At 42.6% G+C, this 144,179-nt stretch overlaps 1 protein-coding gene across 1 annotated transcript; it reads right to left on the reverse strand.

Moving 5' to 3' along the window:
* Positions 1-12,366: 12,366 nt before the first annotated feature.
* On the reverse strand, positions 12,367-63,801 carry LOC133134596 (complexin-1). Its single transcript, XM_061250805.1, has 4 exons — positions 63,443-63,801; positions 62,353-62,469; positions 25,418-25,593; positions 12,367-16,855 (listed from the first exon to the last, which is right to left on the reverse strand). Exons 2-4 carry the CDS (start codon positions 62,381-62,383, stop codon positions 16,658-16,660), a joined length of 405 nt encoding a protein of 134 aa, XP_061106789.1. The 5' UTR covers positions 62,384-62,469; positions 63,443-63,801; the 3' UTR covers positions 12,367-16,657.
* Between the last annotated feature and the right edge of the window lie 80,378 nt (positions 63,802-144,179).

A 144,179-nucleotide genomic window follows, 5' to 3' on the forward strand; every position in this document is an offset into this window, starting at 1 on the left:
AAGCAGAGGTCAGTAACCACCAAACAGATATATCCAGGGACAGGAGAGGCGTAATGGTGAAACAGGCAGAGTTCAAAAACCGGTGGGCAGTCTAATAAAGTGAAAGTACAGAAACTTCATGAAAAAGTCAAAAGCTAGGCAGAGATCTTAACACGGGAAATCCAAAAAAACAACAGAACAGATGAACAGAAAGGGAACGGGTCAGGGAAAAGGAGGCTAGAACATATAATAGTGTATGGGTATCAATCAGGTAACAGACGCGTCTGTGTTCTAGTTCATTTCCTGGTTTCTCCATTTCTGTGTATGTCAGGAGTGGGAAAAGCACCAGCTGACTCCCGCCCCCTCCACGGTCCTATTATTTTCTGTGCAGAACCCACCCACCACAAGGAGCTCAGGACAAAGCAGGTAAAAGGCAAAGATTTTATTTCATTTATTAAAAAAAAACAGAGCACGCCACAACCTCGCACCAACCCCGCCCTACCTACTTCCCCCAAGTCCCACCTACTAGGCACCCCCCTTCCCCCACAGAGCCCCCACACGGCACAACACACAAAGCCAGGAAGGTTACCCCTCACACGTGCACACACCCAAAGGTTTAAACCCACTCAGGCCACAGCCCCGCCCAGAAGGGGGGGGGACCTCTACCCTCTAACTGGGGGAATCACCGAACTCAGGCGGGGTCTCACACGCACTCCCACCTTGCACTCCCGCACACACCCCCACAAACACACAAATAAGGCAATAATAAAGTTAGTGAGCGTACACCTCCTGACTGGGCCTCACTACACAAAAAAATGAAAGAGAAAAAAAGAAAGAAAAGAAACCCAACAAAATAACAAACCAATTCCACCCTCCCAGGCCCACCGCCCCCCACTGTCCTTTGGTCTATGGCAGAGCCGCAGGGTGTGCTGGCTTTCGTTGTTACTTGGCATTAATTGATCAATGAAAGCCGTTGATTACACAGTTAACTCACCTCACCTGGTTTCTTGGGTCTGAATCGGTTGCTTATTTTAAGGTGGAGACGAAAGCCAGCACACCCTGCGGCTCTCCAGGACCAGGGTTGCCGACCCCTGGTCTATGGCTACTGGCCCGCGGCCCGGACTGTTCTGCTGGCCGCTGCACAAAAGTTCAGTTTCGTGATAGGAGCCCCTGCTGCGCCTAGCCACTGGGAAACGAGTCGGCCCCATTGCTGGATATCCCCTACTGTTGTGCAGAGCGGGAGACGGGAAGTTTGTCCGCCCTCATCAGGGCCTGCCGTCTCCCCCTTCAGTGTTGTTCCAGAGAAACAGTGCAGCGTCCTTAGGACCAGCCCGGTCCTGTACGGCGCCGCTCCTTCCCCAAATCCCGCAACGTTCCGCGGCTCTGTCCCGGCGCAGCTCGCTCCAAAAGTCCTGTGTCGTCCTGTCCTGCTCCCGTCTCTGTTCCAGCCCTGCTCCAGCCCTTCTACTCCTATACTCGTCTCCAGCCCTTCACCAGCCCTGCTGATTGATCTCCTCATTCCGACCTCATGCCTGTTCTCCGCATTGCTCTGGTTGATTGGACTTTGACCCCTTGCTTACGGCAAGTCTGTTCCAGTGTCAACCATTCCACTCTTTCAGGAAGGTAAATGCATAGTTGATATAATGATTCCAGATACAGTGCATCCAGAAAGTATTCACAGCGCTTCACTTTTTCCGCATTTTGTTATGTTACAGCCTTATTCCAGTATTCATTAAATTCATTTTTTTCCTCCAAGTTCTACACACAATACCCCATAATGACAATGTGAAAAACGTTTTTTTGAGATTTTTGCAAATTTTAAAAAAATTTAAAAACTAAGAAATCACATGTACATAAGTATTCACATGCCATGAAGCTCAAAATTGAGCTCAGGTGCATCCTGTTTCCACTGATCAACCTTGAGATGTTTCTACAGCTTAATTGGAGTCCACCTGTGGTACATTCAGTTGATTGGACATGATTTGGAAAGGCACACACCTGTCTATATAAGGTCCCACAGTTGACAGTGCATGTCGGAGCAAAAACCAAGCATGAAGTCAAAGGAATTGTCTGTAGACCTCCAAGACAGGATTGTCTCGAGGCACAAATCTGGGGAAGGGTACAGAAAAACTTCTGCTGCTCTGAAGGTCCCAATGAGCACAGTGGCCTCCATCATGCGTAAATGGAAGAAGTTCGGAACCACCAGGACTCTTCCTAGAGCTGGCCGCCCGTCTAAACTGAGCAATCGTCACTCTGTCAGAGCTCCAGCGTTCCTCTGTGGAGAGAGGAGAACCTTCCAGAAGGACAACCATCTCTGCAGCAATCCACCAATCAGGCCTGTACGGTAGAGTGGCGAGACGGAAGCCACTCCTTCGTAAAAGGCACATGGCAGCCTGCCTGGAGTTTGCCAAAAGGCCCCCTTCAGACCATGAGAAACAAAATGCTCTGGTCTGATGAGACAAAGATTGAACTCTTTGGCGTGAATGCCAGGCGTCATGTTTGGAGGAAACCAGGCACCGCTCATCACCTGGCCAATACCATCCCTACAGTGAAGCATGGTGGTGGCAGCATCATGCTGTGGGCATGTTTTTCAGCGGCAGGAACTGGGAGACTAGTCAGGATTGAGGGAAAGATGAATGCAGCAATGTACAGAGACATCCTGGATGAAAACCTGCTCCAGAGCGCCCTTGACCTCAGACTGCGGCGACGGTTCATCTTTCAGCAGGACAACAACCCTAAGCACACAGCCAAGATATCAAAGGAGTGGCTTCAGGACAACTCTGTGAATGTCCTTGAGTGGCCCAGCCAGAGCCTAGACTTGAATCCGATTTAACATCTCTGGAAAGATCTGAAAATGGCTGTGCACCGATGCTCCCCATCCAACCTGATGGAGCTTGAGAGGTGCTGCAAAGAGGAATGGGCGAAACTGCCCAAAGATAGGTGTGCCAAGCTTGTGGCATCATATTCAAAAAGACTTGAGGCTGTAATTGCTGCCAAAGGTGCATCAACAAAGTATTGAGCAAAGGCTGAATACTTATGTACATGTGATTTCTTCGTTTTTTATTTTTAATAAATTTGCAAAAATTTCAAAAAACCTTCTTTCATGTTGTCATTATGGGGTGTTGTGTGTAGAATTTTGAGGAAAAAAAAGAATTTATTCCATTTTGGAATAAAGCTGTAACATAACAAAATGTGGGAAATGTGAAGCGCTGTGAATACTTTCCGGATGCACTGTATATATGTAAAAGACTAATATTTTGTTGTAACTAGTTGTAACTCTTTACAATGTAACTTTTTTTTGTATTGACTCAACACTTAAGCTTTTCTTTTTACAGCCAGGCAGCACATTGACCCCACCCATTGGCTGCTTACACCCCCCTGAAGATTCAGGGGTGAGTCAATAGTAATGGGCATTCCAAAAATTCCACCCTGTAATATACATAATGAACAGTTTGTGTGGTTGGTGTGGTTGGCAGTAATACCCGTTGGAATACTTCAAACCTTCAGAGTGCAAAGCTCTTTTTAATTCCACCCCTTCTCAGAGAATAAAGCCGCAGAGATCAGAGGACTTCTCATATGATGTCTGTAACCTCAACTAAGTACATGACGGCAGCTCGGCAATGGTGTTCGCAATCCAGGAACAAATTCTGCCCTGTTCTTTTTCTTTTAAAATTTTCATTTGATGGAAAGGATATTCAGAGTAGGGTTGCAGTACATGGGCAAAGCCTGCCTTAGAAATTTACAAATGTATTTTACAATTTTACAACTGCTGCGATATATTTTTTGACAAAAATTGTGACAAAGGTAAGATCTCAAAACCCAAGACCAAAAGAGAGGTCTGTATCACACACAGTTAATTTTGCACCTAAAAGTTAACACTTTTTAAAATATTCATATCTTGGTTCAACATGTTCATCGAAGAATAATTGCATGCAAATTAATCTTTGGATACATTAATATTTTGCTTTAAAAATAGCTAACAGACATGTTCAGGGATCCTTAATTTCCCCATTAGTAGCATCTCTTTCATGCTGCGGCGCTTGCATTTCATTAACACATGTATGAGTATGCATAATTGCATATGCATGAGGGGCAATTGCGCACGGTGATGACAATCTAGAAAAAAGAACATTGAATTTAAATGGAACCACTGTTGTTTTTTTTGCGACACTCATTTGTTTTTCTGTCCTAATTTTTTTTAAATACACAGCTTCACAAGTTGAGCCATGTGTTATCATCTGGAAAGTATCGCAGGTAAAATTCAGCTTCTTTCTTTATGGTAAATACCGTGAGCGTTGCTTTCCTTTGATCAGCAAATATAATGAATCCTAAGAAATATATGATCATTACTGCTTGTGAACAGTTGTAACAGGTGTTATGACATGCATAAGACAGTGGCAAAGAAGCCTTTGTTAATTGCCAATTTATCCTTTCCAAAAATATTTATGTATTGTAATATTGTAATAATAATAATATTGTAAGATATTGTATATCTTTTTTTTTTTTTTCTGTGTTAAATCTTTATAATTAATTTTGTAAGGGAAGTATTGTGAAATACTAATATAATATAATGAAAATATATTCTTCCTCCTTTTGATATATTGTACAAAATTCACTTCATAGAACCTGTCTAGACAGAATGTCTGTCACCCTATGCAGACAAGGAGAGACAGAGAGAGAGAGACATATGAAGAGAGAAAGCAAGGGGTGACAGTGAGAGAGTGAAAGCAAAAGAGAGGAAGAGAAATGAGATGAGCACCCCCACGATACCCCGCATAACTTTAAAAGAAACAATCCAAGGAATATAGAAGTGAGATCGAGACGTAGACATTTGTAATGGGAAATGCTCACTAAGTGTGATAGACTGCGAGTGAGTTCAGAGAGAGGCCGTCGCTGCAACATTGCGCTTTGTGTTAGTGTATGAGGAAGCCCATTCCCTGTTATTCATTCTGGGTGTATGTTTGGGGGTGGGGGCAGTGTTGGGCTATTCCTCGGACGGCCAGTAACTGTTCTTTTGACGCATCCTTCGTTCCATCTTAATCTCTCCTTGCCAGTTACGCACGCTCGCAGGTCTTATTTCCACTGCGCGCAGGGCTCTGGAACACGCAGGATTCACTTGTTTTCCCTCTGCCTCGCCCGCAGTGTCAGCTGCGCTCATTTACACAACCTTACAATATCTTGATGGCAGAGTCTTGTTATAAAGTGCACCGACTTTCGGAGAGAGCGTCTTCCTTTTGAATTGATTCCTTGTGAAAGTTCTGTGCAAAAGGTCCGTGAACCACTTGTACCGTAGCAACACGTTTTTCGGTTCTGCGGTAATGCACGATTGCGGTTCTGTGAAATAAGCCATTTTGCGGATTGCACGCGCATCTGCATGTGCTGTTGGTTCGCATGCAGGCACAAGAAAGAGGGGTTTGGGGTCAAAATATATTACAGTATGATGAATGTAAAACTGGCATGGTATTTTATTTCTTTCCATTCGTGTTGGGCATTCTTGAGTGTTTGTTTTAACTTGACTGCAACTAAATTGCCTCTCAGGGACAATACAATCCATTGATTTGATTGTTTTTGTGTATAACAAAAAGTGTAATTTCCAACCTGTTTTTGTGATTTAAAAAAGGATACAAATGGAAAAAGCGGTGAAAGTGTCATGCTATTTCCCTGGTTGGTGTGAATCTGGTCTGCATATTCTTATCCTGATTTATGTATACTGTACAATGCTTCAGGGGTCTTTCTGTTTCTACTCAGACAGATATATAGCTTTTAAAATCATGTTGGTTTTTTAATTATTCATACCAACCTCCATGAATAATGGAATAAGTTTCCCACAGGGAGCTTAGAAATGTGCCATTGACAGTCAGTGAACTGTATTCCACTGTGAGCATGGCACTTGTCTCATTTATCATAATGAAAACCGCTGAGGACTTATATTTGCCTGGAGATGGCATTCGAATGCATGTACTAAAGAAGAATTAGTTTGTCAGATAACACCTGAAGCCTATGACATAAGGCTGACATAGCACTGTCAAACCCATGGCATTACAGCTGTCACAAGATGGCATAGCGGATGATTTATTACATGAAGTTGTCATACCTTTATTTGTAAATGTTTTGACAGTAACATCTGTAGGTTTTTTGTAATTAACTGCAATCATTTGTTATGCCAGCTTTTGCCAGCTGTTATGTTATGTTTATGACACTGTTATGTTAGCCTTCCAGTATGTCAAAGGGTTGAAGTAAAGTGTTACTGTTTCTCACAGTCAATGCATTGTGTGCTCGGGTTATTGGGGTGTGTGGAACGTGGTATGAGAGGCCCGGATGTTTCAACAGAAACGCGTAGATTGTACGATGTCACAGAGTTTCTGGGGGACCCCATCTTACTACTGCAGTACTCCCGCTCTCTCTCTATTAATACACTTCAAGCTTAATATCAGTGAAAGGGGTGCTTTACTTAACTCTGTTCCGCATTTTCTGGCTTGCGGTGGAAATTCAGACATCAGGCTCAGAACACTGCCTTGAGTTATCACGTTTCTGTACATGGCTGACACTTCAATTTTACAGCTCAGCAGAGCTTAATCTTAAAAACCTCTCTCTCTCTCTCTCTCTCTCTCTCTCTCTCCCTCCTTCTCCCTCATACACATACATTCTCACTTTTTCTGTCTCTCTCTCTCTCTCTCTCTCTCTCTCTCTGACACACACATACACAGAGGCCCACTGGGTATGGGGGAGAGAATGAGAGAGAGAAAAGGAGATATGAACAGAGAGGAGAGGAGGAGAAAAATGCATGTCTACATAAGCATTAGCTGTTTTCCTTTGGTGCATTTTTACATTTTATTTTATTTTTTTCAGGAATATGCAGCGATGGGTATGCACTTATGGATGTACTTCTTATGGATTCAGGTTTCTTGTAATTCATAGATACATTTATTTGTGATGTATCTTGTGTTGTGTTTTGTAACAAGAGACATTTTAGTGTGCTTCATCCATTATTGGAAGGGTGTCATGCTTGTTTTGGCCTGTGGGTGGAGCCCAAGACAGATTTCCATGGAAAAACACAGAATACAAATTAAGATGTCCTTCATAAGTTGTTTATAACTCCTTCATAAGAGGTACATAGTTCCATTATAAATTCTCATGTCAATAAATACACATTTTCATGAAGTGTGTTACGTCGCCCTTGATAATAACCTCACACGGGATCTAAAAGTTTTTTTCACGTGTGCATAACACCAGTTAAAAGTGTGTTGGAGTTTCAAAGTGTCCAGGCTTTTAAAAATTATTATCTGCAAATGATATCACCTTGTTTCAAGATGTATGTGTGACTATTTATATAATTTACGTCATGCAACCATTAATACCGTAAGTGGCAATACCATACCACACCAAGTGACTCATACCATTTTCCAATTCATGGTTACTGTCATATACGAATTTATTCACATATATGCGCTACTCATGGAGGAGAAAAATTTCCTCAGACGGTAATAGCGACTGGTATGGTGCTACCACAGCCTAGTATTTCACTGTGCAGTCTGTAGAGACGGATGCAAGAAGTGACAGAGGTGGTTGCTGGTGGTTGGGGACTCAGATGGGACTCGCTAATTGAGGGCAAGCGGTGCTTCTTCGTCGGGGTCATCTCTTTAATCGGCCTCCGTCCGCCATCTCTCCTTCCCTCCGCAGCCAGGAAATGAAGGAGCTCTCCAGAGGGCCGGAGCTGAAATTAAACACCCTATAATTCCGTTCCGTCCGCTGTCGGCGGAGAGAGCCTTCTCACCTGTCCCTAATACGAGGAGGGTCTCTGAGCTTCCGCGCTCATTAGCCCCGGCCCCGACTTCCTCTCCGCCGTTCCCTCTCTCTCGCGCCGATTTAGCTGTCAGTCTGAGGGTCCTCCGGCCCCTGTGACATTTATCTGACAGGCCCTGATGTTGCAGAAATACCTCACAGGATGTGCTCACACTGATGGGGTGGCCTAGCTGTACCATGTCATCTATTTCAATTCAATTAGGCCCCCTCTGCATTATATTCCTGTCTGTCAACTCGGGTGTCAGACAGGCAGTGGAAGCAGTGTTTCTGCAGTGTACACTGCAAGAACTGGGAATGTTTTAGTTTTTTTGTGGAAACATGTTTAATTATGTTGTCTTTTAGTTACAGTGAATATACATCCATGGGGAAAACTCAGTAAATGTAATCGTTTTCTGTGGCTGATACATGCATTACATTAATGGCATTTGGCAGACACTCTTATTCAGAGCGACATACAGTGGATTAGTGTGTGTGTGCCTACGTTTGGGTTTTTATTTTCCAATGTGCTTCCTTTTCATTAGTAGTAGTATTGACCCTTTGGGTGGTTTATAAGAGTTAGCATGACTTCACTAGCATGCAGGATGCGACTGGGGAGTAAAAAGAAGCTTGATGATGAACAGGCTCCCGTGGTCTGGAGTAACGGAAACTCACTGTGTTCCAGACACCAAGTGAGCTTACCATGTTCATGTTGAATAACCAAAAAATGACTTCCGTAACAGCTTTGGTTTTTGTGTGTAAAATATCATTCATTCCGTTTTCATAAAAACTTTGTACGAGTCACATACGCGATCCATTTCAGCATACAGTGACATGGTAATAGTGCTCCAGTGTGACATTGTGGTGGGGAAGCTGTTGCTAACGAGCGACTGCGAACGGACAGGCTTATACGGCGGTGTCCGGACCATCGTGAGCTAACGCGGCCTTCCGAACACAGGGACATTGTACAGTTATTTGTGGTTTTCTCTATAAATATTGATCCAATTGACATCAATCAAAGTGTTTGAGTGTCTGAGATAGCCAATAAGCAACCATAATCATAAACCACATTCCTCAGGAGAAAAACTACCTTTGAACGGACATTTACTTCTGGTGGAAGCGGCCTCTTCCCTGTGTTCTGTTGGGAACTCGGTGAGTTTATGTTACTGTACATTGAGCTGGTATGAGGAACCTCCTGCATCTGTTATGGTGGTTTGTGAGTGAGCAGATTTACAGAGATTTAAAGTCACCTGCCATTCTATTTACACTCACTGAGCACTTTATTATTACTTTATTATTACTTATTACTTATTACTTATTACTTATACATGCGATTATCTAATCAGCCAATCGTGTGGCAGCAGTGCAATGCATGAAATCGTGCAGATACGGGTCAGGAGCTTCAGGTAATGTTCACATCAGCCATCAGAATTGGGAAATAGTGATCTCAGTAATTTCGACCAGCATGATTGCTGGTGCCAGACAGGGTGGTTTGAGTATCTCAGAAACTGCTGATCTCCTGGGATTTTGGGACTGCACAACAGTCTCTAGAGTTTGCAGAGAATGGTGCGAAAAACATGAAAAACATCCAATGAGCAGCAGTTCTGCGGGCAAAAATGCTTTGTTAGTGAGAGAAGTCAGATGAGAAGGGCCAGACTGGTCAAAGCTGACAGGAAGGTGACAGTAAGGCAAATAACCACACATTACAACAGTGGTATGCAGAAGACCATCTCTGAACACACAATGCTTCAAACCTCCAAAAGCGGACAGGCTACAACTGCAGAAAACCAATAAGTCAAATAAATAAGTCTAATAAATATCTAATAAAGTGCTCACTGAGTGTATGGTTGTTGACTGAGCCGGTAAGTGGGGAAATAGAGTCCCTTACAGTTTGAACAGTATTTGGAGGTCGAGCAGGTAACTGCAGATGGAGATGTGGTTTCAATTCTGTTTGGAAAAGTTTGAAAATGCCATTTGGGACGAGAGTAGAGATTGTGTGTCTGGCTGAAAAGAGCCCTGCAGTTTGAACGGTGCTTGTAAAGCGATGAGGCACACTGAATGAACAGGCCACTCAGCTTTATTTCATGTTCCATTATTTGGTGAAAAGTTAATAATAGAAACAATCTGACACTATCTATGCTCTAATTATTATTATATCAAGGAAAGCAACATTTTGGCAATGTATGCCTTCATCGGGGTTCTCAATTTTATTTTAAATAATCTTTATTTAAAAACATAGATGAAGGCATATATGGACAAAACTTTTCCGTCATATAATTATATATAATTAGGGCATAGAGGGTGTGCCATTGCTTTTTTTTCTCTCCTTCATGTGTGTTCTTCAAAGGTAAGCACCTTGCTAAATATAGGGTGTGCATCTGAAAAGTGAATAATTGTCACTGACAAGAAGTTTGGAGTCCATTTTTGTGACCTTGTGAAGGTACCATTGGTAAAAAAAGGAAAGGGAAAAAATGTAATTGTGTAACCATCACCCCTGTATAGTCTTCACACACAAGACAATGCAACACTACACATTGAGACATTTTAAGAGGTTTTATTTTGAGATTAGAAATCAAATTCCACACAAGCTATTCCACACAGTGAGTGGTCAATGTGCGGAATAGCTTGCCAGTACATGTAGTGGCGGCAGAAACACTGGGGGATTTCAAGACCAGGCTTGAAACGGTGTTAGATACTATTTTGCTTTTAGGCAAACTAAGCAGTAGGAACACTTTGGGGTAGGAAAGCCAAGCATTGCTGGGCTGAATGGCCTGTTCTTGCCATTACCTTATGTTATGTTACCTTATGTTAAAATGCAGTTCTGGGAGATTCCGGAAGCCTATACCTGAGTTGGCGTGACTTGTGGAAAATTCTTCAGGGCTTACTCTCTCTACATGGGAATACTGAGGAACATCTAGGAAGTTGGGGGAAATGACTCACAACTCACAGGGAGACTGCAGCTGTTGTGTTTTGCACAAAGTCACTTTTATAGCTCTTGCACAAAGTCACATTTCTAGCTCTGACACCTTGTAGATTATCAAGTGATACCCAACAATATTCCAGCTCATATGATTTTCAGTTATAAAAACAAATAATATATTAGTAGCCATACTACTTGTGTAATAATAATACTCAGCAGAGGTACTGCCCAAATCTGGAAAATGCTATAAATAATTCTCAAATAATATTACAGATCTGTCAGTGTGTAGAACAGCTTGCAAGATCATGCACTGTAGGCGTAGACCCTCACGTTATTCGAGTCCAGTCTTGACACAGCATTGGATGCTTTCTCTCTAGTTTGTAGGTAAACAGCAAGCCTAGATGGGCTGAACAGGCTGTTCTCATCCATTTTGGTCATAAACGGTTGTGATTTATTCTAAGGACTTGGAGATGGTAAGGGTACAAGGCTGCCCATTGGCTGGTGACTGCCAACGACTAATTAGCAGCCACTAATTAAAAACGAAATCAAAAGAGGCCAGAATAGAACTGCAGGAACAATGGAGACAAAAGGCCAGTTTGCTGAAGCCATACCGCTTAAAGATGTTTGAAAGTGTGATGAAGGACAAGGCTTGACAGCATGCCTCAAATTAAATATGTTGTAGCTTATTTATGAAATCAAATGCCAAACAGAACAAAAGCAGGATGTGTTGCAAGCATTTTCTAGAAGTTAATCATGAACAGAATAGATTTTTTTTTCAGGGAGCAAGAAGTTATTTGCAGTGTCACCTAAACACCAGGAATTTGACCTATTTTTTTTTTTTTCTACCATGTTTGCTGCAGAAGAACAAATGCTTGAAAATGTCAAGCTATCATAATCGATGAATCTTGATCCTTTTCTCCCTAGGAGCTCTTCCTCTGGCATTTCACAATCCCCAAATCATTTATCTCTCTAATCCTAGCTGGGCGCTCTTCCATCCTTTGATGTTCAACGTTGCCTTCAGTCATATCAAAGACACATTCAACGACCGCTGGCTAATACTGGTGCATTTACAGTAATGTAGCTTAATGTGCTCTGTCCCTGTAAAAATAAATATATGAATAAACTTTATAAATAAATAAAGAAGTTATTTATTAGACTCAGTTTAGTTAGACATATTGGTCTTCTGCTACTCTAACTCATCCACTTCACGGTTTGGTGTATTGGGTGTTCAGAGATGCTCTTTTACAAATTACTGTTGTAATGTTATTTGAGTTACTGTCATCTTCCTGTCAGCTTGAACCAGGCTGGCCATTCTCCTCTGACCTCTCTCAAAGCATTTTTGCCCACAGAACTGCTGCTCATTGGATGTTTTTCGCATTTAGAAATCTCTGTAATCTCTAGAGACTGTTGTGCGTGGAAATTCTAGGAAATTAGCAATTCCTGAGATAGTCTACCCACCCAGTCTGGCACCAACAATTATTCCACAAAGTCACTTAGATCACATTTCTACCCTAATCAGATGTTATAATCTGTTTCAAAAGCTAGCCATCTGTGAATCAAGTGAAACAAGTGTTCTCTTTTCAGCATGTTGGCCTCTTGTCAACTATGACCGTAACCTGTGAACTTCTCGTCAATCCAAAAATGAGTGGATCGGCGTAAGGCGTAACACAGAGACGTAGACGATGAACGATGGTAGGAAATCACTTTATTATCAGCGAGTTGTGATTTCATTTGGGACAGGACGTTACAGACTAAAATACCAGGGTTGGACGGCATGCAGTGGGAATATAAAGACTGAAGACACACAATAGCCTCTTAATAATCTTTCCACCTTAGCAAAAACACAGCCATGCACGCAAACAGAGATAAGGGAGGGGCGACAGGATATCAGAACACACTTACAATACACTAAATATCACAAAAAATACAGATTGTTCATTACAGCCACCAGACGACACAAATTGGACCGCATACATGTAAAAAAGAAGACACAAACAAATATGCACACATACAGTACACACAAATACACACACACACATATACTGCAGAATCAGCATCGTCTAAGTAAGAAAAATATGGAAAAAGAAAAAGCAGAGAAACAAATGTTTACATTCAGGTTACACTGAAGGAATGTCTCAATAGGCTTGTCTTAATAGTAATAATAATAATAATAATAATAATAATAATAATAATAATAATAATAATAATAACATTAATTAATTACACTGGGGTGTGTTTAAAAACAAAAAGATTCCTTCCTTGACTTCTGAACTGAATAGAAGTCGTCAATAATAGCTGTTTGAATTGGAGGGATTTTGCCTGATTTCAGTTATCCTTCAACTCTTATAGATTATTACACGTATATTTTTATATGACTACACGTACAGGTTTATAAATTAGCCATGGCATACATTATGGCAAGAAGACATTTATTAATGTCAAGTGTTGTATTATAGTAATATACTGTATGTGAATGTATGTATGTGTAATATGTATGTATATATGTACTGTATACTGACTATTTTGCACAGCTGGTTTGGTATCTGATGTTGACAATACGTTAGGAAGAGAATTAAGGAGTGGAACCATTGATATAAAATTCACTCTCTCTCCCCAGGAAAAATGTGTAGAGCAGATTTTCTCTTTTTCTTTTTCCCCCCATTTCTCTCTTTCAAATGAGAAAACATTACAATGACCACAGAATATCCCAAAAAACTATGGAATAAATGAAGAAAATGTTAAATACCTGAGCTCACTTGAAATGGCTGAGAAATGGAAAACCACACAAAGTTCATAGGTCTGAATTCTACAAAATAAGCAAGACACAAACATTTCTAAAATAACAGGAATTCTTTGGTTTAATAAAAACATGGATTGTCAAATGACATATACTTAGCATGCAGATATATATTTAAAAAAGTTGAAGCAGCATCATTCAGTGAATTGCAGCTAAACAAAACAATTTTGTTATGGCCATTTCCAAACATCTGTCACAAATAAAAGTGTGCAAAACTGTCATTTCATGTAATCTGTAACCTGTGAATCATCTGTTTATATTTAAAATGTATGGATAAGACTAACAAGACCAGTCACTGAATTATGATGAGATCTACCATATAGTTCTGTAAGTAGTCCATAGTTCACCCTGACTTGTGATACATGTAGCTAAATACATAAATAAATATCAATGCTATTTTTTTGGCAAAATGAACAAAGGCGTTGTGGAATCATACACATTAGCCATCTGGAAACAGAGGACTTGGTGTAAAAATAAATCATGCTTATTAGTAGGAAAAGCTAAATTAGGATGAAAAGTAATCACTCCAGTGGAAATGAATGCAGAACTATCAGCCAATGTTTTAATGATCTAACGTACATACAACAGCCATTCTGATGTCTTTCACTCAGTGGTTTTGGTCCAACTTCAAAATGGGAAATATAATTTAAAAACTATATTCAGGATTTATCAGGTTTCTTTTGTGTTTGTTTGTTTGTTTGTTCAAAAGTGTAGGCAGGATTCTCAGTTCCATGGCAGTTTTATGTTCCTGCAAAAGTACATATAAAAATGTGCTTTAGCTAAGGGGTTCCCCCTCCTAGCGCCTGTGTGTTTAAACCTAGTTACCTTAAGGTGCAGGCAGTTTAAAAACTTTACACCCACATGGGGACCTTTTGTTGTGAAGGCTCTCTTGAGATTTAAATGGAACCAAAGACAAAATGCTCGCAATAATTGAGACAGAGCTCAAAACAGACTCAGAAAACATCCTTATTATATGAATATTGTTTTCAGGATCTAGGACACCCAGTACACAGTGTGTCACCATCACTGGTTCAACAAGTGCGTATGGTTGAAGAGTTCAATATTGGAATAACTAAAACTAAACTAAAAGAGTTTTGTAATAATTAGATAGCTGGAATGTTCCGAATATTTGGAATGTATTGAAAGGGCTTTATATCACAGGGATACTGTGACCAGTTGACTACATTTAGAGAAAGGAGAAAAGGAAGAGAGACAACTCAATACAGGAACTGATTCCAGGAAAAATCCTCAAAATCTCATTCAGTGAAAGCCCTATCTAAATATCCTATCCCTGATTTGATGTGATGGGTTCCATCTAATGGCAGTACTAAACTCATTTGTTTGGGTCACTTAAATCGACATGCTGCTCGCAAACTACCTGGAGTTAGTGGGTGTGTTGTTAAAGGCGCCAAAAAATCAAACAAACAAAAAGTGCAAAGCTTCAGAACCCTCCATTTCTTGGATTAAACTCTTCACATATAGCTTAAATGGAGGAAACCGCACAGCCCTCAATTAATTAAAAAAATAAGACACAACAGGATTCACCAAAATTATTTGTATTCCATTTTACCAATTAGGGCATTCCCTAATTTCTCTCTTGGATAAGCCTATAAACATATTAGAGAGCTGCATAGCAGAGTCTTTCATGGCATTTTGGTTTATTCCTAATTCATTATTCATAACATGTTGTTATTATTGAGGAAATCAATTCCCATACTTTTCTCCCCTGGTGTCTGAATGAATAATATACCAAATTAAAACACTACATACAGAGCAGGCCCTTTTGCAAGGGCTATAGGTTCCCTATATATAAGTGTGTCTACAGTATTTTCCTTTGAAATGTTACACTGAAACTGGGCTAAGAATGCTAACTGAGCTAGCTTGCATTGCACTCACTCGTTATATAAAAGGGACACACCTACCCATCTTATATTTTCAGTAGTTCACGTAATTATAACTGAAACCATCACAATCTACTGCTTTCAATCTGGATGCCTACTCCAACAAGGCTTTTATCAGGAATTCCACATTAAATTGAATGTATGGCCAGTTTCAGCAAACAACACACTATATCTGAAACATTAACACTGCCTACTAAATAACTGGAGCACACAAAATGAAGATTGTCTCTTATTGCTGATCTACAATCAAATTCCCTTTAATAAACCAACTGACACAAGACAACTTCAGTACCGACAATATTGCACCATTGTCACCGTCTGTTCATATAAAGTGAATACGCAAAAAAAATAATTTTAAATATTTGGGAATTAAATCTAATTTAACACCAAGCAACTCTTAATATTTACATTTATAAACATGGCAAGAGAAAACACATAGCCCTCTAGATCCAAATGTGTTTATGTTATGTGATGTGATTTTTATTGTTTTATTATATTTTGTAATGACGGAACTCTCACAACAAGGCCAAAAAGCACTACGGCAAAGGTCATCAATGAAAGCCTGCTTTCGAGCTTGGTGGGAAACATTGAACCTAAATTAATTTGTAGTACATCCATTGAAACATAATAATTGTGCACAATAAGCTTATTTCCAAATCTCATCGTGTTACAAAAGCTTATTAATGTAGGACGTCACTTCATATGGTAGGTGAGAGGAACGTTTAAACACATATGTAATCTACGTCTGAATAATATAGGAAAAGCAGTTATTGCCTTTGTTCTTTATCTAATTCACAAAAACAAAATGGGAAATACATATATTCACACAGGATATGGTTACTGGCATGCTTTTTAAACACCACTTTGATTCGAGTAGAACTACTTTTCAACGTTTACAACAGTGTGGTCATTGCTAATCACATCAAAGCACATGGTAGGCCAGGAAACACTGACCTAGGACCTTAACTTCACATAATTGGAGGTTTAATGAACACACACGTATTTATATATCTAACATAAACAACAAAACGAAAAAAGTGACGCCACTTCAAAGGTAAAAGTATGGCTTATACTCTTAGTAATTTCGATACATTTTTTAGTAATTTATACATTTTATATTTTTTATTTATTAACCTTTTTTTTTAGTCAGAGGCTATTTACAAAGAAAACAGGTTAATTTAGGGAACTATGTTTCTAAGTCTCTGGGGAGGGCAGTGGTTGGGCGGTGGGCTGGAGGAGGGGGGTGATATAAACTAAGTGGCAATAATGTGACCAGCGCTGTTACTTTTTATTGAACATGTCTTGAAGAGGACCGGGGAGGTACTTCATAACCGTGTCCATGATGCCCTCATCCTCCTCCTCTTCGTCCCCGCAGCCAGCCGGCACGGCCTTTTTGGGGCGCGTGAGGCTCCCCTCGGAGGCCTGCTCCATGGCGGCCTGGGCCTCGGCTTCGCGCTCCTCCTTCTTCTTAAGGCCGTACTGCAACGGCAAACACAAGTCAGGGGTGACGGCACGGCACTGTATCCGCGATACAACAACAACAAATGGCATGGCACGGTTACTATAGTCAGCTGTAACAACAGTCGACTGCGATGCTGGTGTTCAGGAACAGCAGCCAAACGTTTCAGCCAAACGTTTCAGCAATGTTGCTGCAGCCCAGTGGTTGTATTGCAGTATATGTCGTTATCATCAGGAAGCCATATCTGTAGTAAATGTGTGTGTTTGTATGTATGTGCGTGTAAGTATACTTGTGTATCCAGAAGGGCAAATAATTCAGCTCCTGTGATAGCAGAAGTTTGTAATTGATCGGAAACCACCATCTTGTAGGTGTCAGCCACGGGACGAAATTCAAAATTATACAGAGCCTTTTCAGAATTTGAAGATTCTGCAGCTGTCGTGGTTACATAAAAAATATGTCACCCTCTCCCAACCTCCCCTTGTGTTCCCCTCAGATAGCAACAGGTCAAGAAGATGAGTACAATAATCACAATAATAACATCTTGTCTACTAATAGATTCATTGAGGTCCATTCACCATCAACAAGTCAGACACAATCCACAATTTCACATGCTATTTATTATTCAAAAGCAGGCTTTCTCCTTATTTATAAGCCTACTGAATATTAAAAAAACCTAATAATTTGAGAATGTATTTAGATGATCACTGATATAATATGGGGTCACAACAATGAAAATGCCCTCTATTGTGGAGCTGAGTCTCCCTGTTAGCACATTTTTTGAATTGCGTTATTATGCATTTGGTTTGCTGGACCATTGCCGTGAAAAGGAGAGGCGGAGTTACAGAGCAGAATTGAAACGGGAGATAACGTTATAATTAGTTACGTGTATAAATCTAAATTACCCAAAATAAGTGACTGTTAGTTTATTAGTTAGACAGTAAGTGTGTAGTACTGTACAATATCTATATTAGTAGTTATTAGTAAGTATAGTGCTATACAACATTAACTAGCGAGAAAGCAGGAAGTAAGGAATGCAAGACTGGGAAGGAATCGTTGAAACCCGGAAATCTCCGAAACCACCAGAATAGTGCAGCACGCAGACAGGGGAGTGACTCTGGCTCAAAAACATACCAACACAGACTGAACAGGGGATGACAAATGCAATGAACAGTAATGGATGATGAAGCAAAAACCAGAAATGATAATGAAAAATAATAAATTACAAGAAATAAACAAATAAACTAACAGTCAGAAACATAACAAAAATACAGATAGAACCGTTATACAGATAGAACGAGTTTTAATGCTTTCAAACAGTTGTTACCATAGTGATTGAAAAGTGCACTGTTATAAACTGAATTAATGGAAAAAAAGGGGGTTTACAATATAAAACTTGTCAGGGAGGAGAGGCTATTATCATGGGAGACTTCAATTACCCAAACATTAACTGGAATTTGGTGACCGGATTTGGTGATGTTATAAATGACCCTTTTTGACACTGTGTCAGTCAGCCGACAAGAGGGCAATCAATTCTAAATCTGATGTTATGTAATGATTCTGACAGGATCTGCAGTATAGAGGTAATGGAACCACTTGGGACAAGTGATCATTCCACATTAAGGTTTGACGTATTTTGGCAAATTAAAATGGGCTCCTCTAAGTCCAGGATTTTGAATTTCTAGGCACGCCAACTTTAAAGAGATGTGATCAAATGTAAGTAATGTGGACTGGGAGCAAGTTCCTGATTGCAGGACTGTGAATGAAAAGTGGGGCAGGTTCAAAATGGTTATACCTGACGCGCAGTGTGAATTCATTCCAAAGGTTCGGAAAAGTACATTGAAAAAAAAGCCTCCATTGCGGAGTAAAGTTATACGTAAGAGTTTACGAACAAATTATAAACTGTATAAGATATATAAAAAGGACAGTACTGAGAGTAATAAGGCTGAATATTGTAATATGCATGCTAAGGTTAGCCAAAAGGCTACCTGAAAGGCAAATTATTATTATTATTATCCCCAAAGTACAAAATGTAATCCCAAGCATTTATTTCAATGCTATAATAGGAAAAGGAAAGTTAAAGATGAGGTTTAATGCAGTAAGAATAACAAGAGAGAACTGCTGTATAAGAATAAAGATATTCCTGATGCCTTAAATGGCTACTTTTTTGAGAGTTTTACCAGGGAGGAGGTTAGTAATAGCCCAGAATGAATATACAATACTCAATATGTCTTACCTGATATTAAGATAGTGGATAAAAAAGTACTAGACAAAATGACATAAACTAAAGACAAATAAGGCAGCAATGGCATATTCTCTACTTTTAGACAGTCTTTAGGAACTGGAGAAATACTGGATAACTGGAAACAAGGCAATATAATAGCAATATAGTACATTAGAAAGGGGACCGTACTGATCCAGGAAACTACAGGCCTGTCAGTCTAGCTTGCATCACGTGTAAAATACTGGAATCTATCATTAGAGACAAACTGTTATTATTTCTTGAAAATAGCCAGCATGGTTTTCGTAAGGGCAGGTCATGCCTGACAAACATTTTGGCATTCTTTGAGAAAGCTACCAAGTGTTTTGAGTTTAGCAGGACATATGATATTGTATATTTCAATTTCCAAAAGCATTTGATAAGGTACCTCATTATCAAAATGAGGACGGTGCAAATTAGAGGAGCCATTTCAGATTTGGTTCTGAACTTTTTACGCAATAGAAGACAAAGAGTAGTAGTAGGAGGGACTTTATCTGAGGAGGGTATTGTGGGAAGTGGAGTGTCACAGGGCTCAGTGGTGGAACCGCTGCTCTTCCTCATTTACATAAATGACCTTGACAGAGGCATTGGAAGTACTTTGTTAAAATTGCAGATGATACAAAACTAGTAGGTTTAGCTAACAGTTTGGAATCTACTAAAGTAACCCAGGAAGATTTAAACAGAATCCAGAAGTGGGTGGAAACCTGGCAAATTAAATTGAATATAAATAAATACATTTGGGAAATAAAGACATAAGGCAGTAAGATTACATGGGTGGAAAGTGATTAAGTTGAAAAAGACTTGGGGGTAATAGTTGATACATAGCCAAGGGTATTGAGTATAAATCGACGGAAGTTACACTCACCTTACACAATACCATTGTTTGACCACACTTAGAGTACGGTGTGCAGTATAAGAAAGATATAGAGGTGCTGGAAAGGTTCAGAGAAGGGCAACCAGATTGATTCCATGTATAAAAGATATGAGTTATGAGGATAAACTAAAATGCTTAATCTCTAAAGGGATTAACAAAGTGAACTAAAGGTGATTCTTCAGGGTGAGTTTGGTTAGTAGAACGAGAGGGCAGAAATGGAAATTGGCAAAGGATAAATTCCACACAGATATTACGAAGTATTTTTTCACAGAGTGTGGTCAATAGTACCGTTTACATGGAGTCTTTTATTCCATGTTTAATCGGATCAAATTAACTGGCCAATGGGAATAAGAATGCCTCAGTTGGAACAAATTATCCTTTTCTGATTGAAATTTTATATGGTGCTAGATGCTATTTAGCATTTAGGCAAACTAAGCAGTCGGTACACTTGGTTGGAAAAGGTGAGCATTGCTGGACTGAATAGCCTGTTCTTGCCATTATGTTATGTTATATTAAGAAGTGAATGAATAACACAACATAATTCCTTTAGACTGAGATAAACTAAATTTAAAAAAAATTGTTCTGCCAATTTCACTTTGCTTTATTTTATTTATTTATTTATTTTAGAAGTTTATTTCAGGGACATCGTACAAAAAAACATTAGTCTCCGAAGAGAAAAGATGCATTGCACTAGATTATAGCTTTTGCTATTTTACATCTCCAGTCCCTTGTACATACAATATAAAACAATACAATAAAAACATACAATATAAAACAATACAATTTAGAATAATTGTTAGGGGTGCCAGTAATTCTGGCACCTGTGGTTTGATATTACTATATAAAAAAACATTGAGACATGAGAGTAAATGTATTGAAATTGAAGTATATATTTTTCCTGTATGTTTGAGCATAAAATATAGATCATTATCCAAGTTGTTTATTATATGCAGCCCTTTCCTGTGTGTGTGTATGAGTGTGTGCATCGTAGTGTGCTCAGGGGGATGCCATAACAGGGTGACAGATAGCCTCTCTTGCTTGGTGGCTGACCGAGGAGCAGTGAAGTAGAAAATGCATAGCAGCCTCTCCTGCTGGACCCCAGCAGGAAAGAGCGGGAGAGAGAGAGACCTGCCGGCCTGTTTCAACAGTGACGCACTGATCTCCGTCCAGGGACCCAGAAGGACCCGGTCCGCACCGGCGCCTTTATGCTCTCACTCAAGTTCTCAAGGTTAACGTTATGCTCCTGGAATATTCCAGAGTATTCCACGGACTTACTCAGCTCTAAATGATTTTATTAACATGTGCATATATAGGTTCTCAAAATAGAAACAATGAGTGGAGATAAGCACCCAAATATCCCACTGACAGGGAGGGGGGTCATGGCCTGCCTCTTAACCCCCCCCCCCCCATTTTGCATGATCTATGCATATAGCCCTTCATGGTTTTCAATCTATGCCACAGTTGGTGATAATCCAGTGTATCACCACACTGTACACCCACTAGAATCCCACAGGGCTCCATAATGCGTTATTGTATAGGGCATGGGGCAGAACATGTGCAGCATAGAAGCATGGCTGGGTGCTTCAAATAATCTACAATAGGTAAAATTCTCAAATACTCATTCAAATACTCAAGTTCATAAAATCCTTCATCAGGCAGGTAGGCAGGCAGACAGACATGCATGCATGCACTTCCACGCACGCACACACACAGAGTCATTATTTTCATTTAATTGCAAAAAAACCCATTAATTATTATAATACAACACATTCAATTATTGCCACAGTATTCATGAAATATGATTAAGAGAACTGAAAATTCCATTCCATTAGCAGAAGCTTTTATCCAAAGCAACGTACAAATAGTGCATACAGTACCAAGGTCATGAGAACAAACTACAGAACAGGTCAGATCAGTTGTACAGCCATGAACATTAAGTCTAGTACACATTGTAAATAGGCCATGTTCATAAGTAATAAAGTCAGTACTGTATGGGTAAAGTTTTGTTTTTGAATGTATTTTTTGAAATCGAAGCTAGGAACACTATAAACTGCAGCATGTCTTAAAATTAGCTGAATTTCTCTCAAGAAAGAATTGCATCAGGAATCAAAATGCCAAGACTGTGTGAGCTACGACAAGTTCAATTAAGTTGAAGAAATTACACCTCAGCACCACAGTTATTTATTGCGATCATGAAACTCTGGATGGTTCAATCAATCACTGCAGTGAAAAGTAACACCTCAAGATTGAGGTCAAGAAAGGGTTTGAGCAAGAGCTCAGCTTTTAAAAATACAGTGAACTCCCAGGTCAGCGAAGGTCATCATAAACCAGGTGCTAATATTCACTCAACCCACCCTGTGCTCATTTAACAGGACACAACATGTCTGTACATGCACCATCCAGCTACATAGGACAAGTAATGTAGCTACTGTGATAGCAGGATTTTGTAATTGATTGGAACCGCCATCTTGTGGGTGGAAGCAACCGTACGAACCTCAAAACTATTCAGAATTTGAAGCTTCCATGGCTGCAGTGGTTACATTTCTCACTGCTAAAAAATGAACACTGAACCTCGCATGGATACTCAGCACAAATCTGGGCTATGAAATAAATGAGGTGTCAGTTCTGTCAAAAGTGAACCCCATATTAAAATTTGTCAAGATGTATGTCCACCCATACAGAAACATACTGAAATAATACATTGAAATTTTTGCTGCATTGCACAATGTGATTGTCAAATATGAAATTATTGAAACTGACATGTAGGCCAATATCTTTTTTAAATGCACTGTTGTGAAAGATAACTTTATATCTTTATATTTATAGCGCTGGAAGCTCTATAGACTGTAGCTGAATAACAAGGCTAGATGTGGTTCTCGCTTCTTCTTGTGAGGTTGGTTCTTACTTTATTACTTTATTACAATTATAATTAAGTTTTTTAAATAAACGTGAAGGATGTGCGTCATCAGGCATTAGTATGCCGTATTAAAAATATTGGCATTTAATTGCTCTCTGGGATTTGGTATTCATGTTTTTTACATTTCAATGGTCCATTTAGCTTTCTAAAGCCCTGAAGCACTTCTGAACCATGGATCTGAGGTTTTGACAGCCTGAGCAAGTTGCTAAATGTTGGTGTGGTGCTGCTCATCTGGCTCCTGGAGGTCACCAGGGTGACAGAGCTGTATAAGGGTGAAGGAACTTAGCTTATAATGCTAAGGCTGCTAGTTTGTTTCCCAACCGTTCCCTCAACCTGAATTGTTTCAATACATTTCAGTTAGAGTTGTGTATATGTAAGCTTTGTAACTTGCTGTGGAGAAGAGCTTCTGCTAAATGCCAGAATATGTAAACAGATTGTATGTAATAAATATATTTATGCCTGGATGTAATGAATACGGTATATATTAATACATTGACCATTTTTGCTGCATTGCACAATATGATTGTCAAGTATTAAATTATTGAAACTGAAATGTAGGCCAACATTTTAAATGCACTGTTGTGAAAGATAATATAAAAAAAGTGAATATTCATGTTGTCAGCATAATGCCATTCCTTATGGCATTTACAAATATATATATTCTTGTTGGGTTCTATGTATTGTCAGAGTTACCCAATCATTAATAATCATTAATAACTCCAAATGATAAAACCATAATGCTCACTGAAAAATGTTAAATAGAAGCATTTTTTTGCACTCCCTGAGAATGTTCTTTTGTGGAGATAAGAGCCTTATATTACAGCATATTTCAGTTAAATGAAACACTGCCAGTCTATTTTTTCGTTTGTTAGGAAGCAGTTAAAAAACCAAAATGCACTCTGGAAAACTGCCTGCCTGTTCTCCAGGCCCTTTGTCTCCCATTTGTTTACTTTTCATTGTGAAGTTGCGCTTTCATCCAAAGATCGCGGCTAAATGGTTGTGCCAGTCTACAATGCACGCAGCTGCTCGGGTGCTCCCTCTCACTCCCTCTCTCCCTCGCTTTCTCTCTAACTGTCTTGCACTCTCTCTCTCTCTGACAGTGACATTCATCAAATGCATGGCAAAGCTCAGTCACTTCTGTTCTTTTATTCCCCCTCTCCGGAGCTCTCTGATGTCTGACGTTCGTCCATGTCCGTTTCCAAACATCATCCAACTCTCTGGACTTTGAGAAGTTAACGAATTGCTTTTCTGGCTGATACATAAAGAAAAGTTCAGCCAGGCACAGTGCTGGAAGCTCTATAGACTGTAGCCGTATAGAATGTGGTTCTCATAATTGCATATTGTGTGTCGCTACTTATTTTATTACAATAAGTTATTATTTAATTTCGTAACAGATTTGAAAGATGTACACTCATTGAATCATCTGGCATTACTATGCCCATGTTTAAAATATGAGGACTTAATTGCTCTCTGGGATTTGGCATTCATGTTTTTTAAATTTCCTTTAAGCCCTAAAACACTTCTGAACCACGGGTCAGAGGTTTGGACAGCCTGCGCATGTTGCTAAATGTTGGTGTGGTGCTGCTCATCTGGCTCCTGGCGGTCACCAGGTGACAGTGCTGTATACGAGTGAGGGAACTCAGCTTGTAATGTCAAGGCTGTTTGTTTTTTTCCCAACTATAACATAAACTCAGCGTGTTCCGAACGCCAGGTTAGCTCACAATGTTCCGAACAGTGCAACTTTCACGAGAACTAAATAATTACTTTGAGATCAGCTTTGGTTTTTGTGTGTGTGTGGAGTATAATTCCTTCCCCTTTCATAAAAACTTGGTACGAGTCACATACGGAATCTATTTCAGCATACAGTGACAAGGTAACTGTGCTCCACTGTGACATTGTGGTGGGGAAGCTGTTGCTAACGAGAGCTTACACGATCTTCCGAACACAGGGACGTTGTGCAGTTATTTGTTGTTTTCCCTATAGTTATTGGTCCAATTCACATTTGGGCCTCGCCACCCCAGAAAGTCAGATGTTTTAGTATTTATGAAGGACCCCTGTCAGTCAGGCACCGTGGAATCATCCCAACCTTCCTCACAGTACCCCTGCATGGCTAGGTTGATTGTGGCTAGGCTTGCATGAGTACATCACATGACTTATATAGACGGAATTTAATGTATTCACTTTCCTGTGAAAAGGTCAATACTTTTTTCTGCAGATTTATGGGATATATATGTTGAACTGACATATTAAATCACGTCCCCACACATGGCCTTGTCTATGCGCTCAAATCGTGACTCCTTTTTGACTTGCCGATGTCCCAGTCACAGAGATTGACACTTGGAGTTTGAAAAGAAAATTTTAAAATTTTATTTAAAATTTTATCCTTAGTACAACTAACATTTGTGCTGGTATAATACAGCATAAACCAGCTTGCATGTGTCAGACTCACTAATAGTTTTGATGCCGTATGTATACGTAATATTTATGTAACACACAGAATGATATGTGAAAATATGATATATGTCATTATTCACCTTATCCCTGATTCCCTGTCTCATGGACTCTCTCTCCGCCTCCATCCTTGCGTATTTGGCCTTCCTCTCCTCCTCCTGTTGCCGCAGGGCCTCTTGTCTTTCTTCCTCCTTTTTCTCTGCATCGGGATCCTTCTCTTCTTCCCCTCCCAGCATCTTACCCATGTCCTTGGTTGCCCCTTTGTGGGACAGGAACAGAAGAAGAGAGAGTGAGACATTTCCGTTCCACACCTACACACATGCGCACACACACACACACTCCTACGTGCACGCACACACACCTACGTGCACACACACACACACACACCTACATTCACTCGCACACACACACACACACACACACACACACACACGCAAAGGCACATATGCATATGAGTGTATGCATAGACAGGAACGCACATACCTACATGCACACACACACACACACATACACACACACCTAAGTACACACATGGACACACACACGACTACGGCACTCAGACACATACACACACCTATGTGCACTCTCTCACACACACACACACACACACACACACACACACACACACGCCAGCACACAAAGACACATATGCATATGAGTGCATGCATAGACAGGAACGCACACGCATATGCACACTCACACACACCTAAGTGCTCTCACATACACACGCCCGTGCGCACCTGCACATGAAGACACACACACACATATGTGTGCATGCATAGACAGGCACACACACACACACACACATGAATGCCCCACACACATGCACACGCCACACATCTGATCTCGGAAGATGACCTTGAAAAAGTCATTTACTTTGAAGCTGTTTTAATGGATGCCGCGTGGATCTATTTTAATGGATCACAGCATGACTCAGGTGGCACACTGAGATTAGGCCCACAGCCATCTCAAGGCCAAGGCCAAGGTGAACATCCAGAACACAATGATTGATTTATAACAAAATTAAATATTGAGCTACATTGCCACTTACATTGCTTCGCTGCTCTTAAGACAAAGACCCCTACTGTCTTGTGACTTATCTGTTCAGACCAGATATTCAGTAGTTATTGCAAAAAAGAAAATTATTATTATTATTATTATTATTACTATTATTATTATTACTATTATTATTATGGATATATTTTGGGATTTTAAAAAAAACCTTACGAAGTGAAATCACTTCAGGAACCTTCTTGCGGCGCTGACAGAAGTTGCTTTAGAAAATGCCGTGCAGAAAAGAAAGGAGAGACGAGATGACGGAGCGCAGCATTCTGGGCCGTCACGCCCGGACGGCTCTGTCAGAAGGGATGAGCGGGAGCACACATCACGGCCGGACGGGCGCAGAATGGCGGCACGCAGGTACACTGTGGCCATGCCCTTTGCTAAACATTTCGTTTTGTGCTCCCCCCCCACCCAGCAACAGGCAGTGATGTGTTAAAGCAGTAGACCCTACACCCCCCGCCCCCCCCACCCACCACCTCCTCTATCACAACACACAGAGCTCTCTCTCTCTCCCCTTCTCTCTCTCTCTAATTAACGAGCCTGCCTCTCCCCCTCGTCCTTTCATTAGCAGGTCGGCGTGTTAAACCCACACCTCGGACCCCTGCCCATATTCCCCACTGTCTGTAGGTCAAACGGGGACTCACAGCCCTGTTATATTACAGCTTCAGGTGGCTTTACGTGTTATTAAACGTCGCTATGATATGTTATTTCTCTTTTTTTAAGGCCATATATTTTCGCAAATTCCTTTTCTGGCTGTAATCCCTTGCCAGTTCCTGTTCGGAACACCAGGAATGATGCCTCGCTCCCCGGAAAACAGACGCGAACGTTATTTGATGCTCGGTTTTGGCATTTTGGCAAACGGCGGGACCAGATGTGTTTTTCCTTTGTGTCGCGTTGAAAAAGCAGCGCTCAGTCACACACAGGCATCACTTCACACGCAAGCGGCGCGTCTTCTGCCAAATGGCTGTATAAAAAAATAAAAAAATAAACGAGAGCTCGTTAAAACGAAATCAGCGACAGCGCAGAGTGGGCTACGCTGAGCGATCCTAATGGCTCCATGTGCATTATAAAAAAAAAATCAAAAGGAGCGAAACGTAGGGGCATATGTTTGCTGATGTCATCAGCGTGCAATCTGCATGTGAGGCACATGGCAGCCGTGCAGGGCACCGAAACTCCCGGCTCTGTGCTACCGTTCCATAATCTAGCCTTGGTGAACACGTGCCACACAGCCTGTGCTATTCCTAGAAATAACATAGGATATTTTAAGAAACCTTTAATAACATAATTTACATATGAATAAAAACGTATAATGCCATAATATAGATCCCCAGAATCCATAAAACACTACAAGCCTCACAATTTTTGATATTGAATGAATGCTTAATGTGAATAACAATGAACTGTCCTTGAGTCTAGAGTCTAGTTGATATTATTTTAAATCTTTCGCAATTTGATTACAGTGTTTTGTTGGAGTTACAGTTTCATAAAAAAATTAAGGCATAAAATGAAATCACTCTTAGGCCCTGTGCTGTACAGTACAAACATATCACATTTAATTATGTGATACTGTATCTTAAGAGCATCTAATAACTGAATATAATTAGAAACTATAATTGGGTTTCAGTATGTAAGATGGGAGATCTCATTTGCAAATTTAACCCTTAAGTCACACCAGCTGCTGTGGGTTTATTTGAATTCATTCTGTTTTTTTATGGTGAAATTTTCAATCAACCTCGTTACAATACACCGTTTGAAAGGGTCTATGTCTATAAAACTATTTTATGCTGCCAATGTTTTATCAAAAATAGTTCCCCACTTTGTAACCAGGCAAAACAGGCTTGTATGGCCCTGTATGGAAACATGCAAGCATTTCTAATGGTGTATAGGTTGTTAGGCTTGCATAAAAGGACACATTCTGTTTCTCCCGTGTGGCATTTCTTGGTGGCATTGTCATCAAATTGCCAGCATTCTGGATGTGAGCCTCCATTGTGTTTCTAAGCTGACCAGGCATAGCCACAACCATCTGTATCCACTCCATAGAAACCTTTGAGGTGAGAAAAAATGTCTACTTTCACTCATGACATGACGCAGATGTCCTCAAATTGGTTGTTGGAAAATGATGAAACAGGAAGCTGATATTATTTTTGAAGATAAGAAAAGATCTCCCAGCATTAATGCTAAATACAAATATCTACAGTAGCCTACATGATGCATTGTAGATTTTAATCTGTTAGGAGGCAGAGCCTAGCATACCAACACATATTTTTGATATTTTGCAGTAAGACTGGTTGTTTGTCAGTGTAGATTCATTTTATTATTCTGTGTATGTCATTATAAACAACTACTAGAGACACCTTTTTTAAATTTTTTTTAAAATATTTTTTCAGCCTTTTTCAGCTTTATTGGATAGTATAGTATAGAGAGACAGGAAGAATGGGAGCGAGAGAGGGAAAGACATGCGACAAATGTCAGACGGTCGGATTCTAACCGCTGACGTCGCGGCTCGCAATGAGCATGCGGTCAGCGCTCTACAGGCTGCGCCACCGAGACACCCTAGAGACACCTTTAATGATCAATACCATGCATACTTTCATTTATCCAGAGCTGATTCAGAATAAAGCTATCAGTACATGTCCAATATCCTACTGGAATTTATGTGCAGTCTATATCATCAAAGTTTTATTCCTGGTAAATATTCTGCTGTCCTACAGTATATGTAAACAGTTTCTAAAGTGGTCTGAGACCATATTGAAAATCTGGGAGTTATTTTCATGTAATCGTGGAAATAAACAGAAAGTTTAAGGATTTTGAAAATGTTGAAGTAAATTAAAGTTACTTCAAAGCTGTGCAAGAACTACTTGAAGACCAAAGAAGAGCAAGGAGTGCTGGACAATCCACAATCACATTTATGCCACTTGAAGACATTCAGTAAAATCACAATATGCCCTTCAGAGAATTGTTAAATAATGCTGGGATAACATGAATCATCAGGTTTTGCACAAATATGTAGAGTCCAAGACAGCTCATGTACATGTTTCCATTAAAGCGGGGGATAAACCAAATACCAAGAAATTCTGAAATTCATGTACATTTTTCACAGATTCAACTTTTCACTCAAATTGTTATGCTGATATTATAATTTGTTATGAAAAAAAAAAGATATTCAATTTGAACAACAAACAAAGTGCATACCCATAACCAGGGGTAAGTGCGCTGAAAGACCCTAGAGGGGGAAGTACAATTTCAATTGCCTCTTGGCCAGGGCTCTGCATTAACAAAATGTAGGAACACACTAGCACATTCCAATTAGTAGATGTACTCTGAAATTATTATTTTTCTAGTTAGCATCAATTTTCAAGGAGCAAATGCTCCTAAAATGGAAGCACTGTAGAGCCCTGTTGGCAGAGAACAGCCACTGACAGACTGTTGGACAGGCTGTTGGACAGGCTGTTGGACAGACTGACTGAGTTTACTCACTCATACATGCACCACTGTTTAAACAGCTGAGAACTATTCCCATAGCCTGCTCTTCTTTGCTCCTTCACATGTGGATGTAGGCCTTTGGGGACACATCAAATGGTCCCACCCCAATGCCATCATTTTGCATTGGGTGTTACTGTCCTTCCCCAAAAAACAAATGAAAATATCATGTTTGTTGTCCCCTCAAAGTTGAAATTATATGTGAGATGTACCGTGTACGTCATTGAGTTTCCATAACATTACATTACATTACATTACATTATTGGCATTTGGCAGATGCTCTTATCCAGAGCAACATACAGTTGATTAGACAAAGCAGGGGACAATCCTACCCTGGAGCAATGCAGGGTTGAGGGCCTTGGCCAAGGACCCAACGGCTGTGAGGATCTTATTGTAGCTGCACTGGGATTCAAACCCCCAACCATGTACCTTAACCACTACGCTACAGGTCGCATAACATAGTTTAATGTTAATGTTTAATGTTGGTTGTATTGTTCACAAGTTGTCAATCAAGTCTGCACTTGCGTATGCTGTCTCTCTTGGGAGCTTAGCCTACTCTCCCCATCTGTGGAAATGCTGCTCTTTGCACTTGGGGTGTTGCATTGTTAGATGCTCTGGATAAGAACTTCTACTATGTGTCAAGTAGAAGGCGATCTTGCCACTGTGAGATGTGAGCGAGTCACGATTTCTGAATCCTACTACAGGGGACCAGGTAACCATTACACATGCAGCACTCTGCCAACCCCACTCCAACAAGATCAAATTAATTCAAAGTAAGAGTTGGGGATATACTGCAATAATAATAATGTAATTTTTAAAGCATAATAGCAGTCATCCATTTTGGCCAGATTGTCTTTTTTATTTAATCATTCCTCATAACAATGAATGGCCGCGGAAACTCCAACCTGACTACCGATTTCTATCGGGTGTTGTTAAGACAGCCAATCAGCAGCAAGGCCTTGCAGCTTCCATTTTATTGACAAAAACACATCAAATGATACATCAAATGATCACATGCAAGCTCTACGACTTCTCTGCTGATTGGCGGTTTTATCAACAACCAATAGAAATCAGTGGTGATGTTTTTTCCCCCGCAGAATTATTTCATGTGACCGCTGAAGTTTAGATGTTTACTGCCATATCTGGCATAATTGAACAAGAAAGTCAATACACCACACGCTGGTTTTTTTATCATTATTGTGTTAAAAAAAAAAAGTCATAATTATCTTTGAGGCAGATCTCCCAGCGCTACTTCAAATACAAACCGCTGGAACGCCATACTGACTGCTGGTTAGTTTTTTTTGTTTTTTTTTCACCAGTACAGTATATAAAATAGAAACCCGCAAAAACATCTACAGTGGTCCAGGAGTGCGCTTTGAGATTCCGGCTCTAAGGGCATACGAAAATCAGTTGCTCATACAGAGCTAAAACAAGCCGCTTATAATGAATTAATTTTCACCTTTTGATTACTGCGCACAATTAAATCCACCCAGGGATTGCTCTGTTCTGCTGTGGGTCTAATAATCTTCCATAATGAAGGCTCTTCTTTTTTTCTTCTCTTTCCTCTTGGGTGGTTTAAATTTGCTTACGACTCTAATTTCCCCCCTGCCTATTGTTAAGTCGCTGCCCATGTGGTTAATCGACTGGTCCAGTCACGGGCCCACAGAACCCAGATTCTACAGGTCACCTGCCCCCACGATGATGGAATACAGCAATATACTGTAAGTATGCAGGCTTTTGGGAATATATATTTGGGTGAGGATGCCCTTTTTATACAGTACACAGTCCCCCCAATTTTAGGGGACCAAAAGTAATTGGGTTATGAGAATGACAAAAAAATGTGTCACTGTCCAAATTATATAGTATATATTTGCCTATATACCCCAATTACACCGGCACGGATAAAAGACTGGACTCAAAATTTTAGTATTAGGCAACAATAATAAAATAATTTGTGCCATAGCAGAGATGACTGGTAAGGTCTGCTATTTAAAAAGCCCGGTGGAGACAAGAAGGGTTAATGGGAAACAGGCGCGTACTGGTTTGGGAAAGATTTTAGAACTGCACGTCACATGCCGGGCTAACACATGCTGAATTATAGAAAAGCCTGCTGTGTGTGTCTCAGCGAGGGAAGGACTGGCAGCATGGCAATGTGTGTGTGGGTGTGTGTGTATAGTGTGTGTTACTGTCCAGTTTGAAATTCTGTGCTTCTCTGGAGGACGCGTGTGTGTGTGTCGCTACACTGAGTCACATGGAGAAACAGCGGGAGCCAGTGGAGGACACACCGTCCTCTGCCTTCACCTACCTCTCTCTCTCTCTATCTCTCTCTCTCTCACACTTTCCCTAACTCTCTGCACCTCCCTTTTAATCTCCCCACCTCTCTCTCTCTCCTCTCCTCCCTAACTCTCTTCTCGTTCATTTTATTCTCCCCACCTCTCTCCTCCTCTCCCTAACACTCTCTCTGCTACCCTTTTATCAACTCCTCCTCATCATCATCTCCCCCTCTCCCTTTCCCCTCACTCTCTCTCTTTCTCCCTCTACGTCTTGCTCTACCTTGCCCTTTCCCTCTTTCCATTTCTCCCTTACCCCCTCCATCTGTCCAGTTTACTCACTGCTGACACCGTCTTTGCTTATTGGGGGTCACCCCCCTGCCCTACTGTCCACCCCCACACCCCCTGCCAACAACAACATGCCCATCACCCCCCTCCCTCATACCATGTCCACACACACCCTGCCCAACCCTCCTCCACCCACTGCTCACTCACCTGCATACCATAAACCAGTGGTCCTCACTCCTGGTCCTGGAGAGCCACATGGTGTGCTGGTTTTTGTTTCTCGCCTTGATGTCACCAACCAATTCAGAGCCAAGAAACCAGGGGAGGTGAGTTTACCGTGTAATTAACTGCTTTCATTGATCAATTAAGTGCTGAGTAACAACAAAAGCCAGCACACCCTGCAGCTCTCCAGGACCAGGAGTGAGGACCACTGAGGACTACCCTAAACCATAGATCTGCCTGCAGGCATCTTTCCCAGCTGTCCTGTAAAAAAGTACAGATATATTGTGGGGGTTTTTTTCTCTCTTTTTTAAAACTGTAATCCTGGGGCCACACAGTTCAGCTAGCACAAGAGGTGTCATGTTTTGGTGTTTTCTCAAGGGAATGAGAGAGAAAGAACACACTTAACAGGCCTAAGAAAGTAACAGGTTCAACAAGCTAATTAACAAACCAGCAGGTACGGAAACCAGTGAGGAAGAAAATATACTTCCACACACATATACCCCAATTACACCAGCAAGGACAAAAGACTGCACTCAACATTTAGGTATTTGGGAGAATAGGACCATGTAGCCAAAAAACCCATTAAATATAGATGTCAGTAAAGCAATAATAATAATGAATTGCTATAAATAATCAATTGTGCCATAGCACAGATGACTGGTAAGGTCTGCTATTTAAAAAGCCCGGTGGAGACATAAAGGGTTAATGGGAAACAGGCGCGTACTGGTTTGGGAAAGATTTTAGAACTGCACGTCACATGCCGGGCTAACACATGCTGAATTATAGAAAAGCCTGCTGTGTGGGAAGGGCTGGCAGCATGGCAGTGTGTGTGGGCGTGTGCGTATAGTGTGTGTTACTGTCCAGTTTGAATTTCTGTGCTTCTTCAGGTATGGAAACCAGTGGGGATGAAAGTATACATCCACACAGAGGAACAGTGCGGTAACGGATACCAAACTGCGGGAGCCATCCACAAACAAGACTGATATCCATGCAAAATGATAATATTTCAAATACTAGATAATTTGTTAGTGACTGTGAGGTTTCATAATTTCGGTCCAGATTTCATACTGGACCACGGTCCCGTCCGAACGTTTGGGACTGTGCTATAACGTGAGCACAAGCGGCGGTCCGTTTTGCTGAAGTCGTGATCACAGATGTGATCCTCCTCCGTTCTGCTTTCTGACCCGGAGAGAGGCGCTCTCCAGTCAGCCGAGCGATAACTCGCTATGGCAGCCCAGAGGCGGGTGACTTGGTCGTCCGGCTGAGAATTGTTGGCGAGGCGCCTCGGCGGTTTTCAGAAGCGATTACCTGCTTGTCACCGGCTCTGAGATTTAGGTGTGGTGGGGAGAGCAGAACGGGACCGTACGCTGAAAACAGGACCCCCCCCCACCCAGACCAGACGACGTTATAGATTAGCTCATTGAACCTGTTTCCAGCTCATTAACTCTCTTTCAACCCCTGTTGCGCATCAATACCAAAATGCAATAGCGTATGCTGGTGCCATAACCCTGAAACATTCAACAATCGCAAAGTGCAACTGGCACGCAATATCTCTTTCCTTGTGCAAATTTTGTGGAAATAAAACATTGCAATGATGTACCAGAAGCATGTTGATGAAGTACTTGGGCCATAGGCATCACTGTTCTTCGTTCTTAAAACGGTCCTCGTTGATTATTGATTATTACGCTGCCGTAAAGACTAATATAATGAAACTAACAAGGAGACTGTAAAATCTGGGAGCAGAGCTCTTTAAGCTCAGAATTCTGAATCCGTCTGCTTTTTAGCTTTTTCCACCGCATTTCAAGAGCCTTGGGTACCGAGAGCATCTTACGTAAATGGATTAGTGAATGCACCATACTTCAAAGAACTCTGATTTCAGAATCAATAAATTAGAAGAAAGCCAAGTCTATTCTGTCGAGTTTTCTCCTGAGAGAGGAAATCTGGAAGCGTTTGAATAGCATTTGCAAGGGTTTTTTACTTTTAGCTATTCAGCTCAAGGTCATGGAGCAGCAGAAAGGATGGTTCATTTCTGAACGGTATGTCTGCATGCTTTCAACATGAGTTAAAAAAGAAAAATGAATTGTCTGCTATGAACTATGAGATGACCTCAGACCTTAAAGGTAGAATAGGTAAGATTTTTGTCTTAAAACATTGTTACAAGACCATTGCAATTTCCTTCCTATGATTGGAAAAGGCTGACTGACATGTTGACTCACCCTCTGCCTGTGTTTATAGTCCTTCACTTTGGGTTTCAAAATATACTGTTGACGCTCCGACACTCTACAGCTGTAGAGTAATTCAAGCTCATTGGCTGAAAATTGGTTCTAATTGCCACAGCCAATGGCGTTGGGGGGGGGGGTTCAATATCTTCACGGAGGGGGAGGGCTAAACAGCGTTGTGGTTTCAGGGTGTCTGTTGCTGCAATTCCTCTCTTGTCCGTTAGAAGTCTGAAATTAACTATTGTACCTTTAAACACTGAAAACTGTGTTACCTAGAACACATATTTTTGGTTTTTCTGCCATAGGAATATAAGGCTGAGGGGAAACACACCTACTGTAGATGTTGGTGAAAACAATCATTATTGCTGCACTCAAAGACAAGCTCCATCTCACTGACAATCATCACTAATCCATTTTCCCTGCATGCCAACAAAAATAATTGCTTGGTCACGGAGACTCAAATCGACAAAAATGACGGGCAAACCCTGGTGTCGCAGTTGCGTTTGTTTCCTTCCGTACAAATGACTTTCGCTTGTTTCCGCTGAGCTAATTTCCAGGCACAAAGAGCCACAGAGTGAACCTGTTGGAATCGCTTATTCAAGCGTTCGTTCTGAAGTTTGTTTGATCTGTTTTGTTCGTGCCCGTTTTTAGGCTTGCGGCCCAGGTGTGCTTGACTCCCTCTGCTTCTTTTGGATGGATTCAGATGAAATAGTTTACTGTTTACACTTAATAGCCTTGGTGAACCAAAGTTTTTAGTTAATCAGGCACAAACATTGTCTGCTTCTGTAAACAAACCAGTTGATTGACCTGTAAATTCTTGATAGATATAAATTAGAATGCACCTGTACACGTGTGCATGTGTGTGTGCATGCAAAATCCATTGATGTACTGTTGTGTAAAATGAGCAGAAATGACAGTTCATTTCTAGATGAAGCGCAGCTCCGAAGAAGACAAAGTCCTGCATTCAGTTCACATTCTCCTCAACACAACAAAGGGATAGGGTGGGGAGACAGTGTTCACAGTCACACAGTTCACCGGAGTCCTCAGTTTCTTTGTAGGTAATGAAACACGAGATAAAGTCAAGGATGAACAAAATGACTGAAACAAGTCACTGGAAGCGGGAGAAAGAGAAAAGTAGAGTTTGAAGAACGGAACTGAGACTTGTGATCCAGTCTAATTACCAGGACGTCGATTTCCCCTCTTCGGATAATTACAGGAAAAGACAAAATATCTAACATCTAATGCCCCTAAATAGACTCTGATTAAAGGCAATTCAAGCTACCCTCCAAATGACGAAAACCAATCTAGCGTCAGGTTTTTTTTCCCTTTTTTTAAGTTAACTGCTGCAGATGCATCTTGAATCCTATTTAAGCAGCCAATCAGTGTGCTTGTTCTGCCTGGCCATTCATATATATACCGATCAGCCACAACATTAAAACCACCTGTTTAAACCAGTTTATTCATGATTAAACTGTATAAACTTGTCTATAAACACTTAATATTTCATTATGTGATGTGTTTACTTATATAAGCAGATAATCACAAGTGAATTGCATTTAAATTTTTTTAAATGAAAATGGAACTCTTGTAAGGTCATTGGGAGGGTCATATATTAAAAATATGCCATATTTTAAAATGCATGGCATCTAATCCTACATCAGTTTCACCATTCTTCCCTCCATTGGAATTGCATGGTACTGCATGTGGTGAAACTTATGTAGGAATAGATCCCATGCATTTTGAAATATGGCGGGTGGCCTTTATTTTTTTTCAATATGAAATATTCTACAGGTCCTGGAGCAACTGTTAAGATATACATGTTTGAGAGCCGCGGTGGTGCAACAGGCTAAGACGCAGCAGACTTGCAGTTGCAGTTTGCTGCAGTTGCACACCGGGGACTGGGGTTTGATTCTCGGTCCTGCCAAAAGCCAAGTTTGGCCGGCTCACGTGGGGCAGCAATAATTGGCTCGCTGCTCCAGAGGGAGGGACTTGGCAGGGTTATTAGATCGCCGCACAATAAGCACCTCGGGCGCCTCGGAATCACGGCAACGGGCACGAGACGAGACAGCTTGAAGAAGGCGAGGGACGGGGTACGGGCGGTACATCTAATACGACTACCTCCAATTGAATCAGACGAGGTACAATTGGCTACCAAATTGGGAGAAAAAGGGAAAAATCTGGAATTTTTATTTTATTTTTTATTTAAAGATAGACATGTTCAAGGATACCAGTATGTACTAAGATATTTAAATAATAAATACCCCCCTCCTCCCCTTCCAGTGACCTGACAATATTTCCAGATTCTGTGTTTTCTGTTATCTGTCTTTGCGTTTCGCGTTTATTTTTACCCTCTGTAGTCTGTCTGTCAGTTCATTCATTCCCTGTCATTCGTTTCCTGTCTCCCACTTCCTGATTGTTTCCCACACGTGCTTGTCATTTCCCTCTCGTTACCTGTGTATAAAAACCCCTCTGTTTGTGCAGTTCTTGGCCAGATTGTTATGTGCCTTGACCATACTCTCCAGTGTTATTTTCTGATTGAGCACCATTGTGACCTGTTTTGTATTAGACCGCCGTCTCTGGATTTACCTTCTTGTTCTGATTTGACCCGTAGTTTTTCGACCCTGTTTGGCTTTTCAGTTTTTGGTTTTGGATTCTGTTTTTGTTTGGACTGCCCGTGTGATACTCTTTGCCTGTGACATCGACTTTGTCTTGGATTATCCCTGCTACATCTGTTCGCTGGTGTACCAACCCATTGCCTGGACCCTCATTTATGAACTGCCCGATCTCTGTTGCTGCTGCTTGCTGGTTATAGACCCTCACCTGTTTATTCTGCTGCAAAGTAAATAAAGACTTTAAAGCTTACTCCTGCGGTCTCACTACTGGGTTTATTGTTCTGGTCCCTGACACAATTCAATAATGATTATCTGCTGATATAAGTACACATATATAATTAAATATTAAGTGTTTATAGACAAGTTTATACAGTTTAAGGCATTTTCAATTGTGAAAAAACTGGTTTAAGCAGGCGCTTTTAATGTTGTGGCTGATCGGTGTAGCTATCTACCTGTACTGTATCAGCACCCCCTCCAGAGCTCTTTATGCACCTAATCCATGCAATTCCTGGATGCAAGGATTGTTTATTGCTGAGGCAATATCACCAGCCAGATGCTTAACAGCACAGGTCTTCCACTTCCCAGCAAATAAAGACGACAGGTGGAGAGGCATTTGTTTGCAATTACGATGCACGGTTACACTGCATGTCCCTGAATGGCCCTGCATGCGTGGGTAGCACCTGTTACTGCGGTCGCATTCTGTGTGCTTTAAGTGAGCCAAGCGAGAGCTCCGCTTTGATAACGCGCCATTTGAGCCAGGCAGCCCTCGCTACGCATTGTGACATTCCCCGTTAGCCGTAAAGCACCGCCCTGGCTGGTTGTGTCATCCTCATGACAGTGTTATGTTGGCTTTAAGACATATGGTTTATTCGCCACGTTAGACTATGACAGCAGATGCATTGTTCCTTACAATGAAGCCTCTCTCTCTCTCATACAGCGACAAACACACATATACATGTACCCAGTTCCTGAAGTCAGGGGTGTAAGAAATCAGGAAATGGGACCAGAGGGGTTGACAGTTTGTCTAGTTTTGTGCCAAATGAATCACTGTATGCCTCTGTATAGCTCAGAGTGAAGTTTGGAGTATGCCACATGAAACTTTCTATGGTGAATTGAAGTATGGTATGAACTTTGTCAGCACTCAAGAATGTGGTCTGAACTAAATCTATAAATCTCACCAAGGTGCCTAGGCCTGCATCCCTTAAAAAACAGTTTCAATTTAACACTTATTGACATATCCCAGCAGGAAGGTGCCTGCCGTATTCAGAGACTGTACTGTTAAACATGTTCTCTCTCTCTATGGTGCTGTCTGTATTTCCATGCCATACACATGTTCTCACACACCCACACACAGAGTGAAGGTATTCCTAGGACTGCAGTCTGGGTAAGAACATATTCATTTTTAATGTTTGCAGGGGAAGCAAAGGTGTGTGCTGCATCTTCCTCTTGGTACCACCGTAAAGAGGCACTGAGCTGCTTGGAAGACAGTGAAATTCGGCAGCTCACAAACAACGCCGACGAAACTACAGCCCGGTGAGTCTGCACAGAGCAGAATGAAACAAAGGCAGAGAGGCCTCATCTGTACACCGTGCCATGCCTGGGTCTCCAACAGGCCCCTGTTAGCCAGCCTATCCTGTATTTCACCCAAAAATTACCGGTCCCATATGGTTCCATTCCACCGGCACCCAGATTTCACCTGCTGTCTCTCAATGACTATAACACAAAAAAAGTGGGGGAATGCTTTAATATCACCATTTGTGAAAAATACCATGTTAAATGACTATATCTGAAAGTATATAAGCAGTGCAGCGTTCACAAGAGTATGGGACATGGCAACAGGTCACTGGTGCATCAAGCAAATGGCAGACAGCACATGACAGACCGCCTTCTTTGAAGTGGGTTATTTCCATTCTTTTAATAATCTGATGTGAAACGCGGCTGGAAAATAAGTAGAGCTGGAACCTTGGGCTGGCTTGTTTTAATCAAATTCCCCTTCCCCAGCACAGAGCACATTACTCTCAGTGCTGCTCCAGTGGAGGGTACCGTTAAGAAATAATAAAATAAGATGACAGAGGGGACGGGGGGAAATTGCAGAAGATATGAGGCGGGCTGGGCTACTCTGGTTCGCCTGGCAACGAAGAGGGAGCGCTGCATGTTATCAAACATTATTAAACATTACATTACTCGTCCTCGCATTGAGAAGCTCTCTGGCATGTACGGAACACCATGTACATGGGCAGCACGTATACACTTTTGTTCAGTACAGGAAAAAAAAGTCTTGAATATTTGTATAATCAAAGGAAAAAATCTTTTTTGTTAAAATGTTAAGTGGAAAATTCAGTACAGATGTAAAATACAGGTGGATTCCTTGCGGTTATCTTGCATTCGCTATCAAATGGTATGTGGGCATCACTGAGTCCACAAATTTCAAGAGTTTGTCCAGTTTATTATTTGGATATTTATTTTCATATTTACTGTAAATATTGTAGTGGTGGCTGGCTGGCTACTGGCTAGCTGCTGTATCTTGTATATTGTTTGTGTGTAGGCGTAATACTTTCTGGTTTTATGCATAGTAATTCTGGAATTGGACTGTGAGATAGACAGTTAGGCTTTAGCTGTTACGCATTTGACAGATTCACATATGTGCAAAAGATTGTTTTATAAAAAGAGCAGACAACCCCATACGAATCCCATGCTGTTTTAGAACTGCATGTCAATAAATGAAGGCAATGGTCTGTCCTTTTCCAAAATCGCTACAATATATTGACCAGTTCAAATCAGGTTCAACTTTATTGATTAACCTATGTATTTATAAATGGGATGCAAAAAGAAATGCTTTGACCCCCTTCTGGAGTTTTTGTGTATTGCAGTATAGTATTTTAATGTATTAGAGACATTATTTTGTTTTTAGTTTTTTCTTCCTCCCTCAGCCAGATAGCTGTTTTTAGCAGCTTGAAATATAGAGGCATAGAATCAAGGCCACACAAAGACTCCATGGCAGCGATCTGTTAGCTGGGAGGCCTTCCTGCTCCAAATATCAAGAATCCCCAGAGTGAGACGCAGAGAAAAAATGAGTATAAATGGATGACAGGAGATAAAGAGAAATATTTTTTTTTGTGCCAATTCATTACTGTTGACCGGCACCCCTTAACAAAGTCCACAGAAACTGCTGGAGGGGTTCCCAAACGGGGGTAATGACTCCACTTCTGTATGACAGGGTCAGTGAAATTAAGTATTTATGTTACTCCAAATTGCTGCCTTTCTTGTATAGATCCACGATATACAGACTTTTATACAGGGCTCTATGCTAACTCTAACTCTATATTTTTCCAAGGAGCACATGTGCTCCTCTGTTGAAAAAATTAGGTGCACACTAATGCATCCAAATGAGCAGGTGTACTGCTAAATAATTTCCTCCAGTAAGCACACATCAATGTTCAGGAGCAAATGTTCCTATAATGAGAGTACCTTATAGGAGAACCCTATAGCTACTGCATTGGAGCATGGAGAGGGCACTTCCTCCTCAGTCATAAGGGACCTTGTGTATCTTCTGCTTTGTCCTTGAAAGGTGCTATGTACTGTATATTGTTTTTGTTATATGGTGTTATTTTAAGGGGGGACCCTAACACTTTGAGCAAGTACTGGAACCCCCGACAACAGAATCAGAGGGGCTGATGTTTCACACCTCGCGATTGAGACATCTCAGCCTGTTACTCGTTTCCTGGAGTGAGAGAAAGAGAGTATGTGTGCGTGCATGCTTGCAAGTGTGTATGTGCGTGTGTACTGGTTTAAGATGCAGACCAGGTATCTTGCCTTTATTAGTCAGGGTAAGAAATTCATTACCTGCACATCTTCTCACTGATGTATAAATAATCAGGTTGTTACTGGTGCTTTTCCCCCAAACACACTCAGCAAGTACAGAACGCAGGTGTAGCTTGACATTTTACCAGACAGCAGACAGCAGTAGAGCCAGGAAAAGAACAGGTAAATTAAGAAGTCGAGAGTGTAAGTGAAGTCCGTTCCTGTATCTGCCTTTTAGTTTTGCGCAGGTATTCTCACAAAGTGTCCTACTTGTCCTGGGTCACGGAACAATAATAGCAGATTTTCAGCGTGGGTGGGCAGGGGAGAGGGTGTGTAAAAGATGGGCTCTGGTGCTGGGGGAGATACAGTAGTTTCCTCCTAATGGAGCCTCTCATGCAGCTATAATGGGCTTGATGGGCACAGGGGAAGCGGGGTGGAGATTATTGGGATTTTTATATCTCAGTCCCCCACCTCCCCCCCAGTCGCTCTCTGCCCCTACGCACATTCAGAGTGATAGACACAGAGTAAATCCCATTTTCCCTTCAGTCCATTAGCAGAGCCTCCATGGCCTCCAGAGTCACAGGCTGCCATTACAAGCCTCAGCTACTTCAGCTAGCCAGGCTAATGCTATTACAGTACTGAGGTTCAAGAGTCCAAGCTAGTTCAGCTAGCCAGGCTAATGCTACTACAGTACTGAGCTCCACGAGCCTCAGCTATTCAGCTAGCCAGGCTAATGCTATTACAGTACTGAGCTCCACAAGCCTCAGCTACTTCAGCTAGCCAGACTAATGCTATTACAGTACTGAGCTCCACAAGCCTCAGCTACTTCAGCTAGCCAGGCTAATGCTATTACAGTACTGAGCTCCACAAGCCTCAGCTACTTCAGCTAGCCAGGCTAATGCTATTACAGTACTGAGCTTCACAAGCCTCAGCCACTTCAGCTAGCCAGACTAATGCTATTACAGTAGTGAGCTTTACCAACCCCAGGCACTTCAGCCCCCACCACCACCACCATCACCCACCCCACACATACTCCATTAAGTGTGACTGCCGTGGCAAGGACGTGAAGCTGTTTGCCCCGAACACAGTTGAAAGGACCATTCAAGCTGCATAAAACACAACCTTTAGCAATTGAATGAGTCAGCAAGGCCCATATAGACAACCCTCAACCACTGCCCCAATCATCAAGACCCATATATACAACCCTCAACCACTGAACCAATCACAAAGACCTATATATACAACTCTCAACCACTGCCCCAATCAACAAGACCCATATATACAACCCTCAACCACTGCACCAATCAGCAAGACCCATATAAACACAACCCTCAACCACTGCACCAATCACAAAGACCCATATATACAACCCTCAACCACTGCACCAATCAGCAAGACCCATATAAACACAACCCTCAACCACTGCACCAATCAGCAAGACCCAGATGAACACAACCCTCAACCCACTGTACAAATGAGCAAGTCCCTTATAAACAACCCTCGACCACTGTACCAATCAGTAAGGCTCATAGACATCACCAGGTGCTGAGTATCTTCTCTGGTGATACTCAGCTTGGCCGATACTGCAGCCATCTTCAGCTCCTGCTTATTTCGGGGGATAGTTGCCTAAGGCTTTCTCTGCACCATATGAAACGCATGTTCAATTGCATTCAGACTGCATGAATGAGTTGACCAGTGAAGAATTTTCCACTTTCTGGCTTTGTGACTAAAGTACAGACTTTTCAGCTTTTGTTAAAGAGTGTTTTTATAAATTTAGTTTTCACCCTGTAGAATTACAATTACAGCACTTTGTATTAATGGCCCCCCCATTTCATGATGCCATAATATTTGCAACAACAAAAGCTTCACAGGTGTTCCTAATTAGTCAGGTGTGTTCAGTCACCTCCTTCGTGCATGTTTTAGAGAGCTTATCTCGTCTTGATTCCAGGCTTTAGATTGCCTTTGTCAGACAGCATTTGTCAACATGAGGACCAGTGTTGTGCCAGTGAAAGTCAAGGAAGCCATTTTGAGTCAGAAAAAAAAAAAAAAAAAAACAGACATTTAAGCCAACCATAGGCTTACCGAAATAATGACTGATTATAAAATGATTTGTTCCAAATTGCATGGGGGGACCTGAAATGGGGGGGGCTAAGTGCTGCAATTTCTACACGGTGAAACCAAAAATGTAGAAATTATGGCCAAAAAGCCAAATCAATTCTATTTTGTATTATCCATTTGAAAGCACTGGCACATATCTGCCACATTTAGAGCACGTTTCATTAATGTGCACTTTCCCTGTAAAAAATAACAAACGGGAAGTTAAAAGGATTTTCGTATATGTACACGCACGCATGCACACACTCATTAATCAGTCTTCCGCTGATTGTGCTCTCTCTCTGTTGAGCTTGCGCGCTTTTTTCGGCAGCGGTTGGTAATCAGCAGCTGCGGGCGTGAGCTGGCGCTGAATTGAGAACGAGCGCATTCTCACCCTAAACGCCTTTCACATCATTCCTCTTCTGCCCTCATTAAGCTCCTCAGCGTGTGGGGAACGGAGCTCAGCTTGACTGATACCCACATGACCTTGCAGCACCGTCACATGACCAGAGGGGCTGAACTAAGATTCTCACTTTATCGTATCGTTGGTATAGTTGGAATTAGAACCCCGCCCCCCCCCCCCCCCCCCACCCCCCCGCAAGCAGCCTACGCAAATTCCTAATCACTCTCCATTAAAGTCTACTTAAATTTTCTTTACTTCAATTTACACCTACCATTCAGCTCCCTGTGACAGGTTATTGTGTCAACTCTATTTATCTATTTATTTATTTTTAAGATTATTAATCATCTGGGTACACGCTTCTTTTCAGTTGTTAATCTTGGTGTAAATGTCTTGGTGTAAAACAAAAGCAACATAAATCATTTTTAGTCGCCCCCCCTCCCCACCACCACCACCAAAGATGCTGAGAATTATGACAAGTATGTTGACGGGGTATAATCAGCTTCCCGTGCCGTTCGGCTGTGAAGAACAATGCAGTCTGTGACACTCTCTGCCACTGTATGCCCTCAATGCACTTCAGTGAAGGCCTATGACTGTCACTCCCTGCTACTGCACGCCTTCTACACGCTCCAGTGAAGGTTTGTCACTGTCACTCCCTGCTACTGTACACCCTCCACGTGGTCCAGTGAAGGCTTGTCAATGTCAGTATCTGCCACTGTATGCCCTCAATGCACTCCAGTGAAGGCCTGTGACTGTCACTCACTGCTACTGCACGCCTTCTACACGCTCCAGTGAAGGCTCATCACTGTCACTTCCTGCTACTGTATGCCTTCTACACGCTTCAGTGAAGGCTCATCACTGTCACTTCCTGCTACTGTACGCCTTCTACACGCTCCAGTGAAGGCTCATCACTGTCACTCACTGCTACTGTATGCCTTCTATGTGCTCCAGTGAAGGCTTATCACTGTTAGGCCCTGCTACTGTACACCCTCCACATGGTCCAGTGAAGGCTCATCACTGTCACCTTCAACCATGGGACTCAACCAACGAGGGGATGTTTCAGCAATTGGCTGAAGAAAAAAATGCATTCATAACAAAGCATTCAGTTGTTCAGTTTATTACACCGATCTGAACCATTGTTTATTAATTACAGTACAATACAGTGCTTCTGTCTGCAAACCTCAGTTCACAATGCAACTAGACGCCATGCGGTTGGAATGCGTATAAGCTGATTGGCTATGAGTTGCTGCATGCTCCTACCGTTAGTTCCACAGGTGGGAGAAACATTGTGCCTTCAGGCGCATGAGTGGTATTGACAGCTACTCTGGAAGGAAGTAGCCATGCTCGAGTGTGCTCTCAAACTACCTTTAAATTCAAGGCACTCAAAGTCAGACCATGTACATCACAGCTGCCCTTTGCTGTCGACCTTATTCCCAGCGTGGCCACTTCTTCTGCTTCTTTACTTGACAGTCCACTTTTCCCCTCTCTCCCCATTTTGTTATTGCTACCAGTTTCTGTGTGCTACGTATTACCCCTGTTTTTCTCATTTCTGCATACCGTGCCTGGAAAAAGTATTTGTCCTGATTGTATCCTGATTTCCTCTATTATTGCATAGTTTTCACACTGAATTTTTTCAGACAAAATTAAATATTAGACACAAGAGTAAACACAAAACAAATTTCTAAAATTATTATTTCATTTATTTAATGGGAAAAGTAATCAAACACCCACAACTCCCGTGTGGAAAAGTAATTGGCCCCTTAGTTACTCAATCAACCAACTAACCAAATTAAAATGAGAATTAAATTCAGCTGATTGAACACAGCCAAGCTTGATTCCAGTTGAATCTAAAACTCATATTAGTCATATTTATTTCTGGAGTTGGCTCTGTACTCCCCAAACTTAGATTCATAATCAAACAATCACATGTAGTTAAATTGCATAATATTTTTGTACTTTTGGTGCCACCATGTAAAAATTAACACAGTCCCCTTTTCCAGGTGCCATAACACTTGGGCAAATGCTTCACAGGTGTTTCTAATTACTCACCTCCTTAGTGTTGGTATAAGAGAGTGTTCAGAATCTAGTCTTGATTCTAGCCTTTTGATTGGAGTGTGTCAGTGGCATTTGTCAACATTAGAACCAGAGTGCCAATGAAAGTCAAGGAAGATGTGATGGGTGAGGAGAAATAATCCATGTAATTCAAACCCAGGCCCCTGCGGACCCCTGCTTGCAGTGGAGTGTCACGGGTGTGACTGTCAGGCTCAGTCATGAGCTTTTTCTCGTGTGTGTGAAACAGATGGGCGATTCCCCTGGCTTACTCTACGCCCTGCTCTTCCTTCACTGTGAAAGCCCTGGGCCATACCACCGCCCCCACAATCATCTGTGTCTGCTGCTTATTAAATGGCTCCTGTCAGAATATTTAGCCTAAAGGTCACAATCCTGTATCTTTCATTCCTATCGGTTCTCCCCCACCTGCATGCTTCCATTACTGGGTTGCCATTTTGGTGTACTTGTATTTATGTTTCAGGACCGGTACCGGTATATACTTTCTTAATAGTAGAGTTTATCCAGGTCAGATTATTTTCCCTGGCAGCATTTATTCAGCTGGGTACTCAAACCAGGTGGACGGAGTAACCCAAGCAAGGCTGAAAGTTGACTTGTATTTATAAAAAAGCCTAACTAGGGAGGGGAGTTGGAAACTAGCGATAGCTACAATCTCTGTGTGCGGAACATCAGCTACATGAACCTGCTGTAAACTGACAGTAATGAAGCTATGTCTCTTGGCATTGTCCCTACTCAAATAAACATTAAATAAACTAGATAAAATAATAAGTTCCCTGCCACATCCCTGCCCCTGTGCACCTAGTCCTTTCATTGACAGAAAGTACAGACCAGAAAAAAGGAACAGTTTTAATTTCCCATCTCTGTTTCTACCTCAGCGCCGCACCTCTGCCTGTCAAATAAATCCACGTTTATGTAACATTTTAGCGTCACTTGGCAGCACACTGTTTGGCTTTCTTAGCTGTGAAATAAAACAACTCCCTTAGCGTTGCCATTACCACGCAGTTGGCCTGCGAGCATGACTCATCCTTATTCCACAGTCTTGATATCATCCCACTGCAGTATAAAGTGAGAAATGTCTTTCAGCCCTCTGATAATATGTATCTGACTATTAAGAAAGTAATAGCTGGCTGTGGGCAAGATCGAGGAAGCCTATTTTTAGATTTTTTTTCTATCTCCTCCTGCTTGGAATGTACTGGGCGTGAATTAACCCAATGATTTACACAAGGGTTCCCTTCTCCCTCCCGTCAGTGACATCACTGCACATACAAGGCTGAACAATAAGGATTCCCTGAGGCAAGTAAATTGCTGCATCAGGACAGTAACCTTGTAAAACACTTTCCGGGTTGGGCAAGTTCACATTTCAAGTAGTGTTGATTTTTGTTTTTGCCAATCCATTCATTGAATAACCTTCTTGCATATTCAAGTGAGTCAATTTGTTGGTCCTAAACACCCCCTCAACACATCAAAATTGACTAATCTACTTTTGTGGCTTTTGTGGCTTTGTCTCCTGAGCGAGACGTGATTCAAAATGTCAGTGAAACAAGAATATGAGAATATGAGGCTTAGCGATTAATGAATCATACCAAGGTCTGGGTGATCTCGATTCAGACTGGCTGGCGGGTGTGCGTTAAGAGGTGATAATCGCACACTTGTGGCAGTCAAACTGTCTGATTACATTTCTAAATTCATACGCTGGCTACAGTTGAAGCTTAAAAATAGCCTAAATATCTACTTGCAATTGCCAAAGCTGAAATTTATGATAAAAAATACATTATATACACTGATGTAAATTATGGAACCACTGTGCTTCAAGAATAAGTTTAGTAGGCTGTGCCCTTTCCTCTGTTGTTCTTTCTCATAGCCATTTTCTGTAAAAATGTAGCCTATACGAAATGGTTATCTTCTTGACCATGAGTGGCAATGACATTATGTGACCATCAGTAGGCCTATACAAGCCAAAAAAAGCTTTTCTTCGCATGAATATTATAATTTCATTAATTAATTAATTAATTCATTCATTATCCTAACCTGCTTATCCTGAACAGAAAAATTCTTGACAAAGAAATACATGTTCAAGCTGATTATAACAGTGAGATAACAATATATATGGGTATGAACTAATACATACAGGAAGGTGTAATAATTATTACTTGTTTCACACAAATGCTAATCATTTTATGTTGATATTACATTCATCACATATTATATATTATGGAAAAAAGAGCAACTATGACTGTCAAACTGTTTATAAATGTAGCGTTTCCATAATTTGTGCCAGTACTGTATCTGAGTTACATCAACAACCTTTGGCAACCTTAGAAGAAAATCACCACCTGAAGCGTGCGACTGATCACTTTGCTAGTGCCTTAAATGCTGGTGACTGTGATAGGAACAGAGCCAGATTTGTGAACAGCCATCTGCAAGAGTACTGATTAAACCACGGCCATAGTCACAGCAAGGAAGTGCATGGGCTGATTTCTTTGTAAATCCTGACTTCAGAGAGCAATAGAAGAACCTGCTGATGCTTACTGGGCGGAAGCATTGAAAACAAAAATGTGTTTGGGACAGTAGAAATTCCATCCGGGACAGTAGACTTATGGGAAGGGGAAAGATGTTAATGCTGTGCCTTGAAATACAATCCATTCCATTCCTGTTCCATGTTCATGGGCTGAGCTATGAGCTATGATGTACAGTAGAGGGGTGGTGGGAGAGGTCAGGAGGAACTATGATGTAGAATGGTTTTGGGAGGGTGGTCTACGCTGTAGAATGGTTTTGGGAGGGTGGTCTGAGATGTAGAATGGTTTTGGGAGGGTGGTCTATGATGTGGAAGGGTTTGGGGAGGGTGGAACTAATGGTGCTATTGTCAGAAGGTGGGAACTCTGATAAAAAGGGAAACGTAATTAGCGTCACTCTGACGTTCATGTTTGTGTGGGATAATGGGTGTCACCAAAAAAACAAAACATGTTCAGCTTTGCTGCTTTGTTCAGCAGTGACACGTTTCTCACCATCTTGAAAGCTCGGTCTTGAAGCATCTTGAAGGTGCCCGAGATTGCGTCTCGGAATTACAACATTTATAGCCGCTCAACACTTTCTAATAGGAAGTAAGAAACTGCCGACTTCCGAGATGCAATGAACGTGCCATACGATATAGAGGGGTAGTGGGAGTGGGAGGGGGAATAGGAGGTGTAAGCATAATGAACAGGCTACATACTCATGCTCTTCAAATAGGGTTGAACCCAAAGCCAAACGCAGCGGCACATCACACGGTATCGAGAGCAAATGGCAGTATGGATGCGAGAGATACCACTCTCCTGTTGTTTACAGAGACAAAAGCTGTCACCGGGCATCTGATCTCGCATTGTCCAGGCTGCCGTAATGCCCCCCCCCCCCGATAAAGAAAAAGAGTCACGTCGATGCGTGTCCCAAATAACAACGCGGCCGATCTCACCGCGAACGAAGGCCGGGGTGTGCACGTGTCGCCTCCGAGCATGATGGGAATATTGATTGGGGTTCTTCCCGGTGCGGTGGTTTGACTTTCAATGAGGTCAAACGAGCGACGCGCATGAATGCGGCCGTCCGTCAGCGGAGGGCTCGGGTAGTCCCCAGTCCGAGAAGATCTTTGCGAAACGTGACCTTTTATTGTCACTCTCTTGTCTGGGCTCCTCTGGGAACGCATCGAGCACTGCCGTATGCTTCTGACTTGAAGCGGGCGCTGATAAAACAGGGAGGGTGTCTGTCTGTGTGCGTGTGCATTTTGGGGCGGGCATATCCGTATGCACATATCCGTATGCACCGCACACTCGCGGACTGACGGGGCGAAGACATTTTAACAGCAGGAAAAACAATAAAACACTGCCGTGCTGAAGTCACAGCGATGTTAGAGAAATTACATCATGAGAAATAACGTATCCTAACAGTGAGCGGTTTTTACATGATCGGGCACGCGCTAAAACGATACTCTGAATCCACGTCGTTTTAAACCGTATTAAAGTAGTACGACCTGAATGCCTGAAGAGGGAAGGTAAGGGTGTAGAGGCACTGAAACCACTGTGAATAGGCAATGAAAAATACATTAAAGTGCATTATCCCAAGGAACCCACTGGGCCCCTGAGGAATGAACGCATGGGCTCCACTGCAGTCTTAGCAGGATATTTACTTAGCTCAGACTAACAGCCTGGACTCGATGGCTTGGCATCGATGCCTCTTTCAAGCATCAATAAAGGGGATTACTTAACATTTCTTCAAATAAAATTAAGGCAACAGATCATAAGTACTTTTATTTAATAAATATAACATAATATTACTGATGAAACTGATATAATGCATAATATTATTGATTAATCTGTTAACATACCTTTGTTTTATATTGTGTATTGAGTATTGTGCATTTTATAGGTCTCATTTTTTACAGTGCAGATGCAGTTTAGATGAAAATACTGCCTGTAGAACAGCTAATACACTTACTTGATCAGTAGTCTATAACAATGATAATAATTATTATAATCATAATTAATAGAATGGCAATAAAGTATCATGCAATGAAAGCAGTTTATTAACATATCAAAGATCAGAGGTGAAGGCTAATCTGCTGCTGTAGCCTATCCGCTTACAGGTTTGATGTGTTGTGAAATGCTCTTCTGCATACCACTGTTGTAATGCGTGGTTCTTTGCATTACTGTCACCTTCCTGTCTGCTTCTCCTCTGACATCTCTCATTAAGAACGCGTCTCTGCCCGCAGAACTGCTGCTCATTGGATCTTTTTGGATTTTCGCACCGTTTTCTGCAAACTCTAGAGACTGTTGTACGTGAAAATCCCATCAGCCATTTCTGAGGTACTCATCAACAATCATTCCACGGTCAAAGTCACTTAGATCACATTTCTTCCCCATTATGACATTTGGTCGGAAAAACATTTGAACCAGTTGACCACATCAGCATGCTTGTATGCATTTAGTTGATTGGCTGATTACGTATTTGCATTAACAAGCTGGTGTACACATCTACCTAATGAAGTGATCACTGAATGTATGTTGATTCAATTCAGGCCAAAGCCTCACTCATGAGGCGCTACCAAAAAAATATTTAAAGTGTCAGATGCTGACACTTCATGGGGGTGACATTGGCTCAGGCAGTAAGAGCAGTTGTCTGGCAGTCGGAGGGTTGCCAGTTCGATCCCCCGCCTGGGTTGTGTCGAAGTGTCCCTGAGCAAGACACCTAGCCCCTAAATGCTCCAGACAAGCTGGTTGGTGCCTTGCATGGCAGCCAACCACCGTTGGAGTGTGAGTGTGTGTATGAATGGGTGAATGAGAAGCATCAATTGTACAGCGCTTTAGATAAAGGCGCTATATAAATGCCACCATTTACCATTTAGCTAGTCAGGGTGAAGAAAATGGGGAAAGGATCCTTCTTTTAAGCAGCCCAATTAGATGTAAATTAGCCACATAAGTAAAGGTTGCTGCTTAGTTGGTTAGTAGTGATGAGTTTATGTTTATGATTTCATGTACAGTACGTACTCATTTTCTGTTTTCTCTTTTATATAGTATTTTTGCCAGCTTTGTTTGAAGGCATATTCTCTTGGTGCTGATCTAGAATCCGCTTTCCACATGTCTATATCTAAATCTTTTACATTATGAGCTAAAGGGCTAAACTGATCCTCCAGAAGTAAAGGTACAATGGAGGGAGGTTTTTGAGTACGACAGAAGAGGTGTTAACGGCATTTCAAAAACGATATTTTTTGAGTGACCACCTCCGCCTACAACCAGGGCTCAACCTTTCGTCTGACAGGAGGCCCCGCTCCAGGCAGTGAGCCTTGGGGAATCCATCAAGCTTTGATTTGGTCAACAGGGCTCTCACCTCCTCCAACGCCTTCCCACTTCCTCTCTCCCGATCCTCTCCCGCAAGCTAAACCCGCTAGCAAAACGGCAACCGTGCCAGAAGGCCGTCAGTCCGCAGGGATGCGGATTATTCATCTGCAAGATGCGGGAGTTTAACTCATTTATATACTTTCAAAGGCAGGTACTGCACATCATTTGTTGGGTTGTAAATAATCTCTGCCTCACACGCACAATTTTGGCGGGTGACCTTCGTATTACCGCTGGTTTGTAAGAGTTTTGACACTGTGTTGGACTGATGGGGAAAAGGAGAGGCGTTTTTTCAGTTCAAAAGGCTCAATCACTTTTTGCTCAATCACCTTGCTGACAGAACAGGCAAATAGGTTCAAAGGACAGGAACATTTCCGGAACATTCTGGCCCATACAACATCTTTTTGGCAGCAGCTGTAGATCTAACATCTACACACACTCAGCCGTAAGTGACTTTGCCCAAGATTGGTGGTATCTTTGTTTCTTTGTATGTATGTCTTTGTATGTTTTGTTGTATTGGTGGTATCTTTGTATGTTTCAGGATATTCCAAAATGATGAGATATTTTGTTACTGCAAACCGTTAAGTGAGTAAGATTATAGATTAAATGAAAAGAGACATGTTCTGTGATGCAGAACCGTTTCTGGGGATTTTACATTTGTCATAGAAGAAGCAAATGTTTACTTTCAAATAGATTATCGTTAATGATACTGTGTCCCATGAGTTCCATCCTATTACATGTTTTGATGAAATCCAATCCATCTTTTGTGTCACAACCAGCACAAGCCCATTATAATGCTGCCAAGTGGGGCCTGCACGTTTATTTCTTCTTAAAAAGCTCCTTCTTAGCCCATTAGTGCCCCTGGTAGACTGTTAAAAATAACTGGGAGCATGGCCTGGGAAGAATGCCGGCCTCTCCTTTCATCTGCAGGTGAATTTCTGACATATAAACAGAAGCAAATACCAAGAAAGAAATTGCCTCTGTATCATCTTTCTCAACAATATCTGTAATTGTATCCTGCGTGGCACTGAGATGAGGCAATTCGCTGAGGCCCTCCGCCCCCCCCCAGGTCAAACAGAGTCCAAAGCAAGTGTGCTTCTCCAACTAAATGGAATGTAGTCACATAAGAGATTCATAGAGAATATCAGGGTTGGAGTGCTGATCTAGAATCCACTTTCCCCTTGTCTATATCTTAATATTTAACATTATGAGCTAATTTAAGGGCTAAACTGACCCTCCACTCTCAGAAATTAAGATACGATGGAGATATGTTTTTGTTCTTTAAGGAACAAATGACTCAAATGTAACCGAGAAGTACAATTTTGTTGTATTTGAGTAGTAATAAGTACCCAAAAAAGCAAAGCAAAAAACGTGAATGAATTGTGAATTGCTCGTTCGGGGTACAATGTACAATCTACCCAAAGAGTCAAACAAGCATTTGTGGCTTTTTAGGGACCTTTGTCTTCGTTTGAGAGTGTAGGCTGGCATGCTGACTCCAGGTTTTGTTTTGTATGAATGTGGTCTGAGTGAATGTAATTATTTTACGGGTGAGAAGCTGTTCTTTGGCTTTGGCTTTTTACCTGGTTCCCCTGACTGACACAGGAGGTTGTGCAATGTGAAATAATCAGACCAAGGTCAAAAATATGTGACGTAAACTCACCGTGTTCCAAACGCCAATTTAGCTTGCTATGTTCTGAACAGCGCAACTTTCATGATGAATAAATACAAAATTACTTCCAGATAAGCTTTGGTTTTTGTGTGTGTATCAAGTCTAATTCCATCCGTTTTCATAAAAACTTGGTACAAGTCACATACGCGTTCCATGTCACCATACAGTGACATGGTAATGGTGATTCACTATAACATTGTGGCGGAGAAGCTGTTTCTAACGAGAGACTACGAACCGGGCAGGCTTATAACGGCTCAGCCTACATGTGACACAGTACCTGCATAACATGGCGTTTCGACCATCATGAGCTTACATGGTCTTCCAAACACAGGGACGTTGTGTCATTTCCTTTATAAATATCCAATTCACATCAATCAAAGTGTTTTAGTGTCTGGGATAACCAATGAGCAACCATAATCATAAACCACTTTCCTGAAAAACGACCATTATACAGACGTCAACGTGGCCGCTTCCCTGTGTTCTGTTCGTAACACGGTGAGTTTGCATTATTTGTTTTGGATTGAAATACTTTTCTGTGCTCAATTCATGCCAACCAAGAGAATGGTTTGCACTTTTTGGGAGTGTATAGGGCGGCCTGTAGCATAGTGGTTAAGGTACATGACTGGGATCCGCAAGGTCGGTGGTTTGATCCCCGGTGTAGCCACAATAAGATCCATACAGCCATTGGGCCCTTGGGCAAGGCCCTTGACTCTGCATTGCTCCAGGGGAGGATTGTCTCCTGCTTAGTCTAATTTACTGTACATCACTCTGGATAAGAGCGTCTGCCAAATGCCAGTAATGTAATGTTTCACAGGTTGCAATACACAACACAAGCTCAGTAAAGCACAGAAAAGTATTTGAATCCAACAGTTGCGTATTTGACCCAGGTCTGGAAAGTACACATGCAAAATTGTCGTTCTGCTTTTCTTTCTCACGCTACTTCCCGCCTTCTCTGGCCTGCTCTGGCAGTGTTTTCCCCGCAGCAGATGGCCAGTGATGTGAGCGCTAAAATTAGCATGGGGTCTAGGGTGGCCCCCTGGCCTCCCTGATCACACCACACGCCCCTGAGCCCCCCCCCTCACACGCGTGACGACTTGGTGTGGTGTAAGGCGATGTGTGGTCACTGCTGAGCGCGGAGAAACTGGTGTGTGACCCTAGAAAAGCTATTTGCCACATGGAGGGACAGGTCATGCGACAGGACGGTGTGCTGGTTATATGACAGGATGGCTCACATGCTATATGACAGGGTGACTTACATGCTATGTGACAGGACGACTTACATGCTATATGACAGGACGACTTACATGCTATATGACACGACGACTTTGCATGCTATATGACTGGAGACTGCACGTGCTATATGATGTAACGTGCTATATGAGGGGACAGTTTGTACTATATGATAGGATGGCTCATGCTATATGATAGGATGGCTCACGTGCAATATGATAGGATGGCTCACGCTATATGATAGGATGGCTCACGCTATATGATAGGATGGCTAATGCTATATGATAGGATGGCTCACGCTATATGATAGGATGGCTAATGCTATATTATAGGATGGCTCATGCTATATGATAGGATGGCTCACGCTATATGATAGGATGGCTCACGCTATATGATAGGATGGCTAATGCTATATGATAGGATGGCTCATGCTATATGAGAGGATGGCTCATGCTATATGATAGGATGGCTCATGCTATATGATAGGATGGCTAATGCTATACAACAGGATGGTTCAAGCTATATGACAGGAGGACTGACACGATATATGACAGGATGGCTCACACGCAGGGGCGACATGGCTCAGGAAGTAAGAGCAGTCGTCTGGCAGTCGGAGGGTTGCCGGTTCGATCCCCCGCCCGGTCAAAGTGTCCCTGAGCAAGACACCTAACCCCCAAATGCTCCTGACGAGCTGGTCGGGGCCTTGCATGGCAGCCAATCGCCGTCGGTGTGTGAGTGTGTGTATGAATGGGAGAATGGAGAAGCATCAATTGTACAGCGCTTCGGATAATAGGGCTATATAAATGCCTGCCATTTTACCATTTACTCTATATGACTGGACGGCTAACGTGCTATATGACTGGACAGCTAACGTGCTATATGACAGGATGTCTGTGGTGATATAAGAGGATGACTAACGCGCTATATGACAGGATGACTCACAGGCTATATGACAGGATGACTCACAGGCTATATGACAGGATGGCTTGCGCTATATGGCAGGATGGCTTGCGCTATATGGCAGGATGGCTTGCGCTATATGGCAGGATGGCTTGCGCTATATGACAGGATGGCTTACGCTATATGACAGGATGGCTTGCGCTATATGGCAGGATGGCTTGTGCTATATGACAGGATGGCTTGCGCTATATGGCAGGATGGCTTGCGCTATATGGCAGGATGGCTTGCGCTATATGACAGGATGGCTTACGCCATATGACAGGATGGCTTGCGCTATATGACAGGATGGCTTGCGCTATATGGCAGGACATCTTTGGTGCTATATGAGGGGACAGCGTGCACTGTTTCAAAGGGCAGCTAAGGTGATATATGACAGGGGGACTCGTGTGCTATATGACAGGGTGGCAATATGACAGGATGGCGTAGGCATAATAGGACAGGACTTAAAGTTTCGGCTCATGCTCCCCACCACTTGTACATAGACACTGCGTGTATTAGGCTGCCATCATCTACATGCAAATACAGAAATACGTGCAAACGATGTTTCACATTTAGGAGAAAAACAAAAATAGAGCTTTTGAGCATGTGTAATACAGCAGAAATCAGCAACGGAGAGAGTCACCCTGCTCCAAACCCCACCCCCAAATGAACAAACGAAATGGCTATTGGTTGTAATCAAACCAAACAAGGTCTGGATTCAATTGGGCATTCTTGGCCCTCTGTCTGGTACCCCCTTTTGGGTTCGAACCAATCTGCACTCTCCAGGCCGGAAGGTTCAGTGTTTCTTGCTGACAGACAGACTGGCAGACAAACAGACAGACAGACAGATATGGAGACTGGACGTAAAGGTAGAGAGAGCAAGGTAGAGAGTGTATGGTTTTGCCCTCTGGTAATCTGCAGACATTACCGGTTTGGGCAGTTACATTAGCTTCTAAACTCGATTGAGAGAACATTAGATCCCCTTAGCAAGCCACAGATACAGCTCCTGCATTACCACGTCAACCAGGGACCGTAATTTGATTATTCAAAATCAGGTTAGTAAATGTTGCTACTTGCCTTAAATTACTCAGAAGAGCACTGGCTAAGGACAATTGCATCATTCTCATAATTGCATATCAAATTTTGAAATGTCATTGCCGTGCTGTGGCTGGCCATATAATTATTCAAAAATACCATTGCATTTTGAATGTATGACAGTTAACAGCGTATACATTCATGCACTATCGATATTGCGGTAAGGTAATTGCTATGGGCTTTTAGAGAATTTATTTTTTCTTATATCTACAAAGATATAATTGATAATACAGCTCTCCGTACAGTTTGAACGTGTTGACAGTCTGATGATGATGATAATGATCATAAAAACCATATGAAACAAGCGATACATGTGTCATATTTCATAATGGGCCAGTATATAATGGACCTCACACTATCCCTCTGTCTCTCTCACATTGAATTACACCCCCTTTTTAATACTTAGGCAATCATTTCCTAAACATTTTCTCTGACAGGCCCTTCTTCTATATTCTAAATGTGATTTTTGAAGTGCTACTTGGCATTAAACTAGCTGAAGGGCAAACTCTGGATGATAATAACATCAAATTAATGAAATGTCAAGCAGATGTAAATGAGGCAAAAACATCAAACCGTAGCAGCGATACTCTACATACCAAGCAGAATATACTGTATGCTGGGTAAGGTTTAGCTCTTTGAGGTGTGTTTACAGCAACATGCATTTCAGTTCTTCATCATCCTCACAATTGGAATCATCAGTCTTCTTCATCATCATCACCATAAAATAAGAATGTTTTTCATTTTCACTCCATGGCAAGTTGTACTGTGCATATATGTATAGAAAATATACAGTCCCCTCCAAAGGTATTGGAACAGAAAGGTCAATTCCTTTGTTTTTGCAATACACTTAAGACAATTGAGTTTGAGCTCAAAAGATGTACATGAGATGACCATCAGAGAAGCAGTATCATTACACTCCATTCCAATTATTTAGCTGAAGCTTTTATCTAAAGCAATGTACAGTTGATAAGGGTAAGCAGGGGACAATCCCAGTGGAGCAATGCGGGGTTAAGGGTCTTGCTCAAGGGCCCAACGGCTGTGCGGATCTTATTGTGGCTACACCAGTGCTTGAGCCACCAACCTTCCAGGCCTCAGTCATGTACCTTAGCCACTAGGCTACATGCTGCCCTAGCATGCGTATTGCACACAGGATTTTTGTTTGAATGGTTCTTATTTGTCAGTTTGTCATCGACCTGTCTAAATAATTCCCTCATATATGTAGCTATCTATTTATCAACAGATATGTACAGTTGGTGGACAGATGGATTAAGCACTTTATATATATTATAGCCTACCTTTACCCTAACCCTGAAGCATGCTCAGTAGACAAGACCTCATTCCATCTCATTCACATTCCTCTGTTTCATCTTTGTAAGGTCACCTTGGAAAATAATATTTTCAGAGCCCTTTTTATGCTACAGGGCAGCCTGTAGCGTTGTGGTTACGGTACATGACTGGGACCCACAAGTTTCAGTGATTCGATCCCCGGTGTAGCCACAATAAGATCCACACAGCCCTTAACCCTGCATTGCTCTAGGGGAGGATTGTCTCCTGCTTAGTCTAAATCAACTGTGAGTCCCTTTGGATAAAAGAATCAGTCAAATGACATGTAATGTGATGGTTCCATTAGCTTTCAGAAATATTTAAGTTTTTTATATTTAAAAGGGTGTCAAGAAAACAGTCTAGTAAGAAAACAAATAATAAAACATTGCTTGGCATTTTGACATCAAGCCACTCATTTATGGGAAATGTAAATATAATACAAGGATGAAAGGATTGCAAACAAGCAAACAAGAGCTTTGCAATAATCCAGTGTCAGACAGGAGTGCATTTCCACCAAGGGCCTTGAACTCTCTCGCATACAGATGAGAACCAGTCTAAGCCCCATTAACACTAGAACAGGTTCTGACTCACTCCTACAATGTACCTTTTCAGCACCGTTGTTTAGGGAGTTATCTAATCAACAGTACATAGATGTGGGCACCCATCAGAACTCTGTGTGTGTGTGTGTGTGTGTGGGTGCTTTGCTGTGCAGGCCATAATGTGTGGGTGTATGACTGTGTGTTATGAAGTATGCAGGTGGTGTGTGAGTGTGATTTCACCCATCGCTAAACAGTATTTTTTCCCTATTGTGTTGTAACTCCCCACAGACACCTCCATGCTGTTTGATAATTCCTCAAATGCATAACTTCAAATGGCTCTTCGAGAATAGTTGGATAAAACCCAGTTGTATAAAACCCATTAAAGCAGAAGCTTAAAAAAGGGAAATTAAACTCCCAGCCACCTTTCCCGCTGGCGTTTCTTTCATAACCAGTCATTTAAAAAAAGTTTGGTCTGTAAGTTTTGCTTAAGTGTATATTGTAGGCATAAGTATTTTTTGAGACTGTACTGCTTTGGTGCAGGTTTTAAAAATCCAAGTGCCTGCTCATCAAAATGGTGGTCCCTTAGCATGTAGCCTATAAGTGCATACACACACACGCACACACACGCACACACACACACACACACACATGCACACACATCCACATGCGCACACACACACACACACACACATGCACACACATCCACATGCGCGCACACACACACACACACACACACATCCACATGCGCACACACACACACACACACACACTCACACATGCACACACATCCACATGCGCCCACACACACACACACACACACGCACGCACACACACACACACACACACACACACACACACACACATGCACACACTGAAAGTACAGTATACTGCCCACTACAGGACTTTTGGTGATGCAGTTTAGATGGGCACCCTGCAAATTTGCACTTTATCCAATCAGTGGCAGTGTGGCAGCCAGTAAGTGGGGAGGCAATCAGATGTTCACTTGGAGTGGGCGGCCATTACAGAAATCACACCTGACCTTCAGCTCTCCAGTTCGAGATATTAAAGGGACATTTTTATTATCTTCCTGTTTATACATTTAGAGAAAGAAAAAATACATTTCATAAGCTGTTTTCCCGTGGTTTAATGAACTTTAAATGTTAGGGGGGAAGAAGTGACTGCAGCAGGGCTTTGAGAAAGGGGAAAGGATAACAGTACGCAAATCAGTACTGGGTTTCTGGTGATCCATCCAGGACAGGCAGTTAAAAGCAGAGGACGGGTTTTACTTTTACTGTTTCTGTGGGGGCAGCCCTAGCGTAGTGGTTAAGGTAAATGACTCGGACCCACACAGCCATTGGGCCCTTGAGCAAGGCCCTTAACCCTGCATTGCTCCAGGGGAGGTTTGTCTCCTGCTTCGTCTAATCAACTGTATGTCGCTCTGGATAAGAACGTCTGCCAAATTAATGTAATGTGGGGACAGGGCACATTGGATAGGGACCCCTCCCTGGCCCCCCAAATGTCACGAGTAGAACGCCATCTTCCAGGCCAGCGCATCAATCAGCAGGCAGCGGCAGGGTGCTGGTGACCGTGGCGACCGATGGCACTCTCTCCCCGGCAGTCAGGAGAAGGGGTGGTGGGGGGAGGGGAGACTTTAAAGCGACCGTCTCATGACCACCTCTCATTCTAGTGTTTAATCAGCTGTGCGTTCAGCGTTATGCAGCACGCACTGCGTGCTGTGCTCCTATTGCGCATAGTGTGAGCGATAGTGAGATATAGGGCGTAGTGGGGGACGCTGTATGAAGGTAGGGGGCGCTGTATGAAAGCCACACGGGCCTGCATGCTGTTTTCAGGGTGATGGGTTCTGTGTTGGAGGAGGGCTCTGTTGGGTGAAGGGCTCTGTGTTGGGGGGAGGGCTCTGTGTTGGGTGATAGACTCTGTGTTGGGGAAAGGGCTCTGTGTTTGGGTGAAGGGCTCTGTGTTAGGGGGAGGACTCTGTGTTGGGCGATAGACTCTGTGTTGGGTAAAAGGCTCTGTGTTGGGAAAAGGGCTCTGTGTTTGGGTGAAAGGCTCTGTGTTGGGAAAAGGGCTCTGTGTTTGGGTGTGTTGGTGCGTGTAGTGTGTGTGGATGTGTGGGCACACACTTCGAGTTAGCTGTCAGATGCAGGTCAGGATTGAAGGCCTTTGGTTTCTATTCTAACCCAAGACAAACCGAGTTAGTGTCTGTTCATGGACACCTGTGAAATGGCATCTGTGAAATCATGTGCGTTTATTTAATATCTCCTGTGCTGGTATATCATGAGGACATATGTGATGCTGATGCTGGCCCAGCAGTTTAGGAGGAGTTTTCAAAATGTATTGATTTAGACAGTGCTGAGGTGACATTGGCCCTCAAACGGTGACTGAATGCAGTTCTACAGAGTATAATCAATCACTTGGTTGTAATGACTCTAATTTTCATGAAATTATTGATTGTCCATTTCATTAGTGACTGTCAATGACATGTTTCCAGCACCCATGTCATAATCATCATGGCTGAATTATTTATAATTACATTACATTACATTATTGGCATTTGGCAGACGCTCTTATCCAGAGCAACGGACAGTTGATTAGACTAAGCAGCAGACAATCCTCCCCTGGAGCAATGCAGGGTTAAGGACCTTGCTCAAGGGCCCAACAGCTGTGCAGGTCTTATTGTGGCTACACCGGGATTGGAACCACCGACCTTGCATGTCCCAGTCATTTACCTTAACCACTACGCTACAGGCCACCCTGTAAATATAGCCCTGTTATAAAGCTTGCTGTTGACTGAGAAGCTGTTGAAGAGCAAACAACGAGGTAACTGAAAGGAGACGTGGAGTGAAAACGCCTATATGGGTTTCAAAATTGAAAAAAAATGTATCATAATTTTTACTCACGACGTAGTAAAAATTGGACGTAGTTCAATTGATCATTACAGACTTATTGTCCCAAACTGATTACCCTACCTGGCAGACTTCCTTGTCCCAGAGCTTCTTTAAATAAATGTAATCCCATCGCGCCTTCTATGCCCCCCCTCCCCCTCCCTTTTCGCCTCTGTATCCACCAAGTCTCAAGGAGCAGCCTTCAATTTCAGTAACTACAGAAGGCAGATTAACACCGTGGTAAACATTGGCAGATTACGTCATACAGTTTCACGGAATGACGCCACTTCACGTATTATATACGATTAGTATACATAAACATTAGTATACATGGAAACATAAGCTTTAGGCTTTTTGCTGTAGGCTCTGTTCCTCGGGGGCACCCGCTGATCATGTTCGGTTGCTTGTAAACGCTAAACGAAACAAGGTAAAATAATATTGCGTTGGTGACGTGTTTCCACTGCAGGTGTTTGAACACACCTGTAAACCGTGTTTAATGAGCGATTGTGTTTTTTCTTTAAGACTGAGATACTGAAGAATTTGGGTAACTCATCAATTTCATGAAAAGCAACTCTGAAATAATAAATGTATGTGAATGAACCCTATGTTCCTGTTCCGCATACATGAACCCTCTGCTCCTGTTTTACTCAGTCTAACTATAGCCTATTAATAGCAAGGCGGGTTCATTATCTCAGTAAATAATATCAATTTCATCACCGAAGTACGCATGCTCCAGTCTGTTGCAACTACCAAAGCCTTAAGATGTTTCAGGAAATGCGATGACCTCAGTGAAATTATTGTCGTATTAACGACTGTTTTAAGTAAACACAGACACAGTTTAAATAGAATATTACCCCACAGCAGTAGCTTCGGACGGTTTCGGCACTCAGCACTATCGCCCCTTGGTATTATGCAGTAGGCTAGTAAGGACAATTATGAAAACTTACCTCCCAACGCCTGTTTCATAACAAAATCCATGATGATGGCTTTTCGTCCCTGTCTCCTGTTACTTCGACGATCTCACATTCAGATTGACCAAACGAAGTACTCCTTTGTTGCCAGACCTAAAAATAAAAGCGCAGTGAAATGATATCAGGTCACCTGTCCTCCAAATAACAGTGCACGGACCTTGACACAAACTTTTCTAAATACAGTTCAGTGAGTCATTTTTGCATCCTCTACGAGCTAATGTTGGGTTATCACATCGACCAGAACAACTGGTTTGGCTGAGAAAAATCAGTGAGCTACTCTGTGATACTGTAAATCACAAAGTCCTTGAAGGACACGGGGTCAATATACTGTAGCAGATAACGTAAAACACAATTTAACATCATGACTATCCACTCTAGTATGGAGTTTCAAAATTATCGACCTAAATTAGAAGATCTGAAATCGCCCAACGAATTAATTGAATTCCATTAACATGTCTGTGAAATCTTTACCACGACTGAATTATATAATTATATATATTATTTGTTGACATGCATTAGAAAAGGGAGGGAAGCTTCAAGTTTTTGGTATCAAAGGACCATAACCTAGCCCTACGAGAGTTAGGATGACACGTGGCACGGCATCTTAAAAATGTCCCACCGTATATTTTAAACTATTCCGATCCGCTGTTCATTGGTGACGCTTTCGGTTGATGAAGGACTGCAATAGTTTTAACGGAGAACATTTTTTGCAAACGACTTCCGGAGCCCGGTAATCCGCTTCCAATGTGAAAACTTTATATTGCCCAATTGCAAGATACATCTGAAACGCTGGCCGAATGCGCAGCGTTTTCAATCGTAAATACTCGAGACCCGGATGAGTTTAGTAAATCTCGGTGTTAGCCTTTAAAGTTATATTTGTAATTATTATTATTTGCCACCACATCGCCTTATCTGAACCCATGGCGCTACTGTGTGTAGCCAATCTACAGTGTAGTCCTGCACGGTGAAAGATTTCAGTACCATCGCTACTGGAGAGCTCCCGTTTCATTCAGTGCTCGGGTAAAACCAAAGCATACATTTACAATGTAATAAACATGGCGTTTACCTGTCCGGACGATTTGTATCTTTCAGAGAGACAATTTAACCCTCCAGATTGAAGTTCACAAAAATAGTAGAGGCGAATTCTTAGCAGCTCGCGCAGCGCATCCCTGTGTTTTTCCTGGCTAAAGGACGTCCTTGTTGCTTCCTGCACGGCGGCAGCGCGAGTGTTTGCGAAAGGAACTGCAGCTGCTGGTGAAGGAACTCGGATCACATGGAGTTCTACCTTCCGAAACGTCCCACGTTCTAACGGGAAAAAAGACCGATCAATTATTTATGCCGCTTGTGCGTTTTGCGCCCTCCCTTTTCCTGCGATGGAATTTCCTCACTAGGTTCGCCAGCGCACCAATGTAAAATATCTGTGAGTCGTATAGCAACACCTTAGCTATCGTCTATTTAAACAACATTTATAAATGTATGTATTGTAAAAACACAGTGTTGACCTACATACACGTTTTTATGTACGAAACGAGGCGATTTCCTGCTCTCCAGGATATGCCGTTCAAAGATACATGTGATGATACATCAATCTTTCAGAGATTCGCTTCAAGGCGAGGTTTGTGCCACAGAGGGATGTGAGACTTTAGTTTAGCATAAAAGTAGCAACCGTTCGTCTGGCAGTAATCGTTTCTGCAGTAGGCATTGACCTCGTTTCGTCCTTGGGGTATTTAAAGCGGCACCACAGCTGCAGACCCCCCCACCCACCCCCCCATTCCCCGGACAAGTTCAACTTCCGTATGTGTGGTGACATCAAGCACGGGTGTGCGGTACTATGAAGGCTTAGCATACGATGATGAATTCCCCTAACTAAGCTTAATATAGGCTGTTTTCTTAATTTGGTAAAAAATGAATCTGCTTAGAGACATAGGCACACCCCCTTCTCTCCTACATCGTGAGTGGCGAACTGGATAGTGGTGGCTTTAGTGTATATAAGGATGTGGAGGCACGGATTCCACGTAATGTTGACGAAAAAAAACAGTACGTTTCTGCCGTAAGGTGTCGGCATTTCCATAATGCCCGAAACAGTGTCACTTAAACTATGCTGTCATTTTTTGGAAATAATTTTTCGAAAAGGATACAGCTCTTTAAACTGCTCGGAAATGTCATTTAAATTCATTTGTGTTTTATATACAACATACAAGTGATGTGTCACATGTTGACATAGTGACACATGTTGGTACTATACCAACATATGACGTATGTATGCATGCATGTATGAACTTACAGTATGTATGCAGGTTATGTATATTTGAATGCATGTATGAACGTTCAGGACGTATGTATACACGTGTATGAACATGTGGTTTGTATGAATGCATGTATGTACACGTCTGTATTCATTGCTATATTTTGACAGCTTTATCCCAGGGGTCCTGTATATACATTTTCAAAAATAACATGCTAAAGTACAACAGCATATAAGAGACTGAAAAAGCTAGTGGAATCTAGCCATCTCAGTGGTAAAACCATCTCATCACTGTGTAAGGGAGCGCGGTCATCGAGTCGATCATCTTGATTTGTGTCATCATCTTGCTTCTCACTACAGCACAGAGTGAGGATAAGAGGGGCAAGAGGGGCAAGAGGAGGGGCCACAGTGCACAAGACAATTAACTATGATGAACAGATGGGAGACATTCAGAAGGAGAATCTGTTGGTCAGTTGGAATTGTGTTGTTGGAGGACCACGGCTATATAAATGGTTGTAGCGCTGTACAATTTATGCTTCTCATTCACCCATTCATACACACACTCACACACCGATGGTGATTGGCTGCCATACAAGGCGCCGACCAGCTCGTCAGGAGCATTTGGGGGTTAGGTGTCTTGCTCAGGGACACTTCGACACAGCCCGGGCGGGGGTCAAACCGGCAACCCTCTGACTGCCAGACGACTGCTCTTACTGCCTGAGCCATGTCGCCCCCATGACCAGTGTGTTGCAAATTAAGGCTGAGGTTGTGTAAGGCCTAGTGGCTAAGGTACATGACTGAGACCCAGAAGGTTGGTGGCTCAAGCCCTGGTGTAGCCATGAAAAGATCCACACAGCTGTTGGGCCCTTGAGCAAGGGCCTTAACCCCGCATTGCTCCTGGTGGAATTGTCCCCTGCTTAGTCTAATCAACTGTAAGGCATTTTGCATAAAAGCGTGAGCTAGATAGCAAATTAAAATCGAATTAAAATGAAAGTTTAAAGCAGAGGCATCAGCATCAGCTGACACCAGGGACAGCCTGCTTCTGCTCAAATGCCCAAATGCCAAATGAGTGGGGTGTGGGGGCGTTCACAGGCTGAAAACAGACACCCTGGTTTCACAACACATTTTTCATTGGGAAATACATCATTGTTTTGGATAAAAAATTCTGTGCTTGATTGATCTTGCCTGGTGCCATTGAACCAACCAAGATGACCAGAAGGCGGGGTTTTCAGTTCATAGGTTACAATACACCAGACAAGCTCGGTAAAGCATAGAAAAGTATTTGAATCCAAAACAATGACATATTTCATTCAGGTCTCATGTGAGCTGTTTCTGTCAAAATAACAACATCCTGAGCAGCCATTGTCAGTTTGCATTTTAATGAGCAATAAATATAGCTACAATCACAGAATCCCCAAGATAAATACATAAAACAATTTGTTATTTAACTGACAATTTCATCCTAAGATTTCTTTATCTGACAAGTGTCTGGGTAGGTACCTCAGGCATCAGTAAACATGTGTATATTTTGCAGTTCCCATTTACAAGTAGGGAGTTGCAGCTTCCTACCGAGAGAGAGGAGTTGTTTCATTTCAGTCAGGCATTTATCTGGGTCACGGGTGTGGCTTTTTCATGCCTTTTCTCCGTTTGCCATCGGTGGTGTCACAGGAATGCCATTCCAACGAGTACCACTTCTCTGTGGACATGAATCAGGTGACCATCTGCCCAACGTGATTCCTTGAGTTTGTGACTGCAACGATATTTCCATTTGCATTTCTGTATATATCCGTTTCTGTGTCAGCATTTACATTTTAATCTATGCTGGTATGTGAGTTTGGGTCTGTGAACTTGTCTGAATCGGTATTTGTTTAAAGGTACAATAGGTAATTTCGGACTCTTAACGGTCAAGAGAGGGATTGCAGCAACAAACACCCTCAAACCACAACACAGTTCATCCCTCCCACTTTTCCCACACTGACGTTGAGTCCCCCCACCTATTCCATTGGCTGTGGCAATTAGAACCGATTTTCAACCAATGAGCTTGAATTATTGTACAGCTGTACAATGTTTTGGTATAGAGTATTGGTCCGTGAACTGTATATTTTCAAACTATAACACAGGCATAACTTAGGACTATAAACACAGGCAGAGGGTGAGTCAACATGTCAGTGAGCCTTTTTCAATGATAGGAAGGGATTTACAATGGTCTTGTAACAATGTTTTAACACAAAACTCTTACCTATTGTACCTTTAAATGTATGTTTATACGTCTACTATCCTTTCACATTTGCATTTGTGCCTACATCTGTCCACATCTACGGCTGTCTGCATTCACATTTGTGTTTGTATCTACCTTTGCGGCTGCATCTGCATTTGAAACTTTGGCTCATGATGTAATGTGGGAGTTAGTTCCATGAGTTCAGCTTTGCTCACTTATGCGGTATATTTGTGTTGAGCCCAGGCCTCTGTGTCAGTAGCAATAGGAAATATCAGGTGGGAATTGTCATTTTATTAAACTGAGAGAAAGCACTGATAAGGGTTTTTCGGTGCATTAATTTCCTCCGTGAGCATATCCATTGATTGGAACTCAGATGATTGTGGCCACAAGCTGTGATTGTACACCAAACGGTATAATTACTTAACTCTCTCCCCATGGCACCAGTCCCTGAGTATTACACATTTTTATATGAGTTGCAAAGAGCTTTATTAATATGTATTTTATAATTGTGGAAATGGTAATATTAGATTACATACCTGCCAGCTCTGCACTGAAATAATGAGACGGGTATTGGATTCAGACTTTTCTACACTTTACTGAGCTTGTCTGGTGTATTGAAACCTATGAAATGCTCTCAAAAAGTGCAAACCCTGGCTTCTGGTCCTCATGGTTGGCTCCATTGCACCCGACAAGGTCCATCGAGCACAGAAAAGTAGTTGAATCCCAAACGATTACCCAGGTCTAACCTACACCATTACTAACCTACAGAAGTAGGGTCTGGAGTGAGTTCCATTGTCAGTTTAGTCACATAAGGAATCAAAATGCAATAAAATAACTGGAAAATAAAGGATGATGGCAATTGTGCAGTTCATTTACTCAATTCATTGACTTGACCACATCCCTGGTGAGAACCTCTTTGCTTTCAGCCTGGGTCGGGGAGTCGGTAGGTTGCACAGCTTCAAGGAGTTTTGGGGCGGTGGTGGTGATGGTGGGGCGGGGGGGGGGCGGTGTGTTGTCGTAGCAACAGGATGTGAGTCAGAGTGCGCGGGGGGGGGGGGGGGGGTGGTGGTCGTTGGGCTGGGGTGGGGGTTGCGGGAGATGGGGTGTGATGATCCGGCACTCACTTTACGCCCAATTATCTGCACCGTTCCCGGGGCTAAATGCGTGCAGTCTGAGGGGGATAGAGCCTCCCTGAAGACCTGCTGCCACTGACAGAATTACTCACCTCTCCCTCCCAGCGTCCACCGCCGTCGGGAGAGCAGGTGCAGCTGGTGCACCTGAACGAATAAATGATTACCTGCGAAAAATGCTGACATATTTGGGTTCGAGTAAAACCCTAGGCTCTTGTGCTGAGAGCTGATTAGGGAGCAGGGGTGGGGTCCAGACCTGGGTGAAATACGTAATTGTTTTGGATTCAAATATTTTTTCTGCGCTCCAGTGATCTTGCCTGGTGCCTTGCGCTAGGTTAGCCAACTGGGAGGACCAGAACGTGGGGCTTGTCCTTTTTGAGAGTAGTTAATAGGTTCCAATACACCAGACAAGCTCAGTAAAGGACAGAAAAGTGTTAACTGGGGTTCTGGATGGAACCGAAGCGCAGAGCGACCGCTCCTCATCTGCCTTCCCTCCTCAAACTGTTCCTCCGGCCAGGAAATTAATTACCGGACATTAAATATTTGGTACGTTTTACGTGGACCGACAGTCTGGTCTCTCATTAGCCTTTGATAGTATGAGCTTCCTCCCCAGTTCTGGCGTTACTGCGCTGCACACACTCGCCACAGAAGGTTCCGGAAATTCTGCACCGGTCTGCATTATAATAACGTGACCCTTTCAGCGAATCAAAAATAAAACTCAGGCTCATAGGAAGTGCGGTTTCAGCGGTGCATCTGCAACTTTTCACATTACATTACATTACCTCCGCTTTTACCCAGAGCGACATACAACAACATGAATAACCATAACTAGATTTTTAGACTTTCAACTTTCAGGCCATTGCAAACTGATGAGCAGAGGAGAATTCTCAGAGCACACAAAATGGTCAGGGTGTGCAGCCCACTGTAACTGCGTCCATGCCATGATCGAAACATGCATGTTTGTCACATGTTTTAATGTCGCTGGTGGCGTGAACAATGCTAAAGGCCTATCACAGCCAGAGATTAGGTTAGACACAATGGGAAATTGTGTGGTGATCCATTATCACCACATTATCACTGTGGCCCTCTGACTGTGCTGGGTAATTGAACGCACAGCTCTGTATACAGTAGTCTAGTGTAATGGGTGAGGAGCAGACCTGGGTCAAATATATAATTGTTTTGGATTCCAATACCTTTCTGTGCTTGATTGATCTTGCCTGGTGTAATTGAGTCAACCGAGAGGACCAGAAGTCTGGCTTTGCGCTTTTTGAGAGTATTTCATAGGTTTAAATAGAATGAAAAAGTCTGCACACTGTATATGCTCCCGTGTAGATGTGAATTTATTCATTATTAACATAACATTTTCAGCCTGATAAAGTCTGAACAGACACAAGTCTGGAGAAGAACTCAAAATGTTACTAGTGTGTTAATAAATTCCTACGTTTATATGGGAGCATATACAGTGTGCTCTCTTAAACCATGCTTTGAGATTGTTTGTTCAATAAAAAGCACATAATACTATTATTTTATATTTTATTATTTATTTGGAGGTATTCAATAACTGAGCTACAATATACAATATTCATATTCAGGTATTTGATAACTCTTAAAATATTCATATTTCATTTGGTGCTTCTGCCTCGGGAAATCTGCTGATTGTTTGTTTTTTCCACAGTAATTGCCTCTTGGTTGCACAACCACCACCAGGGGCATATGTGAGCACTCTGATGCAATGCTGAAATACGTGCATGTTCCAACAGTAGGGGGCAGCAGTGCCCTTTCTCATCACGAGGAGCTTGCATTATCATTATAGAGCTGAAATGTCTGTTCAGTAAATACAGTACCAAAATACTCACCAGAGGGAAACAGACATTTGAATCATGGTTATGTTTGTTTCTATTCACACACAACTCTTATAAAAAAGTATTAAAGGTACAGTAGGTAATTTTGGACTTCTAACGGTCAAGAGAGGAATTGCAGCTACAAAAACGCTCAAACCACGAACACTGTTTATCCCACCACTTCTCTTCAGCGCGCTGACATTGAAACGCCATTGGCTGTGGCAATTAGAACCAATTTTCAACCAATGAGCTTCAATTAATGTACAGCTATACAATGTTTTGAGTGCCGGCCCGTCAACAGCATATTTTGAAACCCGAATTTAAGGACTATAAACACAGGTATAGGGTGAGTCAACATGTCAGTGAGCCTTTTTCAATGATATTAAGGGATTTACAATGGTCTTGTAACAATATTTTAACACAAAAATCTTACCTATTGTACCTTTAAATATGGATATATATGTCAGGGGTGTCTCTTTTTCTCAGAATATGGACAACCCTGGTGGAAAATCCAGCCATGACCAGTTTTAAATGATAAACAACAATCTCTTTATAAAAATTAGCTTGAGCTGGTCAAACCATAGGCAGCACTGATGGTACAGTGGGTAGCCGCCTCACAGCAAGGAGGTCCTGGGTTCGAATCACCGTCGACCCGGGCCTCTCTGTGTGGACTTTGCATGTTCTCCCCGTGTCTGCATGGGTTTCCTCCGGGTACTCCGGTTTCCCAAGACATGCAGGTTAGGCTGATTGGAGAGTCTAAATTGCCCATAGGTGTGAGTGAATGGTGTGTGTGCCCTGCGATGGACTGGCGACCTGTCCAGGGTGTATTCCTGCCTTTCGCCCAATGTATGCTGGGATAGGCTCTAGCCCCCCTGCGACCCTGTTCAGGATAAGCGGGTTAGGATAATGAATGAATGAATGAATGAATGAATGAATGGTCAAACCATGTTGAGTATGGAGCTGGGGGGCGTACTACAAAGCAAGATTACAGGGTTGGTGAGCTAACCTAAGCACTAACCTTAGGTGTCCTGTACTACAAACCCCAGTTACTGTCAGAGATGTGGAACAGAGGAACCAAGCACAGATTCAGGCTAATGTGCAAAAACAGCAGGCTTTAATAATCAAGGCAGACAGAGTGTAATCCAAACACAGGCAGGGTTCCAAAACCAAGTGGTCAGTCCAAACAGGGCAAAGGTATATAAATCGCAATTCAAAGAGAGAGTCCAAAGAGCCAGGTCATAAAACAGAAAAAATAAAAAAAATAAAAATAGAACAGAGATTAACAGACAATGAGGAACAGGTGAGATGAATGACAAGAGACATGAAGGAAGTACATTTAGGGAGTGGGAGGCAGAGACACTAAACGGAGCACAGGTGAAACAATTGAATGAGAGTGAATGAAACACTAATTGGACTGCAGTGGTCACAGAGGGTAACAAGGAACGGATGCTAACAACTTAGACAAAAACCAGATACAGAAAAACACCTGACAGGTTACTTGAAATTAAATTGCCAGAGCAAATTGCCAGAGCAAGTTTGCTGCACGGTTAACCTGGCCAGGCCAGTTGCCTGGCCAGTTGCATCAATGGAGTTGCATCAATGGAGGGTCAAAAAAACTAAGTAGTCACCTGGTTCATCTAAGCTTCAAATAGTTCCAAACAAAGCCATTGAATGCATGTATTTCTATTAACAACATAAAGATGGTGATTTATGGTGACTAGTAAACAATATATGGAGTGCTTCAGCATATATACATTACACACCAACCTATATTGGATTTGTGAACATAGTTACATGATCCTTGTAAAAAAATAAAAATACCTTGGATTGGTACAAAAAGCTAGCTACCCTTGGCTAACCAGCATGATGCTGGCTAACTGTATTGCATTGCATTTGAATTCATATTATGCTTTTTCAACATCTACCCCCTGCCAGACCTCTTCGTTTGGCCTCCACAGGCTGCTTGGCGCCTCCCCCTCTCCAAACTTTCACCTCCCGCTTAAGACTACTGTCTGTTCTGGCTCCATGGTGGTGGAACGAACTCCCCATGGAGGTCAGAACAGTAGAATCCCTTTGCCTCTCCTACGCCTTCCAGATTCCAGCTATGCCTCTCTGAGGGCAAGGTCCTCCCCCCCTTTTTTTTAGAAGCACATAAAATGTGTGCCTTCCTTGATTTTGTTGGATTTTTCACATTGATGATAGTGGACATTTTGGTGGGTCGATCTGCTGTTGGTGCGTACAGAGGATCCTGTCTTACAGCTGCTCAGGCATACCTGTACTACTCATAAAATACTCATATAATACAACTATATAAAAATATCAATTCCACAAAATACAAAAAAAAAGAAACTCAGTGCTTGAGTGTTTAAAGCACTTTTGGTGCTCTGGAAAATAGTTTTCTATACTGATTTATTCACCCAAACAGCCCCTCTTTGCCGTTATCAGCCAAAGAGCCTTCTCTTGCCGCCGCCCATCTTGCTGTTTCGATCTAAAGTTTAGCCCTCTTTACAATCGATGCTTATCTTTGGAGACTCGCTGGCTGAAGGGCTTCATTGTGAGCGCGTGGAAAATGACTCTTTTAAACCATGCAGTGCTGTTGATGTAACAGCCCTGAGACACTGTGTGAAAAAGAGCTCCCGTACCTGCCACCAATCGCGAGCGGGGTTTCCTCGGGGGCCCTGCAGGGGCTGAGACGAGAGGCCACAGATCCATTAGGCCTGGCAAGATAAAATATCAGAGCCTTATTATCCCAGAGGAGCTTGCAGACGGGCAAAGAGACGGAAGGCAATATCAAAAGCATTTACCTGGGGACACCGCGCCACCCACTCAACAGCATTTGAAGACACACACCTGGAGCAAAGGGGATATTCATCATTTGCAACGACACACTGTTCATCAATAAGGTCTTCTAAGGTCCCTGTAGTCTGCAGTCTCACACTGAGGTCTTTGATGGAGGAGAAATGGAGTATTCAATGTTGTTTATTTGGTAACGCTTTCTTTTTATTGGCCCGACATAGATATCTATGAATGCTTATGTTTCATAACACACCATTTATCTATTTGTGCTATGTACTTTTACGTGTTAGCATTTTTTAATTTTTTTAAAGATATTTTTTAGGCCTTTTTTCAGCTTTTTATTGGACGGTATAGTATAGAGAGACAGGAAGAATGGGAGCGAGAGGGAAAGGCATGCGACAAATGTCAGACGGTCGGATTTCAGCCGCCGACGTCGCTGCTCGCAATGAGCATGCGGTCAGTGCTCTACAGGCTGCGCCACCGAGATATATATACTTTGCGTACATTTTTAGAAGTTTGTCCACTTCGGTGCTCTCTGCAAACTTCCATCCTCGAAAGAAACTTTGGTTCTGCTCGTTCTACACGTCTTCCTCTGGAAGTTATGTCCGAAAGAGGGCCTCAGTTCTCCAGTCAGTTTTGGAAAGCCTTCAGCACGTTCCAAGGCTGCACTATCCTCCGGTTTTCCCCCCCGGACTAATAGAGCGCATGAACCAGGAGCTGGAAAAGACACCGTGCTGTCTGGTTGAGAAATCATCCATCATCTTGGGCATCGCCAGGTCCTCATAGTGGCCGCTAGGGGTATTGAAGGCAGTCTTCCACTCATCCTCCTCTCTTACATGAACCAGGTGGTAAGCATTGCCGAAGTCCGGTTTGGTAAAGAACTTGCAGTTCTGGAGAGAGGGGAACACCGAGGAGATGAGTGGAACAGGGTAGCGGTTCTTTATAGTGATGTCGTTCAATCCCTGGTAGTCGATGCACGGGCGAAGGGTTTTCTCCTTCTTCTCCACAAAGAAGACCAGCTCCAGCGGGTGACGATGAGGCACAGATCGGACCTGAACTCAGAGACTCGCTGACATACTTTTCCACTGCTTGTGTTTCAGGTGCAGACAGGGAAAACAGACAACCTCGGGGAGGCGTGGTTGATGGCACAGTCGCACGAACGGCGAGGTGGTGAGGAACTGGCTGGGGATTCGGTGGAGACGGTAGGTACATGGACAGCGCGTTGGACAGGTCAGAGGGCGTCTCCTCAGAGGACAGAACTGGAGCGGAAGCACAGGAAGCAGGGCGGAGACAGGAAACGTCACAGCCTGTGATCGTCCCTTGGGCCTGTCCATCTCTGGGTCATGACGTAGAACCCAGGGTCTGCCCAGAACCACGGGGACATGGGGCGACTTCATGACATCGAAGGAGATTTCTTTGTGATGAGTACCAGAGACCAGGAGGCTTACAGGAGCTTCATTTAACTTAATTTAGTTAACCAAAAATGTCTTTTTTGGGGAAATAAATGATTTCTATATGTAAGAATTTGGTTGATTCCAGTGAATCATTAATGAAGCATACTACTTTACACGTTATGTGAAAATAAAGATCATGTCAATAACTATTATTTTTCAGTTTACAGTATTTTTGTGCATATTTATCAAGGGCGTCAATAATTCTGGAGCCTACTGTATGTACACATTAATCTGATTTAATCTATTCCTGCATTCTGGTATGAATTGCTTAATCCTAGATCAGCTGTTCGGCATTGCTTTATGAATACGGGGAAGAGAACTTTGACTGTGAAACAACAGAAACAACTAAAGCCTCCCAACAGGCGTCATACTCAACCCTTCAGGAACAAGGATTCGTTTTCATCTCGTTTTCAGAGCGGCAAAGGGGCCTGGAGCTTTCTAAATGCCTAGCTAGTCTAGGCTAAGCTAGGCTAGGCTAGTGCTGCATCTCCTCCGGATCACCATGGCGCCACCCCCCTCGTCAAATTTTTAGGCTGGCAACGGTAAGGACACCTCTCTCGCACCGGGTCTTTTTGCTGAGGCAGGGATTCCGTGTGCCGGCGAGGAAATTCCCTCGGGGGCCGTGATGGAAGGACGGCGAGCACAGTCATTTCTCATTTATATTCACACAGTCAGCGGGTTCAGGAATAGCAACAAAGCAGCAGGGCCACCCCATTACGGAATACCTGCAGTCACTAATGGATAGGGGGTGAGAGCGGCGTCAATCATTTTTATGATTACCATACACGCTTGCTACATGCAAATTGAGACATGATTTAATGACTAAACAAAACAGCTCATATCATCAGTGTTTCATAAACAGGTAACAAATAATGAATCAAGAAATTACTAAAGGAATGTACAGTATGGAAATCAATTGTCCCTCAAATGCGATGCATCTCTGTGTCTCTAACACTGAGACATATTCAAATGGAAATATTACAATTAAAATATGATGTGTATTCACTACAATGAAAGATACATCATGCAAGCATATGCTTGTGTGTGTCAGAGTGATGCGGGAGTGAGCATTTATGCAAGTGCAAGGTTATGTGTGTGTGTGTGTGTGTGTAAGAGAGAGAGAGAGAGAAAGAGAGAGAGAGGCTGTCTTTGTTATTGACAGTACAGTTGAGAACAATTCCTCTTCTCTTGAAACACCATGACACCTGTCCGGCCCACCCATCACCTGAACCCCCCTCTACACACCCACACACACACGCATGCACCTTAGTTGTCAGGTACAGCAGGAATTCTCACACACATGGAGATCTGTTGCAAGAAGTGTGTTTCAGACCAGACTGTGCAGGTCATCAGAATCTGAGTCACCTGATTGGCTGAAAGCTAGAAATCATGAAGTGACTCACTCCCATCGTGTGAAAACTTCTTTCTTATTTTAGAGAGCAGACTGTTAATATGGTTCACAACATTTTTCCCTAAACCCCAGTGCTCTTTGATATTTGCTGCACTAAAAGAAGCTTTTGAGGAATTGTCTTTTCTTTTCTTCAGTGTCTAATTGGATGGCCATTTGTACCTGTTAGCATTGTCTTTGTTACATGTTAAATCATCAAATCATGTTAAATGTTACATGTACACATTTTACACCATACAGAAATTTGGAAACACAAAAGCTTTTCATATAGTAAACAAAAGCATGTCATTATTATTTACAATTGTTTTCATTTTATATTGTATTGTTCCAATCTTTGTGGACCTGCACATGCTGTGGAACAGAAGGAAAGGCACAGAAGCAAATCACACGCTCTCAGGATAAAGTGTGAGCCAATCACATGTTCTCAGGAGCATGGTCTAGCAAATAAGAAACTTTGTTTTTTAACGTCTGGAATGCAGGTTCAAATCCCAGCCAGATTTATCCTGAACGCTGGGAGAAATCACCTTAGTGGCTGCAAGCTAGAAAAGCTTCATTTCAGTGGCCGCACAACTATTGAATCCTTATTGAACAGGGTGCTTAACCTGAATACGTTCATTATCATACTCTTCTGCATAAATGAATATGTAAAAAATAAGATGTGTAATTAGCTCTAGATAAGAGGGACCTACTCAGCAAATATATAATTTAAGAATATCCACGATCATGTCTCTGGACCAGCATCTGTCGCAATACTGATGACATGTTCCCATTTAGATCCATGAGCACACTGTGCCCCTGTCTCACTGCTGTCATACTGTGACACTTCTCTAGGGATGATGACAGAAAGAAATCTGAACCGTATTCAAGCTAACACCGTGTCCACAAGGGCCTGTCGAGCTGTTATCTCGTTTGCACTTTTCCTAATGACTTTCGAGCACAGCCGTGGGCCGCTGGAAGCGTGCTATGACCACATGCTCCCGCTTCCTGCAGAGCGGCTGGAAAAGGCGTCCGATCGGTCTGATCCGTATTCTCAGCCGGCGCCGGGCTTCACGCTTTCCTTGATACCCTGATGGACTTCGCCTCAGACTTTGTCAATCAGCAAGACTATCTCCTCTGGCAACCCTGGCAAGACTATCTCCACTGGCAACCCTGGCAAGCACGTCTCCACTGGCAACCCTGGCAAGACTATCACCACTGGCAACCCTGGCAAGCACGTCTCCACCGGCAACCTGGGCGAGTCTGTCTCCATAGGCAACCTGGGCAAGCTTGTCTCCATAGGCAACCTGGGCAAGCTTGTCTCCATAGGTAACCTGGGCAAGCACATTTCCATAGGCACCCAGGCAACCCTGAATGCAGCAGCATATCTAAAAGAAACAATATAAAAAAGTACCAACATAACAGAATTTATGTCCAGTATTTTAAAGAAAAGTACAGGGTGTCCAGAACATAGCGGTGTGCCCAGCTGATTTTACAGAATTTGCCAAGAACATAGCAGTCAACAAATGTATGTATTTTATGCTAAATAAATTTTTATTTTTTATTTTTTTACCTGTGTGGTTAGGTAACATTACAGATTAATCAACTGATATGCATGCTGGCTCTGACAGGATAAGCAGCATAACTTGCGTTCAGATTTCTTAACCCTCCTATTATGTTTGGGGTCAATTTGACCCCATCTCTTAATAACCACTTAACCTTTTTTCATCTTGATACGGTATGATTTTTTTTACATTTTCTGTTTTGATTGGATTAAACTAAATAGTAAACATGCAATAAACATGTTTTTGTTTTCAGAAGTCCTGTACCAACTTGCATGTGTTGTATGGACTTTTTTTGACCCTCTGTAACGATAAAATACAAATTTTTTTGCAATAATTTCTTCAGAGTATTTCACAGGTTCCAATACACCGGACATGATCAGTAAAGCAGTATTTGAATCGAAAACAAATATTGGGGAGGTTTAAAATATACTTTCCCTGACGATCTGTTATTTAGTTTTTTTAGAATTGTAGTTTGTTTGAATATTGGTCATAGTATTCCTTTATAACCATAAGACCATCAAACCCGGCATAGCCATTTTGTTGAAACCATGTTATCTTTAGACCCAATGTGGTAGTAATCACATGTGACAGATTGGGCCATGTGTGTGAATTGCTTGATGAAAACCCTCAGCTCACAGTTTGGACCGTTTGAACAAAGCTTTAATCCTGGGATGAAAGTGTTCTTTCCCATGAGGCACTGATGGCTAAAGCCACCTGTAGTGGATTAAAGGCTCACAGAGAATAGACAGGTACAGGTGTGTATGGCAGCTCCAACAATCGATGCCCTTTTTAAAATGTTCAGCACTCTGACTACTGAACAGAAATGGCACTGCATGCAAGAACTCCCATATATAAAATACACTGAACACTTTATTAGGAACATTTTTACTTTATTACACCTACTTGTTTATGTGATTATCTAATCAGCCAATTGTGTGGCAGCAGTGCAATGGATAAAATCATGTAAATACGGGTCAGGAGCTTCAGTTAATGTTCACATCAACCATCAGAATGGGGAAAAAATGAGATCTAAGTGACTGACTGGAATGATTGTTGGTGCCACATATTACAGCAGTGGTATGCAGAAGAGCATCTCTGAAAACACAAAGCATCATAACCATAAGTGCATAGGCTACAGCAGTAGAAGTTTAAAATATAAGTCTAATAAATAGCAAATAAAGTGCTCACTGAGTGTATATTCCATATAATAAAATCAAATTGAATTGCGTTGGTCTCCTCTTTAAACTGGAACTTCTAAAAATGTTGATTTTGACTGTCCAGCTTCAACAACCATTATCTACAGTATGTAGAACAAACTTAAAGTGGGGAAAAAAGAAATCTTGGCAGGGCCCTGACAGCCCATAAATAGCATTGTGTTCTGGTGTCTCTTCAGTGACAAACTCTGCTGGAGGTGGGACCCATAGATTGCGGGCTTATCCATGCGACTTTCATTTGACGATGGAAGAACAGCGGCATTCTTCTAAACAATTACTCTTCGGGCCTTGAACAAGCATGCCCCGTCCAATTACACTGTTCCTCTCTCAAAGGCTGCAATCGAAACACCACGTATCTAACAGGGCCCTGTGTGCGAGTTGGCTTGCGATTTCTTTCCGAGTTGCTTGATGGAAACCCTCGGTTCACAGTGGTCCGGACTGTTGGAACAAAGCTTTAATCTTCGGATGAAAGCTCGGCTGAAGATTAAAGGCACAAGGCGCACGTAGAGTAGACAGGTGAAGCCGCGCTCCCAAGCTGAGCAATAAAACCCGATTTAGCCTGACTTGAACTCTGTATCCCAGAGTTAAATATCACATTTGAAATTCTGCAGGCTTTGGTTTCATTTTCAGCTAGGTCCGGGCACTAGTGCAATATGTCTTCTTCCCCCATCGCATGGATTCTGATTTGTTATTTTCAGCTAGACCAGGGGCGTCGAACTCCAGTCCTGGAGGGCCACAGCACCTGCTGGTTTTTGGTGTGTTTCAGCACAAGAGATACGTTTCAAAGTCTTTCGTTGGCTAAAGAGTCTGTACACCTTGTTCTTGAGGCCTTAATTGGCTGGAAAACTGCAAACCGCAAATACCAGCAGACCCTGCGGCCCTCCAGGACTGGAGTTTGACACCCCTGAGCTATACAGAAAAATACTCTGTAAGGAGGACCTGTAAGGTCAATTTATGACTTTATAATTTGACTCAATAGTTCAAACCCATGAAAAGCACATTTCATGAATTTAGAGCAAGGTTCAAAGATTAGCGGCGCATGGTTTTGATGCCAGTCACGACTTCAGCATTCAGGGTTTGGTTTTCTTCTTTCCTTTTCAGCTGCATTAGAGCTTTATTACGCCCCGAACTGAGAGCCTGTCTTTAAATACGATCACATTAAACTGAACACTTACCGTTGCCAAAGTCGGATTTCATCCTGTTAGTCCCGTGACGGTGCGCTAAACCCACTTAATGTGCTCAGGAATTATATTCAGAGAACACTTAATCATGAGATACTGTTTTTAAGTAAAGAGATGACTGCCGTGTCAGGTAGTTCGGTTCATATATTAATCGACTGCTGGCAGAAGAGGGGTGATGCGTTGGTGCAGTACTAAGAAACCTGCGGGTGTTTGGGATGCACTCTCTGAATTGGCCATCTCCTGCTGTTATGTTTTGCTTTTGTTTCAAAAGGAAATAAGGTGACTTTTGGCAAAGCACCGCTCCATCTCTGGGGTCTGATTTGTTTAGCGGTGATGCACAAAATCATCAATTGTTCAGCAGTGATGCACAAAATCATCAATTGTTCAGCAGTGATGCCCAAAATAATTTACAAGGCTAAGACTAAGAATGCATCGGTGTGTTTTATGTCTTCATTCGTCTTTGAAACCAAGGCTAACGAACGATAAAGACCCGAAGCACAGAAAATGGAGCCTGCAGACCTGAAAATAGATTCACATTAGTCTTGTGGCTGTGTGTAATTGTCAGCATGTTTAGAAGTGGATTATTTCCTTTGACAGAGTATCACGATTTCTCTCGGGAACATAAACCCTCACGATCTCAATTATGTATTGAGGATATTTGTTGTTTTCTACTATAATGATGAATGTGATTAGCATACATTTTCATTTTTTAAATCATATTTTTAGATAATTCTCTTCAGATGTAATGAGCTGAAGTATGCCGATGCTCACTAGTAAATTATTTAAAATATTGGATTTGAAATTGTTTTGAAATGCAAGCAATCAAATACTGGTTTGTTTTGTGACAGTTTATCCTAATTTCCATGTACAGTATAAAAGAGGTATTTCTCAATGTTAGTTATCATTGTTTTATAGTCATCAGTTAATTGTTTATATCTAGATGATGTCGTATTCATAAAAACTTCAGTGCCATCTTGTAACAGTGGCAAAATGGGTTTGTCCAGTTGCTTATTAAAATGAAATGTTATATCACCAACTCTATTAAAATGAATAAAATATAAAACAGAGGAGACATGATGGGGAGGAGGGGGATGGGGGGTGGTATTGAGTCTAAGCCTACAGGAGCCTTGTTCTGCTACAGAGATTCCCACGCTACCGAGACCTCGCTCCTGACCCGATCTGTCATAATACACTCTCATTGAAATGAATTATTTCTCAGCATACACACAAGTGAAATTGCATTACCATTCTCTCCCATTGGCTTTGATTCAGTGTATTCCCAATCTTTTTTTTTTTTCAGGAATATAGCCTAAATCGCTTTCTTCCCCTGGTTTTTACTTTCTGACTTAATAGGATGATTGGTATTCAGGCTTAGGCACCGCTTTAGGCCCGAACAGCCCTGGCATAACCAAGAACCTCCATTAGCCTGTTCTGTCATTGGGCTGTGTACTGCGGACCAGAACTAACTCCGCACAGCTTAAAAGCTCACTGGCTGGTTCTGGCTGGCACCAGGAGTGGAGCCTGAAAACACAGAGACTTTCTCTGGGGCCTGTTTAACGCACCGGCCCTGATTGAATCAATGCGCTACATTTTATTTATTTATTTAATTCTTCACACTGTTTAATTTCAGTGGTCACTGACCAGAACTAACAAAACTAACAAAACAAAACAAAACTAACTTGCAAAAATAGGTTTTGTGAGGAAAATGTAGATTTTTTTTATTATTTTGTTTTGTTCTCTGAAATTAGATTTTTTTTTTTACAACAGTTATTTATAAATTCAGTTACATTTTGCCAGTCTGCAAGCAATTTTACCCAGAGAAATGCGCACTGATTACAATTATACATGCAATTCATTTACATAGTCGGAGGCAATAATGCATACTGGCTTTTCATGCCATGTGTAAAAAATGTCATGCAAGTGGGTCACTTTTATATACAACCCTTAGAGAGGTGCATTGTTGGTATTTTAAGTTAGGATATCTAAATTGACCGCAAGCAAACAACGTGTGATGAGCAAAGGCAGCAAGCCAAGGCCAAATTCACCACAGGAGCTTGTTTATTTTCATGCCACCATTGAAATGCCATCCCCTGGAGTTCCCCGAGGCTCAGCGTAATGGCGTGGGAATGTGCTCTGTGGCCACAAAGCACTCTGGGAAATGACTGTTTTAACTGCGTCTACTGGGGCTGGAGTTAATTTCCTCCCGTGCAGCAAAATTATTCACGTTCAATCATCTTCCACAGTTTTCATATGAGCTCAGCAGGTTCAATGTCTACACTCTGGCAGTGGAGATGCTTCTCATTTATTGTACTTAACCCCACATTTATTAAGAAAAGCTGAATACAGGACCTCTCAGTTTTGCACTGCCTGTGTTCCAGACGTGGGTCAATCGCGTAATTGTTTTCCATTCAAATACTGCTTTTACTGATCATGTCTGGTGTATTGGAACCTGCAAAATACTCCCCAAAAGTGCAACTGATCCTTTTGGTTGGCTCAATTTCAGCAGGCAAGATCAATCGAGCACAGAAAAATATTTCAATCAAAAACAATTTTGTATGTTAAATTGTGTGTTTGACCCAGGTCTGCTGTGTTCCGGGATTCCTCACAAGAGCACTTTTTTTTCTGCCGCCTCCTGATTTATAAATGAAGCACTGCCCCCCCCAAACAGCACCCGTGGCCTTAAGCACAGCATGCTACCTTGCGCACCACCCCCATTCTCTTTTAAAGAGCTTTTTTTTTCTGAAGGGTGGGAGGGTTGTGGTGGAGGAAACGATACCCTGATTCATTAATGGATCATTCGCCTGAACCGTGACAGGAAATATGGCCGCCGTCTTTTTCCTTCGCATGCTACAGTTACGGAAAATGACTAATTCACAAGAACTGTGCAACAGCTTGGAAGGAATCATTAATATCTTGCGAAAACTGTGGCGGGTGAGCTTTTGAGTACAGCTGAGAAACAGTGTAAGAATGAATCTATTGCATTTCCTAGGCATAGGCCGTTTAAGATTTCTAGCACTGACGAGGTGACTTTTACTTAAACGGAATAAATCAATTTACTCCTGCAGCCACCAGCATCGGTGCAGCAGTTAAGCAGTTACATATTTTTGAACCTCTGTTTTTAGCGGTAATGCCGGTGGTAGCAGAGGCTGTATCCATTCCGCTGTGTTTATGTCTCCTTCGGAGGAAAGTGACAGGTGTTATTTTCTGCCGTGTTTATTCAGCGTGCAGCCGGTGACTGATCCGGGGTTGATATCTCTTGTGGTTCCCCTTGCATTGTGTATTCAGCAAACATCATTTCACAGTACATGCCAGTGACATAAAACCCATAAGTAATGTATAATATAGTGTGGGGAGAAGGGCTAATGTATTTTCAGGGGCTAGATTTAGAGGGGCCATTATGCACTGCAGGAAACATTTGGAGAGGGTTGAAGGGAAAGACTAATGGTCCTCATTCTTCTAAATATCCCATATACGGGCGCGACTATAGTGGCAATGGTTGGAATTGTGGCTCGGTGAGTGAGTACAACTTTTCACACAGATGGAAAATGAATGTGGCCTGCTGTTTAAAGAGCTGAACTCCTAACTGGTGAGCTTGCTAGTTTAACGCCCAGGCTGTGCTGCTATGCCCTCAAGCAACTTTTGTCAGTAAACCCAGAGCTGTTAAAATTGATATCATGAAAACCGCAAGCTGTAACTTGCTCTGGCTAAGAGTATATGATACTGTAAGCGGCTAAATGATGCAACACCGCACCTCACCAAACGTACTCTGACGTTGTACTGTGTCTTCTGTTGTTTATGTGTTTCTATGGATATTACATTACATTAATGGCATTTGGCAGACACTCCAGAGCGACGTACAGTTGATTAGACTAAGCAGGGGACAATCCCCCCCAGGAGCAAGGTGGGGTTAAGGACCTTGCTCAAGGGCCCAACGGCTGTGCGGATCTTATTGTGGCTACACCGGGGCTCGAATCGCCTATCTTGCAGGTCCCAGTCATGTGCCTTAACCACTACACTACAGGCCACCTCTGAATTAGATGCATTTGCTGTCAGTGAGTAACTGATTGCCCATGGGTTACTGTGATACCACTGTACGCTCAACTGACTGGAATACTGTGCCACAGGGGTGCATGTCCACAGATCCAATGCAAATTTGGTCATTACAACAGTGGTATGCAGAAGACTTTTGATGTCACGTTTCATGTTTGTCACGTCATGTTTCATGTTTAGTCATTGTCATGTCACGTATTATGTTAGTCAAGTCTCACCACGTTTTTATATTTTATGGCATGTTATGTTTAGTTCATGTTACGATTTATTTGTTAGTCTTGTCATGTCACATTATGTAGTTTATTCATGTCACAGTTGCAAACTTGTTATGTCTTGATTTATGTTTGTTTCATGTTATGTGGTTCTGTTCATTGTTTAGAATACACTTTCTCATGTCTTTCTGCAAACCTTGCATTCCTGCTTTCTCTCTCTCCCTTTCTGTCACTCACACCCTAATTGTTTAAATTTCCCTTGTCTTCTTACTAATCTACTAACATTAGATCAGGATTGGGTAATACTAACATTCTAACCATGTGTTCATGTTACCTTACGTTTTTTGTGCATGTCATTTACTAATTTAAATGGTTGGCATTTATATAGCGCCTTTATCCAAAGCACTGTACAATTGCTGTATCTCATTCACCCATTCATACAAACACTCACACGCTGACGGCGATTGGCTGCCATGCAAGGCACCGACCAGCTCGTCAGGAGCATTTGGGGGTTGGGTGTCTTGCTCAGGGACACTTTCGACACAGCCCGGGCGGGGGATCGAACCGGCAACCCTCCGACTGCCAGACGACTGCTCTTACTGCCTGAGCCATGCCTGAGCCATGTCGCTCCTGCTATTTACTAACGCTAGGGCAGGATAGGTTTATTACGAAGGATTACTAATTACCTCGTTAAATTGTCAATCCTCCACACCTGATTTCCATTCTCATGCTGCTCTCAAGCTAATTGTCTCCATCTATCTACACCTGCATATAAAGCTCAGTTTCATGTCATGTCTTTGTGAAATTGTTGCCTCCTGTTCGTCAGTGCACCGCTTTAGCGGTTTTGTCAAGCCATTGTCTACCTGTTACGATCCAAGCCTGTTTATTGACCAAAGATTATTGACTTCTGTTTTGTTGACCATTGGCTGCCTGTACCATGTCTTTGCCTGCTGTCTTTGTGCTTTTGCCCTGCGGAGCAGACTTCGGTCTTGACTCTTGCGCCATCATCGACCCTGAGCCTGCCTACCGTCCGCCTGTACTTCTGCCCCGCTGACATATTTCCCGGCTACTGGACCTTTTGCATGGTGTACCGATTACGAGACTGCCTTCTCCCTCGGTACTGTATTGGATTTTACGTGTATGAACATTGCTTGTTTTTTGACTACACTCACTGGACACTCCCTGACGGGACTTTACACCCCTGTTTCTGAGTTGTGCATTTTGGGTCCAACCCCCCACGCACCCGTCTCAGATGTTCTTTAATAAAAAATTACAAATACCTAAAAGCAGGCTAAAAAAAGGAAGGAGACCAAACCCCTTCATCCCCTTAAGCTGACGCTTTTGATCACATGATCTCACGCACGTACACACACACAGCCTGGCCCAATCAAACATAAGGAAGGGAGAAAGAAAAAAACCCCAGACAAAACCCCCCCAAAAAAAAAAATGTGAACAAGAAATTTAAACATGAAACCACACTTTACACAACTAAAACATTTCAAAACACAATTGTAAAACCATCCACCCCCACAGCACAGATGGCTCCTCCCTAAACCTCCCTCCCTTCTTAGTATGCAGAAGAGCATCTCTGAAAACACAACTCATCATAACTGTAAGTGGATAGGCTATAGCGGCAACTTATTCAAAATAAGTTGAATAAATACCAAATAAAGTGCTCACTCAGTGTATGTTGGTTTAGCTTTATTTATGAAGTAAAAATAAAAATGCTTATACAGTATGACTATGTATATGGGCGGCCTGTAGTGTAGTGGTTAAGATACATGACTGGGACTCGCAAGGTTGGCAGTTTGATTCCCGGTGTAGCCACAATAAGATCCGCACAGCCGTTGAGCAAGGCCCTTAACTCTGCATTGCTCCAGGGAGGATTGTCTCCTGCTTAGTCTAATCAACTGTACGTCGCTCTGGATAAGAACGTCTGCCAAATGTAATGTAATATTAATGCTTATATGTATGTATTAAGATTAATATATATACATGGAAGTTCCGGTGAATTCGATGTGCACTTGCCAGTTTTGTACTTGAGTTTGGGACACGCTTGATCACATGGCCGTTAACTTTGCATTTCATTTATGCACTAACTAGTCCACAAGTAATTCAATTTGAGGCATGGCCCATGTCACAATGGAAGAAGGGAGAGGAGACATATTCACTTCTACAGAGCTATCGCAGAGCTATTCCCTGTGTACACATTAGTGCGTTGTTGCAGCCTGGACTAAGCCTTTGTACGTAACTCAATTCAAAATGTTTTAATATATTTATTTATTACACATTGGGCGGTTTATCTTTCACAGAAATGACAGTTTACAGAAACTTTTTGTTCGCTAAATTTAAGGGCAGGTGTTGCTTAAGCGCAATCTTGAGATTGCATTTAGACATTCGACTTCTGGGGTGTTAACAGCCAACAGCCAACTGCCAATCACAATTTTGAGGAACACCTACATGAAAATCATGCTGTCATCATTCAATTGGACAAATTTGTAGCTGCAGTTAATAGTTGCAGTCGGTCAATCATAATGACATCCAATGCCAGAGAGCCATTAATTCCCCTTTCCCCTCTGCCTCAGTTTCCCAGCATGGACTGCAGTGTTTTTTTACAATCTTGTGTACTACAGATGCATTATGGGTATTTTCACTAAATAGCTTTAGTAAGCGAAACAGGAATAGATAATGGTGAATGGTTCTTGTAACTGAATAAAATACACATGTGCATTTTTCCAACAAAAGGAAGTGACAACACATTTACTTAATTATATGGGTAAAATTGTCCTTTTAAATTTGGAAAATGGAAGTGCTATTTTCTCAATGATCCCCCCGCTGATAAGGCGTGGCTCAGCCACTGTTCTGTGTGAATTCCATCGATGAGTCAGCTCAGCTGTGTTATCATGTAGCATGCAAATTGGACTAGAGCTGTAACTACAGCTACTTTAAGACACTGAGCTGAATGAACGTGTGCAGACAGGTCTCGAAAATCCCAACAGGGATGTCACATCCCATATGGAAACAGAATGATAATTTCTAGATCCAGACCACATCATTTAATGATCCCGTGCTGGTGGATTACCACCATCCCCGACATGCCTGAGCATGACCTCCTGCTCTATACACCATGGATCCGTATTCATCAAGCCTATTAGAGTGTCTGCTGATCTATGATCAGTATTAACTGGCCCATATCCTAACCATATCCCTAATGAGGTATACGGCATGACTGATCCTAGATCAGCACTCCTTAGATGCTAATGAATACGGGCTCCACTCACCTAGTTTAAAGCTTCCGGACATTACCTCATGCTGTATTTTGCCTTATGGGGAATATGGAGGATTGATATTGTGACAAAGTCTACAGAAATGCCTCTTTAAGCATGGTTTTATAAATCATTGCGCTCCTCTGAGAATTAAAAATCGATCTTCATTTTGGGGAGCATGCTTGCAATCATATTTGCACACTGATTCTCCACAGAGGGGAGGGAATTCAAAATGAAGAAAAAGCACTTTTCAATATGGTAAAAACAAGAAAATGATTCCCCAGCCACTCCACAGGGGATTGGGCTAAACTGCTAGACAATAGCGTGGTGTTAAAGATTGTACAATAATGACCATGGAAGCACACTGAACATAAAAATGAGTGTGAACAAGAGAAAAGCTGCAATTTTACAGGATAAAAAAAAAATTAAGTACTGCACTCCAGTCCAAATTGGATTTACCATTTAGATGTACTGTATCGCGCAACATCTGGTAATTGATAAAAAGGAATTAAAGGCTACAAAAGATTTTTGAGGTTGAGTTCTGTCAGTAGATAAAGTGTGGCAGGTGGAAATGAGCAAAAGGTTAATACTACATGAATATTAGGAGGTGTTTCTTTATGCAGAGTTATCTGTGTGATCTCATGTAGTAGAGGCTGAAATCCTCAAGGCGTCCAGGCTAGACACAGTGCTGGATGATCTCCATAATATTCATAAAAAGATTAGATTGGCTGGCTGAATGGCTGGCCTTCTCTCAAAATTCTGCATTATTAGAGTATGTCCACAAGAAATCCTTAATCTTTATGCTTATGTTCTTAAATGTTTGTTTCAGTTGAGATTATTTGGATTAAATGCATAAATTATGCCAGTGTAGGCATTTCTGAAAACTTCTCAGGGCAAACACGACGCCAGTGACGTTTCGAATCTCCAGCCTGTGTTTCCCAAACTCCACCCTTGAACTCTGCATACAAATATTAATTTAATTTAAGCATTTAATCCAAATAATCTCAGTTGAAACAAGCGTGACAGTGCTCCATTAAATTCTCCTTACTATGTATTCATTTTTTGTTAAGTTCTTGTTGTTCTTGGGTTTTTATCATTATTTATGCCACGGTCTGGGTTCTCGATTCTGATTGCATGCTAGGTGGTCAAAAATTGAAGGTGGACCAGGAATTACAAATAATAAGTGGCGAATAAGAAACCCATTTAAGCCTCGTTTCAAACCTTGAATTTAACCAATTTAGCTAAACTGGACATAGCCATCTGCCTACCTTCACTATTTTGATCAAAACTTAACCAACATATGTAACCATGGCAACATGCTGAAACAGAAGTCACATTAACGGCCTGAAGTAGTTTGTGGCAGCAACTGTAATGACCACCTCGTCGAGGATGATTCCTTACGTATTCTTCAATTCTTCAATTTATGTCTTCATGTATTCTTGTGCTCTGTTGTACGGCATCATGAAATGGCTACTGAGAAAGATACATGGCTCAGACGAAACTGAGGTTTTGTAGGGTGGCCTGTAGCGTAGTGGTTAAGGTAAATGACTGGGACACGCAAGGTCGGTGGTTCTAATCCCGGTGTAGCCACAACAAGATCCACAATAAGATCCACAACAAGATCCCTACAGCCATTGGGCCCTTGACCCTGCATTGCTCCAGGGGAGGATTGTCTCCTGCTTAGTCTAATCAACTGTACATCACTCTGGATAAGAGCGTCTGCCAAATGCCAATAATGTAATGTAATGTAATGTAATGTAATATGAGATGTGAAAGGTTCTGCGGGTAGGATTTTGCAGGTGAGATGCTATCTGTAAGATTCCACAGGTAAAAGTCTACAGGTAATATGCTACCTGTAAGACTCCATAGGTTAAATTCTTCAGGTATGATGCTCCAGGTAAGATTCTCCACATACAGTATGATTCTGAAGGTAACATTCTTCTGGTCAGATAATACAGCAGGTAAGATTTTGCAGATAAGTAATCGGGATGGGGCCAGGTACCCGAACCCGTACCTCACATGGTTCTCTGTTGCTCCAAACCCCTCCCTTCGCCCTGCAGGAGGTGCTGGGATTGGCATTGTGTGACTGCTGAAACTGCAGGCCCCTCCTTTAGCTACCGCTCAACCTTTAGCCTCCTTATTGGCTCTAAAGGTCACCAAAAGGTCAGGTCTCCTGATGAGGGGTAGGATCGCTGTACCGTTTTAGGAAAAAACTTACAAATCTACATACTCCATATGTCTGCACCAACAGAAAAGCATACAATAGAATAACATAGAAAATGGAATAGATCCCCAGATCCATCAATAAACTCAAGAGACTCCAGTTAGCATTTAGCAGTGAGCAAACAATGTTTCTGTTTATACACATCTAATTGACATATTTATTTAGTTTCCCTTGAAGCCAATGTAGAAGAATGGATGTAGTATGTCGTGTTGCAACATCAGAGGTTGAAGGTTCTAATTCCTGGTGGGGCAACATATGTTAAACATATGTCTACTGCATTCTGCTCCAGCCCATATCCAGCTGAATGAACAGAAAACGGTTGAATGAATTGAACATGAATAGAAATGAATGAATATAAAATTGGGTTTAAAGAAACAGCCACTCTGGATTAATCTAAACAAACTGTTCTGGCAGTAATAGTATCTGCTATGAATTGTTTGCCCTTTAATATTTGAAGTCTTTTCTGTTTACAGTGGGATCACAATGCTTTCACAGTGTATGTTTTTGCAAATGTCATTTTAAGTACATAAAAGCACAGTCAGTAGACCCAACTGTTTTCTGTAATTTATCTGAGGGCTATCTGTCTGTCTGTTTATCTCATGTATTATATGTCTTTCTGGAGGATTGTCTGTTCACTCCATTGTGTCTGTAGGTCCATCTGTTTTATGACGATAGACGTCTTTCTGTTTTCTGCATTTGTCACCGCAAATTAAGTGCCCAGGGCCAGTGGAAAGCTGTTTATTTATATATTTTGTCATTTGGCATTATTAATGCCTTACCCTGGCACAGTTCTTATCATACCACCTTTAACTGGGTGATGCAGGGCCTTATTTGTGGCCAAATGGCATTATGAAACCCATTTGTGTTTAAATTAACATGCAGAAGGATGGGTTGACCTGCCGCCTGCTAGATTTCCTGCTGTCTGAACTCAAGGAGGAAGCCCTTAGCACTTGCCCTGTGAATACACAGCGAGCAATTAGGTTGACTAGTAGCTGGAAGTCCACTCACAGAGCTGAGTGACATCCAACAACCTGAAAAGCCTAGGTCTGGTTGAGACTAGTCTATGCCAAATTCACTCGTCTAAAGGAGCTCAATCTGCAGGTAAACCATCTTCACAGAAGGTAGAAACGAAGCTTGCATCAGTCTTCAAGCAATACTGTCTCAGTACAGTGAGCTGAGATTGACTGCACCAGGTGATCGGGCAGACCACAGCTGCGGTGTAATGGAGCTAAAAGCTTGATCACCCATAGTATGGAGCCACGTCCTGGGCACTGCTCTGAGGCTACGGCTGAGACAGAAGTACCGAGAGATAGGAAGGACCATCTCCATCCAAAAATCAGCAACAGTATCTAGAAGTCAATCCTGATGCTGACCAGAAGCCAGTGGAGTCAGGACAGGAGCGATTTGCTCAAATTTCCTGGTTCTGGTGATAACTCCAGCTGGACTATTCTGGACAACCTGCAGGCTCTGTATTGACCTTGCAGGAAACCCAATGAACACTGTATTGCAGTAATCAATTCTGGGGGAAGTTTCTTGAGGTCAGGGTGGGAAAGAATCAGACGTAGACGTGCTCTGTTCTTGAGCTGAAAATATGGCTTTGTTTGTTTTTTATGATGTGGTGGGCCAATCATTTGTGTGCCGGTGGGCGAGTAGCAAGCACTGGGACCGCAGAGATCACCCCCAGTGACCTGCAGCTCTAATTGGCTGCCATTGTCTGGGGTGAGAGGTCATTACCTGGAGGCATGGTACCTGTGGGAGTTGTGAGGATCAGAAGAAGAGGATACACATTTCTCACTTCTATTTCACCCTATGTTAAATCTGCAGGGACTATTTTTTGATGCTCAAGAGTCCTTTTATTTTACAGCAAATGTGTGGATTTTACTTCCCTGGTCTGTGAGTGGAGTGTATGAATGTCTTACTTGACGTGTTTGATCTTTCACATTTTTTAAAATCAGATTTCATGCATTTTCACAAGTTTATGGTTCAATCCCATCGATTTGTTTCTGCTTTCTTAGAAAGGTGTTGCACCACTGTTTTGTTTCACTGAAACCTGCATACCCCATGATGCGTTCTCATGCACGTTTACCTCATTGAATTTCACAGGTAAAAATAACAGCACACAGGTGGGAACAGGGGGGGGGGGTGCAGGGTGCGGAGGTGTGTACAATGTTAGACTTCAAGGAGCAGCTGCTGTCAAGACCTCATCCGCAGAAATGCGCGTTTAATCGCTGTATTGGGGGAAGATGACGAGACAAAAGAGAGAGGGGAAGCGATGTTAACGGCGGCGAGGAAAGGAACAGAAACAGAGGAACAAGACAAGTCTTCCCTCATGTCGGTGTCTTGTTCCCCGAGGGTGGGGGTGGGATGGGAGCTCTGCGGGGGGACCCGCCGAATGCAGGGAGCCCGGGACCGCTTCTCGTCCTTATCGCGTTGTTCCTGTCGCGGTCATCGTATTCCCATTTGTCCAGCGCCCGAGTCATCGGTTCCCCGTCGCGTTGATCCCTGCCAGCCTGTGGGATGGAGACAGCTGGAGCATCGACTACGACGCCAGCCACTCTGCTGATAATGCACAGCTATGGCCCTCTGTATGCACTCTCTTCATCCCCCTCTCTCTCACTCTCTCTCAAGTTCAAGTTCAAAGTGCTTCATTGGCATGACAACTTTAGCATTTGTATTGGCAAAGCATGGCAAGGAACATGTTAAACAAAGAATAATAACACTGTAATATGATTTAATATATAAATGATAACAGGATAATAATTAAAATATATATATACACTCAGTGAGCACTTTATTAGCCTGTCCACTTTGATTTATGGTGTGTTGTGTGTTCAGAGATGCTCATCTCATTCTATTTCCCTTCATCCTTCTCTCACTCTCTCTCACTCTGCACTCTCTATCACTCTCTTCATCCCTCTCTCCTTATCACTCTCCTTTCCTCTCTCTCCCTCTTACGCCTTCTGTGTCTCTTTCCTCACTATCACGGCATCTCTCTTTCACACTTTCTGTTCATCTCTCCCCCTCTCCCTATTGCTGTCTCTCTTCCTCTTTCATTCTTTCTGTCTATCGCTTACCCACGAGGAGTCTTGTGAACACTGTGTAACCGATGCATTCTTTTTCCGGCTCTCTCCCACTACACCCTTCTGTAGTGTGAAGTTAGCAGTTGCTGTGTACCCAGCATAAGGAAAATAATTAGGAAGAATAAATGGTGTGGGAGAACACCATAATCTTGTTTTTAAGAAAAGATAATTAGCTTGGATTTAACTTTAACTGAGCAGTGGAGGTTCTCAGTTGATCTTTTTTTCCTCTTTTGATGTTGAATATACAAACAGTCACAACCACATTGTACCCACATGATAGCTTGTTGATGAATAAACATACAGGTCACTGGGATTTAACCAATTGACATAGTAATCAGCCATACTATACATGTGGGTATTAACCCTTAATACACCACAGGGCTTTCTGTGTTTTATTGTTGATGTGGGAAAGGGACATTGGGTTTAAGTCAATCAGGGGATACAGAGGAACTCACTACAGTACAGTGCAGAGCTAGTATGTAGGCTAACAGATGTACCTTTACTAGTGCCAGTGTATAGCTGCTCACTCGGTTTACAACAAACAACACTAAACTGCTTGTGATTGCAGGACAAAAGATCGGCTGTTACTACTTTGTCTGCACATGCAAATCACACTTCAAACGAAAATAAATGCTTCTCACCTGCCATCTTCATTCACGACGAGAGTCTGCAGCGTTTGTTCAAAACTCGTGAAAAAAGTGCAAACTACCGGTGCAAACTCGCAGAATTAGCCACCGTCAGCACAACAGCCTGTTTGCCAGCAGGAAACCCGGGGCACAGCGATCTGCGAGGAGACAGTTGAGACAAGACGATCGAGATAAGCATTCAGCTTCCAAAATAAGGCTTAATAGTTGATGGACGGTCCTGTCACGAGTTGAGCCAATTTTGCGGCTGTCCCCGACGGTGATGTGATTTAGTCTGGTGATCTGGTTCTTCCTAACCGGGATAAAATGTATTTGTTAGTTTATGTTGTCATTGTATTGTACTGTTGTTTAATAACCCTTTGAAAAGTAGGTTTTTTTAAAACAGTTTTTTCTTCTTCAGAATTCTATGTCAGTGTTCTAGATTCTAGAACTCCCAATGCTTTCAATTACCAGTAGCGATTGTTACATCAGCATTAGAATTTTCAGCTAAGAACATTCTAATCTATTTGTGATCTCACACTTTAAAAACTCTCCTCCAGTAGTCTTGTGTGTGAGGGCCACAGTGAGTTTGCAGTTCATGTGCGCAGTGGCCTATGTCATCACGAGAATAATTCCTGTTGTTTTCTCTTGTTTTTTATTATTCTTCGGTCCTTAGAGTATCCCAGCAACTGAAGTTGATTGTATTAGGAGCTGAGCTTGTTTCTGTGTTCGCTTCAATGCCCCCCTAGTGTAAGCCAGCCGTCCGGCTAAACAAGGTCATATTGACACATTGCGAGCAATCACAGCTACGTATTTTCCCAGTCTGGCCCAAAGCAATAACCAAAGGAGGGTAAATGCACTTTTCTTCATATTCCATCATACTCACAGCTTTTTTAATATACTTCTTTAATTTATACCTTTAAGGAATTCCCTTCCCTTTCGGTGTGACGGTGTTTGTGTTCAAACACACACACACACACACACACACACACACACACACACGCGCACACACACACTGTGGGTAAGTGAAATGAAAAGGCCAGGCTGTGAACAGAATGCTCACACACAGGCTTCAGGCAGGAGGGGTCCTGCAGGGACGGTCTGGGCAGTCCAGGATGTCATGACAGAGGCAGCTCCTGCGTGCAAAGGCCTAGAGCAGCAATCTAGTCATAAAGCACTGCCTGGCTGATCAAATGAACGTCTGAACCAATAGGAAATTCTTCCTCTCAACCCCGGAGCTAAAAGAGGCTGTTTTTTCCCCATGGCGGCAGATGGCACATCTTTACTGTCCATGATCACCCAGCCAATTGTTCTAAATCCTTTAACCCTTTGTTTTTTTGGAATGTTTGTTTTCACAGTTATGAGTCAGTGTTCTGGAACTCCTTTGGCTTCAATTACCAGGAGTGATTATTGCATCAGCATTAGAATGCTCAGTTAAGAAAATTCTGATCACTTATTTATGACCTCACACTTAAATAGTTAAGACCGGCGACGTGTGTTGTTCATACCCATGCAAGTGCATTCATTCATTTACAAAATACAGCAGCAGGAGTTAAGATTTCTGTTCTATAGAACAATAGAATAGCACCTATCAGTCTGAACAAAAACGTTTTAAAGTAAAGAATATGAAGAGAAAGAATAATAGGCAGAGAGATGTGGACAGATTGCAAAGTTGCTCTATGAGACACACCACACAATACATTATTTACCTGCTTCATATTCACCAGTATACAGGCCTTAGGCATAGTTTTATTTGTTATTTATCTTATTTATAGGGTGTTTTTTTCTACGGAACATCTACAATTCTGAGCCCCCTACTCCCACTGGGTTGGTAGTAAACACAAAACTTACGCCATCTAATGCTAAGTTTTTTACCACTGAAATGTATAATTGTACAACATTATAATACTTCCATATATGCAAAATTCAAGATTGGATCCAGCACAACCTGCAATATCCAGGGATGTGCTCAGATTCCCACTTTAATCGCGCCTTAAAAAACACTGTCTGGGTGTAATTGGAGCCTTCCGTTATGAGACGCGGGACCAACTGCATCCCCTTTCAAAGTTAAAAAAAGCCGTTGTAATTAGAGGGAAACAGTGTGTCTATTTCAAACATGGCAAAAAAGAAACTGAGGATAGATGTCTAGTCTAGTGTGGATTATAAGATTCTTTCTTTAGGAAAGGCCAGGTTAGGTTATTTGTTTTGGTTTTGTTTTTGATTTCATTTTAAGTTTTACATTTTGTATGATGTTGTTGCTTCATAAGCAGACACTGCATGCAGTAAAAAAGATCAGTATGATCTGGAACTGTTTACAACAAAGGTTTTGATATGGAGACTTTATCTCTCTAAGGCAGACAGAGTTGCTTTGATAGGGATTCTCAAATGTACTAGTGCAGTGGAAGTACAGACTCTCTTTTCTTATTGAATGACGCAATTGCTGTGCATGTTATCTTTTCTCGGTACAGAAAAAAAAAACAGCTTTTCATTGTCTGTTTTATGACCTTATCAGAGTGGACTGGTCACTGCAGTCTGGTAATAACAGAACAGGCCACCCCACCCTAGTTCAAAGCTGAATCAGTAAGCCCGGCTCATTACTCCTACAGAAAGGAAAGTTTACTTATTTGCTTATTTTCATGAGGTGATGCCCGATGACTTGCCTGTAGCGTAGTGGTTAAAGTAAATGACTGGGACCCGCAAGGTCGGTGGTTAGATCCCCGGTGTAGCCACAATAAAATCCGCACAGCATCGTTCAGAATGCAGAAAACCTGTCCGCCCACGACTCCCCGAGAGACCTCGCGATCGCACTGGCCTGGGCACCGGGTAAAATAAGTTCTGCGGTTTCGTTTTCCGGTTGGACTCACAGGTCACTCGTGGGAACACAAATAGCTTTTCCGGGAGGCAATAACACGGCTGTCGGAGCTATCGGAACCAAGCAGGCCGGGATGGAGAGCTTACATTACATGTCTTTTTTGATTATCCAAAGCGACTTACACTTGATTAGACTGAGCAGTAGACAATCCTCCCCAGGAGCAAGGCAGGGTTAAGGGCCATACCTAATAAAGGTACATCTCGGCTGTGCAGATCTTATCGTGGCTACACTGGGTATCGAACCGCCGACCTAGCGGGTCCCAGTCACATACCTTAACCACTACGCTACAGGCTGCCCCTGTATAGTTCACATGAAGCCCATGCTGGGCTTAATCGCTGACGCACACCCGGCCGTTGGTCCGCACTCCTCAGCTCCTGTCAAACAGTCACGGTCCCTTTTGTAATTACAGTCACGGTCCCTTTTATAATTACAGTCACAGTCTTGTCAGAACGTTTTCTTTAACAATGCCTGGTGTTTCAGGTGCTTGTTTCTTTTAGTACGTGCTCTGTGATAGTGTGAGTCAAACTTGAGTTTAGTGGTTAGGAACGTATTTGTATTAGGACTTGTTGTCTCGAGTTGGTTGTTGCTATGTTACAGTATGTTACGCTGCAGGTGTTTGGCAGATACTCTTATTCAGAGCAACACAGCTTCTGTTTTTATTGTTTTCATAGTATCCGTTTATACAGCCATGTATACTCAGTGAGCACAGGTGAATCCTGTTTGCTTTAACTTCAGATGTGTCTAGAATTTGATTGGAGTCCACCTGTGGCAAATTGAATTGATTGAACATAGTTCAGAAAGTGTATATAAGGTCCCACAACTAACACTCTCAGGTCAAAAACCAAGGAAGTCCAAGGAACTCTCTATGGGCCTCCACAATAAAATGGTGGCGATGCATAGATCAGGGAAAGGGTATGAATCCATTTCTAAAGCTTTCAGTGTTGCCAGGAGCATAGTGGCCTCAATAATTGTGCAATGGAAGAAGTTTGGAACCACCAGGACAGTCACAGAGCTTTGGAAGTGCTTACAGAGATGGGAGAACCTGCCAGAAGGACGAGCATCTTAGCAGCACTCCATCGATCTTTATGGTTGATTAGCTAGACGGAAGCCACACTTGAGTAAAATAAAATAATAATAATAATAATAATAATAATAATAATAATAATAATAATAACTTTTTTTGTATAGCACTTTTTGAGCAAACAATACAGTGTATACAGCCAAAGCTTTACGGCAGTGAAAACAAATACCATTAAAATAGACACAATGCCAAAAAAGATTACACAATATTCATGATCAAATAAAAATATGAAATTATTAAATTTATACAAACAAATACAAACTCCTTAGCGGGGAGAAAAACCCTCAAACAGGGCCAAGAAATCCCAGGAAAAGTAATGCCTGGGGCAGGAGTCCCAGGAAAACAGAAACAGAGAAAGAGGAGTGACTGTAGAAGTTAGCAGTGCACACAATTACTACTCCTAATTTTAACTTATGATTTCAACCCCCATGCACAGAACACATCAAGCAAAGAATACCTGTACCACAGGTACCTCCCTGGTGACTAAGGTTCTAACTAACCCCATCAGCCACGTGTGCATTTCCACTAGCCTGACATGCCAACCATGGCCAAATTTCCAGTACTATATATGACAGGCTGCTGGGAGTTTTCCAAACGGCATTAAAAAAAAAAAGATTCTCTGGTCTGATGAGACAAGTGTAACTCTTTAGGCAGATCTCCCAGCATTATGTCTGGTGAACACCAGGCACTGCTCATCACCTGGCTAATACCATCCCTACGGTGAAGCATGGTGGTGGCAGCATCATGCTATTGGGGTGCCTCTCAGTGCCAGGGACAGGGAGACTGGTCAGAAATGAGGGAACAATGAATGCAGCCAAATGCAGAGAGGTCCTTGTAGAAAACCCGCTCCAGAGTGCATGCGACCTCAGACTGGGGCAACAATGACCCGAAGCATACAGCCAAGACAACGCTGGAGTGGCTTCAGGACAAGTCTCTGACAGTCCTTGAATAGCCCAGCCAAAGCCAAGACTTAAACCCCACAGCACATCTGTGGAGAGACCTGAAGATGGCAGATCACAGACACTTCCCATCCAGTCTACTGGAGCTTGAGAGGATCTGCCAGACAGAATGGGATAAACTGCCCAAATCCAGGTATGCAAAGCTTGTAGAGACTTGCCCATAAGACTCAAAGCTATAATTGCTTCTAAAAAGTTTTGAATTAAAGGTCTGAATACTTTTATGAATGAGATATTTCACTTTTAGATTTTTTATACAGTTGCAAACATTTCTAAAAACATGTTTTCACTTTGTCATTCACTTTGTCGTTATGGGCTATTTCGTGTAGATTGATGTGACCTAAGAGTGCCAATCATCTGCAGATTTGGTAATGACTGTTGGCATGCTAGCCTTCTGCAAATACAGTGGCCTATTTTGGACTGCAGTGGAATGCTAGTGGCATATGCTTTCACAGACTATTTAGCCTTTTGCTAACGGCTCATTCCCATCTCAGCAGCCCAATTGCAGACTGCTGCAGAGGCTAACGTTAGGTTGCTAGTAGGCCGCTTCATATTTGCTACCTGGTGGAACAACATGATTTGAATAAGAAAAGCAATCATTTCTCTTTTTTGTGGGTTTCTTTTTACTGATTTTTTGTTTTTTTCTCGGCATCTCTCTGCATCATTAGTAGGCCCTGGACATATCGGTATTATAAATATTTAATATTTAATATTAAAAAAACTACGTCGATGCATATTTTTCCATGTATTAATTGTAAATGTTAGCGGTGTTTGTATCATTATATGGCAAAAAGTCGACAGACACCTCATTAATCCAGGTTCAGTATACAGCGTACAGCTGAATACCTAATCAGGTTGTATATCTGTCAAAAGATGCAGAAGATGTTGTCTAGGTGAAATAACATCGTGTTCTGGAACGAAATGCCAAAAGGAGCATTTTTAACAAGTCGGACTGAATTTCACACTAGCAGGGAATCAGTTAGGTACGATAAATCCGTTATTTTTCGGTCTAATGATTCTAGTCATTTTGTTGTTCCAAATGCCATGGTCTCGTCGTACAGTTGGAGTCTTTGTCAAATGTGTTCTCCCAGAATGCCCTTTCTCTTTCTACCTCTCGCTCTGTCTTTCTTCCTCTCTCCCCTTTTTCACCGTCTCTCTTCCTCTCTGTCCTTCTGTCACCTTCTCTTTCTTCTCTGTCCTACCTGTCCCCTGCACTTACTTTCTTTCACTCTCACTCTCTCTTTGTTTTTTATTTTTCCTGTTTCTCTCTGGGGTGTTGCCCCCTAAGGTCCTTTAAAATGGCTGCCACCAGGTAGAGCCTAAGGGCACATTTCCTAAGGGAACAGGATGTCCTGTTCTGGACTTTTCTCTTGCGTCAGACAGAAGGCTTAACAGAAACCTCCTGCAGACCTCTGCCTGAAGGGGGGCCTGTACAGTTGGCTTGCCTTCTGTCACGGCTTATTTTAACAGGGCCGGCGGGCTAGCACTCTGTCCACATGACTTGTGCTCCTGTCCTGTACGGTAGCCGGGTTTGTGAGGGTGTGTGGGTGTGTGTGTGTGTGTGTGCGTGTGTGTGTGTGGCTGTGTGGGTGGGGGTATGTGTTTGTGTGTGCGTGTGTGTGTGTGCGCGTGCCTGTGTTTTCTGTTTTAACAGGTTTCTCTGGCCAACCCACCTCCATCCATGTTTGTGCCCTCTAGGTGAGCTGCATTGATGTGGTTTCTGAGTCACTGATACCATCCATGTTTCTGCTTTCTAGGTGAGCTGCATTGATGTCGTTTCTGAGTCACTGATACCATCCATGGGAGTCATGCTCAGACATACTGTGGATGACCGAGGGGTGGGGGTGGGGGTGGCGTGAGACACAGACATCCCAAAAGAGCTTTCTGTTGTATAAGAAAGGCACTTGGACAGACCTTTGGGTTTTGGGAGAGGCATGTTGCACTACAGGGCTGATTGGTGGTTCAAGAATTGTCACCAAGTCTAAAACAACATAAAATGGCACCTCCATACCAACAAACTCTTTGGAATGGCACCCCTTACTGAACACAAGAAACAAAACAAGCATCTTGGTTTTAGCATTGGAATTATGACTGGAAGAGAGTGCTATGGTCAGATGAGATCAAAATTGACCACACCATCGATAGATTTGGCAACAAAATGGAATGCATACCAGGAGAAGCATACCTACTGTCAAATATGGCGGTGGCTCATTGATGTTTTGGAGACATTTTGCTGCCAGTGGTGCAGGGGCACTATTCATCAATGGCACAACAAATAAAAAAAGTACCAGGAAATCTTGGCAGAAAATGGTTGCGGGGGCTAATCCTGCACCTCCTTGACTGGGGCTATTTAGGGGGGGGTGGCTGTATCACTCGGTGCCCTTGCCCTGTCTAACAGGACGGAACGGCCAGGTTGCTCTGTTTTCAGTGTCGGGACACGGGCAGCTGGATCCGTACGGGTCGACAGACCGTAATTAAGGGCCGTATTTGTTCCGCTCCGTCTGGCTGCGCTGTGTCAGCGAGGAAGGTCGCGTTCTTCCTCTCTGTCGCTTCGTCTCATTCTCTGTGTTCCTTCCTCGTTCTCCGTCCCTCCCTCTCTCCGAGCTCCAATGTTTCACTGTAATTATAGCCGGGGAAGTAAAGTCTTGACAAGCAAACTTTTGGTGAGCTGTTTCGTGGAGAATGTGAGCAGCAAAACAAGTATAGGAGGAACCACATCCGGGAGACCACCGTGCACCCGTATAACATAAATGCTTATACACACCACCGTAAGGGCAATAATAAAACAGTGTAAAACATATGGAATGGTCGCAAACTTACCAGGAAGAGGACGCAAGTGCATACTATCCCCATGTATGGCAAGGAAGATGGCCATAAGTAACCCAAAGATCGCAGTTTAAGAACAGCAGAGAAGTCTAAAAACATAAAATGGCATACCAAACTCTTTGGAATGGTGGCAGTCCTTACTGAGCACAATAAACAAAACCAAGCATGTTTTGCTGCCAGTGGTTCAGGGGCACTATTCATCAATGGCACTATGAATTCAACAAAGCACCAGAAACTCTTGGCAGAAAACCTGGTTACCTCTGCCAGGAAGCTGAGACTTGGTTATATTGTTGGTAGATTATCCAGTAGGAAAATTAGTCCAAACATACATCTCAGTCCCCAGACTTGCATCCCATGAAAAACCTGTGGTGTATGGAGGGATGGTCAAAAATCCATCCAAATGTGTTCTCTAACCTTATACCAAATTATAGGAAAGGTCTTATGGCTGTCATTTTTTCCAGGGGTGTTCGCATAAAGTATTAAACCAGGGGTGCCAATAATTGTGGAACCTGTTTTTTGTAGAAATAATGTATTTTTTGAAAAATGTCAGACTGAAAGATATAATTGTGGATCAGGTTATAGGTTGTGTAAGAGTTTTGCCTGTTCTTGTTGTTTGTAACCTTGTATCAGCCTCTGTTCTTTATACAATCCGTAACCATTGTATGGTCTGTGAATCTTAAATATATTCTCTGCAGGAAAAATATTTTTATTAATATTATTATTGTTGGTATTGTTTATTGTTGTTTATTATTGTTGTTAGTTGCTGTTGTTAAATTAAATTACCCTGCTTTCATGATGTCCCCCGTAAAGCGCCTATTTCATGGGTTCTTGAGGAATGGGTACACCTGTTGTATTTAATATTCCTGAGTTGTTTAAACTGTTTATTTAAAAATGTGCGATTTATAGTCCCTCATTTAAATTTTTTGTGTCCTTTTTGTTATTTTGCTAATAACGGTAGGCTGTGAAGTGGCACCTGTCTCTGGATGGGCAAAGGAAACCGGTTGCGGTAATTAAGACGATCACGGTAAAGGTCGTCTGATTTGAATTACTGTCGCCCATATGTCTCCGCCCTGTGGGTGGTCGGCTGTCAGGCCAGTCGCCTTAATTGTCTAAAGTGATTCCGGGGAGCCACTTAGTGATACTGGAGGAATCCGACACGCAAATTATCAGTGTAAATGCCAATCTACCTGCGTGGTGCCAGGGATGAACGCAGGGCAGAAACAAAGAGGCTAAATATTGGCTGTGTCCGCCTTTGTTTCATTGTTTCACGGCGTGTGCTTGACAGTAATTATGTGGGGACACCTCAGGCCTATTTTGGAATACAGTGCCTTGCAAAAGTACTTCTTAAGTTTCATGCTCTTGGACTAAACTGAGGTTTGTATAGAGAATATCCATTCAAAACTGAATTTAGTCTAGGACTGGGCTTCGGCTGTGTCTGTGAAATTATCCCTTGTTGTGTTTTTGTCACGTAGAGATGGGTTGTACAGGATGAGTCACAAGATTGAGTTTATTACCGCATACACCAACGCTGTGTTATGTCACTTGTTATAAGCTATAATAAACTGTCATGCATGCTTCTAGTAGTGTAATGATATTGTGTAGGTTCGATACTGTATTGATAAAGCAAAGCAGTTTAAACAGTGGTATAACTGTACAGTATGAACACATGTCTGTAGACGTAGATATGAATATGCACAAAATCCGTAGATAGATTGTATGATTAAATCAATATTTGACATGTTCCAAATATACCATACGTATATTCTATTACTTTGATCTAAAGCATGAAAACAGTCTGACATTTGTGTACTCGTCTTCAAACCAGATTTCTTCCAAAAAATAATCCACAGATAACACCACGAGAGCTTGAGGCTCTTAAGCACACCCTCGATGTGAAAAAGGAAAAAAGATTGATTTTAACCAAAAGTAATTTTTCTTTTCCTTGTAGTTTTCTGCAGTTCTCATCACGAGGGAGTCCTTGACCCAGAAAGACAGATGAACGAGTGCTTTGATCTGTTCCAAAATGCAGCGAAAGTGTGCAAAACAAGGAGCATATTCTATGAGAAACAAGAGGGAACTGCAAGTGCTTTCAAGTTCTGCACTCTTCTCCTCTCAGCCCAAGTTGAAGACCCCATGCCTGGAGAACACGGCCATGTCTGTTCTCCACGGGCTTAAAGAGTCTCCTCGCTAAACCCAGGCAACGGCTGTTAAAATGTTGAAATCTTAAACAAACCCATGGTTTTGAGATTGTGAAGTTGGTAGCCCTGCTGAAATAAAAAAACAGCTTGAGGACCAGCTCAAGCTAGGGTTTGAAACAGCTGGTAACTGGTTGACCGGTTCAGACCTGCTCCCTGCTCAAGATTGTCTGACCAACAACTGGTTGACCAGCTACAAGCTCAGACAATCTACCTGCATTAGCTGGATGACCAGCCCATACTCTGCTAGACCACCTTATGACCATCTTGACCAGCTCAATTTTTAAGCTGGTCGTAGCTGGATTTTATAGCAGGGAGATAAAAGGGAGGATTATGGATGTAGTACTTGAAGTTAAAGGTAAATTTGTTTCAAGATACACTGTTACATGTAGGTAGCTATTAAAATTATAAATGCTAACGCTTGCAGCAGTGTATGGCTAACATAGCCTTGCTCTTTCCAGCACTGACCTGACGGTTTTGGGTGGCCATTAGCCATGCCCATTGGCCCAAACATACTCCCCACCACCCATACCTCAGTCAATGCATCCACAGCCTCCATTGGCCCAGGGTTAACCGTGACCAAGCGCAGGTGTATAACGCCAGGGAACATTGGTTGTTGAAGTGATTTGGACTGTCAACGGGGACAAACGCTAACATGATAAATCAACCCAAGCAACTGCCTCCGAAGCAGTTCTGTTCTCTTATCAGACCCTCTGAGGACTCCTTTCTCCTGTTCTATTTTCCTTTTTCAAAACTGGCCGAGCAAAGTCAGGCTGTCAGTTCCCTGCATCGGGTGACTCTGGCAGAAAGCAGTATATCAGATGTGATAAGCTCATTTTTATAAACCCTACTTCTGTTTCCCCACTGTATGCCCTCTATTAAATTTCATCCTTGAAAGGGAAATAGAAATGTAATCTTGAAATCTTAAACAAACTTATGGTTTTGAGTTGGGTTTTTTTGGAGCTGGGCACTGGAAGCAGGTTGATCAGTTCAGACTAGCGCCCAAATCAAGATAGTTTGACCAGCTGAATATAATCTTTACATACTACCTGAACAACACTGGACTCTGGGTTGTAATGAAGTCCTGTTCTTTTTGAAAAATATGAATGCATTTCAGAACTATTAGTTTCTAGTTGATGTTTTACTTCTAAATATAGTACTAATGACATCTCAAACCAATGTATTTATTGCTAATTCCTATCTGACAGTTCAAGCTGAGCTTAATGTAATGTTCGTAATGTCATAATATGCACAGTTCATAACATGCACAGTTTATCTCATGCAACCTTTTAGTTGCATGTACTGCCAGTGTCATTCCTCCACAACCACTAGGGGCAGATGTACAGTCCTCTCAAAAAGTATTGGAACATCCTTTGTTTTTGCAATACACTGAATACAGTTGGGGTTGAGATAAAAAGAATTTCAGCTTTTATTTCCTGGTATTTATCCCTAGATGTGTTAAACTACTTAGAACCTAGCACCTTTGGTATCAGACCACCCAATTTTTAGATGACCAAAGGTATTGGAACAGAGAGTATTTAAGTAAATGGAAGTTTTTAACACTTCATATTTGGTAGCATGTCCCTTATTTGCAATAACTGCATCAGCCATGCAACGCATTGACATGACCAAACTGTTGCATTCTTCTTTTGTGATGCTTTTGTGATCCAGGCTTTTACTGCAGCCTCTTTCAGTTGTTGTTTGTTTCGGTGGGGTTCCTCTTACAATCTCCTCTTCAGGAGATGAAATCCATGCTCAATTAAGTTAAGGCCTGGTGAATCAGAGGACCATAGGGCTTCAGATGACTACAGGATTTCAGGCGACCATGGGACTTCAGGCAACCGCGGAGCTTTGGGCAACCGTGGAACTTCAGGCGACCATGAGACTTCAGTCGACCATTGGACCTAGGATGACCCAGGGGCTTCATTGTGCTGGACCTGGAGAGCCACAGAGTCTGAGATGGCGGCGGGGCCAGAGCCTGAAGTGTGGACGGAACAAGGGCCAGAGATGGCACGGGGGCCGAAGACGGGTCCTTGAGCAAAAATGCCGCAGGGGCCAGATATAGGTATTGGAGCAGAAATGGTGCACCGGTCGGAGGCAGTTCCTTGGGTAGAGACACTGCAGGGGCTGGATACAGGTCTTGGGGCAGAGACCTGCAGAACAGAGTCAAAGGAGGTGCTGGGGAAAGAGTCTGGGGAGGCGCTGGAGACTGGGCCTGGTGCAGCGCAGGAAAGTGTGTCTGGGACGATCTTGGAAACCGGGTCGGATGCTGCAGTAGGAACTGGGTCTGGGGTGAAGCAGCTAAACTGGGCCTGAGATAGAGCAGTACACTGGGCCTGGCACAGCACTGGGAGCTGGGTCAGGGGCGAAGTTATCAGGGGGAAGTTATCAGGGGCTGCTCGCTGGAGTGCGGGGTAGAGACCGGTCTGATGGGGTGTGGATTTGTCTCTCAGTCTGCCGGTCTTGCAACCAAGACACAGTCTGGATGGCCATGTCAAGAGTCTGAGGGAGTTCCTCTAATAAAATAAATAAACATTTTTCTGTTACGAGATCAATTTGAACTGGACCATGCCATCGTCTTTCACAGCTTAAAATGAGAGTGACAAAAGGTTTGTGTGTATAGCTAAAAGTTAGGAAAAATGTTGGTTGCAAAGCAATGTGGTTCATATCCACCTTTTACGGTGCATTGTGGGATATTTCTAGTGCCCTTAAAATTTTTGCATTTGGACACGAGAACAAGATGTCTGACGCCAATCTAGTTTACTAGTTAGTTACTGAATAGTGAGTAATTTCGGACATAGCCTGGGTCTTGGCGGGTTTTTTTGGGGGGGTTTTTTTGCTATTGAATTGCATCACAATAGAGGCGACATATTGATATTTGAAAGGGTCACTAAAACAATAAAAAGTGAGAATCTTACATATTTCCATTTTAAGGATTCTTTATACCTACTGTATTGCAGGGATCTCAAACTGTTCCTGAACATAATTGTTACTTTAAGTTACTAATTGGCTAAAGAGTTTGCACCCCTTGTTTCTAAAGCCTAAATTGCTGCCGGATGAAAGGAAATAACAAAAACCAGCGGGGACTGCCACCCTCCAGGACTGGAGTTTGAGACCCCTGCTGTAGTGAAGTGAGACTAACTGACTTTCTTTGACTGGAAGCATTTCTGATTCTACCTAGCAACATAATGGGCAAAATAACAATTTCACTGCATTGGACACAAGTGCAGTCTCCAGGGAGATTAGATTATCTATGTTTATTCATTTTCACTCCTAATTATATGTATTCCTACTAAATGTAATGTAATCTGGATAATAAATAGATAAATAGGGTGAGGGGTTCATAAATCTATTATTATATGTCATCAATTGTCCCTGTTTCATGGCTATTTTTAGGGCTATTTTAGGGCTTTATCAGCCTTAGTGGACAGTACAGAGTAGAGAGACGGGAAGAATGGGAGCAAGAGAGGGAGAAGGCGGTAGGAGGGCCTGTAGCGTAGTGGTTAAGGTACATGACTGGGACGCGCAAGGTCGGTGGTTCTAATCCCGGTGTAGCCACAATAAGATCCACACAGCCATTGGGCCATTGGGCCATTGGGCCATTGGGCCCTTGGGCAAGGCCCTTAACCCTGCATTGCTCCAGGGGAGGATTGTCTCCTGCTTAGTCTAATCAACTGTACGTCGCTCTGGATAAGAGCTTCTGCCAAATGCCAATAATGTAAAAAAAATTTTTTAATGAGTAGACAAAGGTCGGGTGACCAGATTTGAACCGCCATTGTCATGGCTCACAATGGGCATGTGGACTTTCTCAACAGGCTACACCACCAAAACCCCCTTTTTTCCATGTTAATGATACTGTGTGGATAAAGCAAATATTAAATCTATAAAGCTATATCTATAATAATAACATCTACGTGTTCCCTCAGCCACTGAAATGTTAATAACCCGCTCTATATGCTTAAAACTGCCTTCACTAAGATAGAAAAATCCACCTGCTGAGTGTGTTCATAGACTCATAGCGGGAAAACTGTAATTATGGTGCTTATTGGAGTCATACATCATCAACACACTTTCCTGATTGGCCGATATGTATGTCTGGGGGTGGGGGGTGGAGGGCGGGGGGCGAGGGGGTTTGTGTAAGTGTTTACACTGGCCAGGCCGACTGCCAATGTCACAGGTTTGCATTCGCTGCAATAATTAATATGATTCATATTTTATTGATGGTGGTCTGAAGGGCAAAGGGTTCAGTCTCTTACAGACCATTTTTGATTGATTCAATTTAATTTCATGTCTGGTGCTGCGCCACAGAGAATTATAAGTGTTCACTTCAAAAGAAGTTTATGTGCTTGGTACAAAGTACAAATCCTTGATACACACACCCGCGGGCGCACAGACACACACACACACACACACACATAAATATGAAAGTTATTTTTTGCAAAATAAACCCTGGTGCCGTGGGATGATGTAATTCTCTTCCCTCCCGTTTGCATCTGAACCAACACTCTCTCACTCTCTCGCTCTCTCTCTCTGTCTGTCTCTCTCTGTCTGTCTGTCTCTCTCTATCTGTCTCTCTCTTTGTCTCTATCTCTGTCTGTCTGTCTCTCACTCTCTCTGTCTCTCTCTCTTTGTCATTTAGGCACGGAACCTGTAACTCAGGCATCCCATGTTGGGGCACTGCTGTTGAGCAGTTCAGCTAATATACTTTGCCTGCATTTCAACATTATATGGCGGAAGAACGTAAATATTTAATGTAAGGGTGGTTCATCCTGATAGAAAATCGGTTTCAGCAATATGCTGCGTAATCGTATCAAACCCTCATATCACAATGTCACACCAAACTCTCTGTTTGGCTCAAAGATATTTTCGGCCAATGTAATAGATCAATGCAGCTTTAGTAAACCCCACCCCATTTACATACTGAAAAGACTGCCTTGCTTTTCTGGAAAAAAGGTGATTGTGTAACCATTGCTTCTGTGAGAATCTTAGCTTTTAAATGCATTTTACAGTTGTGTACAAATGTGTTAAGAAATGGTTGATTAGGCAGTATTAGGAGTGCATTATTGCCTGCCGGAGACCCGGTGGGTCTCAGGGGGTTAAAGAACAGGATCATCCAAAATATATTATGCAAGTTTGGTACCTCTGTTCTGGTTAACCTGTATGCCGCCTGTATATATTTACACAATGTCTAACAGTGTCCACCTTTTCCAATCCTGTTGTCCTGTCATACCCCTATTCCTCTCTTTCTCTCTAACTACCGTTCATCTTTTGGCACATCACGCTCTCAGCATGAAATATGCATACATGGAGATTCATTTTAATCAAGAGGACTCCTGCTTCAAATTTGTTTAACGAGCTTTGCGTTTTTGGTGCGACAATTGATCAAAAAGACAGTAATTATTTTTCCCTCAAGAGCGATGCAGTTGAAGTGATTAAACCCCAAAAGGGGGGGGGGGGAAATGAAAAAAATGCGCGGAAGATTTAATCTAGGCATTGCCGGATGTTTGAAAACACAATTATCTGCTCCTCTTTGTGTTTTTGAGGTTGCAGGCTTTTTCTGGAGGACAGGTCGTCTTCATCCATCAGGTTTAACGAAGAGCGACACTAACGCATGTGTGGATGGATGAGAATGTCCGAACCGAAAAATCTGCCGTTATTTTATGCAATGATAGTCTCCAGGTGTTGCTCCCAAACATTAGTGTTTACAATGGATGAAAGGAATGAAATGTAAGGTGTCTCGGTAAGCATTGAGCAGAAGCTAGACAGGGGGGTTAGTTTGTGGAGGGGGGACGCAGAGGAACAGAACGGTAATCTGTTAGCCGTCTAGCAGAACCTATGCATACTGTGACTCTGAACCAAGTCCTGTGGTGTAAACCGTATTGGATTTTCATGCGGTGTGACAAAGACCCACAGCCGCATGTGTCTTAAATAGCTCTCTCCCACACACCCACACCCCCATTCAGGTCATGGGCAGGTGGGTTGTTTTCATTTATCCGTCCTCTGGCAACATTCCCAGATGGTGTTTTGAGATATTCTATTCTATTCTAATTGGCCGATTCTCAGTATTTATGAATATTCAGAAGGCAAGGTTGTCCTGAACCTTAAGGTGTTTTTTATTCTGCTGACAGCTGCATGTATTTTTCACTCTTTTTCTCTTTTTTCTGATTAATGGTTAATTCATCGTTTGAGGTCGGGAACAGTGATACCATTTAGAACTTCATGCATGGCCTGTGTGTGGGCCTGTATCAGTCTTTTTTTAATTGCCATTTTTATGAACTGATTTTATGCGTGTATTTATTTTGTAACTGTTATCAACACTGGATAAGCTTATCTGCTAACAAACGTTTTGTAAACATAACATAAGAGCCAATATACACACTGAGCACTTATTAGGAACACCTGTACACTTACTTATTCTAGCAATTATCTAATCAGCCAATTGTGGCAGCAGTGCAATGCATAAAATCATGCAGATATGGGTTACTCAATGTTCACATCAACCATCAGAATGGGGAAAAAATGTGATTTCAGAGAATTCGACCGTGGCATGATTGTTGGTGCCAGAAAGGCTACTTTGAGTATCTGGTGATTTCCTGGGATTTTCACACACAACAGTATCTAGAGTTTACTGAGAACTGTCAGTAATCGATCATCGCTTGAATGCCACAGCCTATTTGAGTATTGTTGCTGACCATGTGCATCCCTTCATGGCAACAATGTGCCCATCCTCTAACGGCTACTTCCAGCATGATAATGAATCATGTCACAAAGTAAAAGTTGTCTCAAACTGGTTTCATGAGCATGACAATGAGTTCAATGTTCTTCAGTGGCCTCCAAATCCAATAGAACACCTTTGGGATGTTGTAGAACGAGAGATTGGCAGCATGAATGTGCAGCTGACAAAATGTGTGATGCAATTATGTCTATATGGAACAGAATCTCAAGGTTTTCAACATCTTGTGGAATCCATGAAAGAATTGAGGCTATTTTTTGGATCAAAGGGAGGCCCTACCCAGTATTAGCATAGCGTTCCTAATAAAGTGCTCCATCCACATTGGCTACTCTCAGTCAATTCAAGAAGAAGTGCTGTGAGAAAGTTTGTATCTTCTCTAATTTCAAGTACGCATCTACCAGTGGTTTAAATTTTTATTATGAGTTCCACATCTTTTACACAAAATCTCTGAAATTGGCTGTCAGCCTCCATTAATGGGTTTTCCCTACTTACAGACCCCACAGGCTTATATATGAATAAAGCTTGATCTCTGTAGAGTCTTCCCTAATAAAGTGCTGTACAAGAGCTTGAGTTCCATAAAAACACAAGCTGTTGTTCCCTCAAGAAAATGCACTCTGGCCAGCAGTTTTATGACCAAGCAGTGTCAAACGTAGGATGGTACAACAGAGGATGATTAAATCAAAGATTAATGTGTGAATCAATTTACAACTTAAAAACGTCATTACAGTATATACAGTAGTACAGATATTTATTATGACTGTATTATGCTCAGTATCTGTTATACATATATAAAGATGGCAAGATCGCAATATAGTAAGGCATTTTCTTTAGCTATTAGTTAACAAGGAAAGCTCACAGAGGGCTTACAATCGGTTTTGGCAAGACAGTGGCAGAACTTGCAATGTCAAAAATTTCAGGTATGAGCATAGTGATTACAGTGTAGTTTTATTAACAATCACATCCAACATGAAATGTGTTTCGCTTGTTTTTGAAAACGGGACAAATATTCTGGTTCGCCCTCATTAACATTATACACTCACAAACTGTTAATGATATCGGAATGATATTTTGTGTGAATGAAGACGGAATTATTTAGATTTGCCATGACTAAGAAGGAGATATCAATAGCAATCAATACAGTCTGTACACTGTCGAAAAAACGATGAGGTTCCATATCGTATCAGGCTAACGTGTGGGAGCTCACCCAACTGCACATTTTATTTGGACAAATTAGTGCTGCAGTATCAATCAGGACGGACATGTTAAATACGCCCCCACCATCCCGGTAGACCATCTAACAAAGCCTGTACAAAAAATACAATTAACTCTCCACAAATGCAGCATTCATTATGTTTTAATTAGATTCGGGTAGCTTTTCCTTGTGGCTGGCTTCCCTTAAAATGGCCAAAAAAGACAAAGGCAAGTTCCATTAATTCTGAGATATTCTTCAGTCTTTAGCCAGGGTTCATTTGTCTGAGTGAAGAGCTTTGTTCTTTTTTTTAAATACATTTCGTGCCCAACCTGGGGCTGAATTCCCACCCTAATTTGCAATATCCGATTGCAAAGAGTTATTGTCGACGTTTTCATGCAGGAACCCTGGTGCCGATTCAGAAGACTGTAGACAGCTGCAGTTCTCCTCTGAAACATTTGAAGACACCAGCCTGCTTATTTTCACACCAAAACCCACAGCCAAGCTTGGAAGTCAGTGGAACACCATGGTCCACTTTGGCATGCAGTCTGTGGGCACCCGACCAACCACCGGGGGGGGGGGGGGTCACTGAAATGAGGACCCCTAGCCAACTCAACCGTCACTTACCCTGGGCTACGTGGCTACCAATTGCACATTGCCCTAAGACCATGGAGCTCATCCATGCACCACAGGGTGGTGCCTTAATCGAATGAGCTACCCAGCAGTCCATGAAGAGCTTTTAAGGCCCTGGTGTGTTTTCTTTAGTCCAGACCACCAGCTCCTTCCCCTGCTGAAACAGCCTGTAGCTGGTTGACCAATTAGACCAGTTCTACTATACTCAACATGGTTTGACCAGATCGAGCTAGGTTTTGAAACAGCTGGTAGCTGGTATTTCAAGCAGGCCATAGCTAGATTTTACTATAGCTGGTTCTCCTCCTTCATCTAAGCATTTTATACTTTTTGTGAAGACTGATTCAAATTGAATCGTTAGTACAAAAAAAGCAGTGGGAGAACAATAAGAACAACCAAAATGGGCCACACACAAACACACACTCCCACAATGCAAAGTAAGAAGTACAGAAACAGCTCACCTAAGAATTTTAAATGAGGTCAACAACAGTGCCTAGAACACCTTCTTATCTCATTGCTCAAAGTGGCAGAAATTGCTCTGTGTAATGTTAGTTGCTTTTTTTGTCATAAATAAGACACGAAGACCTGTTTTTTTGTGCGTGCAGAGTGAAGAAGCACAGCAGGCAGAAGCAGACTGAACCAAAGTTATAAAGGAAGTACGGCTGTTTGAGGACAGAGAAGAAAGGGTCAGGACGGTGCTTTGCTCAGGAAAGACAGCATAATTGCCTGGCTTGAATGCACAATTAACTTCAGTCGTTTCAGGTGGACAAACTTTTGTCAGAACCAACTTGTAGGTTAAAAGTACAATAGGTTGTTTCGGAACTCCTAACGGTCAAGAGAGGAATCGCAGCATCAAACACCGTCAAACCACAACACTGTTTATCCCTCCCCCTTCTCTGTGATCGAGCTGATGTTGAAACGCCATTGGCTGTGGCAATTAGAACCCATTTTCAACCAATGAGCTTGAATAAGTGTACAGCTGTACAATGTTTTGGTGTCGGTGCGCCGTATATTTTTAAAACAAAATTTAAGGACTATAAGCACAGGCAGAGGGTGAGTCAACATGTCAATGAGTAACTTGGAACAATGTTTTTACACAAAAATCATACCTATTGTACTTTTAACAAGAGCATTAAGTTGCCATGGCGATAGCAGTTGTGGTAGGTGGTGCAAAGGTGGTAAACAAACCTTTAAACTTCAGCTGCAGCATAAACTGCTATCAAAAAAGTATTTGCCCCCTTCGTGATTGTCTCTATTATTGCGTATTTGTCACATTGAATGGTTCGAAACACTCTGACTAAATGTCATATTGGGCAGAAAATACCTGAGAACATTTTTAACGTATTTCTTAATTGTTTTAATTAAAAAAAATAGCAAACACTCTTGTCATCCATGTGGAAAAAAGAATTGCCCCCTTCAACATCATAACTGGTTGCACCACCTTTAGCAGCAAAAACTGCAATGAAATGCTTCCAGTCTTTCACATGGTTGTGGAGGAATTTGAGCCATATCAGGTGATCTGCGTAAGAATCACAGCCGTGTATATACATAGGGCCCCCATCTCAGTAATCACAAAGGTACTGGTAGGCCAAGGGACAGCTCTACAGTTGATGACCGAAGAATTCTCTGCGTAAGACTGTTAGACTGGACTGCACTTCCAACCCTTAATTTAGAATGTCCGGCAGTTTACTAGTTTGTTGGTGAGATCTATGTGCCTATGACACGTTCCCGACTGGTTCTGTCACCCCTCATTTCTCCCCTTTCCTCTCTGCACTCTCCCTCTGGACCTCAATTCACATTCAATGCACATCTTTTAAAAATCATCTTCATCTTTTGTGAAATGGGCAGAGACAGGCCAAAAGCTGTTGTTTCTTTATACTTTAAAGGACACGCAGTTCAGAAATTTCACATGGTTTGGCTGTACATTTACATACTCAGCAGGAAGCGAAAAGGCTGTGAAAAAACCTGTTAATGCATGGAGCTTCATCGCACTAAACAATGGCATCTGTGATCCTATCGGTCCCAATCAGCAATCCTGCTTATGCCCCACAATATTAACTGTAATCATCATGTTTATGTTTTCAACATTTTCAGATGCATGGCTAATGGGATGCTTGCAAAAGATGAGTCATTACTCCACATCCCAAGATTAGACGTATCCCTTCATACTGTACCTTAATAGTGTCTTTCATATACAATGTGTAATGTATTTCCTGTTGAATTGGTAATTGTGTTGTTTAGATTTATTGTCTATAAGAAAATACCACATTTTAAACAGGATTAATCCAGATTTCCCCAGCTCAGAACAAGAACCCGTACTTTATTAATGAGCAAAAGATTTGCTGACTTAGTGAGCATTACTTTGAGCAAATAAAGAGCTGAGGAGACAGGTGGTTATTCTCAGCAGCGTTGGTCCCAGTTTTTTACAATTGCTAACAAGCATTTTTCTAAACTCAGTTCACTTCTCAAAACGCAGATTGGCGCAACAGTTCATGTCATGCCCAAAATGCACTAAAACTACCGAAACTGTGAAGACAGGTCTCGTTCTAATTCTACCAAACACTAGCGCTAGTTTTCTTCTACCAAGAATACTGTCAATCATAGCACAATAAGCTAAAAAACACTAACAACAGCTGACATTACAGTTGACGTCCTATTTTATGTCAATCTTTCAAGTTGTATGTCATTTTCTGCTCTGTAGTTTCTCTTTTGTGATTGTAATTAGTAGATTTTTTACTTGCATTACAAAACAGAATGGTACATCTTCACTGTGTAGAATGTACCACAGTACTGTATATGCAATAGGGTCATAGAAATGCTGCAGTGAAGGTTTAATTTACATACAGCAATTACAAATGAGAATAATAGAAACAAAAATCCCGCTGCTGTAATACCGCAAAAGGAATTTGGTTTAGAGTGGGGCAAAATACTGGAAGTCATAGGAACAGTAATGTCTACCCAGTCCACTTCATTTGGCCAGACATTCTTGTCAAATCACACCTTACGTCCTCTCTGGCTATACACCGGGTAAAGAAAATCCATGCATCGGGGGGCGACATTGGCTCAGGCAGTAAGAGCAGTGGTTTGGTAGTCGGAAGCTTTCCGGTTCGATTCCTGGGTGGGCCGAGATGTCCCTGAGCAAGTACACCTAACCCGACTTGCTCGTTGGTGCCTTGCATGGCAGGTGAGTGTGTGTATGAATGAAAAGCATCAATTGTACAGTGTTTTGCTAAGTTGGCAAGCATCAGCTGATACATCCAGGCATCCATCCTCTATAGTGTGTGTTGAAAGTACTTCTCTCTCCCCCCAGCTCCACCTTTTTCTGTCATTTTTCCTGGGTTCATCTTGAACAAAATCGGTTCCATTTTTATAGATGGAATATAATTCCCTCAATGGCAGGTCTTCAACTGAATCAGTATGCCTCTATAACCATTATAAAAACTTTTTTAGGTTTTGAATGCATTTCAATGTAGTGTGTGTCTATTGTGGCTTAGCGAATTGCTATCCACTTGAATGTGAGCCTGTTAGAAATTGAGTTTGTCAGTTTTAATGGACCATGCAAACACTTGCAAATTGAGCTGTAGAAATATATAGTTGTATTGATGGCTGAGCTTGAGTGAGCGATAAACTCACTGAAAAATGTGTTCATTGAAAGCATTTTTTATTTAAGGAATAAAAAAACTCATTCACAGTTTGTAGGGTTTTTAAAAGGTTTTTAAAAAATGCTTGTTAGCAATTGTAATAAACTGTAAGGCAAAAAATAGTGTTGGTATCTGTAGCGAGTCTCACCCCAACAACATGTTTGCTGTTTTCGTGTTTTACACTTGGAAAATTAACAGGAACCTTCACTTGTTGAAACCAAAGAAAGGCATTAATTGGAAACATCTTGGATCTCCCCGGGACATTTTTGACACTTCTGCATTCTAAACTTCCTGGCAAAGGTCAATGCAATGCTCCTATGCCTGTAAAGTGTGCGTTTAACATGTGCATGGGTCTGTGTATAATGTGTGTGTGTGAGCATGTGTCTGTGTATAATGTGTGTGTACATGTGTATGTTTAAAATTGGTCTGGCTCACACAGGGGTTTTCTCAGCAGGCCTTTTGCTGCTGAGAGTAGGGAGGGATAGCGAGAAAGAAAGAAAATCTATATTGTGGTATTGTTTAATGTATGTATGATTGCAATGTTGCAGCTGCAATGATAAACCAGGCTAAAGTGCTATTGTTTTAATGTGAGGAAGACTGGTTTGAACAGTATGGTATCTTGGACCATGATTGGGGATTAATTGAGTTTGTACTGCTGTTCTTTCTGATTCAACTGTGAGTAAGTTTGAGCACAGCCATAATTGGCAGTCACACTGCTAGGAAACGCGTGCGAGACTAAGGTATTCACTTGTTCTTGAGAAGAACAGAAGTGAAAATGTGTATTAAGAAAGAAAAAAAAACCTGTGTGAATGTGCAAGATGAAAATGCTGGTTATTCGGGGGTAATTCCCAAGTGCTGATAATTTACTTTCAGCACTCCGGCCAAACTCACCCCTGGTGGTTTCGGTAATGGCCGCCATGACGAGGCTACTGTGCATGTGCTGATTATCCTCAGAGAAGAAGAGCCCACACGGCAGGAGTGCCAGGGAGGTGATGGCTCCACGCCATCAAATGGACCGCAGTCGGCAGGCCTCATTTGAAAGTTCTCTGGGAAATGACTCCCGACAGAAGGACAATCTTATTAGCTGCTTCCTGGTGGAATGCCATTACCCAGCCGGGAAAGGTCAGAGTTCCACGATTCTCTACACAGGGCTGACCGATGTGTCATTAGAGCCATTCAGTTATGTCGAGGTTTGCTTAACTTTAATAGGATGAGACAATGACAATTACGTATGTCGTTATTGTGTGTGATTGCCTGTATATATTGGTAATGAATATGGTAATTCAAATTAAATATGTGTTAAATATTTATGTTATGAAATACGAGAAATATTGTGAGTTAAAATCCACCCGCAACCAAATAGGAAATATTTATGTGTTAGTCCAGGCATTAAGCCAAACATGTTGAACTGTACTGCCCTAAGGGGGTATAGGTGGTGAGTCACCCCCAGTGTAGTTGAGAGAATCGGCTGGTTCTTCCATATGCTTATGTGCTAGGGGCACTTAGACAGTAGCTGATTCTTCCATATGCTACATGCCAGCGGCGCGTAGTAGTTGGCTTTCTGTATGCTAACGTGCTAACGTGCGAGAGGCAAATTGTCTTTTTAGGGCGACTGGGTGGGGGTGGAGAAGGGGAAGGGACATTCCAACGTCCCCAACAGATGCTGCCGTCCTGTTTCATCGATTTATGGAAGAGGAGGGAGCAGGCCCCCAGGCCCCCAACCCCCACACACGCAGACACACGCAAACACACACACACTGGCTTCGTTCCCAGCAGCAGCGAGCCAATTAAATCTTTGCCTTTCTCACTTTATACCATCTCTCGGAGTCCGTGCCGTCCCTGCAAGACGAGACTATGCATCTCTGTCTGGCCAGGGCTTGTGGGTAATTGATGGTGTAATAATCATATTGGGGCTCGGGTGGGCTCAGCCAAAGCGCTCACCCCCTACCCCCCCAGAGAGAGAGCAAACATACCTCCCACAACTTCTGGCTACCACCCCCTTTAGCTCAGCGTTATTCATTGTTTCATAGATAAATCACATTACATCAGGTGTGCAGACTTGTGTTTAGGAAAACCATATTCCAGGGTGATTTAATTCCAGAAGGTACAGACATGACGGCAAGGATATTTTTTTATTACACATTCATTTGGACTGTAGCCCGTGCTTAATAATAAAAATCTGTAATATACATAGTCACAGCAAGGTTGCCAGAAAATCCGATGCACAATATGCACAGTTGTTTTCCTTATTTTCAGCCTTGACTACCTGTTGCACTAAACCAAAATAATGGTGGATGTAACAGGATCAGTAATATTTATGCTTTGTATTATTTATAATTATGTTTGCTTTTCAAACTCAACAGAATGCTTTTTCAGAAAAAAAAACAAAAAACCTTTCGAATATTACACAGATGTTTTGTGTCAGTGCAGCCTTTGCCTTTAATATAAAAATCCAAATAATTTCCTGTATTTTTATTCTTGTATATCGCACTTATGTATTGACTTAATTGGATGTTTACTACTTTTGTCTTTAAACCCAACAGCCCTCTTCTGATATTCATCTTGCGTGGATAAAAAGCAGAACCTGTTGCTGGCTCGCTGCCAAGTCCCAAACAGAACGGTAACCTTGGAAACGGATAATGCCTTTGATGGCCCCTGAGCATCTCCTGAATCCTTATGCTCTGTTGCAGTACATCCTGTACATTATCAACTGCCATGAATAACATAAGCTACCTGACCAATACTAATATAGGAGCTGCTGCACCACTGTGCAGCTACACGTTAATGTGAACAGAAATAATACATCATTTACAGTAAGCTCCATGTCTGGGATAACAACATATCTTTTTTTCTCGGTTTGACTCAGTACCCTACAATGTTTTTCTAACATTTTATTTAAGGGCATTTTCTATACACATCGCTTTTACCATGTAGAAAGTACAGCACGTTTGTGCATAGCCCCCCCCCATTTTGCGACACTATAACATTTGGGACATGGGTTCATGTCATGCAAATGAAAGTAGTCATGCTGAATACTTTATTGCATATTCCTTGCATACAATGACTGGCTGAAGTCTGTGACCTGTAGACATTACCCAATGCTGAGTATCTTCTCTGGTGATGCTCTACCAGGCCTGTAATGCAGCCATCTATAGCTCCACTTAGTTTCAGAGGCTAATTGCCTTAATATTCCTCTTCAGCATACGACATGCATGTTAAATTGGTTTCAGACCTTTGTTGTTTTAGCAGTATATTTTAAAAGTTGATTGTATATTTCCTCACCATTTTCAGCATTTACATTTAACAGGCAATTACATTCTAACCCAAGCAAAGAACCCCAGCTGCTCATTTCTGCTTTGCTGCAAAATGGCAGGGCCCTTTAACTGGTTTAGGGGGGGATGAGCTTTTAGCAGTGCACAGCTGCAACTAAGACTCATTTAGATCAACGGTCATTAGGCTTATGAGGGAGAACCAAGAACCGTCAAAATGTCCTGCATGCAAATTCAAATGCCACAGCTGCCTTGATGGCTGGTGCCACATAGAACATCACATTTAATTTGTGACTGAGATACATATGAAGACAGGCAGGTTTAACTGTACAATGCCTTAGTAGACACTGTGTTATTGTTATTTAGCTAATGCTTTTACCATTTTGCATTTAACCTTTTTGTCATTTAGCAGACACGTTTAATCCAAAGTGATTTACAAGCACATAGTTTCTTCAACAAGTTACAAACATCACATCCATAAAGAGCTAAACAGGCAAGAACAGCTGTTCTAACCAAACGCAATAGTCATCGTAAGTGCAATTAAATTTTTTTTTTATATAGGGTGCACACGAGGGATATCAGAAGGGGGAGTGGTAAATCAGGAGGGAGAACTGATTTTTTTATAATGTAGGGTGTCCAAGAGGGATTTTTGAAGGGGTGTGGTAAATTAGGAGTGAGCACTAAGGTATAGTCTGAAAAGGTGTGTTTTAGTCTGCGTCGGAATATGGGGTGAGATTCTTCTGTCCTGACAGTGGTTACCCAAGGCGAATTAAACTAAGCAGCAGACAATCCCCCCCTGGAGCAATGTGGGGTTAAGGGCCTTGCTTTTGGTGTACTGCTGTAGCCTATCCACTCAAGAGTTTTGATGCATTGTGTGTTCAGAGATGCTCTTCTGCATGCCACTGTTGTAATGTGTGGTTATTTGCGTTACTGTCACCTTCCTGTCAGCTTTGACCAGTCTGGCCCTTCTCATCTGACCTCATTAACAACGTGTTTTTGCCTGCAGAATCTGAGAAACAGTCTTGACTATGCTCTTGTGCATTTTGTTGCTGCCACATGATGGGCTGATTAAATATTTCCATTAATAAGCTGGTGCACAGGTCTACCTAATTTCATTTGTACTGAGAACTGTCAGTGGGGTGAAAAAATGTGGGCATCCCTGGTTTAAATGTCTGTTTAAATCTGTTTGTGATCGAAAGCAAGCCTGAACTCAAAATTTTGCCAATTTTAAAGCAAGACTGTTAAAGATTTTCATTTTTTACTGTTTAGAAATTATACTCATTTGGGCTTCTAGAGACTAATGTTCAAAGGTCAGTCCAGACATTGACGTTGAAGAGAGGTTGGGTATTCCAGCAAGACAATGATCAATTTTAGATCAAGCAAGCATACCTGAAAATCAACCATGAGGCACCTCCAGGAAAGACGGATGCAGGTTTTGGAATGGCCACTGCATGAATATTATTGAAAATCTGTAGCGAGATCTGAAACATGCCGTGCATACAAGGAGGCCGAAGAATATTTCTAGAGCTAGAGGTGTTCTGCCAGGAAGAATGGGGAAAAATTCCAAAAGCGAGAATTGAAAGACTCTTAACTATATGAAGCGTTTACAAGCTGTTATAGTTGCCTGAGGAGGAGTTACAAAGTACTAACTGACAGGGTTCCCAAACCTTTGCACAAGGCCTTTTTTGTTCTTTTGAAACTAAAATTTTGCTTTATAATTTGAAGAAATGTGTCATGTTTAACGTTGTGCCATTTAGAGGTCAGGTTCGCTTCTGTTCACTTGGATATCAATCGTAAAAGGCTTTTTGACCAGGGGTGCCCAGATTCTTCTACTGTATATTTTATTAGATTTCGTGGATTTTAAGAGTCAGAAACTCAGATGATAGAGGGTACAGCATCTTTGTGGCAAAATTAGCTACTCATAGTTTTTAAGCAATACTTAATCCTAGTATTATGTTATGCTTTTGCAGGCATAAACCAGAAATCCACAATTTGCTGAAGAAACGCTTAATTGTTCTTGACTTTGTGAAAGGGCGTTAGAGGGGAACATTGAGTTCATGACTTGCTGAACAGAGCTTTGACTGCCTGGGGGAGATTGAGTATTATCTGTATTTTGGTTCAGCTGCGTATGAAATGATATAACCCATGAGACATGGGGGTTACTGTAGCAGTAGTTCAAACGAGCTTCCCACAGAAGATCGAAGGCTGTCACACTTCAAACACTGGCAGTCTGGAGTGTTCAAGCGGGCTAATTATAAACCGCCCTCCCCTACCCCCAAATCTTTGGGGATTGGGCAGGAGCTCAAGTGGGGATTCGCCCTAACCACCTTCCCGCTGCTGAGATATGTGGGAGTATGTTCATAAAAGGGAATCAGTCAGATCAATACAGAAAATCAAATAACATCAGATCCTTCCCATCTGCGGTCCATACACAACTGCCTGGCCAGGCTGGTCAAAAAAAACCCAACATTTAAAAATAAACAAAGACAACCAGCCAAACGCAGCTGTGGAAATGATATTTACACAGATTTCTTCATGGACTGCTAACCTGCAGCTTTTTCCACAAAGCGGGATTACTGAGTTAGGACTGTACAATGTAAAATCCGGAACATGTTCCAGATGTCAATGTACACCATAATGTTCAGTGTTAGTTTAACTCTTGACGGAGTTGATTTTACATTGAAGACATTCTGTGGTCGCCTAATAGTGTTCATTTGGGAAGGAGAGTTCCCTGACCATGCACTGTAGTCATACGGTTAAATTCAGGTTTTACTCTCTGATTGGAGTGGATATGTTGAGGTTCAAGGGTTGATCCCTTGTTTATAATTGATGGCAGTGATGAGGATTTGTGGGATCAAATGTACTCTGAGACTAAAATGTACTCCGTCGTTGATTTAACATAAATGATTTGGACCAGGCTGGGACAGGGATGTACATGCATTCTATTTCTAGACTATACAGTCTCCCTGGAGAATAATGCACTTTGATCCATGATCTTTGCATAAGTAACTCTGGGCATCTGCTAAATAAGGGATAATCCACGACCAGGTGGTCTGCAATCAAAAAATAATGACCAACATGGCAACGAAGAGCCTCTTGATTCAAAGCAGAGGGGGGTTGCCTTCCTGAATGTCATTATTCTTGAGCTATTACAGACCTTAAAAGTATTTTTAAGGGTGGAGTAATGGGTTTTTGACACCAGGAGTCGCGACACACTGCCGGACACTGCCTGTGTCCGTGTTTCTTTGCTAGTTTGTTTTGTTTTCCTGCTTGTATGCTTGTTCCCCATTGTTCTAGCCTTGGCTTCCCTGTCCTGGTACCCTGCCTGTTTGTTTTCCCTGTTTGTCTTTTTGTTTTCCATCCAGCCACCTGCCTGCTGCCCTACGTAACCTGGATCCTACCCTCGCTCACCCTGGACCTCCTTCTCTGCCCCGAACCCTCCTCTTGCGCCCTTCCTCGCCATACTCCTGCCCCTGTGTTCTGGATTCCCCGGCTTCAACCTCCACCTGTCCCTCGACCCCCACCTGCCTAATCCCCTGTACCCCTGTTTGATTGGTTATGACACGTTGCCTGGACTTTATTACAAAGTTTGTATATTCCTGTATTGCCCTGGTTTGCCGTACGCTGACCCATATTCTGTCGGCCAGCTTTAAAGCCTGCAATTTTCTCTTCATCATTGAGTCTGCTATTAGTTCATCAGTCCGCAACCGCGGCAGTACTAAGGAAAAACGGTCAGTTACCCATAGCAGCGGTTTGATATTGAGAAATATCACACCGTAGAATTCAGAAAGCTGTGTAATAAATGTAAGTAAATGTAAGTACAGTTTTACTTTTCTGCCTATTTGGGGGACCATACCCAGCTGTATTTGAAGGCAGTCACAGTATGTGCAGCCATGACCTACTGTAAAAGCTGAAGCCTGCAGTCTATCCATCTCATTAAATCCATCAAATGAAAAACATCAGATGGTCTCTGCAGAGTGCTCTGCATAATTGAAACATTACTATTTTTAAGCCAGGACACCAATACTTGATTGCAAAATACTGATAACTAATAAAGCAATTTATTCAACACAATTATCATCAAACAGATGGGAGACCGCAGTGAAGGGAGGCCTGATGCAGAAGCATGGCTGCTAATCTATTTACTCTTTCTCTCTTTCTGCCTCCCTTTCTCTATCTCCCATACTCTATCCCCCTCTCTCACACTCTTTCACAGGCACTCACACACACTATCTCTCTATCCCCATGTCTCCACATCTACCTCTCTACATCTTTGAAGAAATTGACATTGTGTTGGCACTGAGATGTGTAGATGATCCACATTGCATCCATTCAGTAAAAATGCACTCCTCTCAGTTTTGCATACACGCATTACATTTTTTGAATTAAATGAAGCGTACAGCCAGGGTGTATCAATAACAAACGGGTTGGTTTAGATTTTTTTTTTTAAGCCACGGGAGAGGAGATAGAGCCATCAGTGTAAATTCTATTCCTGTGGTGACTTGTAATCACTATGGCAACACTGCTATTATTGTCATGGAGTGTGACACCATGAATGTAAACCAAGAAGTTAACAACTTGTTATCTAATGAGTACAAAAGAGCAGAAGGGGAAAATGTATGCAAAAAAAAATATTACATTTTACCTCACTTTAAGGGCACACACTGGCCTTCTGCATCCTCTTCTTTTGTAAAGCCACTGCTCAAAATAAATCTTTTGTAACCTATCCTCACAGTCTGTCATACAGTACTGGCTAAAAACCCTTTCAAGTCAGTGTGTCTGTTATGAAAATGCCCGGGTTTGCTGTCAAAATGGGTGCCTTGTATTATAAGGGAATCAAAGGGAAAATGCTTGTGCTACTTCCATTTTGACAGGGCTAGCGGCTGTAGAAGAGACTAAATAAACCTCAGCATTTTTATTCTGTTGATCTGGGAGTAAAACACATATGAAATGTATTGACATATAAATAGTTAAAAAAGCAAATATCTTAAGTATACTGTGTATAAACATAGAGTATGTACTGTATATGAATAAGAAACAAATGCAACCTCTTGTTGAATATGAATCATCAATAAATATTTTGCCATTGTGTTTTTTCGTCTTTCGCAGTGCTATCAAAGGTACCTCGTGCACTAACCCTTCTGCTGCATGTGGTGAGCTAATTGCCTCCATTCTGAATCAAGAGCAGCTGAATCATTCTTAAGCAGGACATTTTTGATATCTTTAATTAATCTCAAATGTCTCTGCTTGAAGCCTTTACAGGAGAGAAAAAACTATTATCTAAACAGCAGGTCCCCCCCATCCTCCCCCACAATTAATTAAAAAATGCTAATGCAGTTTAAGAGCTGGGTAGGTGGAAACTGTTGTCCTGAGTCTGTACTCAATCAATATTTGTGCTTAACTTTGACTTACAAATTAAGGCATTAGTGTTATTTGTTATGCATGTATTTTGTTTTCCTTTGCAAACACTGCTTTGGCAAGGCAAGTACATTTTGGCGACTGCCAACTTCAATCAATGGGTGTGGAGAAAAAACAACACGCTTCCGTGTTTTAGCTAAGCGAGAATCCAGGAAATGTGTAAAATATGTGTGGAATACGTGTAAAAATATAGAAATATGTGTAAAGAATATGTGTAATAATATTCGGTATGTGAAAATGAACTGTAATGAAATGAGCTGTAATGCGAGCTGGATTGGTCGGGTTTAGCTTTGTGTTTTCACGCTGAATTCCTCCCTCAGTCATAATGCATAGTGCTGGTGAAAGTCACTCCCCTTCCATCTGCTGGAGAACAGACCGGCTCATTGATGCGGGTGAATTTTGTATGCAGGAGACCGGGTTCCCCTGTGCTTTGCGCATCAGTGCGCGCTTAATGCGCCGGGGTTTAAAGAACCTGTGGAACCCTGCTTCTCAAATCAGTGGGACCAGCGGGGCGGATGTTATTTCACTGCTTATTTTTCAATGAACACCGGGCTGTGACGAAGGCTGCTGTTGACCCGCAGTCCCATAGTTTGCGCAGCTATGTTTGTGCTCTGTGGAGGGAGAGAATTTCAGGTGACATTAGGTGGTGAAAACCGTCGTCTGGCAGACTGTGGATTGCTGGTTCGTCCATCCTGGGTGTCCCTGAGCAAGACCCCCAATTGCTCCCGATGAGCTGGTTTGTGCCCTGCATGGCAGTCTTTTGCCGTGAGCCTATTGGATAAAAGCACTATATATAGTGGCCACCAGAATTATTGTATTATTTATTACATTATTGGCACCCCTAACAGTTATTGCAGATAACAGTGAAAGTGAAAATTTTATTTTAATTTAGTTAATCTCAGACTAAAGGAACTTCAGTCTCCTCCAAAAGTATTGGGACAGCAAGGCCAATTTTATTTGTTTTTTGCGATAAAGTGAATGTCCGGAAATGAACGCATTTGAGGTTGAAATAAAAAGATGAGACAAATATTCTGAATTTCAGCTTTTATTTCCTGGTGTTTACACCTAGATGTGTTAAACTACTTAGAACATAGCCCCTTTGGTATCAGAGCACCCAATGTTTTGCTGAGCAAAAGTATTGGAACAGAGAGTATTGAATTAAAGTAAATAACAAAAGTAAATTGTAATTCTTTCTTTTTCAGGACATTCCAAGTCATACAAGCTATCCCCAATTTCCACTTTTCCCTCAGCTTCAGAATGGCTTGCTTTTCTCCAAAAGACAGCTCTCTGATCTTCATGTTGACCTATCTTTTCTAACATAAATGCAGTCTTCACTGGCAAAACCCAAGGCTACAACCAAGAGTAGACATTCAGAACTATTTATTGCTTAAGCAATCAATCTAACAGGACAGATCTGGCCAACAAGAATCACCTGTCAGTCACACATTCCAATATTTTTTGCTCACATAAAAATGTAAGCTGAAATTCGGATCTGTCATCTCATATTTATCCTTTGACCTCAAACTCAATTGTCTTCAGTGTACAGAAAAAATTGACTTTGTTGTTCCAATACTTTTGGAAGGGACTGCATATTGTAGCATTCCCTCACTTCCTGTTTCACTACATTACATGGCATTTAGAGTATAAGAAATGAGGCAACAAGCATGCAACATCCCTTTGTCAACCATCAGCATGGGAAAAGGCAAAAAACTCAATTCAGAAGAAACAGATGGAAATAGACCATCACAAGTCAGGTAACGGGTAAAAAAAAAAAAAACATAAACGGTTAAGCATACCACTTAAGACAGCAATGACGAAAAGATGTAAAACATATGGAATGGTTGCAAACTTGCCAGGATGAGGATGCAAATGCATATTATCACCACGGACAGTAAGGAAGATGCTGAGGGAGGCCATAAGTAATCCAAAGACCGTAGTATAAGAATCACAGAGATTGGTGGTATTGGTGGTCTAAAAAAACATAAAATGGTACCTCCATACCAGCAAACCTTTTTGAAAGGGTGGCACAAAGACAGCCATTATTGAGCACAATAAACAAAACAAGCTCATTGCAATTATGACAATTATTCCTTACTTTTTCAAAAGTTTCACCTCAAAAAAAGCTGCACCTGCAAAAAAACTCAATCAAGGTGTGCAGGCCCTCTCTGACTTTGTGGGATAAGTAAAAACAACAACCATTAATTTATTAATTCATTCATTATCCTAACCCGCTTATCCTGAACAGGGTCGCAGGGGGGCTGGAGCCTATCCCAGCATACATTGGGCGAAAGCCAGGAATACACCCTGGACAGGTCGCCAGTCCATCGCAGGGCACACACACCATTCACTCACATACTCATACCTATGGGCAATTTAGAATCTCCAATCAGCCTAACCTGCATGTCTTTGGACTGTGGGAGGAAACCAGAGTACCCGGAGGAAACCCACGCACACAAGGGGAGAACATAGAAACTCCACACAGAGAGGCCCCGGCCGACGGGGATTCGAACCCAGGACCTCCTTGCTGTGAGGCGACGAAAACAACAACCATGTTCTGTAAATGGTCATCTATGTCTCTAGACTTACATCCCATGAAAATATGTAGTCTGAACTGAAGAGGGGGGTATCCCAAGGATATAAATGATTCTGAAAAGTTCTGCATACCTTATCACAAATTATAGGAAAAGACTAATGGCTGTGATCTTTGTCAGGGGTGTTTGCACAAAGTATTAGATTATGGGTACCTGTTTTTTGCAGAGGAGAATGGCCAGACTGGTCGAAGCTGACAGGAAGGTGACAGTAACGCAAATAACCACGATTACCACAGTGGTATGTAGAAGAGCATCTCTGAACACACAACGTGTCAAAGTGGATAGGCTACAGCAGCAGAAGACTTAATAAAAAAAAGGCTAATAAAGGCTAATAAAGTGTTTATAGTATTATAACCATTATTATTATTATAGTAGTATTAACTTCTACTTCATATGCTTCAGTATGTCTCAGTTCTTCATAAATTATGCTCTCACAGCTGTGATAAATGAGATGATGGGTGAATAAAATCGTAATAAATTCACATGTACACCATATGTGTGAATGTTCGTGTGTGTGTATACATAAGTGTCTAAGCATGTGTGTGTGTGTGGGTGAGTGTCGGCATTATGTAAGCAGTTTCCAGACAACTCCCACAGTCCTCCCACCCACCTTATCATTATGTAAGGTGAGGCGAAGGCCTGTCGAATCCCATGTCTAACCGAACACCTCCTAATCCCCCTGTCCTCCACATTCTGGGATTTCTTCCAGCTCGCTTCGTGAAAAACACAGAACGACATTTTCCTTTCTCCTCCTCTGGTGTTGTGCACTGTCACAGTGTCTCTTGCGGAGATTTTGACAACTGCCGCCGAGTCCCCTAAAGTAGTAATTACATCAGTTCATTAGTGCCCGGAAAGATATCGTGGAGGCTAACAACTGGTAATGACTGCTTTGAGGGATAAAGCCATTAATCGCTTCTTCTTCTGCCACTTTTAAACCGGGATCATGGCAACCTTTTCGGCAAGACTGCGCCCACGTGCGCAAGATGGGAAATTGACTGATCGGATAGACTTGGGAATAGTTGAATGCCGCTTGTGGCAGCTAGCCAATCAGACTCCATGTACTGAAGTCAATCACTTCTTAATGTTTAGTATAAGCCTTTGTAATAAGAAAACCCTTGCTGGCTATGGTAGAGAAAGCTTTCTGAGATTACGAGGGCATTATCTTGGATTGGAGAAGCATCATGATTCGAATTGGAATTGGAAAAAAAATGGAATTGCATTTATGATGACTGTATGCTTAGAACAGCACTGTGTATTTTACTAGTTATGGATTTGTTGCTTTAACTTGTGAAAGAACCTATGCACTTGTAAATCGCTTTGGATTAAAAGCATCTGCCAAATGACTAAAATGGAAATGTAAATGGAAATGTAAATTAATTGGAATAATAGATTTTGTCTGCTACCTCAAGATTATTGCTTTTACATATTACATTACATATTGGCATTTGGCAGATGCTCTTATCCAGAGCGACATACAGTTGATTAGACTAAGCAGGAGACAATCCTCCCCTGGAGCAATGCAGGGTTAAGGGCCTTTGCTCAAAGGCCCAACGGCTGTGCGGATTTTATTGCGGCTACACCAGGATTAGAACCACTGACCTTGCGTGTCCTAGTCACTTACCTTTAACCACTACACTACAGTTGAAGTTGGATTGTTAAAATATGTGAAGTGTATGAGATTAGAGTAGGGCCTCCTTTTGCTCTAAAAACAATTATTTGTGGCATGGATTCCACAACATATATGATTTATTGCTGCACATTCATGCTGCAAATCTCCCATTCTATTGGATTCAGATCTGGTGACTGGGAAGGCCACTGAAGAACATTTAACATTTGTTTTGTGACATGGCGCATTATCATGCTGGAAGTAGCCATTAGACGATGGGTACATTGTGGCCATGAAGGAATGCACATGGTCATCAACAATACTCAAATAGGCTGTGGCATTCAAGTGATGACTGATTGGTATTAACGGGTATTAAGTATGCCAAGAAAATATTCCCCACACCATTGCGCTACCGCCACCAGCCTGGACTGTTGACACAAGGCGGGTTGGGTCCATGGATTCATGTTATTGACGCCAAATTCTGACTGTACCATCTGTATGCCTCAGCAGAAATGGAGATTCTCTGCAAATATTATCAGTCTTTAATCAATTTAAATTGATTTGCTGAATCTTTGTTATTTTCTTTATACCCAGTACTGCACGTCTTATCCTAATTTCCCTGTAAAGTGACCTTGAGTGTCTTGAAAGGCATTTTATAAACAAAATGTATCATTATTATGATGGTAAATGGTCTGCATTTATATAGAGCGTTTATCCAAAGCACTGCACAATTCATGCTTCTCATTCACCCATTCACACACTTAAGGCACCAACCAACTCATCGGGAGCAATTGGGGGTTAGGTGTCCTGCTCAGGGACAATTTGACACACCCAGGGCAGGATTGAAGTGGCAACCCTCTGACTGCCAGATGATTGCTCATACTTCCTGAGCCAATATCATATTATTATCATTATTATTATGCTTAGGTTTGGAGGAGACAGTGTGACATGTCACTCCTAATATTTTCATGTGATTTATTTAAATATTTTATATTTAGCTAGTCTGCTCGTGAGAGATTAGGTTTGACTACTCAAGACTTGGTGGTCCAGTGGTGGGTCTAAAAGTGCTTAAACGCTTATGTCTTTAGGGATTAATTAATTTGGATATAATAAGTGACTGGAGGGGTCTTCTTATTTAATAGCTTATTAAATAGCTATTGTTCTCTCTGTATTTCCAGTCACTTAATCCCAATACCTGAGGCATAACTGTCATTTGTTCTTGTTTAATCTGATCTGTAGCCTCCACTAAATTCATTTGTATTACTGTCACCTTCCTGTCAGCTTTGACCAGTCTGGCCATTCTCCTCTCGCCTCTTCTTCTTGGCAAACTCTAGAGACTGTTGTGCGTAAAAATCCGAGGACATCATCACTTTCTGACATACTCAAAACAACCTGTCTAGCACCAACAATCATTCCACTGTCAAAGTCACTCAGATCACATTTCTTCTCTCTTGTGACGTTTGGTCTGCATAGCAGCTGAACCTCTTGACCATGTCTGCATGCTTGTATGCATTTAGTTGCTGCCATATAATTGGCTGATTAAATATTTGCATTTGTGGTGGGGTTCTGTGCCTTTTCTTTGCAAAGTGATGGATAAGTAATTGCGCCATACAATAAAAGAGCAACATATTAAATAACGAGTTTTGGTAGTTCCCCTTTAAGGGTAAAATGTGCCGTCTTTGAATTGAGGGCTAACGGGCCTAATGTCTCACGGGTTAGACACAGATATAATGTGCATTAATAGCGCATGGAAGGGAGGAGGCAGCCGTGTGGAGTGGGGGAATTTCATTAGGTTTGCCTGCTGGTAAATAGCTCATTAATTCCTCCGACGGCTTTTCCCTTTGCTTCGTTTCACGCAGAACATCGATAAATTAGCGGAGCAGGTGGTACCCGGACCAGCTGTTTGTGAGATGGGGCTGTGCCAGGCGTTGTAACCCTGCGTCAGTTGAGGAAACCAGGGTGCCTTTGGCTTCATGTAGCACTCCATTACGTTAAAGTGCCAGGGGACTGAATCATCGACCATCTTCGGACCCACCCTCATTCGGGTTCTGATATTTTTAATGGTTCAGGTTATGGTGTATTTATGAGTTGTTATGGTATATCTCGCACGCTATGTGACTCCCCGGGAAGGGAGATGCGGCAGTTTTCTCATTGTTTGCCTCATGGAGAGAGTGAGAGAGCGGCCACACTAACACATGATTACTTCATTAAATTAATGCCAGCTGAAAACAGTGGAGTGGAGTGGAGTTCATGAAGAACTGTAAAAGAGCTTGTCGACAAGTGCAAGTACACAGCAAGCTCGATATTAAATTTTAGTTATACTATTAAAACAAACTTTTAATTACTTAACACACCGAAATAATGTATTTAATGTTTTAAAGCCTAGTGAGCCTCCAAGAGCTAATCAGCTAAATGGCAGGCTAGCCTGAGTTCAAATAGTCGTGTGAGGAATAAATAATCGGGCTTGACGTGTGCATATTTTTTAGAATGTAAACAATCGAACGGGTACAGTGAATGGAAAAACATTCAGAAACGGGAACGAGGGTTAGTCAATAAACAAAAACATTCCTATTTTCTATTTATACAAGGGGTACATTAAGTAAACTTGCAGTTGACACAAACCAACCATCGGATGTGACAGGAGAAAGAGCTTGGCTTGGATGCGTGCGTGAGCCACACAAACACCACGCTCATTACATAGGCTACCTCTTGCCTTTGAAGCCTGTCTGAATGCACGCTCGTATTAAGGCACCTCAGAAGGTTTCCTTCGAAGGACAGGACAGGGTTTGGTCGTGGTATATTTATGGGTTTAGGTCATGGTGTATTTATGGGTTTAGGTTATGGTATATTTATGGGTTTAGGTTATGATGTATTTATGAGTTTAGGTTATGGTATATTTATGGGTTCAGGTTATGGTATATTTATGGGTTTAGGTTATGGTATATTTATGGGTTTCATTTATGGTGTATTTATGAGTTTAGGTTATGGTATATTTATGGGTTCAGCTTATGGAATTTCTATAGGTTTAGGATGTGCTGAACTAAGGAGATAATCACACCTGGAAACAACCAAAAAGTTAAAGCTGGGTCTTGTTCTTATTATACATATACCCAGAGATGTGACCAAGTCCCTCTTATCCAAGTCACAAGTAAGTCTCAAGTCATTTGGTCCAAGTCTCAAGCAAGTCCCAAGTATTTTTTTCTTGGGCAAGTCAAGTCAAGTCAAGTCACAGGTTATGTCAAGTCAAGTCAAGTCGAGTCCTTGGTTACGGCAAGTCAAGTCCCAAGTCGAGACACTCCCGCCCCCCCCCCTCAAGATACTGCAGTCTTACCTGCAGTTTATATCCAATCTTTATGAAGAGAAAAGACAAGGTATTACCTGTCTAATAGTCTGACTTACCGGATGTAGGTTTCGAGGATAAGCCCTCCCTACCCCAATCATTGGCGCCAGGAGATTCTCCTGGCACTAATCAGTGGCACGGGAGATTCCCCCAATCAGATTCAACCCAGACTGTTGCCGTTTTCAAAGTCCCTTTCGCTCCGTGAAAGTAAACAAAGAGACGATTGTGATTTACTTCACGCGCTCATACATGGCAGTTGGTGGCAGTTCGAACTGTCAAAAGTGTGACTGTAGCCAGGTCAATATTTTTGCTGGGTACTCGGTATGTCCAGCCTTATAAGTCCAAAGTCCCTGGTTACTTTTTCATAGTTTCAATGGATTTTGACAATTGACATGTCAGACTTCAATCATGTTAACGCTCTCGAGCGTGCGTCAAAGTTTAGGTAGCAAATAACAGTGCTGTATCCTTCTGACCTCATTTACATAGCTACAGAACTGTCCGATCACGCCGAATCACTGATAGAAACAAGATGAATTAATGACGATTCAGAAAATGTATAACTTTTAAAGATTTAAATAAATCCTATGGTGGGACTTTTGCCATTTATGGACGGTACGACAGAAAATTCCGGTGCCGTCGAACTTAATCGAATGCTTTTATTTATATCGTTCCACTGACCAAGTGCCGTTAAAAAGCAAATTGTATGGCTTTGTGCTATTCGCGTATGCTAGCTACATCATGCTAACATCGTACAGGGACCAGTAAAGGCTTAGAACACACTAGCACTTAGTTATTGTAAGTTTGATCCCCTCTACTGTAAAGTAAAAAAAGTGGACAAATTACGTTTTCTGTGAGAAATCTATTGGCGAGCTCACGTGCACACACAGCGGTCTACATTCTAAAGCTCCACTTTGCCCTCACTACTAATTAATATCACCTGCGCCTATTTAGGAATCAGTCTGTTTGTTGTTTGCAACTGAGAGAGGGTGCCGATATTTCTGTTGACCACTAAACGCTAACACTAACATCTAAGTCCAAATGCAATACCATCTATGCAGAGCAATGTTTCGTCGTAGTATCAATAAACACTCTTTAACTGCAGCTACGGACTCATGCTCGTTCCTTGGACTCGTGTCGGACAGATCTCCCTGTACTCGCCCTCTCAGCGGCTTATAGTTGGTTTTGATAGTCGCATTACAGCCACTAAATTAATCAGCCGTTCCTCCTCCACGACACCGTGTCCTACAGCGCTTTCAAAGCGCGGGGCAGGAGGTAGTAGAAACGGCTTCTGACAAACATTTAGTACAAGTTATGTTTATTAAATGTGTTATTTAATGTGCATTTGGTGTCTGTTGTCTGTTTTGGGAGCTGGTAATGGAGAGTATTGGGGGTGCAATTGTGTGGGGGCAGCATCACGGTCGGGTGCTGTGGCGGCAACAGAAGGACACACGAAGAAGAAGTAATGCTCACTGAGCATACCCACAGTGTTCAGACTAAAATAACCGGTAACTTTTTGAAGCAACAAGGATTCCGATCAGTGAGCAGAGTAGAGCATGTCAATGTATGGGATGTCCCGGCTAATACGGGATAGTTGGTAACTCTTGGCGGCGTTCCAGGACTTTTTTTTCTCCCCCTGACGCGAACAGCAGCCTCTTTTTGTATCGGGACCTCCTGATTTACAAACTAAGCACTGGTTATTTCATTTTATCTGGCTAACGTTAGCTAACATGAACCACCCCTCACACTTACCGATCCGAATGAGTCCTCAAATGACGAACAAAGTTTGATGTTGTACTCTGGCTGTCAGAAATCGTTGTTGAGCAGGTCTTGCATTCAGCAGTTCGTTTTTTTCCATCACATTTGAAATTTTTAAATCCAAAAGTGATGACTCTTGGCACAGTCGTGGTCGCCATGATCAGATCACATTCACATGACAGGGCAGTCATCCAATCATGACCATGCCATTCCCAGTGTACGCGCTCGCATACCGGTAACCTTGACAACTTGAACATTTGAATAATATTTAAACTGAAAACAAAACGAACACAAACAAGTCATTCGAGTCATCATGTCTCAAGTCACATCAAGTCTCAAGTCTTTAACTTCCAAGTCCAAGTCGAGTCTCAAGTAAATTATTTTCTGTCAAGTCAAGTTGCAAGTCGTCAAAAAGGTGACTCGAGTCGACTCGAGTCCGAGTCACAATGACTCGAGTCCACATCTCTGCATATACCATACTTTTCTTAGCTCCAGAATCATTTGTCTGAGGTTCAGAATGTACAGTGTGTTTTGGACTTGGACCTGTACTAAGACCTGTACTACCATTTGCATCTTGGACCTGTACTGCCATTGAGTGGCCGAGGGACCCCTCCCCCATAACAGAGCCCTTGCCTAACTGAAAACAGTTAGTGACCAAGCCAAAAGCAGAAATCAAACTCATTCATAGATGGGGTGGTGGTTTTTCTTTTTTGTGGCATCTGAAAAGCAGTGAGAGAAAGTAAGAGGAAATATTTATAAGTTATGTTGGAGTGTCTGCCCTCCCTTAACTGCCATATTAGTGTGTGACCAGTTTCACCTGGATGGACTCCGATCCCGGGCCCAGATTTAGTGAACGTCTCAGAGCATACACACTGATCTAGGATCAGCCTTCCCCCGATCCATATCCAAACTATGCTACTGTATGTGAGCCGCAAGACAAATTGGATCCTCAACCAGTGTTCTGAGACATTTAATGAATTTGGGCCCTGGTTATTAGACTCTCAGAAATAAGGGTAAAAAACAATTTCTTGTTCCCTAGCCTACAATGTATAGGATAATACCTGATGAACTAGTCAGTTATGAAGAAATAACTGCCCGACGGGGTGGTGAATTGCCACCCTGAAGGGCAGTTATTTCCTCATTACTGACTTGTTCATAGGGCATTATCCAGCTTATACCACGGCTAACTTGCCAAAGTAATGTAGCTATGGACAATTTATTTTTAGTCAAACAAATATATGAAAAAGAATTATCCCTGTTGCTTCGAAAAAAATTCGAAATAATGGTAATTCATAGAGATATGACGCTGTATTCCAGATTTCAGTGCCATTCATTCATTCATTCATTCATTATCCAAACCCGATTATCCTGAACAGGGTCGCAGGGGGCTGGAGCCTATCCCAGCATACATCGGGCGAAAGGCAGGAATACACCCTGGGCAGGTCGCCAGTCCATCGCAGGGCCCACACACACCATTCACTCACACACTCATACACTCATACCTATGAGCAATTTAGACTCTCCAATCAGCCTAACGTGCATGTCTTTGGATTGTGGGAGGAAACCGGAGTACCCGGAGGAAACCCACGCAAACACAGGGAGAACATGCAAACTCCGCACAGAGAGGCCCCGGCTGACGGGGATTCTAACCCAGGACCTCCTTGCTGTGAGGCGGCAGTGCTACCCACTGCACCATCCATTTTACATTTTTACATTACATTTTAGTCATTTGGCAGACGCTTTTAATCCAAAGCGACTTACAAGTGCATAGGTTCTACCACAAGTCAAAGCATCACATCCCGAACTAGAAAAATACACCTGGACTGCTGTTCTAAACATATAGTCGTCATCATAAGTGCAATTTTTTTTTTTTTTTTGGGGGGGGGGGGGGGGGGGGGTTGGACAGGGATAGGGGTATCAGAAGGGGGGGGCAGGGTAAATCAGGAGGGGGGACTAAGGTAGAGTTTGAAGAGGTGTGTTTTGAGTCTGCGTCGAAATAGGGGGAGGGATTCTGCTGTCCTGACAGTGGTAGGCAAGTCATTCCACCACTGAGGAACCAGAACGGAAAACAGGCGTGAACGTGCAGCTCGACCGCCAGGTGCCCGTAGAGAGGGAATCATAAGGCGACCAGAGCTGGCAGACCGGAGTGGTCTAGCTGGGGAGTAGGGAGTGATCAGGGATTGTATGTAATGTGGGGCAGTCCCCTTAGCAGCCTGAAATGCCAACACTAGGGCCTTGAATCGGATGCGTGCGGCAATAGGAAGCCAGTGGAGGCCAATGAGAAGCGGGGTGACATGAGCCGACCTGGGCTGACTGGTGATCAAGCGGGCTGCAGCATTCTGGACCAGCTGGAGGGGCTTGATGGCGCACGCTGGGAGACCGGCTAGGAGGGAGTTGCAGTAATCCAGGCGGGAAATGACGAGCGCCTGGACTAGGAGCTGGGTGGCTTTCTCCGTCAGGAGATGACGGATGCGGCGTATATTAAACAGAAAGAACCTGCAGGTTCTGGCAGTGGAGGATACTTGTGGAGCCAGGGAGAGGCAGTTATCAAGAGTCACCCCAAGATTCTTTGCCGTACGGGAGGAGGAAACTACAAAGTCCTCCACAGTCAGTGAGAGGTCGATTGACGGAGAGGACTTAGCAGGGATGTAGAGAAGCTCAGTTTTGGCAAGGTTGAGCTTCAGGTGATGGGAAGTCATCCATGCAGAGATATCAGCCAAGCAGGCAGAGATCTGTGTGGTGATTTGGGTGTCAGGGGGGAAGGAAATGAAGAGTTGGGTGTCATCAGCGTAGGAGTGATAAGAGAAGCCGTGGGAAGAGATAACAGAACCAAGAGACATGGTGTATAGCGAGAAGAGGAGAGGCCCAAGAACCGAGCCCTGCGGGACTCCAGTTCGTAGGGGTTGAGGGTCGGAGAGTGCGCCCCTCCAAGTCACCTGGTAGGAGCGACCAGAGAGGTAGGAGGAAAACCAAGCGAGTGCAGAACCTGTGACACCCATCCCAGACAGCGATGAGAGCAGAATCTCATGGTTGACTGTATCGAAGGCGGCCGACAGGTCGAGGAAGATGAGGACAGAGGAGAGGGATTTTGCTTTAGCAGAGTGGAGTGCCTCAGTGACCGCGAGCAGGGCGGTTTCAGTGGAGTGGCCACTCTTGAAGCCAGACTGGTTGGGGTCATGGAGATTGTTGTGGAGAAGATAAGTGGACAGTTGGGAGCAGACCGCCCGTTCCAGGGTTTTAGCAAGAAAGGGAAGAAGAGAGACAGGCCGGTAGTTGTTCAGGGCAGAGGGATCGAGAGTAGGTTTTTTGAGGAGGGGAGTGACTCTGGCCCTCTTCAGGGAAGAGGGCATGGTGCCGGAAGAGAGGGAGGTGTTGATTAGAGAGGAGAGAAAAGGGAGAATGTCCTCAGATATAGATTGTAGGAGGGGAGAGGGGATGGGGTCAAGAGGACAGGTGGTTGGGCGGTGGGAAGTAAGGAGTTTCAGCGTGTCGGCGTCAGAGAGGGGAGAAAAGGAGGTTAGGGAGTTGGGGAGGGTAGGAGGGTCAGCAGGGGTGGAGGGTTGGGAGAAGGAATTGCGAATAGCATCGACCTTCTTTTCAAAGAAGGAGACAAAGTCATCAGGTGTGAGTGATGAGGGGGGTGGGGGGGGAGGGGGGGCCAGAAGAGAGGAGAAAGTTGAAAACAGTTTGCGGGGATTAGAGGCGGCCGCGTTAATTTTCGAGTGAAAGAAGGAAGATTTAGCTAGAGAGACAGAGGAATGGAAAGATGATAAGAGGGCATGGAAGGAAGCTATATCACTGGGGAGACAGGACCTTTTCCATTTTCTCTCCGCTGCCCGCAGTTCGGTTCGGACAGCTCGTAGAGCATCAGAAAGCCAGGGACTGGGGGGGGAGGCCCGAGCTAGTTTGGTGGTGAGGGGACACAGAGAGTCAAAGGAAGATGAGAGGGAGGACATGAGAGTTGTAGCCGCATCATCGGTAGACAGTCGAGAGAAAGACTCCGCAGATGGTAGGGAGGAGAGGATTGTAGATGAGAGGGTGGAGGAAGACAGGTGGCGTAGGTTCCGTCGACAGGTGACAGTGGATGGTGGGAGAGATGGATGGGTGTTAGAGGAGAGTGGAAGAGAGAAAGAGATGAAGGAGTGGTCAGATATATGGAGTGGTGTTACAGAGAGGTTGGTTGTTGTGCAGCTCCTTGTGAAGATGAGGTCAAGAAGGTTGCCTGCTTTGTGGGTGGGAGGGGAAAGAGTGAGGGTAAGGTCAAAAGAAGAGAGGAGGGAGAGAAAGGTAGACTGGGTGGACTCTGAGTTGAGGTTGAAGTCACCCAGGAGGATCAGGGGGGTGTCATTGACAGGTGAGGAGCTGAGGAGGATGTCCATCTCATCCAAAAAGTTCCCCAGAGGACCCGGGGGGCGATAAACAACAATGATAAACAGTTTGCACGGCAGAGTAACAGAAACCGCATGAAATTCAAAAGAGGAGAAGGAGAGGGATGAGGAGAAGACACTAGATCTCCATGAGGATGAGATTAGGAGACCTGTGCCACCTCCTCTGCCAGAGGATCTGGGTGTGTGGGAAAAAGAGAAGGCAGAGGAAAGGGCAGCCGGGGTGGCCGTGTTCTCAGGTGAGAGCCACGTTTCAGTTAAAGCAAGAAAGTCAAGGTTGAGGTGGGAGGCATAGGCAGATATGAAGTCTGCTTTCTGGACGGCGGACTGGCAGTTCCAGAGGCCACCAGCCACACAGAGATCAATACCAGGGGATCTGGGAGGGAAGATGAGGTTAGAGATATTCTGCCCATGTTGGCGGGAGGCGAACCTCCTGCCTGACTGGGACCTGGGGAGAGGAGAGAGGACAGGGATGGGAAGGAAACACATGGAGGGAACTAGGGAGGACAAGGGGAATACTACACAGTGGAATGAGGGCAGGCAGCAAAAACAAAATCAAACATCAGGCTCTCGGACAGCCTCGATGGACACCCATAGATAGACACCCTCGACTTTGTACACCTGCGACTTCGTACGCCGAGGCAAGTAGCCGAGGCTGCCGCACACAGCTGCCGCTGGTGCGCTACACAACTGCTTAAATAACACTGACGCTGAATACAGAAAATGCAACCAACCCACTGCAGAACACTAATGCACACTGAAGTGAGTTCAGGTGTGCCAGTACATTACATTACATTATTGGCATTTGGCAGACGCTCTTATCCAGAGCGACGTACAACAAAGTGCATACCCATAACCAGGGATAAGTTCGCTGAAAGACCCTAGAGGTAAGTACAATTTCAACTGCTACCTGTACAACAAAGATAAGGACAAGGGCCTTTTTTTTTTTTTTTTTTTTTTTTTTTTTGAACAAACAAACAAACAAACAGAGCAAAAGTTACCAAAGTTAACTATCCAAGCACTGCTTACCTAGCCAACTAAAAATACCGATACACAAAGCAAGTCACAGAGACAACAATTAAGGTTCACAGGGAGGTAGGGAGGGATGGGGAGAGGTGCTGCTTGAAGAGGTGTGTCTTCAGCTTGCGCTTGAAGGTGGGGAGAGATTCTATAGTTCTGACCTCAACGGGGAGTTCGTTCCACCACCGTGGAGCCAGTACAGACAGTAGTCGTGAGCGTGAGGTGGAGGTTCTGAGAGGGGGAGGTGCCAAGCGGCCTGTGGAGGCTGAACGAAGAGGTCTGGCAGGGGTGTAGGGTCTGATGATTTTTTGCAGATAAGCTGGGGAAGACCCTTTAACTGCTTGGAAGGCTAGCACCAATGTTTTGAATTTGATGCGAGCCATGACAGGCAGCCAGTGGAGGGAAGTAAGCAGGGGGGTGACGTGTGAGTATTTGGGAAGGTTGAAGACCAGACGAGCTGCTGCATTCTGGATGAGTTGGAGGGGTCTGATGGCGGACGCTGGGAGGCCAGCCAAGAGGGAATTGCAGTAGTCCAGGCGGGACAGAACCATCGCTTGGACCAGGAGCTGGGTCGAGTAGGGGGTGAGAAAGGGGCGGATTCTCCGTATGTTGTATAGGAAGAACCTGCAAGACCGGGTCACCGCCGCAATGTTCTCGGAAAGGGACAGTCTGCTGTCCATCACCACGCCGAGGTTCCTTGCACTGGGTGACGGCGTGAGTGTGGTATCCCCGAGGGAAATGGAGAGATCCAGATGGGGAGAGGTATTAGCAGGGATGAATATCATTTCAGTTTTACCTGGGTTGAGCTTTAGATGGTGGTTGTCCATCCAGCTCTGGATGTCCCTCAGGCAAGCAGAGATACGGGCTGAAACCTGCGTATCAGACGGCGGGAACGAGACGAAGAGTTGGGTATCGTCCGCATAGCAGTGGTAGGATAGCCCATGTGCAGTGATCACAGGGCCAAGGGAGCGAGTGTAGAGAGAAAAAAGAAGCGGGCCAAGGACTGAGCCCTGGGGAACTCCTGTGGCGAGGGGCCGAGGTGTCGATACCGAACCAGCCCAGGCAACCTGGAAGGAGCGACCAGAGAGGTAGGACTCAATCCAGTCCAGGGCTGTGCCACAGATGCCCGTTGCTGACAGGGCAGACAGGAGGATGGAGTGATCCACAGTGTCGAAGGCAGCAGAGAGATCTAGAAGAATGAGGACAGAGGAGAGGGAGGCTGCTCGTGCGGCATGAAGTGACTCACTGACGGAGAGGAGCGCAGTCTCTGTCGAGTGGCCCGATCTGAAGCCAGACTGATGGGGGTCTAGCAGGTTGTTGTTAGAAAAGAAGGAAGAAAGTTGAGTAGAAGCGGCTCGTTCTATAGTTTTAGAAAGGAAAGGAAGAAGAGATACCGGGCGGTAGTTCTGGATGATGGAGGGATCCAGGGTAGGCTTTTTTAGCAGCGGAGTGATGTGGGCCCTCTTGGAGGATGCCGGAAAACAGCCGGAAGACAGGGAGGAGTTGACAAGGGAGGTGACAAATGGGAGAATGTCAGGTGTGATAGTTTGGAGAAGAGAAGAGGGGATAGGGTCAAGGGCACAGGTTGTAGGGCGGTGGCAGAGCAGGAGTTGAGAAACATCAGAGTCTGTAAGGGGGGAGAAAGTGGAAAAGGAAGGGCCTAGAGGGGGGGAAGGGCACAGTGAGGGGGGCGGCGGTTGTAAAGGATCTGCGGATGACTGCGACCTTCTCATCGAAGAAATCAGCAAAGTCATCAGCAGCGAAGGAGGACTGAGGAGGAGGAGGCGGTGCGTTGAGGAGAGAGGAGAAAATGGAGAAAAGTTTCCGGGGGTTAGAAGCAGAGTTCTGAATTTGTGTTTGATAGTATTTTGCTTTGGCGGCAGTGACATCGGAAGAGAATGCCGCCAGGAGAGACCGGTAAGTCATGAGGTCGGAAGCGTCTCTGGATTTCCCCCACTTCCTCTCCGCTGCGCGGAGGCTGGCCCTGGAGGTACGGAGGGTGTCAGATATCCAAGGACTGGGAGGGGATGTGCGAGGTGGCTTTGAGACAGGGGGACAGAGAGAGTCAAAGGCGGAGGAGAGAGATGAAAGGAGGGTGGCAGATGCAGAGTCAGCGGGGAGTTTGGAGAAGGATTCGAGAGGGGGGAGTGAGGCGGTGACGGTGCTGGCAAAGGAAGAGGGTGAGAGGGAGCGGAGGTTACGGCGGGCTGAGGAAGTGTGGGTGGGAGGAGGGGGAGGAGGATGGGGAGGAAGAGGGAGGGAGAATGAGATGAAGTGGTGATCAGATGTATGCAGAGGGGTAACCGTGAAATCGGAGCATGAGCAGTTCCTTACAAAGACAAGGTCTAGGACATTGCCCGCCTTGTGGGTTGGAGGAGAGTGTTGCAGGGAGAGGCCGAAGGAGTGGATTAGCGGTAGGAAGGCAGCAGACTGGGAGGCTTCTAGGTGGATGTTGAAGTCTCCAAGGAGAATCAGTGGGGTGCCATCCTCAGGGAAGGAGCTGAGAAGGGTGTCTAGCTCATCAAGGAAGTTTCCCAGGGGCCCTGGAGGACGGTAGATAACTGCAATGAAAAGGTTAGTAGGGTAGGATACTGCAACAGAATGGAATTCAAAAGTGGATATGGACAGGTCAGAGAGGGGGAGAACAGAAAATTTCCACGAGGGGGAAATTAAAAGACCAGTACCACCGCCACGGCCGGAAGGCCGGGGAGTGTGCGAGAAGGAGAAGGAGGATGAGAGGGCAGCGGGAGTGGCGGTGTTGTCAGGAGTGATCCAGGTCTCAGTTAGGGCAAGGAATTGTAGGGACTGGAGGGAGGCATACGCAGGGATGAAGTCAGCCTTCCGAGTGGCAGACTGGCAGTTCCATAGTCCCCCTGTGACAGCAAAGTCCTCACAGGGGGTCAGCGGGGGATAGCTGAGGTTTGAGGGGTTCCGACGCCGTGGAGGCCCACGTCGCAGGGGGGGTCTTCGAGGGAGAGAGCAGACTGGGATGGGGTGAAACATAACATGACAAACGGGGACGGAGCGACGCTAGCGTAACTCTCACACGCCTATTTAAATGGCCTACAATTGCTCACAAGCAATACCAAATCAAAGCTAATCTACTGATAAATTCCACAGCTATTTAAGTTACTTAAGACAAATGTTCAATCACTCTACAGGTATGCAACCAGTAGAAGTGATTAACAGGTAATAGACAAACAACCTGGCTCAAGCCCTAACCCTTGCTGTTCAAATGAGCAATTTAAAAAAAATCAACGTTACCGCGTCAAGAGGAAAACCCGCAGCGATACTAAACACCTGGTCAGAATGATGCACTTACTGACTAAGGACAACTTTCGCCAGTCTAATATACGCTAGCGTCGCTCTGACACGCCTATTTAAATGGCCTACAATTGCTCGCAAGCAATACCAAATCAAAGCTAATCTACTGATAAATTCCACAGCTATTTAAGTTACTTAAGACAAATGTTCAATCACTCTACAGGTATGCAACCAGTAGAAGTGATTAACAGGTAATAGACAAACAACCTGGCTCAAGCCCTAACCCTTGCTGTTCAAATGAGCAATTTTAAAAAAATCAACGTTACCGCGTCAAGAGGAAAACCCGCAGCGATACTAAACACCTGGTCAGAATGATGCACTTACTGACTAAGGACAACTTTCGCCAGTCTAATATACGCTAGCGTCGCTCTGACACGCCTATTTAAATGGCCTACAATTGCTCGCAAGCAATACCAAATCAAAGCTAATCTACTGATAAATTCCACAGCTATTTAAGTTACTTAAGACAAATGTTCAATCACTCTACAGGTATGCAACCAGTAGAAGTGATTAACAGGTAATAGACAAACAACCTGGCTCAAGCCCTAACCCTTGCTGTTCAAATGAGCAATTTAAAAAAAATCAACGTTACCGCGTCAAGAGGAAAACCCGCAGCGATACTAAACACCTGGTCAGAATGATGCACTTACTGACTAAGGACAACTTTCGCCAGTCTAATATACGCTAGCGTCGCTCTGACACGCCTATTTAAATGGCCTACAATTGCTCGCAAGCAATACCAAATCAAAGCTAATCTACTGATAAATTCCACAGCTATTTAAGTTACTTAAGACAAATGTTCAATCACTCTACAGGTATGCAACCAGTAGAAGTGATTAACAGGTAATAGACAAACAACCTGGCTCAAGCCCTAACCCTTGCTGTTCAAATGAGCAATTTAAAAAAAATCAACGTTACCGCGTCAAGAGGAAAACCCGCAGCGATACTAAACACCTGGTCAGAATGATGCACTTACTGACTAAGGACAACTTTCGCCAGTCTAATATACGCTAGCGTCGCTCTGACACGCCTATTTAAATGGCCTACAATTGCTCGCAAGCAATACCAAATCAAAGCTAATCTACTGATAAATTCCACAGCTATTTAAGTTACTTAAGACAAATGTTCAATCACTCTACAGGTATGCAACCAGTAGAAGTGATTAACAGGTAATAGACAAACAACCTGGCTCAAGCCCTAACCCTTGCTGTTCAAATGAGCAATTTAAAAAAAATCAACGTTACCGCGTCAAGAGGAAAACCCGCAGCGATACTAAACACCTGGTCAGAATGATGCACTTACTGACTAAGGACAACTTTCGCCAGTCTAATATACGCTAGCGTCGCTCTGACACGCCTATTTAAATGGCCTACAATTGCTCGCAAGCAATACCAAATCAAAGCTAATCTACTGATAAATTCCACAGCTATTTAAGTTACTTAAGACAAATGTTCAATCACTCTACAGGTATGCAACCAGTAGAAGTGATTAACAGGTAATAGACAAACAACCTGGCTCAAGCCCTAACCCTTGCTGTTCAAATGAGCAATTAAAAAAAAAATCAACGTTACCGCGTCAAGAGGAAAACCCGCAGCGATACTAAACACCTGGTCAGAATGATGCACTTACACCAGTAATTATACCCTGAGCAGGGTGCAAAGTATTGGCTCCTCCTACAACAAAAGCTGTGGCCTGCCAGCCAGTAAAACAATAGCCTAACTTAATAGCCTAGCTTACCTGAGCCCAGTGCTATTCAACTGAACAAAAAAAATCTACACACCTGCTATCAAACCAGCAACAAAATTGCTTTTGTCGTTAGCAAGGTTATAAAAAATTAATGCACACCCACATGACACATCTCTGCCAATCAGAATGCCGTATTAGCCCTAGGTTATTTTTCAGTGCTGTGGTATAAATATAATGAATTAGTACCTTTTTTGTTTGGAAAACATACTTGTACCCAAAGAGAATATCACTGTACTTACATTTGGGAAATTTTAACTTTGAAGAACAAAAATGGTCACTTTCCGTATTTATGTGTACTGTAAAATCCCCTGTAACATGTTTTGGTAACACTTTACAATAAGGTGACATTGGCATTAACAAATCAAAGTTTAAGGAAAGGTAAATCACAGAATCTACTGTCCCCTCCAAAAGTATAGAAACAACAAGGCCGATTCCTTTGTTTTTGCAATACACTGTAAACATTTGGGATTGAGATAAAAAGATGATCATGAGAGAAGTGTTCAGAATTTCATTTGTTTATTTCCTGGTATTTACACCTAGATGTGTTAAGCTACTTAGAACATAGCACCTTTGGTATCAGACCACACCATTTTTTTTTCCAGAGCTCCCAAAGACATCTCTCTGGTATTCATTGTTTTTTTTCTTTTTTTACACAAATGCAGTCTTCACAGGCAAACCCCAAGGCTAAAACCAAAAGTGGAGATTCAGTACTATTTATTTTTTTAGCCAATCAATCTAACAGG

Source organism: Conger conger, chromosome 8, assembly GCF_963514075.1.
Source record: "Conger conger chromosome 8, fConCon1.1, whole genome shotgun sequence".
Lineage (NCBI taxonomy): Eukaryota > Metazoa > Chordata > Actinopteri > Anguilliformes > Congridae > Conger > Conger conger.

Coding starts and splice junctions, on each gene's coding strand:
- LOC133134596 (XM_061250805.1), bottom strand. CDS start 62,383: ATGGATTTTGTTATGAAACAGGCGTTGGGAG. Junction 25,594..62,352: donor TATGAAACAGGCGTTGGGAG/GTAAGTTTTCAT, acceptor TGTCCCACAAAG/GGGCAACCAAGGACATGGGT. Junction 16,856..25,417: donor GACAGGGAATCAGGGATAAG/GTGAATAATGAC, acceptor TTGCCGTTGCAG/TACGGCCTTAAGAAGAAGGA.